Consider the following 130,425-nt stretch of genomic DNA (forward strand, 5'->3'; position numbering starts at 1 on the left):
ATTTTCCTTTTTAGTATAACTTAATGAAATTAAACTAACATAGGGTTGGCGGGGGTTGGACTAGGTTGGCCCAAGGGCCAAACTAGAACCCTACCCAACCTTGTTAGAGCTTATCATTTTTGTAACCCAAGCTTGCCCTTCAGGTTGAAAAAATGGGGCTAAGATCAAGCCGAGCTCAGGGCGGGTTTGGGCTGGGCCAAGTCAATAAGGTTTTATTGACATCCCCACACTCAAATTTGGATTTGGATGAACATTGGTATGAATATTATTGAGAATTAATGCATATAAATATATGGATGGAAGATTGACTTTCTCCATAAGAAAAATAACCTACATAGAATAGAAGATTACAATAAATAAGAAATCTAATTAGAATAGAAGATTACAACAAAATCTTACAATGAGTAATCTACCTAAAATGCAATATATGTATAGGTATACTTATATTACAATTCACTTCTTAATATTGAAGATGTGCAAAATAATAATGGTAAACTTCCTAATATTGAAGATATGCAAAATAATATCAGATAACACTCCCCCTTAAGACCCCCTTAAGAAGGAGCATGAAAACTATGAATGCTTAGCTTGGACCATAAATGTTGGAATGATGCACAGCCAAGGGACTTAGTAAATAAGTCTGCAAGCTACTCAAATGAGGCAACTTTAGTTGGACATATTAATCCTTGTTGCAATTTTTCACGAACTATATGGCAATCAATCTCAATATGTTTAGTGTGCTCGTGAACAATTGAGTTGGCGGCACTATGAAGTGCAACTTGATTATCACAATATAGGGGAATCTACGATGACGAAAGTAAACCAAGATCATGAAAGAGAAATGTAAGCCAGGTCCATTCACAGGTAGCAATGGCTATTGAATGATATTTAGCTTCTGCAAAAGATCAAGAAATAGTGGTTTGCTTCTTTGTCTTCCAAGAGATAGGAACATAACCTAGAAGGATGCAGCAGCCAATAGTAGATTGATAAGTCATGGGGAAACTAGCCCAATCAAAATCACAAAAGGCAATCAAGTTAAGTGTACTAACTGTAGGGATAAGAATGCCTTTACTAGGGGAATCCTTTAGCTATTGAAGAAGGTGATGGGCATGATATAGGTGCGATTGTCAAGGTTGATGCATGAATTGACTTAAGATGTTGACTAAATGCACAAGGTAAATCAAACGATCAACAAGTGATTGATACAATGCTGCTGGATTAGAAAGAACTATGTAATAGAGTAAAAAATTTCACATTATGTTCTATTGCAAAATCTGAAGGATGTGTTCCACTAAGACCACAATCATTGAGAACATCCAAAGTGTATTTTTTGGCATAAATATAATGAGTGATCAGATTGAGATTAGGCAAAACCAAAACTAATTAGAGTTGTAGAGAGCTTGGAGAACCAATTTTGAGATGCTTGTTTGAGGCCATACAGAGATAGATGGAGTTTACAAACAATTTGCTTCTCTTCTGATATTCAGGCAGGGGTTGAATGTATGCATCTTCAAGGAGGTCACCATTTAAGAATGCATTGTGGACATCAAGTTGAAATAAAGGCCAATCATTGGCAATGTTTAAGTGAGAAGGACCCGAACGATTACCAAATTGGCCACGGGTGTGGAGGTGTCATGGTAGTCGATTCCTTCAATTTGGTTGGTAACCCTTAGCAACCACAGACAACCTTTATTGATAAGGAAAGAATAAATAAGCTAACCAACCGTTAACCCATTTGGAAGCCCACCCGTTCCCCAGTCCGACCCCAGCTCGGATCGCGCTTGACCCACCAAGTCAAGGTCGACGAATAAGTACAAAGGCTGAATAACAAGGTAAATCTGAATAAGATTCTAGCCAAAGAAACAGTATTCAGTCATGACTCAACTACTCGTGTTTGAGTAGGACTCAATGACTAAGAGTTAGATCACAACCTAACTAGGGTTTGAGTCTCACTCAAACTCATACATAGAAAATCTATAAAAAGATAAGGGAGCACAAGAGAAAGGTACGCTGAATAGAACTATCACTATTCGTATTATTATTGTTCATTACTTTATTGTCTTCCTTAGTCGGATTTCTAAGTAGATCGTCGGAGGTGAAAACCCGACCTCCACGGTCGAGCTCATCTTTGCAGGTTCAACCGGTGAAGGGACAATGGCACATTTAAGTGTAACTAACCCATTTGGTTTTTGTTTAATTTTGAACACTAATTTTGAACCAATAGCACGTGTACTTGTAGGAAGCAGAACTAAAGACTAGGATTTGATTATTGGTTAGTGCACTAATTTTAGTTCCCATAGTAGCACGCCATCCAAGGTGCTATATGGCTTCTGCAAAGGTAGAGGGCTTAGAAGTACCAGCAGTCAGGTAGTTGCAAATGACATATGAGATGGAAATATAATAACTTAAAAAATGGTAAAGGGGATGGAAAGTACCTGAAACAACTATAGAAGGTGATGTTGCAGACAAGTGGTAGTCCTTTAGTATATAGGAAGAGGGATAACATGAAATGGCAATGGGTCGGGTTGGGTTTGTAGGTGGAACAAAAATATGTTTTTTTTTTTTTTTTGGTAGTAGGAACAAAAATATGGTTTCATGAAACACGACATCACATGAAACATAAGTGGGTTTGGTGGTAAGATCATAAATTTTATAACCTTTCTAGTCAAATGGATTATCAATAAAAGTTTTGACGGTGCATAGGTCAAATTTGGAGCATCTAGGAGTGTTACCCCAAAACAAAGGCAACCAAAAACTCTGAAATGAGAGAAGGAAGGGGATTTTTTACATAAAATTTCATGAGGCATTTTCTCTTGAAGAATAGTAGTGGGTAGGTGATTTATTAAATGACAAGCTATGAGGATACAATCACCCCAATAAGAAAGGGGTAAGTTGACTTGAAAATGAAGGGAATGGGCAATGCTCAAAAGATGATGATGTTTGCACTCCACAACAACATTCCGTTGTGGAGTTTGAACACAATTTGATTCTTGTAGAACCCCCCTCCCCCCAACGATGTACAAAAGGCAAAGGTGCTATTATTAAAAAACTTGTTGGCATTGTCATAGTGTACTCAACGAATCAAGCCTCCAAAGTGGGTGTTGACCAAAAGAAAGAAATATTGAATGAGGAAATCAACATCAAATTTATGATGCATAAGGTAGAGTTGCCTGGGAAAAGTTATCCATAATGGTTGAAGAGTAACATCCTCCAGAAAGGGCTAGTGTATGATAAGGACACAAAATGTCAACATTTATTAATTTAAGATAAGTAGATGTAGATATCATACTTGAAGGGAAAGGTAAACGAGTTTGTTTTGCAAAAGGGCAAACAATGCAAATGTGCTTAAGAAAAAAATGAAATATCATTGTCTAGATGTTTCAGTTTAGAAATTGCACTAGGAGAGGGGTGCCTAAGTTGACAATGCCAGAGGTTGAATTGAGAAGGAGCAGCAGCGGTGGAAGCTAACAAAATCGAAGAGTCGAAAATGTAAAGGTCATTGTGTCTCTTACCCATTGCAGCACCGGTGTCGATAATCCACATAGAAGAATATTGGGAAGCAAGGAGGGCAATACCTGCAACATTATAAAGGGAATGATTAGTACTGTTAGGAAGCACCGATAGAAGTTGTTGAACTTGATCGGCAATGAAAGAAGGCAATGTAGGAGTACATGTTGGTGGGAATGGAGGATTGATTACCCTACGGAAGAAGGCAAGGATTGAGTGTTTGGCTAATACGATGTTAAGTTTGGATTTGGACAGACATTGATATGAATATTATTGAGAATCGATGCATATAATTAAATACATGAATGGAAGATTAACTTTTTAATAAGAAAAATAACCTACCTAGAATAGAATATTACAATAAAAAATCTACCTAGAATAAAAGATTACAACAAAATACTACAATAAGTAATCCACCTAAAATACAACATATGTACAGGTAGACCTATATTATAACAATGGGTTCCTAATATTAAAGAAATACAAAAAAAATAGCAATAAACTTCCTAATATTGAAGATATACAGAATAATATCAAATAACAATTTACGATTTACATGTATATGATCGAGACATCCCATGCCTCAAGACATGAATTCGACATTATAAATATAGAACCTCACCTTTGACCTTTAATCCTTTATAATAGATATCTCCTCTACTCCCATGGGGCTAGAGGAGACTTGTGGTCCATGCTGCCTTGCATTGGTTACTTAATTTTTTTTTTTGTCCATACTTATATATTAGGCTAGCTGGTATTGTACTTGTTATTTTCTTTCTTTACTTTTATCTATTTATTTAGGTTGTGGGGGGTACAAATTTAATTTATCAGAAGAAAAAAAAGCCCCTTGGCAAAGTACAATGACATAAGTCAACAAACAAAAAAGAAAATATAAAAAGTGAATGAGATTTTTCTCTAAAAGTTAGATTCCAGTGTCAATGTAGCAAAAGTAGCAATGACAATGACTACATAGAGGGCATTGCGAAAAACAAATATATATCATGGAATGAATACATCAATGAAATGCAATCTGTGGAAAGAAACCTAAATCATATATAGAAGTGATAGCTCCATTTGAGATGTTGATAATCAATCGATTACCTCCTCCAATGATAATATATATATATATATATATATATATATATATATATATATATATATATATATATATATATATATATATATATATATATATATATATATATATATATATATATATTATTTTTGGATATGAGGTTCATCCGGGCTAGCTTGCGCGCACCACGATTACATCTTCAAGGGAGCTTTTATATAATTAATGCGTCCCGATTATAATATTTAGATCCTACCTAGCCGAAATGAGCTCATCCAACACCATAACTTCCTAATCTTTAAGCATCATTTTCTTCTGTAAGACTTGACCATCTTATTATTAATATTATTCTTTTTGAAATTGACAACTTAATGTATATTGAGGGGGTAGGGAAGATCGAGGTAGCGTTTTCCGATAGCCCTTGACATATGTATCTGCCTGGTGGCCCAATACACATTTATCGAGAACTTTTTATTTTTTTAATTTTTCTGTCAATTATTTGGGAGAGTCAAAGCCTAATCTAATAATCTCTTCACTAAAAGGCATTGATCATCACTAACAAAACCAACCCTTTGATTGAACCATTATCTTAACTGAATTATTATGTAAAAAATTCGTGATGATATAGCACTTGGAATAATTGATGGAGAAGGTGAATGAGATGAGTATATACGGATTCACATCCTCCACAATTTGGGTTTCAGCAATACCCTATAATTAATCATTAAGATAGTGACATGTGGCAATAATAATGACAACTCCTAATAGATCCCTAAAATTTTCCCCAAATTTCAAATTCTTCTCCTCTTCTTAATTCTTATGAGAGTGGTTAATGATGCTAAGAGGGAGAGGATACACCGTCAAACCTTGTAAACTCCATTTTTTACACTTAAAACAAGGTTGTTCACGACTTCACGTATTATAGTTGAATTGAAGAAACTGGAAGAAAGAGGTTAAAGAATATGCATAAGAATATAATGACTAAAAGAAAATGAAAGAGACTGTAGAAAGAGAAAGTAATCGTATTATAGTTGAATTGAAGAAACGGGATGAAAGAGGTTAAAGAACATGCATAAGAATACAATGACTGAAAGAAAATGAAAGAGACTGCAGAAAGAGAAATTAATCGTGAAAATATTTATTTTTTTTGGATATGAGGTTCATCGGGCTAAACATTTAATTTCTGCATTAATATAAAAAGCTACCATGAGGATGTAATTGTGGCTAGCACAAGCTAGCCCGATGAACCTCATATCCAAAAATATGCCGTCAAGTGGGTGCATACCCACGACCTCCCGGTGAAAGTGTGGGTCTTTTACCGCTAGACTAACCCCTCATTGGCGATTGTGAAAATATTTTTTTCATGACATGAATAAAGAGGAAAGAGACAAAAAAATAAGGGATAAATTATAAGCCGTCAGCAGTATTTTTTTAATATTAATTTAAATTATAATTGTTGAATAATTTATTACCTCGTGTAACTATCCTAATTTTTAATGGTAGAGATGTGAATTCGGGCTGCTACACTCTAGCTCACGAATCCGGATCATCACCCCGTCATGGGAGCACTCTTTGCTCCTCGACGGCTTTATCACCACAAATCATGTAGGACCCACAAGTAAAAAAATAAAAAAATAAAAAAGATCACATCACCCAATCCTTGTATTTTTTGTGGTAAAGCCGTTGGGGAAGCTCCCCCGACATGTAGCTGATCCGGACTCCTAGCTCACAAGGTTTGACGAAAAAGCCTCCTTTGCCGGCCGCCACATCCCATTTTATAACAACCGGTCCAGGTTCAATGCATTTGGAGCCCCAAAGTCATGTAAAGGACCTTAAATTCTTTATTGTTTCTCACTTATTTTACTACTTTTAGGATTCCCATTCATTGGTTCTGCTACACTGATGTACACTGCGCACCCCACCTCCGCCTACCCAAGAGGACCAAGATTCCTTTTTGGAATATCCTTAACTGAATACCCATTTTGACCCCTGTACTTAGTGGCCATGACATGTGACTGACACATGCCCTTGTTCATAACTACATCGATTTTCAACTATTAGATTGGAATCTGAAAACATCGATGACAATCATAATTTACCAATTTACCCTTGTTACCGTCCTGAACACAAACCCCATACCTCACTATAAATACTGCTCGCTGCCTTTCGCCTGCAACACTTACTTGTAAAACCACTGGTCTCTATTCGCATTGAATCAAGAACGAATCGGTGATCGCAGAAGAGCTGTAAGCCTCAGGTGTTGACTTTGATCGGAGCTTAACAGCTTCAAAAATTTGATCTTTTCGTTTATTTCTATCTGGCGATGGCGACATCAGTGGGAACTGCAAACACTGCGATTGTCAACGATTCAAAGCTTCAGTTTCAGAGGTTTCATGGCTTGAGATCTAATGGTCTGGCTCCTTTCAAAACAAACGTGCACATCTTACCGATTTCGGCATCGAAGTCTTCTCTTGTGACTGCTGTCTCGACTGTGAGAATCCTCTGAATCCATCCTCTTAGCAGTTTGCATGTTATGTTTTTCATCTTTTAGTTTGACTGGAATTTTCTTGGTTTGGGATTTATCCTGTAAGAATTACTTTTAGATGCAATTGATCGTGGTTCTAGTTTGAGAGATCATCTAATTGCTTTATTGTGTATCCCATATGTTTAATATTAACATTTTCTCCTTTAGAAGAAGTATGTTGTTATTTTTTTATTGCCTCTGTGTGTGTCTGAATTCTGCCTACCAGAAATGATCTAGGTTGTTAGAACGATCAGATGGTGGATTGTTTTGTTAGTTTTCAAATTTCTCTGCCTTTTGATTGAGTTACCACAATTTGTTTTAATTATTGGTTGGTAGGCAAAATTGACTGGGTCAGTTACTTTGGTTTATGTGATCGCTGCAGATGTTAGGATGTTGCTTTGTGTATGTCACCAGCTATTCACACAATTAGGTCTTCAAACATTGCTTGAATTTGACTGGTCTTTCTTTTTCTGCAAAATTCCAATGAGTCTTATCATCACTGTTTACTGTTACTGGACTTATTCCCACCTAATCTCATCTGCAATGCCCTGTGGCACACCTAGTATTCCAGTCCTCTCTTAGTTCCTCAGATGAAGTTCTGTAATTTCCCAGATACTAACGATTACTTAGCTTCCTGTTTCTGGAACAATATTTCTATTGAAAGTATTGTTGCAAGGGTTAAATAAGTCGGTTCAACTTAGGTCATCGTTGAATTTGTTAGTGGTAATTTCTATCTCCTAGAAGTTCCTGATTATTTCTGGTTACCAATTTCTGCCTAGGGTAAGTGTGTATAAAAAATGGCATGCAGCACGGTGTAAATTCAACTGCTATTTATTTTCTTATAGATGAAGTATTGTTTTGCCTTTTACACCTTTCTTCCACCTGATCATAGTCTGGTTTTCTACGTTCCATTTTGTTTTTTGTATCTTTGAGGTTGTACCGTTCATCTTAAGGACCCTATATTCTTTAACCGTAGGGGTTTTATGGCTAAACTATTCAATGATGCCATCAGTTTCTAATAATAAATCTCTTTCCTTTCTCTGCAGCCAATAAAGCCAGATACCTCCTCTGAGACTAAACGTAGCAAAGTTGAACTAATCAAAGAGAAAAGTAACTTCTTGAGATATCCTCTCAATGAGGAGCTGCAGACAGAAGCTTCAAATATAAATGAGAATGCCACACAACTGATCAAATTTCATGGAAGCTATCAACAATACAATAGAGAAGATCGTGGCCAAAAATCTTACTCATTTATGCTTCGGACAAAGAACCCTGGCGGTAAAGTCCCAAACCAACTCTACTTGGCCATGGATGATCTTGCCGACCAGTTTGGAATTGGAAGTCTTCGCTTGACAACCAGGCAAACATTTCAGCTACATGGTGTTGTGAAGAAAAACCTTAAGACCGTGATCAGTACAGTTATTAAAAGTATGGGCTCAACTCTTGGTGCATGCGGTGACCTGAATAGAAATGTTCTTGCTCCTGCGGCACCTTATACGAGGAAAGATTACGTGTTTGCCCAGAATACTGCAGAAAACGTTGCTGCACTCTTAACTCCTCAGTCAGGTGCTTACTATGATCTGTGGGTTGATGGGGAGAAAATTATGTCAGCTGAGGCTCCTGAGGTAGTGGAGGCTCGTAATGACAATACTCACGGGACAAATTTTCCTGATTCCCCAGAGCCCATTTACGGCACCCAATTCTTGCCTAGAAAATTTAAAGTTGCAGTTACTGTGCCGACTGACAACTCAGTAGATATTCTCACCAATGACGTTGGCGTTGCTGTAGTTACTGATGCTAATGGGGAGCCACAGGGTTTCAACATTTACGTGAGCATTATTGTCATTATTTTCTTTTTAACAACTCATTGTTGATTTCTCTACTTAAGCTGCTAAACAATATCCACTGCAGGTTGGTGGTGGAATGGGAAGAACACATAGGGTGGAGGCAACGTTCCCTCGTCTGGGAGAGCCTCTGGGATATGTTCCAAAGGAGGATATACTGTATGCTATCAAAGCAATTGTTGTTACACAACGAGAAAATGGAAGAAGAGATGACCGCAAGTATAGCAGAATGAAATATTTGGTCAGTAAATGGGGGATAGAAAAGTTCAGGAGTGTTGTTGAGCAATACTATGGGAAGAAATTTGAGCCTTTCCAGGAGCTACCAGAGTGGGAATTCAAGAGCTATTTAGGATGGCATGAGCAGGTTTGGACCACAAGACATAGATCCATTTCTTTTTTTATGGTTTACTTACTGCTGCAGGAAATTATTTGATATGCATCTAATTTTTGTGCCCAGGATCTTGAACACAACTATCCTCACCCCCTAAAAAAAAAAATATATATATATATATATATATATATAAATATATATATATATATATATATATATATATATATATATATATATATATATATATATATATATATATAAAAAAAAATAAATATATATATATATTATGGACTAATTCTTGATTGATTACAAATTTTCTGGACAGGGTGATGGCAATCTGTTTTGTGGTGTCCATGTTGATAATGGTCGTGTTATTGGAGCAAAGAAGAAAGCTTTGAGGGAGATAATTGAGAGGTATAGCCTGAATGTGCGTATCACACCAAACCAGAACATAGTCTTGTGTGGTATTAATCCTGAATGGAGGCATCCAATCTCGGTGATTCTTTCGGAGGCTGGATTTCTGGTAAGAGCTTTTGCAGTTCAGATCAAGGATTAATCTGCAAATAGAATTTGATATACTATCCAAGGCTGATCAGTGTAAATTTTACCTGAAAGCCATCAGGGTCCATCAGTGATTAAGAGTTAAATCATATAAGTCATCTAGCATGACCTTTGATTTATCTAATGCAATGGACCTATGTTTAAACAAATGATACCAGATTGTCCTGGTTTGGTGAACATCTTCCTAGACAGTATTGTTTTCAGTTTGATTTGTTAGTCATTAATAGGGATAGCTATATTTTCCTTTTTATAAATCAAAATAACTGAAAAGTAATACCAAATTCGTGACATTTAACCATACCCTATGTTGGAATAGGACTCATTGTATCGGTGGGATCACAAACATGTCCACCATGTGCACTAATAAATGTGTGTATAGAACTTTCTTAATTAAGAGAATGAAGTAGCAGTTAGATGTGTAACTTGACTGTTGGTTGATGAATGGAAGTAGATTATTTGGAGAGGTCTCCTAGATTTCAGTTGGAAACTTTGTTGGGGGTTTCTGTAGCTAGTTTCCTTTACTTGGGGTCTGTTTTCTAACTTTCATTTACTTGTCTATGTTAGTTTTGCAATATCTGACTTGAAACATAGCATTGAACAAGCTGTTTCAGTTCTCTTTTCTGTTTCCCTTGTATGCGAAGAATGAGTACATTGACTGGATTTTGAACATGAACAGGATCCTGAGCATGTAGATCCCCTCAACCAGACTGCAATGGCATGCCCAGCGTTTCCACTTTGCTCACTGGCAATAACTGAGGCTGAACGGGGAATACCTGACATCCTTAAGCGGGTTCGGGCTGTATTTAATTTGGTGAGTAAATAATGAATCCTTTCCTTCCTGCTGCGAGCTTGTTATGGTTCAGAATGGTTATTATATGTGGTTCAACTGGCATAAAATATGTTCTCTGGATGTTCAACATGCCTGATCTTTTGGTATAACAGCTCGGTCTTGGGGATGATGAATCAGTGGTGATAAGGGTAACTGGATGCCCCAATGGATGTGCCCGCCCATATATGGCTGAACTTGGATTCGTTGGGGATGGACCAAATAGTTACCAGGTAAATATAAGAGACCGACTGGCACTGAATTTTCAAAGCTGACATTTTAGCAAATATTGAGATCTAAATTGAGCTAATTGCTTCCTTTCTAAACAGATTTGGCTAGGGGGAAACCCAAACCAGACATCCTTGGCACAGACCTTCATGAATAAGGTGAAGGTTCAAAACCTAGAGAAGGTTTTGATTCCATTGTTCAATAGTTGGAAATGTGAACGACAACCGAAAGAATCATTTGGTGAATTCACAACTCGTATGGTGAGCTACAATCCTCCTCCTCCCCCAACCCCCCACCCCCCCAAAAAAAATTTACTTTAAGACATATTGACAAGGACTGCATTCTTTTCTGTCAGGGTTTTGAGACACTCAAGGAGATAGTTGATAGCTGGGAAGGTCCAGTAGCTGTATAAGGAGACACAAAGAGGCAACAAACCTACTAATTTAATTGCATTCTTGCTAGTTGGCCATGGATGTTATTCAAGGTTCTGTTGCCCCTCAGCAAAGTGGGACAGATGAATCACCTGCCCTACCTCTGTTCTGTGTTTGCTTAACCAGCTTAAACAAACGGAAACGTACGTTGGCGGATCCAGCTAAGCTTTGTATGAATTATGGAAGATAACAAGTCTAGAATAAGACATAATTCCCAACCTTGATGGTTGGTTGGTTGTTTTTGGAAACCCTTCGCCAGTGGTAATTTCGAGTCAGAGTTCAAATCAGTTTCGTCCATGAAATCCAGAGTGAACACTTCGTTCAACAGGATGCAAGCAACCCAGTTCCACCTGAAGATTTTGGTGATATATCCATTTATCTTCTCCTGATATTTTGCCTCTTACGGTTTCTATGTTGCAGCCTTAGTTGTGTCCTCTTTGTTCTTAGTTCCATTCCCTTTGAGTAAGGCCATTGTACTTGGATCGTTTAGTGGCATGTTTCTTTTGCACATCTCTATTTGTAACTCTCTTTTACTAGCAAGTTTCTCTTGCCCATTTACTTTTGTAACTCTGTCTCTTAATTATATAGTCTCTGCACTCTGAAGGGTTTTTCGTTTGGATGAGATTTCTATATAGGCTATAAAAGTATTACGTAAATGCTATAATACGAGTTTAACTCACTACATGAGTAAACGTTATCTTTAATCTGGGTCAATTGTGTCTATTCTTATCTTCTCGACAAAGACTTTCTTTAGACTATTCCCCTACATTAAAGCTCTTCTTGGGTTTGGAGATACTCTTCTTGAAGCCGCTTGCTCTCTCTCTCTGCCTTCTCTACTAGGATTGGGAATGGGGCTTTTACTTCTTTCTGGCTTCATTTTGGCTCTCGAATCACTTACTCTTTTGGCATCCCAAAAGATTCCCCTCTCCTTTTCATTTCTTCCAAAGCCTGGGACTTCCCTCTAGCATTCCTCCTGGACTCTCCCCCATCCTCTCTTCCCTCCCTTCCCTTTCTAGTTCCCCACTTCCTGAATCCTCCCTTTGTGTCCCTTCCCGGAATTTTATCTATTCAGACTCCTCTGCCTGGCACTTTACCAGATCCCCCTCTCTTTAAGGTGCCTTGGGTCAAGCTAGTTTGGTTCAAAGACTGCATCCTTAGGCACTCCTTGACTGTTGGGAGAACTCTAACCCATCGCCTTCCCACCCAGTGCTTTCTCATCCACCGCCATATCCCTGTACCATTTCCCTCCCCCCTTGCATTCTTTGCAGACTAGATCCTGAAACCATTGCTCACCACCTCTTCTCCTGCCCTTACAAAACCCATTTGGCTCCTCATCTTGTCCGCCATTCGGTACCGTTGTAGGGGGCCTCCCCCCTTTGTCCTTAAGTGTGTGTGGATCTCTTCCAGCTTTGGTGGCCCTTGGATCAATGACTTGATTAGCAAGCTCATCTTCAATGCTTGTATTTTCTATTATTGGCTTGAGCATAAGATGGATCCCAAGTCTCCCTCCTCTAATGTGATTTGGAAGGTCATCTGTCTCAAGCTTTCACAAACGTCTAGTAGACTCCCCAAGGAACTGGCATCTTATTGTTAAATGGAGTTCGTCTACAAAACAGAAAACAGCAGCAGAAAACGGAAGACAAAGCGCAGTTCGAGTTTTGGGAGATACGGCTAATTAAGCAAAATTTATATAGAACAAGAGGTCTAATTAAACGGGAATGTGTTTACAATGGAGAGTTCACCAAGTGCACCTTATACTGTATGTTCGGAAAGCCAACAAAATACGTTTTTTCTTCTCTTCTGGTGTGCCTGTGCGTGATCAAATGATGTAGCAGAGGGTTCTGCTTTACAAGTGATATCCATATTCCCTATGAAGATTAGACGCTAGATTTGGTGGCTAAAACCTACTTGAATCTGGTGCCTAAAACCTGTTATTAACAATATTGTCACAACAGTACAACTTCCTACCCAAGACCCTAAAGCTACCGAAAAAAATGTGCTATGATTCAAATATGGCCTCAAACCTAGAGCTTGACATTCATGTGAACAGTGGAGTAGATAAAAGAAAAGTACATAGCTCAAGATAAGGGCAAATGAGAATATGATCAAAGGGATACTTGATTGTGGACCCTTTTACCGTGGCTTACAATCCATAGATATTCGGAGATGGCTAAGAAGATAACAGAGAAACTAAGCAAGAATAAACGAACTACAGGTAAGCTATAGCACATGCTGATACTTACATATTGCGCTTACAAACTGGGGCTGAAGTCATAGACGAACAAAACCTCTTGGGTCACACATGATAGCCAATTTTTAACTCTGTTTTGCGCTGTAAGTCAAATCATTTACAAAAGAGTAAGATAACAATGTAACAGATCAGTAGCCTTTAATATGTACACATCTTTAAGGTTTCCACAGTTGGGTAAACAGAAAATTTGAATGGTCAAAATGGTCATCGGGATCAGTCTAGTGTAAAAAATACCACTGGAAAACTAGCATTCTTTATATGAGGCTTGAGAATGGTTCCTCTCTGCTGCATGCTAGCGGTGCTACACCCTCTCTGTTTGAAGGAACATCTTTCACTGTTAAATCATCAGGAATGTCAGGAAGAAGTTGTGTCACTTCAATGTCTCCATTACTGACACATGAAACTTCTGCTTCAGTTTCTGGTAAATCACTTAGAAGGGCATCAAGGGTGGACCTAACATTCCAGTTTCCTTTTGGAATGAATTCAACTTCCAGAACTGGAGTGTTGAAATCCACTGGAACAAATGCATGATCAAGTATGTTCTGCAGTACGTTCTTGCTTAATTCTGCACCTTGGGTCTCTCTAGCAATGGTCAAGTCAATGCAGGGAATAGCTCCTTCAGTAGAAGAATCAAGGGTTTGATCATCATTGCCTTCTACAAAAAACTTGTTCTCAGCATTGGTCCCTTCCAAAATACGCATTGAGCCTTCGTCAATCGGATTTATGGGAGACCAATCATCAAGGGGAGTAAACTCAACCAAGGGATCATGGTATTTGTTCCCTAGGTTGTGAAGCTGGTCTGTGGGGCAACCTTGTGTAGGCTTACCTTCACTGGTTTCTTCTCCATTGTTTATTTCTGCAATTTGCACATTTTCAACAACAGATAAATTGCTTTCTAGCCCATCTTCATTCAGCTCATGTTGTCCAAAAGGTCCTTTGGATGCTGCTTTTGTCACATCAATATTTGGAAACTCCATAGCTTGTCCCAAAGATGTCATGCTGCGGGGAGAGGCTGAAACTTTTGCATCCTTGTTACCATTTTCTTCATCAACAATCGATTCAGGATCTGTACCTTGTTTACATGAAATGCCCGAGGACATCAATTTCTCATCAGCCCAATCATCTTCATTAGTAAAATCAGGAGCCTTGATAACCAAACTCTCCGTATATTGTGGAGGTTGAACTGCAGCTGAAAATAAGAACCCTGAAAGTGCTGAAGCTAAAGCATCATCAATAGAAATAACCCTTTTATTTGTAGGGAGATCCTTCTTTGCAGACTCAGAATCCTCAGTACAGTCCTTGCCATCACACAGATGGCCACCATCATCATCTTCATCAGCATTTGAAAATTCTGGGGCAGTTATTACCACACCTGGGAACTGAGATACATCCACCGAGAGTGATGCAACATTGGTGGCAGACAATGATTTATCAAAATGACTATTGTCGGTAGCTGTTTCCAATCCCCCACTACTGTGGTTTTCATTTCCATCATTATAAAACGAGTTGGACTCAGATTCATTGCATGAAAATTCGGGAGCAGATATCCTATTGCATGAGTATAATCCAGGCCGCTCAGATTTTGTTGCAAGTACCTCTAGTTGCTGCTCCAGTCGTCCAAGCCTTGTCTCAATGCCAGCAAGGGGCTTCAGCATGTTTTCTTCAAATCTTGAACACACCATTTCTAATCTCTCAATTCGGGAAACAAGCTGATCCAAGACTCTATCAAGACGGCTACAAGTTGAACCATTTTCTACACTGCCAGAATCATACTTCTGCCCCATACCCACAGATTCTAACTGTGCAGAATGGCCAACTTCCTGTTTTTTCAGCTCCTGCAGGTCACCCATGCTGGATTCAGATTTCATGGATTCTTCATTGGCCTGTGTCAATTCTTCATTCTTCATTTCTAATTGACCAGCACTGCCAGACGTCTCTTCCTGTTGTACTTTATTTCCTATTAAACTGCTGCTTGAGTTGGTGGTCTTCATCACACCATCCCTCGTATCAGAAACACGTCTATCTTGCATTTTGTCACTCCCACTCTTAGACAATTGTAGAAGAGTGGGAACAAGCATAGCCATTAAAGAACTTCTGCTCGAGTCATCCACAGGTCCCACCACTTGGTCTGAACCAGTGGATTCAACAGCATCAGCAAATACATATATCTCCTCTACATGTACAGAGCCCTTGGTCTGAAGTGAGAGCAACCGCAGTGTAATAGAGAAGCAAGGGCTTGCATCACTGATCTCTGCTGTAGCTTCGTACACATCCTGCAATATTTCATCAATCAGAAACAAAACAAAGTACAAAATCCTAAGAGTAATAGGAAATAAGTTTGTCTGAGAAAAACCAGGTTCTGTTAAACCATTGATACCTGAATTGTTCTCCCCAGTTGTACTGTTCCTTTTGACTGAAAATTAGTTTTGCCATCAAGTGAGGGACAATCCAGTACCTTCACTTCTACCCAATCATCTTCACTGGAGCTATTAGTAACCTCACTCTTAGCTTTCTCTTCAATTAGCTCTTCACTAGACCCTATTGGTTTTGTGGCCATAGCTTCTTGATCACGGGCATGGCAACTTTCAACCTCCTTAGTGGCAATGCCACAACGTACAGTGCAGAGATATTCATCACCACTCTGTGGGTAGGGTGAATAGTATATCTCATATACTCGAGCAGTACTCCGCACATAGACCTGTCGTACTTCATGTTTTTGGCTGAAACTAACTGCAGTCCAAAAAATCATACAAGAAGATAAACAAAAGATCAAGATGCATTCAACAGTCATCATTCCTATTGGGGTACACAGGAACATAAACAACCCCATTCCTAAGCAATTTGTCTACCACTCTAATTTACATTTCTTGGTTGACAATGAAACTCAACATGCAAGTGAGGTGCTACCTGTTGAATAGCCTTTGTTATAGAAGCATAATGCCAGGTTCCTCCCCCCCCCCCCACCCAGCGTTTGAAAATAAAGGAAAGGAGATGCAGAGGGGGAGAGAGAAAAGCTCTCAATGGCCAATTACCAAAAAACCTGTCAATGCCACTTGAAGATGAAAAATGCATAGTTTTACCACTGTGATAGTGTTTGGAAAAGTACAAACCGCCAGAGCTATCCGCGATGCCTCCACTCTATTCAATTTATACCACAGGCACATACGCAGGAAATGGTGAAGCAGGCCTTGGCCTGGCTGAACCAACATGATGCACTTTCGAAACCCAGACCAAGGGCTGGCCTCGACCAGTTTCCTGGGAAGGGCTGGGATTAGTAGTATGAGTTTACTTTAAGTACCATAGTTGCTTGGATAGATTATGTAGGAATGCCTTGATATTTGTTTCCTTTTCTCAGCATTAACTTAGCATTTTTTTTTTTTGGATGATTAAATAATTCATTACCAAAGAGAATAAAAGAAAATACAAGAACACAAGGGACAAGCCCAGACAAAGCGAGAAAGAGGCCTAAACTAACAAGAAACCTAAGAGGCATTGAGCCGAGCAACTACCTAAGAGCAACAATTAAAGCAAACTAGTTGCACAAAACATAAGTGACCCAAAACCAAACTAAGAAGAAAACTAAGAGACATTGAGCCAAGCAGCTATTTAAGGGCAACAATAATAGCAAACTAGTTACACAGCACAAGTGGCCCCTAGCCATACAGTTAGACTAGAAAACAACCATGGAAGTGGACCAAAGGGGCCCCAGCTAAACTGACGCAGTCTCCCAATCGATCGGAGCTATGGAAAGCCTTCCTAGTAACAAAGCACATGGACCTACGCAGCAGCACCACAAACGCAAGGGAATGTAGCATCACAAGATTGAGATAAAGAATGAAGAGAACTATTTAGACTCCAAACTAATTGGAGAGTTAAAAAACGATAGCCCTCATGGCTTTCCCCAAAAGCCAAAGAAGCCATCAATGGCTAGAACCCTCGACAAATTGAAGCAAACCCCAGAAACAGGAAGGAGAGAGGGAGAAACAAAGGGAGAAGAAGAATCTGAATTTGAGGTCAAACTGGATACGGAGAGATCAACAACTGTGGCTCTCAAGCTTGCCCCCCAACACTGGAGAGGCCAAAGAGAAAGAACCCTCAATGATGTGAAGCTGAGTTAAAAAACAGACGATAGGAGGAGAAATAGAGAGCGGATATGAGTTTGTATTTGAGTTTGAACCCGATTTGGAGAGAACAAAAACGATACCCATCAAGACTTCCCCCGATGCCAAAGGAGCCATCGAGACTAGAACCCTCAACAAACACAGATGAACACTAAAATGGACCCAATCACACTCAAATATTTTTTTTTTTTTGGGGGGGAGGGGCAAAGGAAAGAGGTTGCGAGAGGAAGAGAAGAATAAAGAAGACGGGAAGTGGATTATACTTATTACAGCTAGTTTCAATACTTCTGCTAGGGTTATTGCTAGTTTATTTCATCGCAAATTTAAAATATTCAATAATGAAATTGATTAATGAAGAATTTAGTAGAAAGCTCCAGCCTATGTGTGTAATTAAGTTTCCCCTTCCCCCTTTTCCTCTTCTTCTAACTTCTCTTAGTGAAGCACAGAATTGCAGGCCCACCTCTAAACCCATTTCTTCCTCTATTCTCTCTCTCCTCTTTTGAAGGTACCAACAATGATAATGATGAAGACCTATATGCTAGTAATGTCTTTGGTCTTGCTTTAATCTCTTACAAAGTAGAAGATTTTGAACATGAAGATTGGCACAGTAACAGCCTTTTCCATAGTCATGTGAAGTGTGATGATCAATTATGCACTATGGTGATTGAAAGTGGTAGTTCACTAAAGAAGTAAAGATATCTCTAAATAAGCTGTTTGTAAGTTAGGATTGGCGGCAAAGCACATCCAACCCCTACATAGTTGACGGGTGAGTGACACTAACTTCAAGGCTATTGATAGATGTTGGCCACTCACTCTAGATACTGTTCAGGGTGACATCCCCCCTCTAAAGGTTTCTCATGTTCTTCTTGGGCAACCATGGCTATCTCACAAGTGATGCAAAATTGGCAGCAGATACAAAAGAGAGAAAAGCCCAAAGCTCAAGCCCATTAAAGCCTAAGGACATGACCCAAAACAGCCCATGGATTGCATGGGCTAGGACTATTGGAGTGGGTTAAAATGAGCCCATGGTTTCATTGGCTTGGATCACTTTAGTGGAAGAAGAATATCAGCCCACTATTTTGAACTAAGCCCAAGTCTAGCTTTGAAAAGTCAACAAAAGGAGCTAGTAGGTGGTGTTGGTTAGTGGTGGGGTATAGTAGGTGGATATTTTCATTATTGTTTTGACTAATGGTGTTGAGTAGTAGTTGAATGTTTCCATTATTGTTTTGACTAGTGGTGTTGGGTAGTAGTTGGATGTTTCCATTAATGTTTGTAGTAGGTTGTGTTAGCTAGTGGTTGGATGTTGCCATTAATGTTTATGTCTCTTTAGAATGCTATATAAAGAGACTTATGTAAGTGGTGAAGAAACAACTTATGAATTGAAATCAACTTGCTTGCTAGCATTCCTCCTCTTTGGAGAACCCTTGTGTTTGATCAAAGTAGGTTGGTGTTCGATCCAATCGATCCACCTTGCGGTGTGAAGCCCGGGTGTTACTTTGTTGTCCTTATTATTCTCTTAATTCTCTTATATTGTTCCATCCATTCTTCTTTATAGCATACTGCTGTTTTGAAGACCTAGTTAGTCCTTGTTCTTAAACCAATATCCTTGTTCTACCACTTTAGTTTTCAGCCTTCCATTATATCTGAATTTTATCTATCTTAAGTCTATCAAATCTGAAGATTGATTCCCTATGAAAGGTCCTATTTGGCTACTGTTTTGATCATTCAAATACAGTACTACATTATTTGGTATCAGAGCCATGACAGGGAGTAAAACTTTTGGATTGGATACTGACCTTATGGCACAAATGATGGGGATGTTGCAACAATTGAGCAACCAACTCACTGCAAGTCACAAGCACGAGGAAGAGAGGCGCTCAGCAATGGAGGCTAAAGTTGTTACCTCTACTCATGCTCCACACCCTCCACCCATCAAAGAGTTACCTAAATTCAATGAGCATGTTGGTGATTCTCAAAAGGTAAAGCTTGAACACCAGGAGTTCATTCACAATAGCCATAACACAGGGCTGGTATTGGCTCCTATTACAAGAGAAGTTACCCCTCAACCTAAGGTGACATTCCCTCCACTTATCAAACAGTTGCCTTCTGATTGCCTTACGGTGGTTCCTGATGAGTTGCCTAATGAGCTACCTCTTATGCACGATATTTTGCATGCCACTGATTTGGTATCGAGTGTAGTGTTACAAAACCTTCCGACCTATCACCTCAGCCTAGCAGAGCACAATGACTTCAAACGACAGGTGGATGAGTTGCCACATAAAGGAGTCATTCAAGAGAGCTTAAGTCCATGTGTTGTACCGTCATTACTCACTCCAAAGAAGGACGGCTCATGGCGACACCACTCTAATGAGGGAGACACTGAACAAATGTTGAGGCTGCCCCAACTCAAGCCACCAATCACTAACATCATTGAAGAGGTTTTGGATGATTCTTATAAAACCACTCGTCGTGGCACTGAATACCATGCTTTCCTCGTCAAATGGAAGAATCGTCCACGACATGAGAGCACCTGGATTCATGCTGGCAACTTCAAGAAACTCGATCCCGATTGGTGTGAGCGTTACATATCATTCATCCATTCGTCGGAGACGAATGTTTTCAAACCGGGAAGAGTTGATGTAGAATTGGCAGCAGATACAAAAGAGAGAAAAGCCCAAAGCTCAAGCCCATTAAAGCCTAAGGACATGACCCAAAACAGCCCATGGCTTGCATGGGCTAGGACTATTGGAGTGGGTTAAAATAAGCCCATGGTTTCATGGGCTTGGATCACTTTAGTGGAAGAAGAATATCAGCCCACTATTTTGAACTAAGCCCAAGTCTAGCTTTGAAAAGTCAACAAAAGGAGCTAGTAGGTGGTGTTGGTTAGTGGTGGGGTATAGTTGGTGGATATTTCCATTATTGTTTTGACTAGTGGTGTTGGGTAGTAGTTGGATGTTTCCATTAATGTTTGTAGTAGGTTGTGTTAACTAGTGGTTGGATGTTACCATTAATGTTTTTCTCTCTTTAGAATGCTATATAAAGAGACTTATGTAAATGGTGAAAAAACAACTTATGAATTGAAATCAAATTGCTTGCTAGCATTCCTCCTCTTTGGAGAACCCTTGTGTTTGATCAAGGTAGGTTGGTATTCGATCCAAACGATCCACCTTGCGGTGTGAAGCCCGGGTGTTACTTTGTTGTCCTTATTGTTCTCTTAATTCTCTTATATTGTTCCATCCATTCTTCTTTATAGCATACTACTGTTTTTTAAGACCTAGTTAGTCCTTGTTCTTAAACCAATATCCTTGATTCCCTGTAAAAGGTCCTATTTGGCTACTGTTTTGATCACTCAAATTCAGTACTACATTAACAAGGAGATCCAACATTTGGATATGCAAACGCCTACTTTTTAAGCACTGCAACAAAGCCATGAAGTTTCTTCCTACCAAGGACCTACCTAACATATAGCTGAAGAAAGCAGCAGCCTCATTCCTCCTGCAAAGTTGTTTTAGATAACCTCCTTGGTCCCTTTTTGAACTCAACGGAGTCAGGTTCTTGATGTAGACCCAGATTTTAGGGTTAATACAGGATCTTCTAATTCAATTTGCAGCAGCAAATAGGGATCTCAGAGTTTCGGTTAGGGTTTAGAGTGGGTTACTAGGCTGCTGTGACTGTAAATTCAGGTCAGAATTAAAGGTGCTGTTTGAGGTTTTAGGTCTAAAACTGGAAACCTAATGGGACAGGGAAGGGGTTAGGGCTTCAGAGATTTTGGTTGGGCTGGTAACTGGCTTAAGGTTAGCTGGGTTGGTAGTTTAGGATTGCTAACAGGGGTTTCTTAAGGCTTAGGGCAGATTTGGAGGGTTTGGGTTGAAGAAGAGAAGTTTCTAGAAAATCTGGAAATTCAGAATTTTCTGCAGTTCTAAGGAAGAAGATGACTTGCAGAATTTTTAAACTCTCTAACATAATTCAGATATGCAGAAACTCGAGGTAGGACTAAGTTCTAGGGTCTCCTGTGATTCCAATGAAGGTGGAAAGGTGGGGTTTATGGGTTGAGTTTGAGGGACTTCTAATTGAATTAGGTCTTGGCAGTCAGGGGAAGAAGAAGAAGAAAGAGAAGCCTGCGGACCCTAGGGATGACTTAGGGCTTTAAGGAAAAGTGATGGGAGGATGTAGGGATGGTCTGTGATTGGAGAGGTGATGAACCTAAGGTCTGAAACAGAGAGAGAGAGGGGCCGGGAAGGTAGCAGTAACAGGGGATGGGATTCTAGGGTTTTGGCTACATGGGAAAGGGAAGGGGAAGGCTAGTACTGGGCTGAAACTAAAGGGGAGGAGAGGGAAATGACTTGCGATGAGTTTAGGGACATTCCCACGTCTTAACAACAAGGAAAGGGGGCTGGGATGAGGGATTCCTATTGGGGTGGGAGCTGAAAACGTGGGAAGAAAAGAGGGGCTGGGAACGGCTTCTAGGATTTTAAAAAAGCTGTCCTTACTTGTTTTTAGGTGCTGCAGTGAACTTGCTGTAGAAAGGCTGTAATGCTTGCTGGAAATTGTTGGTTGAGCTTGAGTACTGAAAGAAGAGGAACTAGAAATTGAAGAAGAAGATAGTGACTATAGGAGAACCTCCTACCCAGCCGCAGGTCACCCTCCCAGGGATCCCACGACTTCCCAAGTCGAATTTTCTCAAACTCTATTCATTCATTCATTAATCCAATCTGAAAATTACAAAGTGAAAGAGGCTATTTATACCCTAAAAAAAGACTCTGACTCGAAATAGGTCACTTGGTTGCCAAGCAACTTAAACTTACTAAACTAGCCTAACAAATCAACTTGCAAACAAGGACCAACTCAGACTCAATAACTAAGACTCCCAACAAAATAGAAAAGAAATAAAAATTCAGAATTTAAAGCAACCTAAGACTACTTGAATTAGGGGCTAAAATGACTATTTTGCCCCAAGATTAGATTTGGCCCCTCCCCCTTGATTGGGCCTTCATCCGAATGGGCTTGGTTCCTTTTTATGCTCTTTTTAGGGGCGTCCAACCCTGGATACATCAGTTCTCATCAGAAATGGAGAGCTAGTATAATGGCCTTGGCCTGGCAAGACTGACATGATCCACTTTTAGAAACCCAGACCAAGGACTGGGCCTAAAACAGTTTCTGGTTTGGGAAGGTTTGGGATTAGTAATAGGGATAATTACTAATGCCTCCCGTGTTATGGGTTAATTGAACGTTATCCACTGCATTTTTTGAAATTACTAATTGACCGTTAGAATTTGCATGGATTTACTATTACTATTGCCCCCTGCCCCAGGGGTGATGTGGCATCTTTACATTTTTCAAAAACCCCAAAATGATTAAAATAGCCATAAGATGAGTTATTACTTATTTGCCTATCAGGTAAATTACAGAACTACCCTTAATACGCAATAGGGAAAAAACAGAGCCTTAAACTGAAACCATTGGTCTTCTTGTTGACGAGCCCTAAACGAAAACTAGGGGTCTTATTCCTCTTAATGAGTCCTAAACCAATACTTAAAGCCACCTTCTTCCTCTTGACAAGCCCTAAACCGAAAGTAGTGGCGTTCTTCCTCTTGACAAGCCCCAAACCAATAATGAAAACCCATCTTCTTCCTCTTGGCATGCCCTAAGCCAAAATCAGACGTGCATCTTCTTCATCTTGACAAGCCCTAAACTGATACTGAAAACCTTAATATCCCTAATAGATGGTACCAAAAACCCTAAATCCTAACCACTTCCACTTAATTTGGACTGTGATAAGCATGCATTTACCATTATTTATTTGATTTAATTCCCCATACTTATTTAATTAAAGAGAGCTAATTGAGTATTTTTGTGTATTTTTCAGGAATAAGGAGATTTTGGATATTAGAGATAATATGGAGTAAAGTTGGCAAATATATTAGATATTGGTGGATTTTAAATCATGGCATTCAATCTTGCTGCTCAAGAAATCATGAAAAGTGAGATCTTAGCCAAATTGGAAATAGGTGGAGGTCTAAGGAACCAAATTGGTAATAAATCTGAAAATCGGGTAAACAGACCTACCTTCAGTAGTTTGGGCATATCTCTCTCGTATGAGCTTGGATTTTGATGATTCAAGATGCTATGGAACGATATTGAAAATATCTACAACTTTCCAGTTTTGAGTTTTTCCAAATTCCGGAAGAATAAAGGTCAAATCGACGGGTAAAGAGAGGAGATTCATTGTGTGCGGGAGACATAAAAGAGAAGCCAACCACAGAAAAGAAGACGGTGAATGCAGCTCTCATCTCTCTCATTGCTGAAGAAGAAGACCACATCTCTCTCTCTCTCCCCCAATGTTTCATCTTTATTTTTCTTATGAACTTTGTGATAATGAGTAGCTAGTTCTTTTCTTTGGGATGTAGATGAACCATGCTTATTTCATTAATTTGATTGTTCTATCTCTTCTAGTTGATTGTGTTTGAGTTTGGCCAAAGATGTTCTATAGCTCAGTGAACTAAGCGTGCCAAGCTTCCGCGAAGGACGATAGTCTTGCGAAGATAGGGCATACCTAGGAAGACCATCCCTAATTTACTTTGAAGTGTAGAGTTATATCGGTTAGGGAAAAGCATTGGGGATTCGAAATCCCAAAGATCTTCACATATTCATAGTTTAAGTTTTTGCATTAATTAATAGATTTAGTTTAAATTTAATTTTGTTAAATTCAATCTTAGTAACTTAGCCTTTTAGTTCCCCATAGTTCGACCCCGTACTTTCTGCTTGCTAGATTAGTATAGGATTTTATTTTTGATTGGTTAGCGAGACGATCAGAGTGTCCCTTTGATTGCTTCATTTGTCAATGATTTGTACAGCTTTATTCGTGGATGAGGAGTCGTCATTTTCTATCAAGAATGCAATGTCATTTACAACCCCAGCATATTTTGGATGCTTGAAGGCCCCGCTGACCCAAAGTGATTTAGAAAGATTCTTACATTAGCACATGCAGTAATTTGATGGCTTCTGATCGTAGACCACCCAACAAAAGCTTAGAGTTGGGGCTTTCTTCGCCCAGCCTTGAATCTATAAGGGACCACCTTGTTGTTTTCTCGCTTGTTGGCTTCCTTTATTAGGTTGGGCCAAGCACTTACTAATGGTAACGTATCACCCCACCTATTCATTTTATTAATCCCACCACCTTACCTCTGACTTCTTTCTATTGTGCGTCCTTTCCTAGGTTTTTTTCCCCTCCCCTTCCTGCTTGATTATAGAGAGTTCCTATTTCTGCAGCTTTGTTCACGAATGATTTTTGCTGTTATATTTACCAAAAAAAAAAAAAAATTTTTTGCTGTTATAGACAGATGGACTGGGCCTAAACCAGTTTCTGGTCTGGGAAGGTTTGGGATTAGTATTAGGGATAATTATTGATTCTTCCCCCATATTATAGCTTAATTAAACATTAACCACTGTACTTTTTGAAATTACTAATTAAACCTTAGACTTCACATGGATTTACTATTACATTGCCCCCATGATGTGGCATCTTTAAATTTCAAAGACCCCAAAATAACCAAATTAGCCTTGAGATGCATTAATACTTATTTAACCATTAGGTTAAATTACAGAATTACCCTAATGGGGGGCATCACATGTCCACCCATTACTCACTACCACCAGAGATGGAGGTGACCACCTTGGAACCTTTCCGCTTGGTTTAGCATGTGTACAAGGACTGATTTACGGGTAGAGAGTCCTCTGGACCCTTAGGATTGTGATCCATTCCACACTTTTTTTGTTACATTAGCCATGGCTGAAATTTTATTTTATTGTAAGGGTAGATTAGGAAATTCCCTTTATTTTAGTTGGGATATTTTTTCCTTTTTATCGTAGGGTTATTTTAGGAAAGTTTTTCTTTTTTTTTTTTTTCCTTCCAGAATCATGGATCGAAATGAAAGAAATCAAGAACTCGATTATAGCCGTCTCTCCTCCCTGGCAGAACTCCTTGCTCTTGCCGGTCAGTCTTGCCTCTTCCACCTCTCAGTCAATCTTGCCTCTTCCTCCTCTTAATCTCCTTTGGTCTAAAAAAAATCCCTCATCCCTCCCTCTCTTCAGTCTGGCAACTCCTCTTTCCTGGTTCCTCTTTTCATTCTTCTTTCTTTTGTATTCTCCTCTACCATATCCCTATGGCAGTACCCCTGTTTCTGCAAAGAGTCCTCTTCTATCCTCTTTGTCTTACTTAGTTTCTTCTCCGCATAAAAACCTACGGCAGCACCATTCTGCCAGTATTCTTTCTACTGTTCACCACTAGAAGAGCCTTATCCCATTCTACTGATCCATCTGAATGATTATTCACTTTGTAAACCCACTTAAAACCGATCAACTTTCTCCCTTTAAGCAAGGAAACTGAATCCCACATATGCATATGTTTTAGAGCAGCTAATTCTTCATCCATAGCTTGATTCCAAATGAAGAAGAAGGTTCCAGCAGAAAAGGATTGAGGCTCTTGACATGAGGAAGCAAGGAAAGAAAAAGATGAAGCTAAAAAACAAGTGCTATAGTCTTTAAGACAAAGAGGAGGGTGAAGATTATGAGTGGGATACCTAAGCTCAACTTGTTGTGGGATGATGAGTAGATTTTATATCTACTAATTAATTGGTTTTATTTCTATAATTTTGGTGATTTTATATATTTCCTAGCAAATTCTAATTAAGATTTATTATTTCTGCTTGCACAAAACCAACCAAATCTGCACGGGTATTATTGAGAAATTCTATGAAAAGAATCTTAAAGAACCAAGCTGGATTTTATTCCACTCAAAAAGGAAAGTCTTTTTCATCAAGTTAGAGGGAAGGAAGACAAGGTAGGGCTGGGGTGGGGGGCTTAATACTTACTTGCTGTTGTTGAGGGTTGATTAATAAAACTTGCAGAAATTATAGAACTCAAAACTCAAAAGTGTCGCAGGCTCTCTTCTCTGGAAACTCTTCAATACTCCTCAATATCCTTCAATCACGAATTTTAGTAATATCAACTTGGCTTGTTTACATATGAATGGCACTATTTATAGCCTTACACGAAGGATTTCCTACTAGGACTCAACAAACAAAGAGTTCTACTTGAACTAGAACTAACACTTAGACTCAACAAGGACAATAATTAAAGAAGGTTATGTTGTAAGGACTTCTAAATAATTAATAATTGCATAAATTAAAATATATATATATATATATATATATATATATATATAATAAAAACTCCTAACTTAAGAAGGAATCTAATTTAGGATTTCAACTTGACTCTCCTACCCCCCCCCCCCCAAAGGTTTGGCTTTACTATAAAGCCATACGGTTTTAGGCTGCTGTCCCTTCGTTCCTATATGCTCTTGGGGCTTCTCTAGAGAAGGGGTCCCTCTAGTTACATCACTTTCACCTAGCTGATATTGGTTTGTCACTGTGAACCATAATAACTATGATGTATCAAAAGAATGCCTCCAGGATAGTTGGTGATAACTATGATGTATATAAAGAATGCCTCCAGGATAGTTGGGGATAACTATGATGTATATAAAGAATGCCTCCAGGATAGTTGGGTGATCCAAGAATCCCTTGGAGAAGATTTGATCCAGCCCACAAGCCTATCGACTCCTGGGGAATTTTCACCTAGCCTTAACCATCACTTTTGTCCCAATTCACCCTCTCCCATAGCTAGAAACTCAATCCAAGCTCCGCTCCCAAGTTACAACTATGAACACGAGATTTCCATCTTTACACTTATTCGAAACCCAATAGCCTAACCCTACATCGCTGAAAGTTCAAAATCAGCATTATTCCTTCATCAAGGAAACCAAACCTTCACTAACAGATTTCTTACCATTCACTGATAAATCAATCATAAAACCTAACCTCACCTCACCTCACCTCACCTCACCTCACCTAATTTTACCTCCCATGCACACAGGTTCTTAAATATTATTACAATCTCTAATTGGTTGAAACTCATAGCATCATCTCAGAGGGTAAAGAATTTACACAAATTCTATATAAACGAAATAATTGATTGATTCTGCAATTTCACTTAAACCGAATTCGACAAACTAAATTATAAGATTAAGGACTATGTAAGGGTTTTGACATTACTCTTAATTTCGCAAGGTCCCGAAACGGGTGAAGCAGGCTTCAAAACCAGGTAATCTCTCGGACTAGCTTCAGTAGTTTCATCAATTGGAAAAGCGGAAGAGTCGAAAGTGAGATTAGCCTCGAGAGATCCATGTTCGACCATCCAATTGGTTGAGAAGCTGGAAGAGCTACTCCCTGTTTCCATCGTTGTTCCTTTTTCCGGTCGACTTTGATCTTGAAAGCTGAGTGGTCTTTATGCAGATTATACTCCCATCACCGCTAAGACACTCGAGGGTAACGCTGTAATTCTCCTTGTGTTATAGAGTGATTTTAGTAATTAAAGATGCATTAACCGCTTTTCAGATTCCGTGGCGTATGACATTACCATGTTTGCCCTCAAGAAATAAAAAACGCCACATTCATTGCTCATCCGTGGATGCATGGTACAAAATGTTGGACGTTTTGGGTCCAACTCTACCTTCAAAGAGGGAACCAAGATTGTTAAAAATCGTCACTGCAAGGTTGATAGAGTGGTAAGATTCATATTTCTTAATGAAAAGATCATGGGTTCGATTCTTGCATATGATAAAACTCCCTTTGAAAATGTAATCGATGTGCATGCAAGCTGGCCCGGATGAACCTCAAAAAAAAAAAAAAAAAAAGATTGTTAAAAATCGATTCAAAACTGTTCACAAAAACAAATAGTAAGAGCAAGCCAATCCTAGTAGTCTATAGCCACCTCCAACGAGCAAATCAAACTATGATAGCACTATTATCCCCACTAAATTTGAGATTAAGGGATTAAAATTGAGAAGTTAAAAAGCCATAAAGGAAGATAATAAGCATACATGAGATGCTATGAGTAGGTTTTAGTTACATTTGATTGAGTTAGGTATGGAGTTTATATTAGCATCACCTAGGTTAAGGCAACCACTAAATCTTTTGTGTTGGCCTTGATTTCCTCTTTGTTTGGCACATCGGTTACCAGTTGGCATAGGTCTCAGTATGATACAACAGTTGCTATAATTGGATAGTAGATTGCGTTGTAGGTCGTCATATATGCTTATATGGTTCCAAGTATCTCGTTTGAGGTGGATCCAATGCAAGATCCCTGATCTTTCCAATTATAGCTTTGGGTATTCCCAAGTTGTGGTCTTTACTTCTTTGAGCATACTCTTGTGAAGGACACAAGTCTTCTTCGTCTCGAGGTTGTTGTTCCTATTCTCTTTTCCTATACTACCATCATCATCCAAAGGACATGGGGCTGAGGCCCCTAGTCAACTTGGGAATTGCTAGTGGCATGGACTCAATTGGGCCGCTGGTTTGAGATCAAGTCGGGTTACTTAATGGAAAAACTCCACGATAGAATGGTTAAGAAGTATTTTATAGATAATTTTAGTGCAACCACGACAAAGGATATTGAGATGGATGAGCAATAGAGCTAGAACAGATACATTATGAAAATTTCACACTTGATCCAAATTGAAAGAGACTTACAATGGCTCTAGTATAAGTAATGGTGAAAGACATAAGTGGTTTAGCTAGATCTTATAAACATCTTTTTAACTTGAATGAATGGGATAATCGAGTTCCTTCTTTTTTTTTTTTTTTTTTTTTCGGATATTTTGAATTATTTAACTTATTTTTATTTATCTCAAGTGTCATTCTATTTCTCCCTTCTTTTTATTTTTTTTCATTCTAACGTTGAATGAAGAACATGATGTAGAAGAAGAAAAAGAAAGAAGAGAGAGTACTAAATCCTCCAACGGCCAATGCGAGAAGAAAGAAGAGGAAGGTTGGGGAGAAATTATGGGAGAAATTATAGGAGAATAGAAAAAGTTTGAAATCTATTAACGGAAAATGGGGAAAGGGGTCAATTTTAATAAATTAAGGGGGGAAGAATTCAATGGATATATGATTAGATCTAACAAAACCAATTGTTGAAATTCCAAACATTCTGTCAATGTATTAACATGGAGTGAAAGTTTGACCTTGAAGTTTCAAAATTGGGGATTTAGTGCTCAAGAAAGATCCTAGGAAGACCCCGGGGGAAAATGACATCCCGCTACCACCTTCCAAATATAATATAAACACTTTGGAAGGGAAAGAAAGAAGGTCTAGAGGGAGAGGAAGAGGCCAAACTAAGGACTCTTAAGTCTTAGTAGAAGTCATTAAAGAGCTATCAAGATCCTACAGGTAACAAAAATGTGCATGTTCCTTGGGGTATTACAATGGCCTTAAGAAGCAAAAAGGAAATCTTAGAGCTAACATCATTGCAAATGACTTTTCAAATTTGGTCTGTGGATTGAGAATTGGTAGTCCTCTATGGAAGTTGTTTTTCATCCAAATGTCTGAGATACAAGCCCCAAGGAAAAGATTCTCTATAGTGTCAGTGATCTCAATGTTTAGGGACTAAGGACACCTAGATCTAGGCTAAATAGAGGAAAGGGAAAGGATCCAAAATGGAAATAGTGAACGGGCAAGCAAAGAGGATTTGGGGGTAGTTTCACCATCATAGCAAAAGATGCAAGATGGGTTGGTTTGAATAGAATGGTGGATTAGGAAGGTTTGGGTTAGGAGACATTGGAGAAGGCTTGTCAGACAATGAAGGCATGGCAAGGGATTATAGCCTTTAAACCAAGTGAGCTTAGCTAGGGGACCTAAGGGGAGAGTGCAAAAAAGATTCCAAGCAAGGGTGGTGGAAAAGACCGAATTGTTAGAAGGGAGCCAAAAGTGCAGGCTCGAGAGGGGTGAGGGGGGAGGGGGGGGGGAGGGGAGAAGAGACCAGATAAGATCTAGCTGGGGAAGGTTTTTTTTTTTGGGGGGTGGGGACCAAGCTTTGGAATTGATGAAGTTTTGGAGAGGGGGCAAACTTTGGGGATGCCCAAAGAATTGACCACCCTAGCTCCAAGCAGAATTTGGATCAGCACCCCATCAGGGTGCTCCCCAATGGCTTTTCCACCATAGAACATGTGGGGCCCACAAGGGTTGAATGATGGTTTTTTTTTTTTTTTTTAAATTTTTATGTTTTATTTTTTTTAACCTGTGGACCCACATGTTCTGTGGTGGAAAAGCCATCGGAGAGCACTCTGTGCTCCCCTAATGGGGTGCTGATCCGGACTCCTCCAAGCACATGGTTAAGAATTCCAAGGGGGTGCCAAGGGTAATTGAGTTGCTAAGGAACCATCACCCTAAGAATATGAGGTGTTGAGTTTGACTTTTCATGCTCTTAAGACCATTCACAAGAGGAAAATAGTGAGACAATCAATTTTATTTTGAGATTAACAGAGGAAACAATTAGTAACCCAACTCACAAAGATCTAAATGCTAACTACATCTCCATAGTTGCAACTACCATTTAAGTTAAGACTTCTTCAAGTACATTGTATTTAGAAAAGGAGTTCTAATGTTTCATCTCTTGACTAAACTTTTGAAGGATGTTCCTTATTTTCTTCTTCAAATACAAACAAATGTCATTAAAAGAGTGAAATTAACTTTAAGGAGAAGACTCAATTAGCACAATGCACATAAGTATGTTAGTGACTTAGTGCCTCATCTCTCTCTCTCTTCCTCCCTTTGAAGGGTAAGAGAATCATTTCAAATGGGATGAAGATAGAGATAGACATAAAGAATGCTAATATACCATAGGATAATCATTTCTCACTATTAGTTATGATTAGTTAAGTTTCAACAAAAAAGCACCTTTACAAAGATTCACTCCAAAGTCCCCCCCCCCCAAAAAAAAAAAAAAAACAAAAGAAAGGAAAATCAAATCACCTTATTTCATTAAAATCTTTATTGATGATCTAGTCATCACAATGATACTCTAATTATGAACAACTTCATGGGCAAGGGTGTGCTATGGCAAGGTTGAAGAAAAGCATATCAGGTTCTTGTATGAAAATAGTTCTTACATGTCTCAAAATGCGTTGATGTAATTCATTGAATGCAATTGAGCTAACGGATTTTGTCAATGTATGATGATAGTTTCGAGATTTTCAAACAAGAATTTGATCTAGCCTCAATATTAAAAAGTAAAATATTTTTGCCCATAAGGACTAATCAAAGTTATGCATAAGTTGGCTTAGACACCTTATTTATCTTAACTTTTTCCCCCTTTGAGGCTTACAAAACACAATAGATCTCTCAATTCCAAGTCCACATTCAATTTGCCTTTCCTTTCATGATTGTTAAAATGTAACTAATTATAAAAGGTCTTTGGTTGGTTACAAAATAGTGTACCCAAAAAAAATTGGTTAAATTAGAAAAAGATTATGATGATAGGGTTTGCATCTGATTAGTATGCTCATTTCCCACTTTTATTGCTCCTTCATTCCCTAAAGATTGTTCACTTGAAGGTAGCGTTTGGCTCTGTTTCTCATCTCTCCCCTTCCCTTTCTCCTTGCTCCCCAAAACCCAACTCAACAAACCATGATCACTCTTTTTAAAAAAGATGACTTGTTCAACCACTTGACTCTTTATTTCATGAAACAAATGTATAATTTGCTTGATTATAGCCAAGGTTTAAAGTATCCCACGATACCATACGATACTAGCCTCTACGTATCCATATTTGACTCAAGTGATACAATACACCTCGATACATCTTTCTATTGAATTATGTTAAAATACATTAGTCAGAGCGATACAATACTCGATATAGGACTATACGTCTCTTAAAATCACCTGACCGATACGATACTCAATACCGATACTTTAAACCTTGATTATAGCACCTCATGCTAAAGAAAACAAATTCAACAAAAGTAACTTACTCGGATAATTTAGTCGGAAGCTAATAATTGATTCAAAAGGGGTATTACTATATTTGCATTTTATTGATAATTGAAAAATTCGGATACTCCTGAGCGATTTTGAATACAAATTTAAAATTTTCAGTTATCCATTTACATCCCTTCAACAGAGTGTGGATCATTTCCCGTGACAAAAGCATTTTGTGCTTCTCCATGACTTTACAACCATAAACTATGTGGGGCCCACAAGTAAAAAAAAAAAAAAAACCATCACCTTAATCTTGTGGGCCTCCCGTAAGTTGTGGTCAATAGCCTCTGTGATTCCTATCTGGGGAGATGATCCGGACTCGTCAACAATCCTCAACCTGGTTAACTAATTCATTAGAGCCACTCTTGTTAACTGAAAGAGTGGGGACACTAAAGTCAGGAAATAAAAGAACTTGGACAGATTTGGTAAATTACCCAAAAGGCACCTGCTGACACACTTCATTTCCACCCTTTCCAGGAACTACAGATGCCAGCTCAGCAATAGTTAGTTAGGGTTACTCTCCCTTCGCACTCGTCAGTTGTTTCCTTGCTTCAGTTCAGTCGTTCTCTTCCAACTTCTTCATTTTCGAGCTCTGTAAAAAGTCACCGAAAAATAAATTAAATTGAAATTTAAACAAAGAAAAAGAGAAAAATGTGAAATCTTGTTCAGATGTTAGAACTCCACGGTCTGACACAATGAATGTGTTTAATATTCTCTCTTTCAATCACATTTCATGCCTTTATCCTGGTTTATAAATTCGGAGATCAGAGAAAACAATGAGGGAAATGTTGGAATTGTATTAATTTCTTCGTATCACTGTCGGTCGGATATTTAGACATCAATTCCAGCTACTTTTGATCATTGTTCCATCACTTTCTTGCCATTTCTTCCTTATGAGGGCTCTTTGTTCTTGAAACGATAGAGAGAGACGGAGAGGGAGGGAGGTCTGGGAGCTCTGGAGCAACATATGACATATGGGTTCTTGGTTCAATAGACCTCTTCTTCATCTTTGGCGATTGTCTCTATCATTCTTCAATTCAAGGTGAGGATTTGCATTTATGTTGGCTTTTTAATTTTAAAGCTTTATTTAGAAGTTTGGCATTTGGTCTGATTCGGGTAAATTATGATTTTAAAGAATGAAATGTAGTGCTTTTAAGAAACTGGAGCAGATCTTATTGTTTTAAATCTATGTTTGTCATCAGTGAACTGTGGTAAACTAAAATATCTGTAAGTTACTGTGAGAGAAGATTTATTGACAATTTTTCCCCCCTGTCAAGGTTTTTATGAATTGTATTTGAAGCATTTATTGAAGATCTGTTTTCCAAGTGGAGGTGGACAAGCAAAAGCAGAAGAACCCTGCTTTGCATATGGAGAAAGAGGAATTGCGCTTTCTTGAGATGTCAATTTGTGGCATTTGCTATTGGTTTAGCTAAGATCTAAGCAGGCATATCATATCAAGCCATCTTTCTCTGTCGTTGTAAATAACCAGATGTTGATGGAAGGAGAGGTAAGAGTTGGCATTCAAAATCTTTCCTCTGATCTCTGGGTAGTGTCCAATTTCATGTGAACTTCTCTATATGCTCAATGTAAACATAACGGTGTTCCATACCTTCTTGATGAGCAATCAATTGTCCGTCACCTTATGTTTCTTTTTTCCCCTTTCACTTTCTTTTCTGGTTAACTAAGTATATCTAAATTGCACATCAATTGCATTCCAATATCCTCTTCATTTTTTGTTGTATGTTCCCCCAGTGTTTATTTTTGGTCAGAGTCTGTGATAAGTGGTAAGCTAGCATGTAATTCTTGAAGTGCATACTTCATTTCCCTGGGGTTTCTGATTCTTTTTTTCTCTCCTTAAATCAGTCAAAGCCTTCAAAGCACCACGGTTATCAGGGTTGCCGGGTATGTACTGAGGAAGTGGGCACGACTATGGATGGTGATCTTTTCGTAGCTTGCAATATTTGTGCATATCCTCTTTGCAGGGCTTGCTATGAGTATGAGAGGAAAGAGGGAACTCAGTGTTGCCCCCAGTGCAAGACTAGATATATGAGACACAAAGGTTTATTTCATATTAGCTTCTACATGCTTTCTAGCTCTGTAATATGGACTTGAATTAATATGGAATTGTGAGTTTTATTTCTTTTATGCACTTGCAGGAAGCCCTCCTATTCATGGTGTTGAAGCAGATGATGGTGATGTTGATGATGTGGCCGATAATATCAATTATTTGTCTGGGAGTCAAGATCAGAAGCAGAAGACTGCTGAATGCATGCTGAATCGTCAGCTGACCTATGGCAGAGGGGATGATGTTGGTGCTCCGAACTATGATACAGAGGTCGCCGTAAACCATATGCCATTGGTCGTGAGTTGCAGGGCGGTAGGTCAAGTATTGCATATGCTGTTCTCCCCTCACTTCTTGATGTAAAAATATACTTGATAATTAACCTTTTACCCCTCCTATACTTTTTAGGCTTTGGGAGAGCTTTCTAAGGCATCTCTTGGTGGTGGTGGTGGTGGGAGGAGCCGTGTGCATCCTCTCCCTTACTCAGTTGACATAAATCAATCTCGTACTATATCTATATCTCTTGTTTAATAATTCAGTCTTTTTTTATTTTGGTGGTGCTGTTTCAATGGTGATTGTGGTTCATGTAATAAATCTGTATCTCTTGTTTGAATTCAGTGTTTTTTATTTGGTGGCTCATAAATATATTATTCTTCACAGATAATCTGTCGAGGGAGTTTGTACAAGGATATGGAAGTGTTGCTTGGAAAGAGAGAGTTAAGGGCTGGAAGATGAAGCAAGAGAAGAATGTAGGCCCAATGAGCACTGGCCATTTCTCTTCTGAATGGAGAGGAATTGTAGATATTGATACTGACACTGATGTTGTTAAGGAAGATGCTTTTCTGTGAGTTTTGCCTCTTCATTGATTACTCTGGCTATCTTGATTCCTTTCTGAGTTTTGGTTTTCTATCCTAGGGTTGGAAGTACAAACATAGACTATTATCTTTGCATGATCAGAATTTACTATAGAAAAAGGTTCTATTCATAATAATTTGTCCCAGATGTCAAGTAAGAAGGAAAGTGGTGATGAGAAAGGATAAACATATAATGGCTCTAATAGTCCGAGTTTCAGATGTCAAGTAAGAAGGAAAGTGGTGATGAGAAAGGATAAACATAAAATGGCTCTAGTAGTCCGAGTTTCAATGATGTTGCATATAATTTGTCCTCATAAAAGAGTCTAAGCATCACCAGTAATTACCTAATGTTTTGGACCGTACTGTTCTCTTTGATGGTATCTTGTGAGTGTCTAATGTTGGATGCATTTAATGATTTAATCCCACATCTTTGTGGATGTGCTTCTAGCACGATGGTAGCACCCTCTGTTGCAGAGGTAGTACGACCAAGAAGGTCTTGGGTTTGAACCTCTGCCCCTCCACACCCCCCCCCCCCCGGGTCCCTTCCCATGGGCCTATGGGTCCCCAGTCCTTGTGACTGACCTATGATGACCAAAAAAGAAAAATCCTACATCTTCTGAGTGATAATAAGGGTTCTTTTCAATCCTTTGGCACAATTCTGACCTGAATAGTCTTTGGCACAAATTTATTTCATACTCTTTTACATTTTTCTCTTACAGGATGGTTTCTTGTATGCAAATCACTTTCTCATTCTGTCAGTATTATTTCAACTGTTGTTTTTGAAAAGAGTCAAAGTGCTTTGAAGAAGAAACACCCTGGAAAATCGAGTGATACCAAACATGAATTAAACAGCCACCATTAAATCAATTTCTGCTTGTTCTTGGATAGATCTTCTTCTTTAGAAAGGTTATGAGAGTTCTGGGGTTACCAGTCGCAAGAAAAGTTTATATATCATTCTTAACCCATCTATATGGTTCCTGAAACTTTCTGAGCTCGTATATTCTCACTTAACTGGGAACCAAAAAGTGCATTAATTAGTGTGACCTCCTTTTGATGCAGGAATGATGAAACTTGTCAGCCTCTATCAAGGAAAGTTTATATTCCTTCGTCTAGGATAAACCCTTATAGAATGGTCATCGTTCTACGGCTTTTTATCCTCTGCATTTTCTTCCACTACCGTATAACAAATCCAGTGCCCAATGCTTATGCTTTGTGGCTCACATCTGTAATTTGTGAAATTTGGTTTGCGTTATCATGGATATTAGATCAGTTCCCTAAATGGTTTCCGGTGAACCGCGAGACATATCTTGACAGGCTTTCTCTGAGGTAAAGGATACTTTCCGTTTTCCTCATTGTTTTTATATTAAATGCTTAAGTTGGCATAGTTTTATGATTCTAGATTTCCCATAGTTTGCTATATGATATGCCTCTAATCCAGTTTTGTTTGTAGAGTTCTGATTCAATTATGGATGACAGATATGAACGAGAAGGAGAGCCATCCCAATTGGCTGCTGTTGATGTTTTTGTCAGTACTGTTGACCCTCTAAAGGAGCCTCCTCTTGTTACAGCAAATACTGTCCTGTCTATTCTTGCGGTTGACTACCCAGTCGACAAGGTTTCTTGCTATGTATCCGATGATGGAGCTGCCATGCTAACATATGAAGCTTTGTCTGAGACAGCTGAGTTTGCAAGGAAATGGGTCCCTTTCTGCAAGAAGTACAACATTGAACCCAGGGCACCAGAATGGTATTTTGCACAAAAGGTTAACTATATGAAAGATAAAGTTCAGCCTCTCTTTGTCAAGGATCGTAGAGCCATGAAGGTAGACTAACTAGTATTTCATCTAAAAGTTTTCTCTGTCCCTTGATCTCCCACCCTCTGGATACTTAATGCTGATGCTTCTTTGTTGATGTTGCAGAGAGAGTATGAAGAATTCAAAGTTCGTATCAATAGGCTTGTTGCGAAAGAAACAAAAAAACCTGCACAAGGATGGTTGATTCAAAATAGCACTCCATGGCCTGGAAACAACACTAGAGATCATCCAGGAATGATACAGGTTTGTAATATGCCAGGTCTTTTTACAGTGTTGCACATGGTTGATCACATGTTCCTTGTATTTTTGGATCATGTTCACTATATTGCATATATCTAGGGCTTGTTATTGCTATCTATTATATGCATTCCATTTTGATATTAACTTGTTATATATTCTTGTAATGTACATCTTTCATGGTTCTTGGGGTTCAACTTATGAAAATTTGCATTGAAAATGCTTATACTTTTTTTGGTACATAGAAACTGCTTATATTTATGCTTCCCATTAGCATTTTCTGCTTCCCATCACCAATATTCTTTTATACTTGATATGAATGTGTCTCACCATCACAGGTTTTCTTAGGCCATAATGGGGAACTTGACAGTGAGGGTAATGAATTGCCACGGTTGGTATATGTGTCTCGTGAGAAGCTTCCAGGCTTTCAACATCACAAGAAGGCTGGTGCAATGAATGCCCTTGTAAGTCTTCAAATAAATAAAATCAATGCTTATCCATGCTAGGCATCATAGTTGTCAAGTTGCCGCCTAGGTGCCCTTTTTCTAGAATGGCTCCTTGGTCACCTAAGCATTGCCATGTGCTTTGTTGGTACTTCCTTGATTTTTCCTTCCAATGCCTAGGGTTGTCTATCTGCCTTGCAACCGGCTATGTGGGCCTTGGTGCTAATAGTTGATACAACTTTCTGTCAGGTTCGTGCATCAGCAGTCCTCACCAATGGTCCCTTCTTGTTGAATCTGGATTGTGACCACTACATAAACAACAGTAAGGCTTTAAGGGAATCTATGTGCTTTATGATGGATCCAGACATTGGGAACCAAGTCTGTTATGTTCAGTTTCCCCAGAGGTTTGATGGTATTGATAACAGTGATCGATATGCCAACCGCAATACTGTCTTCTTTGATGTAAGTTCAGTTATCCTTTTGAGAACTCATTGTTCACTGTCTCACTCTTCCCTCTTTTTATAGTGTCATTGGATGTTTCTGCCTATGTGTGTGTGCATTATGCTGAGATGCGTCTTCTTAATCTCGTGGGAATATTTGTGGCATGAAGTAATAAACTGTTTTCTTTTTGCCAAGACATTCTGATTTTCTTTGTTTCTCATGAATTTTAGATAAACCTAAGAGGCTTAGATGGCATCCAAGGGCCTGTTTACGTGGGTACTGGATGTGTCTTCAACCGAACTGCTTTATATGGTTATGAACCTCCACTTAAGCCCAAGCATAAAAAGGTTGGTTTCTTGTCTTTATGCTGTGGTGGATCACGGAAAAAGGGCTCGAGATCTAGTGGTCATGTTGGCCCTACTGTGCCAATATTCAGTCTAGCTGAGGGAGTAGAAGGTATAGTTCACTCTACTGCTTTTAAATGACTGAACTTGATGGGATGAATGGTGTTTGTTTATCTTTTTCCTATTCTTCCAGTTCAACAATGTGAAGAATGGATATTCCATTTTCTTAGATGTTACAGCAATGAATTCATTTTTTTTTTTTTTAATGTTTCTAGTAATGTTTACCACAAAAATAGGATTCTAAATGCTGGTAGATGGAAGCTTATTTTGGTTTTCACTGGCCCTAAATTGTGAACCACCATTCTGGAGCTGCTTTATATTGAATAGATACACAGCCATGTTAGACATTACCCTGACACTTCTGTATGTGTTATCCTATATAGGTGATGGATTTGATGATGAGAGGTCCATGGTCATGTCGCAGATGAGCCTTGAGAAAAGATTTGGTCAGTCAGATGTCTTTGTTGCCTCTACGCTTTTGGAACATGGTGTTCCTGAATCTGCTACTCCTGCTTTTATCCTTAAAGAAGCTGTTCATGTTATTAGTTGTGGATATGAGGATAAGACGGAATGGGGAAAAGAGGTATGATGGTATCTCTCATTTCACGTTGTTCTCCTTAATGGTTCTCACTTAAGATTTGCATTGCTACGCTGTAACAAGAATCCACCTTGGATTTATTGACTTTGTAGACCAACGCTGAAATTATTCACACCCACCTGACTGGAATGGGTAATTCAACCGGTAAGACACTTGGTTTATTTCAAGTGGTTATAGGTCATTAAATCTGTATCATGGTGGGTGGCTGGTTTGTGGTTGTCAAGCTTCATTTGAAATATACATCTAGTTTTTGTCCTGTTGACTTAAATTTGGCAAACTAGGAACGGTGCAGTACTGCATTTTCATTTTCTTGAGAGCTTAAATGACACATGTGTTTCATTTTTCTTCTGCAGATTGGATGGATTTATGGGTCTGTGACAGAAGATATTCTTACAGGATTCAAGATGCATGCCCGTGGCTGGCGATCAATCTACTGCATGCCCAATCGACCAGCCTTCAAAGGATCTGCTCCCATTAACCTGTCAGATCGTCTCAATCAAGTACTTCGATGGGCATTAGGTTCTATTGAAATTCTTTTCAGTAGACACTGCCCCATCTGGTATGGTTGCAGTGGAAGGCTTAAATGGCTCGAGAGATTTGCATACATTAACACCACAATTTACCCAATCACTGCTATTCCTCTTCTTGCATATTGTACACTGCCAGCAGTTTGTCTACTTACTGGAAAATTCATCATTCCAACGGTAGCTACAGCATTCCTTTTACCCATTTGAGAAACCAGTTTTTCTGTTAAAGATCCTTGGCCTTTCTCATGACATTGTGGTTTGGTTACTTTTGTTTGCAGATTAGTAACATTGACTGTATCTGGTTTATATCACTCTTTGTTTCCATCTTTGCCACTGGTATTTTGGAGATGAGGTGGAGTGGTGTTAGCATTGATGAATGGTGGAGAAATGAACAGTTCTGGGTTATTGGAGGTGTTTCAGCTCATCTTTTTGCAGTCTTCCAAGGGTTGTTGAAAGTCCTTGCTGGCATTGAGACCAATTTCACTGTAACTTCCAAGGCATCTGATGAGGATGGGAAATTTTTTGAGCTCTACATGTTCAAATGGACGACTCTCCTCATTCCACCGACGACTCTTCTCATCGTCAATCTGGTTGGGGTGATAGCTGGCATCTCCTATGCCCTCAACAGTGAGTACCATTCATGGGGTCAATTATTTGGGAAACTGTTCTTTGCCTTCTGGGTGATAGTTCATCTGTACCCTTTCCTCAGGGGTTTAATGGGACGCCACAACAGAATACCTACAGTCGTGGTTGTGTGGTCATTTCTTCTTGCATCCATATTCTCTTTGTTATGGGTTCGGATGGATCCCTTTGTCACCAAGGTGATTGGCCCTGACATTCAACAATGTGGAATCAATTGCTAGAGGGAAGATCAGTGAACAACAATGACACACACCAGAGACAATGAGATTAATATTTAGGTATGCTAACCAGCCAAGGCCATTTATTTAGGTACATTTTTTGGTTTGAGTCAGTGTGGGGCTTTACCTGTTGAAGTTGGTGTCATATTGTGATGTATATAGATGTAGATAGGACAGTTTGATTCTTCACCAAACAGGAAAGATAATACAGTTTGATTCATTTTGTTTGTTCTATTGACTAATGATTATTTATTTGTTGGTCCGATGGAATTTTGAGCTTTCTTTTAGGTCAGAAACGATTTGGATTGGATACAACTTCTCTCCCTATTCAGTTTTATGCAGAAAATATGAATTTAGCTCCAGATCTTGTGAATCTGTTGTGCCAGAATCTTGTTTTCTTCAGGTGTTTGAGACCTCTTACCACTAGAACATTGTTAGATCTACTCTCTACAACCCTCCCTCCCCCTACCAAAAAGAAAAAAACAAGTGTCACCGGGGATGGATCCGTTTGAAATTATAGCATATCTGTATGGATCAAGACCAATATGAACATTAAAGGAGTATCAGTGAAAATAAGTTCTCGCTGCCAATATTTTTTGAAAAACCAACATTATGGTCTTGTAAATTGGGGAGCTTTTTTATTGAGTACATGGTTCTAATATTCAAAAACAGTTACAAAATCCAAAATTGATTCATTTATATTCCACAATCCATAAGTTTCAGTGCATATTACTTATTATCATTCAATAACAATTCCCAATTTGTGTGTCTAAATTGAGCAATGTGGCTAAGTTATGGTGGTGATCGTTGTTGTCAATATAGCTAAAACACTTCTAGCTAGATTGGTGCATGTTTAGTTGGAGTTGAGAATTATCATTTTTAGATCTCTCTTTAAAGAATCAAGTGAAATAGAGTTTGGGAGATAATAAGTATAGTCCGTTAAGTAAGCCATTGGTCAACATCCTAGGTCTTTGAAAGTTTAATAAAAAATAATAAAAAAACTACTCTAAATTCAGTTGAGACAGGAATGCTTGTTGATTAGCGTTTTCTCCATACTACAGAACATGTTTCAGCATGGTAGGGGAAATTTTAGAAACATTCTCTTTAAAAAAAAATGAGAACTGAGAACAGAGATTGCCCCACCCCCAATTCATGAACAGTAAGTCGAAGCCCTTCACTGGTTTCCACATTTCTACCTGATGGAAGTCAAAGGAAAAGCATTCCATACCAACAGATCTCAGACAGCCCAAATGGACACCAACCATTAGCTAAAAACTTGGAACATACGTTGGGATAATGAAACAAGTGACACTTGACAGTCTGATTACTTGAAAATAATTTTCAACTCATCCATGGGGACCCAAAGGCTTATATAGAGAGCAACCCACAGAGACTTCTAATCGCACAGGTTACAGAGATGGCTTCCATAAAAAATGTCAGCCTCACAAGCTAGGAAGGTCTATGCTACCGTCTGTGTTACTATGCCAAAGGCCCTTATTTGTCAGAAATGAGGGAACAATTTCAAGTTTCTGGTTTCTGTAACAAATGAAGAATAACACTTGAGCTTTATCTCAATGAGACGCATTGAAGATTCTGAACATACTTGCTGGAAGTATCTAACTTTCTGCTCTTAATTGGGTGTTTCAAGCTATGCAGCAGATCATGCCCTTTAAGAGAGGTTCAAACATTAGATGCTTTCTGTTCGTAGAATTCCACATTTCAGGTATGGTTGGTTGGCAAGAAATGGATGGGAAAAGAAAGGATATTATAAGACAACAGGTAATGATGACACAAATGATCATTCTTCTTTTTTCCCTCTCCCCTGTATTATTCATCAAGATATTCATATTTCTCTATTTTTTTTAGCAAACCATACCTTTCCATCCATCAATGAGTGCAACAACACAGACAACATACCTACAGATTTAAGTACAAGGTGGTGATATCACAGATCCAAGAGTTAAAAACTTTCAAGCTCAAAGGAATGACACCAGTGAGATGATCACCCATATTTTTGAAAAGCAAGAGGGGAGAGAGAAAAGTGTTTTTTTTTTGTGTGTGTCCGGGGGTGGGGGGGACTAGTCAAGTTTTTTCTTTGGGTAAGACAAACTAATCATTATTAATTTTATCTAATTGTTTCCTTTTCTCTCTGTTCTACCAGTTTACCACCCTCTGCAGAAGGACAAGTGCTTCAGCCTCACATGGAGGGAGGCGAGAAGAAGAAGAAAGAAAGAAAAAAAAATTTGACTGAACCAATCACTACTGTCTTTTTATTTCTTGTATATTATATTTACTTTTTTTTCTTCTTTTTCCTTGCACCCCAACCACAGCCTAGGGTTTACACTGAATCATCCCTTGACCTGCCTATTACGGGATCATGGATGAGATATGTCAACTTTATCTCTCAGATAATTCTAAATACAGGGCAGTCAAGGGCCAGTCTTAGCATTTTTTAGAAGGAGAAAGAAAACAGAAAAGAATCCTGTAAAGGTTGAAACTACCACTCCCATTCTTCTTTACTTTGGTTTTTGGACCACCAAAAGTTTATATAGGCTGTTGGTATGCTGGCAACTTCGAATGAGAATCACCAGAGAATTGGTGAAGAAAAATATGCTGCAGATCTGATGATCATGTACTGCCACTTACTTACTCTTTCTTTTTATTTATTTATTATTATTATTATTTTTTTAGGTTGATAGTTTGAGACTCTCAAGAACTGAAATGGATCCAAGAGCTTATCATTAGTAAGGAGCGGATATCCAACAAAAACAGTTCATGTAATCAGATGACAAAAGAATTGTTTTCAGTTCTAATCCGATGACCATCTGCAAAACCATCATTCACTCTTTGCTTAGCATGCATGCATGGTTCAATCTCCCTAATCCTTATCATGTGGTTTGAGGTTGTTTATATTTGTAACCATACAGAAGATGAAATTAAGTATGGGCATGCTTCACCGTTACATCATTCAATATCTGCTCATCAGGGGAGTGTGGATCAGTGATGGCAAGCCAAATTGTTAAGCCGCCCCCCACCTCATACTGTCAAGGATGAATGAATATAAATAATTACATGAAAGCTTTAACAGTAAAATTAATATGCAGTAACGGTACATACTTCAGACTAGGCATATAGCAACTCTTGTTCTTTTAATTTATATGGACATGGCAGCAACCCATGTATATCACTGAATGTGTCTTCAGATGCAGATGGACTCCTCTCAGGTACTGAATCCAATACAGACTCTGGAAATGCATCCAGGGATTCCTCAAGAAATGACTTGATGCTCTACAGTATAAAAAAGCAACAAGATCAGGTCTAGGCTATGTCCATACCAAGTTTAAACATGTGAGAGTAAAATGAATGGGCAAGAGAATCGTTATTTTATATTAGGAAATTATAGGTTTTTGACTGCATGAACATACAGTGCAATGGCGTAATACAGCATCTGCTTTGCGCTTCCACAGTCCATTCCCAGGCTCTGAATGGAAGAGGTTTAGTAATGGCTGCATTGCAACAAGGATGCAATGACATCATCCACGCATATCAGGAAAGGGATAAAATTTGCCAATAAATCAGGTGAAATTTAGCATGGGTAAGTGGTTTACACCTTCATGAATAATATCAGAACCATCAAGACATATTTCACAGCATGGTGAAAGTAAAGGAATTGAAGATTCATATATCCAAAATGGTATAAGCCCTAAAAGCACCAAACTCTAGTTGTTGATGATGGAGGGTAGAGGAAGTGATCACACAAAGTATTACCGCTTCACACGTTTGAGGCCATTGTCAACGACCGGAGGACCAAGGAAGTTCAGTCGAAAGTTATCTAGCTTGTTCAATTTTTGACCTTCCAAATGAGAAAAAAAGTCAGTAGAATAGAAATGTAAAACCATCTAACTCTAGTTTGTTGATGATGGAGGGTAGAGAGAAGATGAATCATATAAAAGTATTACAGTTCTTTCACACTGATTTGAGGCCATTAATCAACAGTACCGTGAGGACCATAAAGGTAAGTTCAGTTCATTAAAATTTATCTAGCTTTTTCAATTTTAGACATTCCAAATGAGAAAAAATGCTCAGTAGAACAGAAATGTAAAACCATCTAAGAGGAACATTAATGACTAAAAAACAGAGAACAATGTTCCAAGAAAAGAAACAACAAAAAATAAACTTCCTTGACATCCTTACTGACCTTGATTACTTGCCGAACATTTGGTTTATTAGGTCCATGTTTACCAAGAATGGAATCACCATATGCCTGATATTGTTCAAGAACCTAAACCAAATTGCAATTTCAAACCTTGAGATGGATTCACTGTGAACAAGACTAAAATAGGTCTATTTGATGACTTGATCTTTTAGACAACCTGACGACGTGAAATAACAGAACTAGGTAGACCATATACAATGCTATCAACGAGTCCCAAAGTAGACCATGGGCTGCACCAAAAAAGGCAAATGGTGAAGATCATCAAATGTGAACCAACAGGCAACAGTAAATGACAAAGAAGAAGAAAATCTTTCAGGGAACAAGAAGTGAAGAACGAAGTCCATATAAACTAATCTAAATCTGAAACCTACCTTCCTAAAATCTTGGATTTTACAAAAATTCCAACATCCAATTAAATAATTTACAGAAATATGTTAATTTTTTCAGAAGTGTGGTTGCAAGTTGTAACTAAAGCTAGCACTGTAGCAGTATTAGACTACCCAAACTGTATTTCATCTCCTATCATGCTAAAGTAGAATTTACATCCGTTGCTTGAAGCCTAGAACAATTTGAAAAGTGAAGAGCCCATAATTCTAGTCCTAATAGTTTCCAACATCGCATGAATAAATTTGGAAGTGACATTTTCAATTGTCTATTAATTTGCTTTCTTCTGATTTTATAATCCAATTACTATTTTTTACTGATGAGTACAAGCCAAGGTCATCATTCTACAACAGCTAGGTATGCTTGGCTAGTTGCAGACTGCATGGGGTTCCCCATTGCAGCTCCAAATTCTAATGGTCAGAATCATTCTCCAGCCACGGCTACAGTGAAGGAGAAGATCTCCCCTACAGCCACTCGCAATTATGACTGCCTTCATGGCATCCAAATGCCATCTTAAGGCGGAATATTCAATAAACAGTCATAAAACCCCTGTAACTTAGCAGCAATTGGGTACTGACAAGACTAGCCACCTAAGACCCTCAAGGAGAAGTCATTCAATAAACAGTAAAGATATATTCTCAAGAAGGATGGTCTGCAGTATGATGGACAAATCATGCTACTAATCAAACTCTTTGTATGTGTCATATATTTACATACCTTGATGTAAACATACAATTTAGAAAAAAATGATATAAACTGCAAAATAAACACTAGGAAGGTTCCCAAAAAAAAAAAATCACAAAAATGGCAGAATACACAAGAAGGTACATTTACATCATAGATTTGGGTTTGTCTGACATATCACAATCCCTTGACAATGTTCATGTTGTCCACCAATTAGATTTGTCACTAAAACTCCACAAATTGGTATTAATTTATCCAAGCACAAATAGGCATTAAAGACAGAAAAACTAAGAGTTAGGTAGCACCATTAATTGGAAATAATACAGACAGCTAGTTTTAACCAATTTAAAACAAATAAAAGATAACATTCTTTGTCAATATGATGAAAAAAATTGCAAATCAAAGATAAAAGGTAACGTGAAGAATATACAACAGAACAATAATATCCAGAATAAACAGTAAAACATAAAATACTTTTCATTTGGATGAATAAATATAAAATACTTTATTTAGTCATAGCAAGAGTTCATACTTATGGTAAGCAGCACGCCCAACCATCACTCCATGAGCTCCTCCTTTTCGTGCTGCATTGACCTATTAAATGAGTGTGAAAGTAGTGAAAATGAAATATGAGCAGTTTCATGTTATAAAACATCCACAAAGGTATTCCAGAGAACAACATTATCCAAAAACCTTAGTAAGGACCTCCAGAAAATCATGTCACTCACAGATGTGAAAAGATTAGGCATCTCAAGCTCAACTTAATGATTAGGCCAGAAGCTAATAAAAAACATTAAGACAGACATGTTCACAACTTTGAATTGAACCCCAATAAAAATGAACATTAGGAAAAAGTTGCTTGGAATCAGTTCCCAATTTAACCACACATGGAATCAAGAAAGTGGAGCATTCTCACTCCCTTCTTCTCTTCTTGATAAAACACCTGAAGTTGGAGTGGTTCACAAAACTGGTATGCACATAAAGTTGATATTGAACCATGGGCCCTCAAACTAAACATCACAGCAGAATCAACTTTACTGTATGATTTATTCCTCATAAGTGATAATTCACCACCACATTTGAGATAATTATTGCAGGAAACATTTGAATTTTGGAAACAAAGATGTTTTAACACTGGAAAACAATAACATACCCCCAAAGATCAAGCAGGATTTAAGCCAACTTTGTAAGCTACCAATGCTCAATTAGACAATAGAAATCATCAACATCAGTAGGATCACCTTGTTGGAACTTAGAACCAAGACCAGTCTTTCAGTACAGGGTCAAATGATAAGTGGTCCAGTATGTAATGCGATCTGAAAATCCCAATTATGGATCTTAAATGCAAACAAGACTCACGATCAGATATGAGATAAAGGAAGCAGCAGCATTGTTAAAAGAAGAAATCAGATTGATGGAAGGGGAGAGAAAGGAGATATGACTGATCCTCTTGGAAAGAAGAAGAATGTGCGTACAAAGAGAGGAGAAGAGAAGAAATCTAGTATTGGCTATGAATCTTGTATACACTCCCCAAGAATATCAGAACTCAAATTCCTTGCTCAGATCATCCATAAAACAACAAGCCTTGGCCCAACCAAATGGAGTCACCTACATGGATCCTTGCCTTCCAATCAGCTCTAGTTCGAGGCCATACTAGATAGAAGGCCTAAGCTATGCATATCCTTTCTCACCACTTTTATCTTAGGTCTGCCCCTAGTTCTTCTAACAATCTAGATTGCATCACTTCTCCTTACGGGGGCACTTAAGGGGCTCCATTTAAATGGCCATGCCACCTCAATCAACTTTCTTGTAACTTATCATTTGTGGGAGCTACTCCCAAACCACCTCTAGACCTTATCATTCCTAGTTTTGCCACAATTATCTTAGCATCCTCATTTAGCGACATTGAGTTTGTCTATATAATGTTTCTTACAACCCAACACTATGCACCATACATAGTAGTTGAGCAGTATGATAGTCCTATAGAATTTTCCTTTGGGCTTTAAAGGAATACATTAATCATACAAAACCCCAGATGCACCTCTCCACTTCATCCACTCCATTTTAATTCTTTGGGAAACATCATCCTTTAAATCACCTTTTACATTTATGATTGAGCCAATGTACCTAAACTAATCACCTTATGGGATCTCCTTGTCATCAAGTTTCGCCACCTCATCATTTGTCCAATCACACCAAAGTAATACACTAGATATTCCATCTTTGTTCTACTTTGTTTCAAGACTTTTGATTCCTCAAATAAAATACCATCAGCAAAAGCATACACCAAGGAACCTCATCATAAATGTCTTTGGGTAACTCATCCATTACAAGTGCAAATAACTAACTATAGGTTTAAAGTTGATCCTTGATGTAACCCAACTATAATTGGGAACTCACGCATCTTGTCCCCCCTACCATTCTTACATTTGTCACTGAACCATCATGTATATCTTTAATTATGTCCACATTTACTTACAACATTTATTTTCTCTAGTGCTTGCCAAATTAACGCTCCAAGGTCTCCATCATAAGTTTTTCCTAGGCCAATAAAAACCATATGAAGATCTTTTTTACACTCTATACCTTTTTATAAGTCTCCAAATAAGGTAAATAGCTTCCATTATAGATCTTCCCCACATAAAACCAAATTGGTTTTCTATAATAGTAGCCTCTTATCTCAAATAGGTTTCAATTATTCTTGGCCATAATTTCATAGTGTGACTCATCAATCTTATGCCTCTATGGCCATTACAGCTTTGAATATCCTTTTATTTTGGTAAATTGGGACCACAATGCTTCTCCTCCATTCATCTGGCATTTTCCTTGTGCTTGTAATCTTATTAAACAACTTGCTAACCAAGCTAGCCCACAGGTTTCTAAGCCCTTCAATACTTCTATTGAGATTTCCTCATAAATTGTGATATACAAAGGCTACTAGTCACACACATGCAAGAATCAAAACAACAATTAACTCCAAGCATAACTCCATCGAGCCATTACATATTCTAATCTAAGTCAAACTCTTTACTGTTAATCACATAAACTAACTTTACCTCAATTTCTGAGCTAATATGCTAGTTGCATCACAATGAAACCAAGAAAACAAAGAGCCACCCTATAATATAACTAGCTGGAGGGACCATTGGACTACCAAAAGCACCTTATAGGCCTCTCAAGTCCCAAGCTCGTGCATAGGTCTCCATGTGGGATTAATGTCTAATATAAGTGCATTAATATGTTTCTTTAAAACTCACTGAACACTAAAACAAAAAAGGTAAAAGGTTTCACTTAAACTAATATAGACGTGTAATACAGAATAATGGCACATTTGTTAACAGTATGGCACACCTTTTAGTAAACTAATAAACCATGTAGTCAAATTTTATATTTTTCATTTAATCTTGATAACTCGATCTGGAAACTCTTTTGAGCTGGAACTACCAGGATATTTTCACAAATTTAGGGAATCTAGCTGCTATTTGAGCAGAAATTCAAGGCAACATAGATAACCTTCTTTTCCTACTTGATGCATATGGCATGCTAGACTAAATGGTTTACCTCATCAATGTTAGTTATGCCTCCATTTATTGTAAATTGTAACTCTGGGAAGTCACGTATAAGGCCAAATACATATTCATATCTGCATCACCAAAGAAAATATTGTCAATGTGCCAGAACCAAGATCACATAATTTAGAGGAAAGACAAAAGAGGAATCAGATCCGACTATGAAAGAAAAGAAATGAAGAGATGAAATCATAGCTACATAATATTGAATTCAGGACTTTCAAACATACAGATTGTATAAACAAAAAGTGAGATCCACATCTAACAGGCTCAAAGAACTGGGACCCAGCAATAAAGATTCTTGTTGACTCAATTTGCCATTGAAAGGTGCCAAAGAATGGTGGCACAAATTCCTAAATCATCAGTCCCGTTTTTATGTGAAATGGAGCCGAGTGACTTCACCGCCTAATTTAAACTAGTCAATCCTCTATCAGAAGAAAGCATGAAATGGATAGAGTTGGATATGTATCATGCACATAAGATGCTTTTGACAGTCTAGGTCTAAAAATATAGGACAAAAAAGTTGCACAAATCCTGGAATATGAGTCATGTGACAATGGAGGAAAGAAGTGGTCCTTATCAGTATCATCATGGTTTATGCATGAGATTAGATATCCAAAACAAACCCAAACTTGATCACAAGGTTAAATTAAAATTTTTCTTCGCTGACGACCCAGGATATCTAGGTAACATGAAACAACAGCTGGGAGCCTTGCCACCAGCAGAAAGCAGACAAAGGGGATATGACGGACACAACACCACCAGATCTTGTGATTTAGAACTACTGTGAACTAACTTGAGGGAAATGGCTGAAAGACCCAAGATAAACAAGTATCAATGAATGACAATCATCTTGATTAGGAGTGCTTGAACTGTTTTGGGAATAAACCATCTAAATTAAATTGTGGTCCTCCCGTACCAATTCTGTGAACTTGGTGCTTACTGGGCCACCTTTTTTTAGGTTCTCCCTATTTGAATAAAATAAAAAAAAAAGTTATTCACATGCTTAATGGTGGTAGCTTCCTGCTAATTCTAGTTACTTCTTTGCAAGAGGCATAATTTCCAAGTACATACTTGAGGGGAGGGACTCTTCGATTTTCAGCAGGGCTGATGCCATTAAGAAGGGCTTTCCGTGCATGTATAATGAAGTGCTTTGTTGGTGATTGAGAAGAAACTGTATAAATAAAATTACCTGAAAGAATGCCAAAATTAGCAGAATGAGTTCCTTGCATATGTGATGTTAATAACAAACAACAAAGCTATAGAGCCAACCTTTATAATCAAGTAGCCTGAAGTTTGTCAAGGCAAATCAGTACCAGCAACAATTAATGGGTTACACCAGTCTATGAAGCTGTTTAATCAGAACATGAATAAGGGCATGCCCTCAGTACATACAAAACACAGAGGGCTTTTACAGGGTTAAATTCACACCGAACCTTTAATCAATCAACAGATGAGATAAAGGACACAAATTGTTTGGGATGGGTCTCTTCGCAAGGGCGCACTCCCGGGGGGGGGGGGTGTGGTTCCAACTTTGTGTTTTACTTGGCTTTTCTGTTCTTGAAAAAAGATATAAGATCATGGAACCAAAGAAACCAAAAGTGTACTTAAGTGGTTGTTAACTAGCACGAGTAACAGTGAGTTTAGATCTTGATCAGTAAATCGGGACATGGCTGGATTATGTAAGACATGCATGCATGTTTTTCACACGTCTTTGTTCAGGAGTAATTCGACATACAACGATGGATTAGATTCTCAGGATCTGAATATAAAATTGAAACTTAATATGTCTGTAGTAAAAATTTGTAACTACCTTGATCACAACCATTAGACATGTCAGTAGGCTGGAAATTCAATTTCTTCCACACCCAAAGAATGAAGTTCAGAATGCTATTCCAACTTGCCTATTCCTTGCTGCTCATTTATAATGCAGCACATGCTACATTGAAAATAAGGGTGTTTTAGTAAATATAAATGAACTCAAATGGTGGAAACAGATTCCAACAAATCAAAAACTTCCCTATTTGGGCTTGATTGATGTGGCATCCATGATTGATTGAATGACCATAATGAATATCTCATTCTGATGGAGATAAATGTACTACAGAACCTTGATAATATCCAGTTATCCACTGCCACGCAGTACTCATTGCGCTAGATTTCATACTGGAATTGACAAGTGCTTTATAATAAGAAAAGAAAAAAAAGAGAACCACTATTACGGAAAACCAATTCCATCTTATGCCAAGAAGATCCGTCATGGAAGGATATTTACCTTATTAGAAGACTTATGGAAAGGTATAAACTGTAATAAAGATATTTTCAAGGTCTTTATTGACCTAGAAAAAGCTTATGATCGAGTCCCTAGAGCTTTAATTTGCACGTACTAGAGAAAAGAAATGTTGCAACTAAATATGTGGACATAATTAAAGATATGTATGATGGTTCAGTTACAAGTGAAAGAATAGTGGGGGCCAAGGTAGCAAATTCTCAATTATACTTGGACTACACCAAGAATCAGCTTTAAGCTCATATTTATTCATACTTGTAATGGATGATTTAACCAAAGACATTCAAGTTGAGGTTCCTTGGTGAATGCTTTCTACATCTAATATTGTTTTGGTAGATGAGACGTAAGTAGAGATCAATTCCAAAGTTAGAATCATTCTTTGGAATCAAAAGGCTTTAGAACCAAGTAGAATGAAGCGGAACATCAAGTGTCTAACTTTGGTCATGATAGGGTGGATGATGAGGTGGTAATAATTAATGAGAAAGAGATTCCACAAAGCAATAATTTAGGTACCTTGGCTCAATTATAAACAAAGAAGGTGATATAGAGGATGATACTTCCCAAAGAATTAAAATAGAGTGGATAAAGTGGAGAAGTCCTCCGAGGTCTTATGTGAACGATGTTTCCTAAAAAGCTCAAAGGAAAATTCTATAGGACCGCAATACAACCAGCTAAAATATATGGTGCAAAGTGTTGAGCTGTTAAGAAACATCAAATAGATAAACTCAGTGTAGCAAAAAAAAAGATGCTAAGATGAATGAGTGGCAAAACTAGAAAGGATAAGGAAATGAACATATTAGAGCTAGACTAGGAGTAGCTCCAACAAATGATAAGCTACAAGAAAGTTGATTGAGGTGGCAAAACCACATTCAACAAAAACCTTTAAACTCCCCTATGCAGAGAAGGGATTTAATCCAAATTAGAGAAATTAGAAGAACTACGGGCAGACCTAAGATATCCTGAAGAAAAGTGATGAGAAAGGATATGCATAGCTTAGGCCTAGTATCTAGTATGACCTCAAATAGAGCTGATTGGAAGGCTCCATGGAGCTGACCCGATTTAATAGCAAAAAGGCTTGTTGTTGTTGTTGCCTCCTTTTATTTTATTTTTTTATTTTTTTATTTTTTTATTTTTTATTTTGGGGGGGGGGTTTGTGCTGAAGTTGTTGATTGGGATACATAAGAACATAGGTTATGGTGGTTGGATAGTTTTAGAGTAATAGGGTACATTCTTGAGATTGCCATATATCTAAGTATGAAATTTGGGTTATCCGGGGAGTACAAAAATAGAAAAAGGCAAAAAAAAAAAAGAGAGGAAATTTTAGGGTCGAGAAATTTAGATAGTTAGAAGATGAGAAAAAAGAAGACTTGGGGATTGGGATAAATTCAACTTACTTTTGTTGAAGATCAGGTTGAACTCAAAATTCAATCCATCATTTCATGGCTCAGCTTAGCAATTGCATCCTAAATTTATAGCCACATTGGCTGACATAGTTTCAAACAGAAAGTAGGACTCAAACTTAGAAAACACCAAAATAAACTCCCATACTTAGAAAGAAAGGCTTAAGCCAATCCTTAACTTATTAGGTAACATAAACTGACTAGGAAATTGAAATAAAAAACGAAATGGACCCAAAACATGACTCTAATTAAACCAATGAGATAAATTCCCCCCCCCCCCCCCCTTCTTTCTAACCATATTTTAGGCCTATCAAATTGGCTATTACAAAATAAACCCATAGAATTAAGGACAAATTCATATATAATCCAATCTAGACTGTTCCTAAGGAACGAATCCCAATTTGGTATGGTTCTGCAACAGTCTTCCAAGCTTCTGGAAGAGAGATGAATAGTATACCACCTTGACCAGCTGACCAAAACTACCTCAAATAAACTAAGGTCTTATTGATGCAGTAGCCTTGGCCTGGCTGGGCCAACATGATCCACTTTGGAAACCCAGACCAAGGGCTGGGCCTAAACCATTCCCTGATCTGTGGAGGGCTGGAATTAGTAATATTAGTAAAAATATCAGTATTACTTTATTTTAAGTATTATAATTGCTTGAGTAGGAATATCTAATTAGTTGTCTCCTTTTCTCATCATTAGCTTAGTTAGGTAGTTTCTATTTTTGAGACAAGGCATTTTGCCTATCTATTTGTAAAATTGTATGAGGAAATCTCAGGTTTTGAGTTATTGAATTTGATTAATGAAGAGTCCTAGTAGAGAAGCTCTAGCATGAGTTGCGAATGTGATCTTCCTATTCTCCTAATTCTCTCAGTGCAACCCACCTCAGCAGGCCTTCTCAGGTTCTGCATTACTTATGGTGATTATTTTTGGGTCTCTTAGTTCAAGCAGTGGTGTACTGGATTCCATAGTCAGACAAAAAATTTGGCAGCTGAGATGTTCCTTTCTTATCTTGTTTTAAAGCAATCCCCAGTTTCTAGCTCTGTTTAGAAGTTGACACCAAGTCACCTAGCTTATCAATCAGAAGCATCTAGTAGTAGTTCAGTTGAAATCTAGATACATGAATCTCTACCTCATGTATGAAACACAACCTGGAACTGCAAATCTCCAACATAAGAAAATTTTCAAAAAGGAAAATGATGCATGAAGTAAACACATCTATCATCTGTAAAAGTTAACGTGAAAACGGGTGCAACTTACAGAGCTGATCATAAGAGTCATGATCATCAACACCTATTCGGCACTTAACACTGACTGAGGCATGGGAATTGGCAGCAATTGCTGACATAGCCTCCCCAACAAACTACCCTTACAAATACCAGAATGCATCAAGGTTAATTAACAAAGACAAATTTGCAATCTGAAACATGTAAAGTCGAAATAGCAATTTAATCATATAAATAATTCGCACCTTTGGGTCAAGCATAAGACGCACACCAAAGCATCCATGACCTGCCACTTTTCCACTAGGGCACCCACAGCTGTTTCATCAACTCTAAGTGTTTCAAATCATGGAAGAAAAAGTAAAAAGGTAAAAATCAATAAGTGGAAGGATATGGGTACAAACTTGAGATTTATCTCGTCATACTGATATGCGTTTGCAAGTTCAGCAGCTTTTGCCAGGTTATCCAAATTACTTCCACCAATCTGAAGGACAATAGGGTGTTGCTCTGGAGGAAATGCCAAGAACCTGTCCTGAACAATCCCACCAAATTGAGAAGGATTATCAGTTACTTAAATTCGAATATAGTCGTATATGAATCCACAAAACATAATGAAGCAGAAATAATCAGCATGGAAGGAAGCAAGAAAACTAGTTATATAACAGCAAAAACCAATGCATACATGTAGCACATATGAAAGGAGGTGGAACCCCTAAACTCCCCCCATCGCACCACCACCAAAAACAAAACAAGAAAACTAGGCACTCTTTTAAAATTACATGCAAATAATATCAATAACACTTTTAGTCAAAGTACATGTAATTTTGTGTAATAAGATTACTTGGGGAACTAGGTTATTATATTGTAATGTGTTTTTCCTCTTTTAACTTCCCCCCCCCCTCTTAGCTAGCATGTACTAGTATAAGGGTTAATGATCATATTTCCCTTTGGTAATCAAGTAAATCAATATAAGGATAGATGAAAAATACTCTTCCACAACTACTCTTGCTAACTATTTCACCTCCTCTTCTTCTCTTCATCCCCTTGCTTGTCCCATCTTCTTCCTCCCTTTCATCTTCTTCATTCTCCTAATGTGCTCTTGCAGCCTTTACTTTCCCCAATCACATGTTTTTAAATATAGCAAATTATCTATAAGTAGTACTACAGTAGCATAGTATTCAAATGGTCCAGAGACTAAATTTTAGAAGGCAAGTCCACAACCAAGTAATAAAATAATCATCACATTATTCTTTGATGAACTAGGACACATCTTGCAAAAGCTGATGTATTGGTTGATGGTGTAACCTTTCCTTATCTTTTTTCCAGAATTTCATATGTTTCTGCATCCTCAATTTTCTGTATCTTGTTTGTTCACAAGCAAGACTAATTAAAGATATTGCCCAGGCATGCCTTGGAATCCAGGTGCATTTTGTTGCCTTGTTTCCCCACCCCCTTCTGACCAACATGAATTGCCCAGATGTCATGACAACTATAGAAGAGATTGGAAACTTTAAACAGAACCCAAGCTAACTTCCTACAAAAGAAAAGTATTACCAAATTATCTTTTTGATAAACAATTGTTTCTGCAACAACCATCTCTGTGTAAAGCCATGCATGCTTAGATATTAGCCTCGCAAGAGTACGATAATGATTATCTGTCCATTCCATCATTGGAGCAACACTGCAGGACAATGCGAGTATGCGACAATAATTAACAGAAGTTCATTGCTACCAGAAACTGGAAACTGATCCAAACTCCATAGCATGGCATCAATGTAAATCTCATATGCCAACCTGAACCAAGGAGGAAAGTAGCGTCCAGAATCCATGACATGTTTTGCATGTATTGGGTGCTTCAGGGAGTGACAACAAAGTGTTCTTGATTGTTGCATGGAATACCCATATGATATATTGTTGTAGGGCCTATGATGGGATATCAATGAAGAAAATGATGAAAACAGCGTGTATGCTGCACACTTCATCGTAGCTGTGAGTAAATCAGAGCATTTTCTATTAGGCACCTGTAAATCAAAGAGGGACCATTTCTTAACACAAACTTCCAACTGATGGAAACACAGATTTTATGGTGCAAAGAAGCTCATTCAAACAGAAGAGACATCACAGATATAGATGAATATCAGAAGAAAAATCATATGAAGATCATCAGCTCTGCATTTTGTATTAGAGCCAAGGCTCACTCTTATAAATATATTTATTTTGAATGTTTCTTTCAAGAAAAATACGCTTTTGCACTATGGTAGTAATTAAAATCTACTGCTTATGTCTTAATGACTTGAACTGTTAAGTCTCCAGTTAGGAATATGAGCAGACAACACTACAAAAGTTAAATTGATAAGCACAATCCAAGGTATTTTACCAACAATCCGCAGCAGCAATACAATACAGCGACAACTAGTAGAACTGAAGTAAAGAATTTCCCAGGCATGAATTCTAATTAGCTTCTTTGCACATAATTCTTCAGTCAATTTACTTAGTAAGCTCTGTTAGGCATAAGATCAAATAGATTATGTTCAGTTTGAATTAAAATTCAAATCCCAAAACTAATAAATCTGTCATAGCTGCCAATTCAGCAAACAGATCTTCATCAGAGTACTTAGAAGTTACATGACGAGGCATTTCTCTTTCTATGATTTATGAATTATACGATAACCAACTAAATTGCAGCAATAGTATCGTAACTAATTCACTCCCGTAAGATAAAATAGTGCATCTAAGATAACAGATAAAACCACATCCGATTCGTAAATTCTGGAAAGCTTCATCCAAGCTATATACATTCAGTTGATACATCGACAAAATTTCTTTCAGTAAAAAGACTGCCACAGGAAACATAAAGAGAAACAGATTCAGTATTTTGAAGGAAAGATGAGCATTTTCTACTTAACATAACGAAAGCTTTAGGGGAACATAACAACGGCCAAGTAAAATGCGCTACTCTTGCATAAATAAGACTAGCAATGATGGTTAAACCTGCAACAATCCAACTACGTTCGGCGTATCGATAAAAAACAGCGTGAGAGAGATGAATCACGAACAAATATACCAGAAAGAGCAAAGGTGCTAAGGATTTCAGGAGCCAGAATCGTGGAAAGGTTCTGCGCAGTCTTCAAACGTTCTACTGATACAGAATCGCGGGAAGAGATAAAGTTTTACCGGATCATATTTGGATTTCCAAGATTCAACGATTATTCATCGGGTTCACTCAGTTCGATTTCCGGTTTGGATCAAGCGCTTCGGTGTGCTTCGCCTTCTAATCATAACCAATTGAAGTGTTCAATCGTTTCTGACACATTCTGAATAGAAAATAGGGGTAGTTTTGCCATTTAACAAATGATAAACTTTTCATAAGTGTTACCCGGAGATTCGGTCGTGCCATTAATAGGTTCTCTCGAGTGTCTAATAAGTAATAAGTTTTAGGATTCAATCGTATAGAATATTATAATCTATAGACTAAGATAAATCCAACAAATACCGTTAAATTAAAATATTATATGCGGTCAACGCAGGACTCATATTGTGGTAAAATCTATACTTTTCAGTGGAGAGATAATGGGTTCGACCCTTGTGGGCAATAAAACTCTCCCTGAAAATGTAATCGATATGCGCACAAACTGGCATAGATAAACCTAAGATACCAAAAAATATTATATGTGACTGAATACGTATTGAAAATTTTCCCCAATGAGAGAAGTCAAATAATTCCTTATAATTAATGTTACCACCAAATTTATCCAATTTATAATACCTCTATAGGATGAAAATATATTAATGTCATTCCTTAAATGATGTAAACAAGTTAAACTTTATATCCCCAATCTTTAATACCAAATCTTTGCCCAAAGAATAATCTCAATCTTCAATCCCAAATCTTTGCCCTGGACACCTATTTTCTTGCTCAAACTTCAGCCCAATAATTGCATAGGCTGTGCTCTACATTGAGTCTGGATCATCTCCTCGTTGGGGGGCGGGGGGTGCACATCCTCTACAATTCTCACCCCCTGCAATTTCCTATAATTCTTATTTAGAATTGCAACACGTGACAACTAATTATCCAAGGGTCAGAATTAAAATTCAATTAGGAACTGAATTTAATAAACCCCTAAAATTAAGTCAATGCAGGGTTAGTAGAGTGTAAGATCCATACTTCTCAGGAGAGAGGTCATGCCATCATGGGTTCGACCCTTGCAGACGACAAAACTCCATCTGAGAATGTAATCGAGGTGCGTGCAAGCTGGCCCGGATGAACCTCAGACATAAAAAAAAAACAATAATAATAAACCCCTAAAATTAAGTCTCAAGAAATGAGAAGAGACTAAATTAAGAGAAATTTTAGGGGTTTATTATTTTTTGTTACAAAGCTGCTTTATATATAAGTGTTGGTAATATTCCAAGTATATCAATTCAATTAATTGATGGGGAAATATCCTTACCTGAATTCTCTTTCCCAAATATGAAGTATACGCAATGGAAGTAAATCTAGATCTACATTCTCGTTCCACCACCAAAGCTCTACCGGGGTGATTCCACAATCACTAGGAAAGGGAATTGTTTCCACAACCCAAATGCCATGTGGAAAAAAGATGAAATAATGATCTAAAGCAAAGGAAGGAAACCACCAATGGGTTTCTCTTTCCTGCGTTTCTTGGAGAGAGGGAGAGAGAGAGATGGGAGCCGCCGTTTCTCTGGCAGAAATCTTGTACAAATGAATCACTTACTCAATTATGCAGTGGTTACCAAAATATATAACCCTATTTTGTAACCGCCCTAATAGTGAGTTTCCAATATTGCCCTTGGGCATCTAATTTATTAATTAAATTAATAAATTCCAACATCCCCCACTTGCACAAGGGCAGGTGTTAATTTCTTAATATGTCCTAGACACACATGTATATCCTAGATATACACATTCAATCTCTTTGCTATGTATCCTAGATACATAGACCTCTTGTATCCTAGACACACATGTATATCCCAGATATACATATATTGATCTCTTTACTATGTATCCCAGATACATAGACCACTCGTGTCCCAGACACAAACATCCAGAAGTCATACTAGCAAAATGGGTTGTGCGACCGGTGATATACCTGCACGCGTGAGCCCCAAACTAGAAACTTTCTCAGAAGGCCAGAATGGCACATCACTCAAAGAAACAAATCAAATAAGCATTAGTATAACACAGTGTCCTAGGTTTATTCAAACTCACCAAACTAAAAGGTATCTCGATCCCTCTGAGAAAACGCCTTCTTGTCCTTAAAATGTTCACTACTGTAACACATACAGTTGGCGCCAGCAAACACTTTTTAGGGTGCAGTTGAATCAAACTTTTCCTTTCACCCCAAACCATCACTACACTTAGGATTAACTCCTTTACCGGTATTGCCCCTTTAGGTCGAATCAATCATGACCATAGGTAACACCCCAAAGTAGCCACATCAACCCTTCGTTTCATGATATCATCGAAAGTCACTAAGAACACTAATGGACCATAAGGTCCAGGACTCACACAATGAGAGGAGCAGGGATCTATCCTCTCATTTCCAATGATCGTTAAGCACACATAGTATGATATACGTGCTATGGTGGAGCATTCTATATACAATAAAACGTATGTCCATCTCAACACCATACAGGTCTTAGTCTAGTCGCAACCTCTTGCGCCTAACCCGAGTTTCTTTATTGTCGCCACCCTAGCACCACATAAAGTACTCACACTGGCTCCTATAGGCAACATGAATACTGGGAACATTCATGTCGATTCTCTTCACAATAGAGAAACTCATCTTGATTCCAAATCAAGGCGACATCATGATTATGCATTGACCTACATAAAGTCATTCACAATCCGTCTCATCTCTGCTCGCTTCCTAGGCGCCAGAGGCGAATGCTCGTGTGAGTGAGCCATTCTCTTGCATATTGACATGTCTTGTTTTATGCTAGAGAAACACAATCACACAAAAAGTGAATAAATGAAATGTTGGAATGAACTCATATTATTCAATAATAAGAAAGTCTCAGAACAAAAATAAATCACAATCTATGCAAGCCCAATGATTTTACATGAGAAATAAAAACATCATTGGCTATTGGTTTGGTAAGAGGGTCAGCTACCATCTGACTAGTAGATATGTGTTTAAGTACAACTTTCTTCCTTGATGTAATGTCTCTGACAAAGTGATAGTCTTCCCATGATACTTGGGGTCCTTGACATAGCTAAGAGTTGTCGTACTATCACAGTAGACAAGGGCAGCCTCTTTGGATGTTATCACAATTCCAGTATGTCGAAGGAATCTCCTCAACCAAACAGCCTCTTGAACCACAACTGAGCATGCCACATACTTTGCTTCCATGGTTGAGAGGGATATACAAGCTTGCTTCTTGCTACACCACGAAATGCCCCCGCCATTCAGCAAGAAAACATATCTAGAGGTTGATTTGCGCTCATCGATGTCTCCAGCCCAGTCGGCATCGCTATAGCCAACTAACCGCAAATCTGATCCTTGGTAACACAGCATGTAGTTACTCGTTCCTCTGAGATATCTCAATATCCTCTTGATTTCTTTTCGTGCTCGTGTTCCTGGATTTGATTGGTATCGACTAATCAAACCCACTGCATAACAAATATCCGGCCTAGTACACATCATAGCGTACATTAGGCTACCCACTCCACTGGAATATGGAACTCTTTCCATCTTGGTTTTCGCCTCTAGAGTCTTAGGACCCATATTAAGGCTCAAATGCAAACCCTTCTCCACTGGAGTATCAATTGGTTTGCAGTTGTGCATCTGGTATCTCGTCAAGACATTGTAAATATAGGTCTCTTGAAATAAACCCATTAATCTCTTTTGCCTATTTATGACAATCTTGACTCCAAGCACATAGCTTGCTTCACCCATGTCCTTCATATCAAATACGGAGGACAACCATTTCTTAATGGTTTCCAATAGCTCCTTGCTATTGCTAGCCATAAGTATATCATCTACGTACAATGTCAGAATGACATAATTACCATAAGATCTCTTGATGTGAACACAGTGGTCTTCCTCAAGCCTGGAAAAACCATTTTCCATCATAGCTTGGTGGAAGCGCACATTCCATTGTCTAGATGTTTGCTTTAAGCCATATATGGACTTCTTAAGCTTGCACACTTTACGCTCAAGTCCATTTGCTTCAAAACCTTGAGGTTGATCCATATAGATCTCTTCCTCAAGTTCTCCATTGAGAAAAGCAGTTTTTACATCCATCTGATAAAACTCCAAGTCCAACTGAGCAACAATGGCTAGTATGAGGCAAACCTAACCACAAGGGAAAAAGTTTCATCATAATCAACGTCCTCTCGTTGGGTGTAGCCCTTAGCCACTAAACGAGCCTTGAATCTCTCAATAGATCCATCCGCCTTTCTCTTGATCTTGAGAATCCACTTGTTCCCAATTGCCTTTTCGGCCAGGTGGCAAGTCAACCAAGTCCCAGACATGATTAACTTTCATCGACTCCAACTCTTCCTCTATTGCTTTCAACCATTCCTTTGAGCTTGACCTCGCAAGAGCTTCCTGCACGCTCTTCGGTTCATGCTCATCGACTGAAGTCATCTCACAGTCGATCTCTTAAGGAGTTACCATGTAGGCTTTGACTCCAACTCTTCCTCTATTGCTTTCAACCATTCCTTTGAGCTTGACCTCGCAAGAGTTTCCTGCACGCTCTTCGGTTCATGCTCATCGACTGAAGTCATCTCACAGTCGATCTCTTCAGGAGTTACCATGTAGGCTTTATCCTCTATGTCGAAACGTCGACGATGAACTAGCTCGCGCCCACTACGGCGCAAGTGCATGTCAGATTGCTCACCCTCTAAGGTAGCTATCACATCTGCACTACCACTCCCACTAGGATCTTCTGGATGAACCCCAGGCTCATTATCCAAAATTTAAATCCTTGGAGTGACAAGACCACTATCTTGTATCTCAAAGAATTTCTATGATTCTTTGTTAAATCTTGAAAGAGATGGAAAATCATTCTCCAAGAATGTTGCATCCCTAGACTCAAGTTACGTTCTCCTCTCACTCTCATCTAGTCCAATGAAGACATGGCCCTTTAAGGGTTAAGAATATCTCACAAAGATACACTTTCTTCCTCTGGGTCCAAGCTTTCCATATTGGTGAGAAGTAGAGTGAACATATGCTACACATCCCCATGCGCGCAAGTAACTCAAATCTGGCTTCCTTCCAGTCCACAACTCATATGGTGTGGAAGGAACAGATTTGGTTGGAACTCTGTTGAGGATATAGGCCGTAAGTCGCAAAGCATCTCCCTAATAAGAGATGTGTAGATTTTCCTGCGCCATCATGGATCTCACAATGTCTAGCAAGGTTCTATTCCTCCTCTCAGCAACCCCATTTTGCTATGGAGTCCCTAGAATAGTAAGTTGTCTAGATATCCCCTTTTCATCACACAAACCTTTGAACATATCGGAGAGATACTCTCTACCTCTATCCGTTCTAAGAGTTTTAATCTTTTTATCTAACTGATTCTCAACTAAGCTCATGAATTTCTTAAAACATTCTAGAGCTTCTGACTTATGAGAAATTAGATAAATGTGACCATACCATGTATAATCATCTATGAATGTGATGAAATAAGTCTGTCCTTTTCTAGCATGCATATTCATGGGTCCACACACATCTGAATGGATAAGTTCTAAAGGAAGAGAGGCTCTCAAAGCCTTTTTAAATGGTTTTCTAGTTGCTTTTCCTATTAGACATGACTCACAGGTTGTCAAATCAAATAGTGAACCTTGGCCTAAGAGATCTTCTCTTGCCAACCTGTTCATCCTATCTAAGCCAATATGTCCTAGTCTAGCATGCCACAAATTAGAATAGCAAACAAAAGCATTACTAGGATTAGATAAATTATCAGTTGTATCCAATACAATAAAACCATTATTAAGAAAACCATAACCATAAACTGTATCACCTAGATACAAAACCAAAGAATTGTTTTTAAATACAACTCTAAAACCATGTCTTAAAAGATAAATAACAGAAACAAGATTTCGCTGAATGTCTGGAGCATACAACACATCATGGAATAACAGCGTCCGGCGACCTTGCAAAACTAATCTGCATGTGCCTATGCCATGAACCTCCACACTTGAGCTGTTCCCCATCGTTATTCTTATGCTTCCTCTTGGAATACGACGGTATTCCACAAAGCTCGAGCGTTCCCTTGTTATGTGTTCTGTCGCACCTAAATCAACAATCCACAAATGATTTAGTTCAGCAAGCATAGTAGAACTTGTTACATAACAAGATGAGGTGTAACACACAGTACATACCTCCTGCTCAGTGCAATCACGAGCAAAATGACCAGGCTTTCGGCATTTGAAGCAAATCAAAGGTGATTTCTTCTTGCCAGCACTAGTCCCCCTTGAACGCTTGGGGCCACTCTTGTTTTTGTTCCCACTCTGGTTACCTTGCTTGGATCGCTGAAGTTGAGCTTTCTCTCTCTTGTGCTTGAAACCTGCACCCTTACTAGTGCTAGCTTTAGCAGCAAATACTTCAGTTTGAGGGGCATCGGCCAACATCCGATCCTCCTCCAACTCAAGGTGCTTGCCAGCTTGATCAAAAGTCTTGACATCATCAGCATGAGTCAAGAAGATCTTCATATGCTCCCAAGTCTTTGGCAGCGACCTGATGACTGCGGAGACTTGCTCATCATCAGTCTTTTGGCGCCCACATGCTCTCAACTCACTAATCATGTTAGACATGATGATTATATGCTACCTCATGGTGTGACCCTGGTGCATCTTATAACCATCAAAGGTGAGTCCGAGCTGGCGGCCTCTTGTGGTGGAAGTCCCTCCGTACTGAAACTTCACAGCCTCCCACAACGACTTTGCAGTCCTATGCTTCTCAAACTGAAGCATCAGGTCATCCCTCATGGAGCTCAGGATTGTAATCCTAGCTACCCGGTCTTTCCTCTTCCAAGCATTATATGTCTCAAGGTCCCTGCGATGCTGTGCAGTGGTACCTTCCTCAGGTAGGTTAATGGTCTGGTTTATGGTTTCCAGCATATCCTGCTCTTCTAGGAGATATTGCACATTTCGGTGCCAGAGGTCATAGTTCCTCTCATTCAGCTTATCTCCTTTAGTGAGGTCAGCAACTATGCTCTTTGTAGTAGCCATTTATTCTTGAGACATTAATACAATGATGAGTTCAATTATTCTAGCATAAAAATACAACACAAGCAACAACAAATCACACCAACATAGTCAACCTATGGGATAAGCATTTAATCCAAAAGAAATGTTAACAAACATTCAATCAAATTCTCATGCAAACCCACATAGACTTATACATTAGTTTCATTATGTGCAAAAAACATGATCGATAGACCCATAATTAAAAACAGTTTTAATAAAATAAAACATGCAATAATGTTAATACTATGAGGTGGTTCACACATAACACTTCTACCTTATTAGCTTCCACTAGGCTCTATTAGGCCCTCAATGCCCAAAAATCACACAAATTGTTGGGCCATTGGTATCCAGTAAGTTAAAAACACATTCTGAACTGGACAGACCAATATCAGGAAAAAAAAACTATCTACCAGACGATCGTCTGTTTGCCTTTTATGCCTAGACGGATGACCGTTTGCCCAAACGGAAATTCTGTATGGCTCACTGTGATTAGCCATATCAATAGACGGATGTCCGTCTGGTCCACAGTGACAAAAAACGGGTCTTTTTTCAAATTTTTCTTGAACCAATTTTTTTTCAAAAAACGGAAAGCACATGAAAAAAAATCCAACAATAAATATTAAACAAAATAATTATCATTGATTATCAATTCATGCAAAACTTCATTAGGGAAATTCACAAAGATCTTTTCACTAGGATCCAAACCCAAAACATAAGGGTTTCCAAAAACCCTATCAATTTCCCATGGGTTTCCTATTAAACCCTAGATTCTCCATGGGTTATTATAAGCCTTTGATCCTCCCATTAGAACCATACAATGAAAATAAACAATGGGGAGGAACCGAGAATCGTAGGAACCACGACTCTGATGCCAATGTTGGTAATACTCCAAGTATATCAATTCAATTAATTGATTGGGAAAGATCTTTACTTGGATTCGTTTTCCCAAATATGAAGTATATGCAACGGAAGTAAATCTGGATCCACGTTCTCGTTCCACCACCAAAGCTCTACCGCGGTGATTCCACAATACTAGAAAAGGGAATTATTTCCACAACCCAAATGCCGTGTAGAAAGAAGATGGAAGAATGATCTAATGCAAAGGAAGGAAACCACCAACGGGTTTCTCCTTCCTGTTCTTGGAGAGAGGGAGAGAGAGAGATGGGAGCCGCCGTTTCTCTGGCAGAAATCTCGTACGAATGAATCACTTACTCAATTATGCGGTGGTTATCAAAATATATAACCCTATTTTGTAACCGCCCTAATAGTGAGTTTCCAATATTGCCCTTGGGCGTCTAATTTCTTAATTATCTTAATAAATTCCAATAAAGGTGCTTTATATATAAGAAAATTGGGGATGGATATACTACATATGCCGCCGACAAGATTGAACCCACAACCTTCTACACTGAGAAGTGAGATTTATAACCACTCCACTAACCCTCCATTGGCATTTTAGAGGTTTATTAGATTTAGTTCCTAAGTTGGTTTTAATTCTAACCCTTGGATAATTAGTTGCCATGTGTTGCAATCTTAGATAGAAGTTACAAAAAATTACAGAGTGGGAATTGTAGAGGATGTGAACCCCGAGAGCATTCTCCCGATGGCTTTACAAGTTACAACCACAAACTACAGAGGGCTCACAAGTAAAAAATAAAAAAATATCATCACCTAATCCTATAGGCCCATATAGTTTGTGATTATAAACCTGTCCTCGTCTGTCCTCTCCCACGATCAAGGCTCCTCTACTCCGGTCAAACTAGGGGAGTGGGACTCCCGAGTTTCTTAAGTTTGATAGGTCTGGGCGAACCTTAAACACACACCCAGTAATATCCAATGACTCTAAAGATTCCAATCCATCTACGCCTTGAAGCTCCTTCAGTTCGTAACAGTTGGATGTGGATAGATGCTTCAAGCTTCTCAAGTTGGAGAGATCTGGTAATCTTTCCATGGACCTGCACGAAGAAAAATCCAAAACCTCTAGAGTATCCAATACATCGAGGCCTTGAACCTCCTTCAGCTTGAAACAGTAGGCAGTATAAAGGTACTTCAAGTTTCGGAAGTTCGAGAGATCTGGAAGGCTTTCCAGATCAAAGCACCAATAAAAACCCAACGTTTCTAAAGATTCCAGTCCAACTAGGCCTTGAACATCTTTTAGACAGTAGCAGTGGGTGGTGGATAGACGCTTCAAGTTTTTCAAGTTGGAGAGATCTTGCAATCTTACCATAGAGCGGCACCGAGAAAATTCCAAACTCTCTAAAGATTCCAGAGCATCAAGGCCTTCATACTTGTTTAGATTTGCAGCTGATAGATGCTTCAAGTTTCTGAAGTTTGAGACATCGGGAAAGCTTTTCACAGAATTGCACGAAATATCTAGCCTTTCTAAATATTCCAGTCTGACGGGGCATTGAATCTCCTTTAGATTGTGGCAGACGGCAATGGATAGATGCTTCAGGCTTCTCAAGTAGGAGAGATCTAATCTTTCTATCGTGCACCCCTTAATTTCCAATGTCTCTAAAAACTCCAATCTGGGCTGACCTTCAATTTTGGTAATATTACAATCTACAGTCGACCAATTTAACAGAATCAATGGGCAACCATGCAGGCTCAGTTTCTCCAAAGAAATCAAATTCTTAAGGTCCTCAAGGTCAATCCAACGTAAGTTCCCGCAGTCCCAGATTTCTAACATCCTTAGTTTTTTCAAGGCAGACAAATTTGGCATTTTATACAATGATTGGCACGACTTAATTGTCAACATCTTTAAAGAGTCTAATTCTTCAAGGCCCTGAATCACGGATATCTCTAAATACTCCATTCTCAATACCCTCAGCTTTTTCAAGTTCGACCGTTCTATTAGCATCAATGATCGACAATTCTTTATTGTCAATATCTCCAGGGAATCCAATCCCACAAGGCCTGCAAGCTCAATTAAGCTGCAGCCTTCAATTTCCAATTCCCTTAGTTTTTTCAAATCAAACAGCATCGGCACTTTTCTTAATAGTCTGCACTCCTTTATAATCAACAGCTCTAGGGAGTCGAGTCCCTCCAGGCTCTCAATCTCAGATAAAATTGACTAGTTTGTGAGCCTTAACTCCTTCAGTTTTCTCAAGCCAGATATCTTCCCAATTTTTCTCAAGGATTGAAGAATATTCATTGTAAACAGCTCCAGCGAATCCAATCCCACAAGTCCCTCAATCTCAGATAACTTTGCGCCTTTTTTCAAAAACCTTAATTTTCAAGCAAAAATTTTGGGGTTTTTTTTAAAAAAAAGGACCCCGTGAAGGGGAGGAGCGCAGAAGAAAAAAACCCCCCCGGGCCCCAAAACTCAGATAACATGATGCAGTCGGTGAATCGTTAAGTCCTTTAGTTTTCTCAAGCTGGATATTCTCCCAATTCTTACTAATGATCCACAGTTCTTCACTATCAACAGCTCCAGGGAATCCAACCCTGTGAGGCCTCCAATCTCTGTTAAGCTCTGACAATTATCAAGAATTAATTTCTTTAAATTTGTCAACCCTACCAAATCTGGCATCTCCAGCAACTTTTCACAATCATCAAAGCACAACACCTCTACATTTGTCAGGTTGGAAGGCCTTGGGAATGATGTCAAGCCGCATCTGAGAACATTTAAAATTTTCAAACTTGAAGGAAGTTCCGGTAGTGATTTCAGGTTGTTGCAGAATCTTAAATCAAGTGTTTGGAGTGAGGAAAGGCTTGAAACCGTCACTGGCAGTCTATGAAAATTATTCCCACCAAGTTTCAAGATTTCTAAAGAGGATAGCCACCCTAAAGCCTCTGGAATTCCTTTATCATTGATGGAACAAAAGCTGGCATCAAAAGTCTCTAAGTTTTCCAGTAAACCTATAGAATCGGGTAACTTGGCAAGTCCTTCGCACTGATGCAAGTTGAGGTTTCTGAGAGAAGTCAACCCCCCAATTTCATATGGGAGATCCTCAAGTTTGCTGCATCCCCTCATATTCAAGGTGACTAGCCCCTCAAGATAGTTGATGGATTCATGAATATGACCTAAATTTTCACAATTTTCAAGAATCAAGACCTCCAAGGAACAATTTCCTAGTTTAGGAGTCTGCCTGAGATACTGACACCCTGTCAGGTTCAGGACTTTTAGATTTTTTGCCACCTGCAAGGAAAAACAAACAATCAGGCATTTTCTTTAAGAAAAATTAAGTTCATGATTGATTACATTCACCAAAACAGAAAGAAATTTCTTTAAGACCTTGATGTGGTTCCAACCCTTCCAGTTCTTTGTAACAAGACTATACGACAAATCAAGGACAACAAGGTTCACCGGATAAAATTTTGTTAGCATGGATTCCAGAGGGCATCCTTTCCATCTAAACCATATCAGTTCTGAAAAAGAAGGCACAGAGTTCTGGAGCAAAGTCTGCATAATCAACTTGGAGTAACCTGAGTTTAGTCATGTTTGTAAATCCTTCACTCATCAAACGGCGTAGGCTTCTTGAACTACCTCCAAAATCAATACACAACCCTTTAACTTTATCAGTTCCCTACAACAAACAACTTTATGTGAGCACAAAAATTCTCATAACTGAAACTTCCTAATGTTTAGGTGTTTTGGTGGACTCTGGGTTTTATCAATTTCATACAATGGATCTGGTAAGATAACACTGTAAAGAACCCCTACCAAGTCTTATTTGTGAAACTTTAACCCTAGATGAGCAGTTGTATAGACCAATAGTGTGCACCCAAAGGTGTAAAAACAGAAGAAAAAAATGTCACAGAACTTAGTACTAGACTATATAGGTTTGTGACATCCTTGTATCTGTATTCTTGTATCTTTTAATAATATTTCCTTTATATGTTCGTATAGAGCTGAAACTCACAATTGAAATGAGTGAAAGATCCTTGATGGTATGGGCCCTACAATGTCCAATTGTCCATCACTACCATACAACAATTAGCTAACCATGTCATTCCTATTCTTCCTGCTGTTCCTAGGTATTACATCTAGCAAAATTCATCTATTAATAACAAGTGCGTAAAGTGGAAATATGTGGTAGCTCATGCTTGCAAGCATCAGTAATGATTAGAAGCATAAAATTAAGTTTACTGACCATGAGAACCTACCTCCTTTTTATCCAATACGCCCAAGGCTTCCTTGTTGGACCACAACCTGCTACGCTGGCCCGACACAGGGTTCTCTTGACGGATAATTTCCTTTCCAAGATCTCTAAGCAGATCATGCATCTTTAGTTCATTGTTTTCACCAATCTTTACCAAAGACTTTTGGCGAAGAGCCTCAACTCCTGCTTCAGGGTAAAGGTTGCATTGTTGCCATATGAAACATGCAATAGTTTTATCCATTTCTGAGAAAAAGCAAGCGATGTCAAGAAATATCTCTTTCTCAAACTCATTTAAGACATCGTAACTTATTTTTAACTTTTGCCGAACCTTATCGTGAAGAATATTATCTTGCAACATCTTCAGTGTATCTTGCCAAACTGGTTTTCTCATAGGAGGTAAAGATGAACCTATAACCTCAACAGCCAATGGAAGCCCTCCAGTATTTGCTACAATGTCTTTTGAAAGATTGAGATAATCTTCCGGAGGATGGTCCCTTCCAAAGGCATGCCTGGAAAACAGTTGAAGAGATTGATCTAGATTCATTTCATTGGGCTCATATACCTCATTGACTCCATGCTTAGTCAAGAGATGCTCATTTCTTGTTGTGATTATAATCCTGCTACCCGAATCAAACCAATCACGCTCCCCTACTAATGCATCTAATTGAACTTTTTCATCTGCGTCATCAAGTACAATAAGAACCTTCTTATTGCGCGAAGTTTTTCTCCAATCTCATTAATTCCATCATCTTTATCAGTGATGTTGAGGCTTGCACCTTTCAAGAATAGCAGAGACAAGCCGCTTTTGCAAATCAACAAGCCCCCCATAATGTTGAGATGTTTCTCGAACATTTTCTAGAAAGGCACAACCTTCAAAGTGATGCAAGATTTTATTATAGACAACCTTGGCAATGGTTGTCTTACCAACCCCACCAAGCCCCAAAACTCCCACAATCTTTGCATCTTCAGATTCAATGTTTAATAAACTCATCATTTTTTCTACATGAGACTGGATTCCAATTAGGACATCTGAAACAATTTGGAAGCCTTTTCTCAATTTATTAGATATGTCTGCAACAACTAGCTTTACTAATTTCCCTTCATCCCTGTCCAATTCAAATCAAGAAGAAATAAGTAACTTGGACAAAAAACAAAAAAACAGAATACAAGACCACCAAACAATAATTTGAGCAGAAGTAATGAGAGAACTTCAATTACAGGTCTTTTTTTTTTTTTTCTTTTTGTCCCTAGTCATTCTGAATGGAAAATTGCGCAAATATATCAGAGGGGTGCAAAATAACATTTGGCTTCATTTGATAAATGAATAAATAAATAAGTTATCCTATGGCAAAGGGGAGGCTGCCAAGAACAAGCAAGATACTCACATTTTTATGGCCCTAAGCCTAAATGATTCTTAAGTGGTGTGCACCAGCTTTCAAGAAATCCAGGGTAGTAATGCTGGTGGTTACAATTCCCAAACATTAATGGATGCATGAGAATAGGTGAAGCGTACATCATTCCCCATAAAATTGAAAAAGAGTAGGGGGCACTTATAGGGGAACAGAGATTAATGCTGGCAACAATGTGCCCATGGAGAAATAGTAATCTTATGGTGTTCTATCACAATATTAAAGATCATCTGTTCTCGCATTGGCAACAGTCACACGTTTGTAAGGTGTTGGGAGGAAGGTCTAAAGCTCGTGATGCAGCACAACCAAAAGCTAAAGCGTTTACACTAAGACAATGTGAACAGTAATCCAGCAGATAGTTTTCCGTATTTGGTGGGCACCAAGTCCGGCTTACAAAGAGAGAAAATTCAAATTTGGTGGGCCCTAAGTTCAATTTGCAAGGAGATAAAATAGGAAACTGTTAGTTTTAGAGATATTTAGGATTTTGGTATTTGTTTATTGGGATAATTATGTAATTAAAATTTTAATTCTGGTAGGATATCTAGGATCAGTTTTGGTTAGTTTTAAATTCCTAAGTGTCCTAGTAGAATCAACATTTTTGTTAGTTTTAAATCACCACTAATCCTATTATAGTTGTTTTCGTATCCAAGTATGTCTCTTTTATTATTTAAAAATTTTTATCAGCTTATTGAGCAGGAAATAGAAAAAATGAATTGAAGTTTTAGCATTGTGAGTTTGCAGCCCCCCACTTTCTCTCTTTCCTCTCCTCTTGTTCTTCTTATGAGTGCTCTTCTCATTCTTCCCCTTCTTCATGTCTGATTCTTCTCGGGTTTCTCCTGCTTCTCCCTTTCTTAACCCTTCTTCTCCCTTTCTTCTCTATGCTGTCCCCCATTAGCTCGTTTATAACAACTATCTCAACTAAGTCAAGTTTCCATAGAAATCGGTGAGATCTCCGTGGGTATGTGCATTTCTTTTCCATTTCAGAACAAATGACGTTTTGGTGGGCAATGGTCGTGGTTGGCACTGAAAATTTAAGGGAAGGTTGTTATAGGCTTCATACACTTATTTTAATATTCAAATCGAAGGGAAAAAAACAAGAAGAAAGTAAGAGCATCTAATTTGGTCCTTTTGTTTCTACTTAGTAGTAAAGATCAAACCTTGAATTGCCTATTCTGCACCTTGTTTGAGTTTCATGAGACATTATTATGCAATACATGTATAAAGACACAAAGTTACTTAAGAAGTAGTTCAAGACTTCAAAGTTTCTGCTACAAACAAGAAGATGAAATGAAGTGTTCTCAATGCATCGAAGAAAACGGGGACGAAAATCTTCTATGAAAGAAGAGGGAAAGAAAGAAGTAGAAAAGGATGGTAGAGAGTGCCAAGAGAAACGAAAAGAAAAGAAAAATAATGAAGAAAGAAGAAAGAAGAGGCAACAAGGCTAGAAGTGGAGAAGGGAGATGCGAGTTAGTTCAAAAGAGATTTTCCACCGCAAGTAAAGTCCTTTATTTTTCTTCATTCAATCAATAATCAATCTATTGGGATAGCCTTCCTTTTTATAAACAAAAAGAAAAGAAAAAGAGGAGAAAAAATAATATTCCTAATAAGGCTCTATTACCTAAGGTCAAAATTGAAAACTCAAAAGTATACCTAAGTGAAAACAATCCATGGGCTGATTATAACCAGTGTTCTAAATCTCGCCTCAATATGGTCGAGACAACCGAGACACTGAAAATTTGCCAAAATTCTGGCAAGCATGATACAATGATGTACCATGTTTTGGTGGGTTTTAGAAGTTTTTTGTCTGATTTTTGGGGTACAGCCTAATTTGAGGCCAATAAAAACTATGACAATGATAATTTTTTTTACTAAAACCTATAAGGCTACAACACATGCTTGGCTACATGCAGATGGAAGTGGACTGCATGAGAATGTTGAAACTTTCATTAAAATGCAAGAACAAATACAAGAACAAGTAGAATTCAAGAAGTCATAACAGGCTAGACTCAATACTCAGTATGCAATTACAATTACGATGAACAGGCTGCAACTCCATTAGCCACATCAATCATAGTTCAAAATTCATAACATAAGTTACATGAATTAGTGAGACCCAGTCAAGTAAAAGTTGTTGTGTTGACCTAGCACAATCCCACTACATGTCCCTTTGACCCGATGCTTACTCCACATGCATCCCATGACATAGAAGCTAAGAAATACCGACGGACACCACCTCCATGTATGTAGCACCATTAGCATAGTGAAGAAAACCAATCCTATTATATGGGTCACCATACTGTGAAGTCTGAGATGTACTGGCCACCATACCTATCATAAGGATCATATGATGCAGATGTACATACAGGCATGTATACACTGGCTGGTGTGCAGGGACAGGGACAAGGAAGAACATGTCACCAATGAAGGAAGATCCCGTGCCACCATACTGTGATTCAGACTATGACTTTGAATAAGAGGACCCATTGTAAACACTAGAATAAGATGTGTTAAGGCAACCTAGAAGGGGGGGGGTGAATAGGTTGCAACTAGTGGACTTGCCTAATTTTTCAATTTAATTGCAAATACAAGATAAATTATGAATTTCAATGATAATAAAATAATGCAATCAATCCACAAAACAATTGTTTTATGATGGTTTGACTTTGCAAGTCTACGTCCACTCCTCTCTTGGCTTCAAAAGATCATTCCACTAGTGATTCTCTTTCAATACAATGGTAAAGATCAAACCCTTTACAATCTATGTTCAATAGGGTAAGAACACCCTTTACAATGTTTGTTCTAAGTAAAGCAAGAGCACCCTTTACAATCTTTGTTCTAAGTAGGGCAAGAGCACCCTCTACCAATTCTAATCAACCTAGACTAGAATTGAACAAAAATACAATTTGAGGAATTGGAAAGTGTTACCTAACAAGGAGTGTGACACTTTACTCCTTGTGTGAGTGTGATGCAATGATGATTGAGTACTTAAGAGATGTGGTGAAGTCCCAATGGCCTTCAATCACTCCAAGCTTCACTCCAATGAGCTTGCTTGACAACTTTGGAATGTCCTTCAAAGTTGAGTGAAGTTGGTAGGCAAGTGATCAATGCTTGTTCATTAATTTGAGAGCTTTGAGAGTTGTAAGATAGTAAATGCTCAATAGGCAAGGTAAAACCTCTCAAATGGGGGTGATTGGGCTTATAAAGATGGCATTCAATTGCCTGGCCCAACCTCCCAATAGATAGAAATTTTTGTGAAATTTCAGTCCAGACGGACGTCCATCTGGATTAGATGGATATCTGCTTAAAAAATAGCCGTTGGGCTTAAGTCAGGACCAGACAGAAATTTCGTCTGGCTCTCTGTGACCAGATGGATGACCATTTGAGCCGGACATCCGTCTACAACACAAAGTGCACAAGAATTGTAGATAGGGACTTGATTTGGTTTTTGGTCTTTCTAGCCAACCCCAAGCCTCATACACTCTCCTAATATGTCCTAGGTCAGTCTAGTGACATGATATGCATGTAATTTAATGCGATTACATATGAGTACATGTGGATGTGTCCTAAGTCCTGAATTCATCTAAGTCTTGAACTTGACTCGGTTTTCACATCCTCTTATGCTTTGATCTTGACACTCATCTTGACCTTCATTCCTTATCCAAGATTATGATCTTGACTTGGGCTTGAGCATCCGATAAGTTTGGTCCAATGAGTCGGATTTGGTCCACTTATTTTAGTAATGAGTTGGACAATCACAACTTAATGTAGACATTAGTAATTTGTGTTTGTCATCATCAAAACTAATGGAGGCTGATGTGGCAATGCTGACATGGCATTTTCCAACAAGATGGAACAAGCCTTCCCATCCCAACCATTTGACAGTATGAGTTAAAACATGACCCACTCTGCTATGAGCCCCTTCGAGATGAAATCCTACCAATGGTTCTTATATTGATGTCATAGATAGAGCTCGATAAGCTCTCAATGTCTATGTCCATCTATCATGATGGGTGGAACTAGCCACAGGGCCCTATGGAGTAACCCTAATCCTAAGGGAGGGCCTACCCCTATGATGAGGTATGCCACTATGGTGCATATCCTAGGTGGCATGTGTAAATTGTGACTCCCCAATAAATCTAATGGGGCTCAACGACTTTAGCAATAGTATCGCATATTGTTCTAGAAGTCCACCACCACCAACACCATTACCACGACCACCACCACCACCATCACCACCATCAGTGCCTTCATTAATGCTAATCTCGGCTCCTATAGTAGGAGAGTCTCCACCATTATCCCTAATATAAGTCCTAACTTGTCTAGGAGGTCTGGGTCCCGTCCAACTTCGGAAGGTTGAGCCTTATCACCACCATCACCAAACTCACCACCGGTCCATGGACCAATCCTCACCATCCACACTAGCTCCACCTGATGCCACAAAAGGAACAATCACTACTATTGAGCATGTACACGATGCTCATCAGCTATGAACTCATCTACATCAATGCTAGCCTCTTGATGTAACTAGGTTTAGCCTCCTTCTAGGCAGATCCAATAGTGGCTCACCTCTATCCCTCACCCATCCACAATTGGGTCTTCATCATCATAGACCACTTGAAAGACTACGGGATCAATGGTATCCTCTGCCCATTTCCCTTAAGCCTATGCATATGTGTTGGAGCCTCAACATCATATTATAGTGCACATAGACAAGTCATTAAGGCGTTGGGAACTATTACTCCTCCTCGAGTGGATCAAGGAAAAGATGCTCCAGTTCCTTTCATTTCCAGATGTGGAGCAAATATGAGAGAAGACCTTGATCATCACTTGCCTCAGGTTCTCTGTACTCCCACAATATAGGACTCACCACTCAATTCCATTAAAACAAAGAGATACATTTATCACTTATTAGATAAGTTACTCTTTTGTAAAATGTAATAATGAGTTAGAGTTATTCATTTTAACCAGGATTATTACATGTCCAGCCATGCACTGCAACATCTGACCGAAATGACCCAAATCCATCCGTTGAGTCTTGAACTACAATCATTTGTAATAACGGTTAAGAGTTACTGACATTACTAACTTCTTCAAATGGAACTCCCAAGTCCAAACTATCTCACCTCAACCTTGCCACTTAGTTCCATTAAAACAAAAGGATACATTTATCACTTATTAGATAATTTACTCATTTTTAAAATGTAGTAATGATGTAGAGTTATTGATCTAACCAGAATCATTGCATGTCCAGCCATGAACCGCAACTTTTGACTGAAATGACCAGGGTTGAGCCAAGATTGAACATTGGGGGGGGGGGGCGAACACTAATGTCTTTTTACCATACATAATATGTGGGCCAATGCGGGACCCACTGTGGGTCCCATCTTTGAATTACTTTATTACATTCTGAGTTTTCGACGTGGGATTCACATTAAAAATTTAGGTAAATTAATAGGAGGACTATATAAATAACACAATTATAAGTAAATTATAAAAAATATATTGAAATAAAGCATAGAGGCCAAAATTGTGGGAGAAATTGTAGGAAAAAAGATAGATATGAACTCTATTAACTAAGTATGGGAAAATAGTCAATTTACATAAATTAAGTAAAATAAAAAATAAAAAAATTCAATGATTATAATTATATCTAACTAATAAAACTTAAAATTTAAATTGTTATTAATAAAAATCGAAACTTTAGTATAAAGTTTAGGGATTCAAAAATAAAATTAAATGATTACAATTAGATTTGATAAAATTGATGGCTGAAATTTTAAACGACATTTAAATTTCTATGAATAGGAATTGAAATCTTAGAAGAAAGTTTAGGGACTAAAAAAAAAGGAAATCAATGGATGAATTCTAACTAGATTTAAATCGCTATTAGTAGAATTCAAACTTTCAGTTATGCTTACTAGTAAAATCATGGGTGAGAGAGAGAGAAGAACAACTTGAGAAAGAGAGAGTGAATATGGAATACCTGATAATTGTGGAGAATATTTAGAAAAACTCCAAAAAAAAAAAAAAAAAAAAAAAAGAAAAAAATAGGGAACAAAACAGGAGATTCATGAGAGAATAACTAGGAATGAAAATATGAGAGAATAAATAGGGAGATATTCATGACATGTGAGTTAGTTTTTAGTTAGAATTTAACCCTTTATTCCTTAAAAGTAGGGGTTTTAATGATAACCATTAGATAATGATTAAGAATGACATCCATACCCATCATCTTTATCTTAAACTTTTATTTTTAATTTGGAGGGGGGGCAAATAGTAGTATTTCACATGTGAAGTGAGAGAAATAAGAAAAAAATATAGTAGTGTTTCAAATTTTTAAAAATCCAGGGGGGGCATGGCCCCCCTTGGCCCCAACGTGGCTCCGCCACTTGAAATGACCAAATCCATCCTTAAAATTCTTGAACTACAATCTTGTAATAACGGTTAAGAGTTATTGACATTACTAACTTCTTCCAAATGGAACTCCCAAGTCCAAACTATCTCACCTCAAAGTCACTAATGGATCATAGCATGGGACCTTGGGATCTAGTTCCAACTTCATAACCACCTTCTTCACCACTTCTTTCAAATCTGTATTTGACCCCAATCTTTTGCAATATTGGTACTAAAGGTTAAGATCGTAAGCTGCACAATTTACAATTCACAATTAGATATAGGGTAGGATAAAATAACTATTACTAGAATATTGCATAAATAACTATTACTTACCAAATTTATGCAGTGGATACATGAGATGTGCGGTCCATCGATCATCGATAATCTTTAGGAATGTCTTCATGTGTCTTGAACTTATGGTATATAGCACACCCCCATATCGCTTCAATGGCAGCACACAAATGGGGAATAGTAGGCCCCTTCAAAGAAGAGTTTACCCAATGTAAGGCCTTTATAATTGGGTTCATCAACTTCACTACATGCCCCAACTGTCTCCGAAATTCATCCAATGAAATGGTAGCCAATGCTTGCTAACCACATTAAGTGTTAGACCCTCTCCACTAACACCAACCTTCTGATGCAAATATTGATCTCAGCTTAGATTGCTTGCTCTCTTTACTCCTCAGAGAAATGTAATTCGTAGCGGATCTGGTGATACCAAGTCGCACTAAGTCACCACCACATTTCTCCCTCATCATGTCCAGGTTGTAACTATGATTGTAGATAAGTTTGTGACCTATTTTGCCTTTTGAATTACACCCTGCAAAATCTTGATTATTCCATTATCCTTCAACATGAGATCAATGCAATGGGCAGCATATGGTGTCCAGAATAAGTTGTATCTGGTGCTACTCATCATCATTCCATGGCCTTCGTAAAATTGCTACCATTATCTATAACAATCTGTATAAGGGCATGGCTTCTCCCAAGCATCAGGGTTTAGCACTGATTCATCGAAATGTTGACTGCCAAATCATTGGCCCCCTTTCGCTTGTTTCTAGTAGGAGCCCTTAATTCCAGGAGGCTGGTTGTTAGGTTTTTTATTAAAATCTATATTAAGTTTCAAAATTAGTTTTTGCATTTCTTTTCTTTAATTATTTTGTTAGTGTGTGGGACCCATGAGATAAGGGTGGCAATGAGGCACCATGAGTAAAGGAGGCCCTTCATGACCTTGGTTATGAGGCTCTTCATGATATTGGTCATGGGTCTTAAAGGTCTTGATCATAGTGATAAGGTGGGCTTACTTGAAGGGTGGAATTTACTCAAATTCTAACTCTTGACCTTCAATTCTCATTTCAACTTCATGACCATTCATGGTCATTACCATGAGTGGGATTAAGGTTATTGAATGGATAAAATCCAATTCATTCAAAAGAGGTGAATATGAGAGTTACTTCTCCAAGTAGTGGGGAGGTTAAGTCAATGTTGTTTATTCACATTAGTGGAGGAGGGACAAGCCCATTGATTCTCCATTAGTGGAGAATTGATTCTCCCCCTTGTGAGGAGGTGAGTCATTGTGATTCAATGACCCAATTCAGCCTATATAAGCCCAACCCTTCCTTGCATGTGGTGTGTAATAGAAACAATCCTTACACTCACATTATTTGTTTTACAAAGTTCATTTCTTTCTTTGAGTTGTCTAAGTGTTGTGCTCTAGCTTTTGGCTCCTTAAAGGGACTAGAAGAACTAGTGTAATAGAAACAATCCTTACACTCACATTATTTGTTTTACAAAGTTCATTTCTTTCTTTAAGTTGTCTAAGTGTTGTGCTCTAGCTTTTGGCTCCTTAAAGGGACTAGAAGAACTACCTCATCTTCTAGTTGGAGGTTGTTTTATCTTGGAGGTGGTGGTGCGAAGAACCCTTGGTAGTAGGGTGCATCAATTACCTTAAAGACAACACTCAAGGTGTGACTCAACCTCATTGATCGGTGGTTCGTTCGATTGCAACATCAAGTTCTCCAGATTGGCTAATGATCTTCATCTTTCAATTGTATTGCAATTTCATTTTTGTGTTTTATAGAATTTGTAATACAATTACCCTAACACCGGTGTGAAGGATATTTGGTGAAAGCCTTAGACAAAACGGGGCAAACGAGTTTTGTGGCTCTTTGAGCTACTTGTGGACTATGTGTTGTACATCGAAGAAAATTCGACTGAAATTGTTGAAATTTCAATCGAAATGTTTGCATTTTTAAAAAAAGAAACGAAATCCCAATTATTTCGGAAAAGTGTCAAATTTTGACCCAAATTTCGGAGATTTCGACCATCTCGACCAAAATTTCGACCATTTCAACATTCAAACTTGTTTTTCCTTAGTTTTTATTGATTTCTATACCATTTTCAACTAATTTCCACGACTCCTTTGTCTTCAAACACCTCTCATGCTCATTTTTTGCCTCCAAACACCTCCTAAACCACAACAGCTACAAAGGAAACTCCGGCAACAATAGAATGTGAATCATGAGCCATACCCAACAGTTCCAAAATTCCCCTTTCTTATTTTTGTTTTGTTCATGCCTTAAATGATCTTGTATTACCTTGAAATTAATATATGTTTAGCCTAGGACTATGATCTATAATTGTGTTTTATTAAACTTATATTTTTATTATTTGCTACATTTTTTTATTTTTTATTTTAATAATTATTTTCTAAAATTATGTATTTTTATTTTATGTATATATGATATATAAACTTCAACTTAATATATGTGAGACACCATTACTTGATCTAGTCGGTCATTTTATTTTGTAGACTTGTATATGTAACAATTCTACCAAAAAATTCATGTATGCTGATTATTCCATGCCTGTATGCAATACAGTTTGCACTTGTCGGAACCAATCATTTGCTAGTATACTTGAATGCTAAATTTTCAATGGTTTTTTTTTTTTGTTTTGTTTTGTGGCAAAAAACTACTTCTATTGTTTTTATTATGCTTGAAATAGATAGTATGCAAGAATCCAAATCATTTTGAGTCCATATGAGGCCCGAAATTGAAGTTCCAATTTCCAGAAAAAAAGTGTCCAGTTCGACTGAAATTTCGACTGAAACATCAAAAGTTTGGCCTTTTGCAAGGTTGAAATGCCTGTTTTGGTCAATTTTTCTTCCTTGTTGTACATTGATACCGATGGGAACATTTCTCACCCCACATCTTCCACTCCATTCTACAAGAGTCTACGGACATACCTATGATCCTTGACTTCTTTAGATGCATCCATTGTTTTCAAGAAAACTGTCTGCCCATCAAAGTATAACATAAATTTGATGGTACATTTTCTTGTTAGACCGGTCCGTTTATTAGACATTAAGGTTACCCCATAACTCTCCTAGAAGGACCTCATCCTTGCAATGTAGTCATCTCTCTAACCTCTATGGTGGTAGATACAAATTCATTATGTCATAAGGGGTGGGACCTTGGTAACCTGGATCAACCTCTACAATGGAGTCAATCGTTGTCCAGTAAAAGGGGCCCTGTGTGGTGCTAGTTGGGATATAGTTAAAGAGCATCCACTTCACAATAGATTCTTTAACATGCCCCTTCATGTCCTTCTATGCACTCTGATCTTAGGTTGTCTTACGCCCTTCATTTTAAACACCTCTACTGACCACTCCAGAATAGGATCCTCTCGTGTAGGCATTGATGATGGTGGAGCTTCTGACTCTGTGATCTCCTAAATAAACTAAACACACCACCTGACCTAGATGGTCCAACTCTAGAGGTACCAACTCCTGCACTACCTTTTCCGCTCTCCTACTCCTATACCAATGATGCCTTACTCTATGCCATCTCTTGGCATAAACCCCTAGCCTCTGCAGCTGTCTCTACATCAATGGGATCAACATCATCATCCCCAACTCCAACAAAAGGCCTTACTACCTCATCCAATACAACCCTAACTCTGTCTTTGTTTGTGTTGAAAGCATGGACTGAGATTTTCTAATTAGAATAGGTTTCGGTTTTTCCTAATAAGTCTAGAGTTAATTTTTACTTAGTGTAGGACTTTACTAGATTGTAACTATAAATACCCTATTGGGGTTTATGAATAAATAACTTTAGAGCAATTCTTCACATTACAGCATGGTATCAAAGCCTAATGTTTGATTAGAGAAGAAAGAGGGAACTTTTTTTCTCTTGATTTCCCTCGCTGCCACTATTGATATTGCTGTTTTTTTAGCAATCTTGGCCACATGGAGCCTCATTCATCTTGATTTCAGAGCACGCCTGGCTGCCAGGGAAGCACCTGCTACCATCGCTCCTTTTTTACCTCTGCACCTGCTGCCATCGCTGCTTTTTTACCCGCTGCACCCGCTGCCTTTGCTGATGCCCTTCTCAACTCTAGAAAATGCAGAACCTTCAAAAGAACTTCCAGCCGCTTACCAACAAAGAGCAGACGCTGCTGGTCCGGAAAAATTCCTTCCTTGTCTTAGATCTTGGTTTTCACTTTGTCAATTGTATCTGAACTCCCCACCTCCAAAGTGATGGTCCCATTCACTTTGCACCTCCAAATCGTATTGATTTTTTTCACCTCTTTCATTCGATGCATTCACAGGGAGATATTCATAAATTTAAATAGTTTGGGGGGCTGCTTTGTAAATTCGAAAATTTCTAGGAACTTTTTCCATAAAACAAAAAAATTCAAGGACTTTTTGGTAAATTCGAGAAATTTCAGGGACTTTTTCGTAAATTCAGAGTTTTAGGGACTTTTTCGTAAATTCAAATTGTACCAAGGGTATGTTTGTAAATTTGAGTGATTTGTTCTTGCGATGGCTGATCCCATATCTCCTTTGTCTGATACATCTGAAGAGTCTCCTATGTCTTCCATTCATAGGGATTGCGAGTTTTCTCTAGTTCAGATGACCAGTGGCGAACACATTAAGGGGCAGCCCCCCCCCCCCGGATTTATCAAACTTTTTAATAATTCCTTTAATTTTTGAATTTTTTATATTAATTTCCTTCATTTTTTCACTTTTTTTCTCTACTCACATGTGAAATATCACTATTTGACCCCCCCCCCCCCAATATTGAGAACAATTTTAAAAAGTAAAATAATGGGTATAAATGTCATCCCTAATTAAACTAACTCCTCAATCCCTATTTATTCTCCCCACTCTTCTCTCTCTCATCTTTTCTTCCTATTTATTCTCTTCTCTTTCTATAAACGTGGGTTAAAGGAAATTTTTGAAAGAAAATCTTATTAGATATTCAAAATGTCATTTCTAATTAGAAACTAACTCCTCAATCCCTATTTATTCTCTCATATCTCCCCGCTCCTCTTTTATTCCTATTTATTCTCTTCTATTTCTTTCTTCCTATTTATTCTTCCCTTTCTATAAGCGTAGGTTAAGGAAAATTTGGAAAAAAATCTTCTCCAGAATTAGGTACTCTTTCTCTTTTTCAATTTATTTATTGTTTCTCTTTTTCTCTTTTTTTTTTTTTTTTTTTGTTATCTTTTATTTGATTTTATATTCTTTGTTTCTTTATTTCTTCTGCAATTTTTGTTATTTGATTTTATATTGTAAATATAATGTCTATAGTTAGTAAGGTAACTAACTACCATTGATTTGCATCTCTTACCTAATAAAAAAAATTTTGGTTTGCATCTGACTTTTTAAGGTTGAAGTCATGTGTATTTTTTTTTTGTACTGATGCTTCAATTTACCTGTATCTTGTTGGAAAAAATAGCATTATCAATAATTTACCTATTTTTATAAAAAAATGTGTGGGCCCCACAAAATATGTGGGTCTAATATTCCTTAATATAATAAAATAATTCATAGGTGGGATCCCCAATGGGTCTTATAAGGGGCCACACAATATATGTGGCAAAAAACCATTGGTGCTTCCCCAATTTGGACTTTCATTCTTCGGCCCCCCTAATATTGAATCCTGGTTCTACCCTGCAGATGATCATTGTGAAACTTATTGGGACGAATTATCTTAGATGGTCTCGTTCAGTTTCCCTTGTTGTTGGTGCTCGTGGTCTTACTGGCTGTCTTGATGGGACTTCTACCAAACCTTCCACATCTGGTATGCAACTTTCTAAGTAGTATACAGATGAATGCTTGGTCATGGGTTTTCTCTTCAACTCCATTGAATCAAGCAAAGCAGAGAGTTATCTCCTACTTCCTAATGCAACAACTATTTGGAAAGTCGCTAAAGATACATACTCTAGAGTAGGCAATGATGCACAGTGCTTTAAAATATAGACAAAAAATCAATCAGTTACAGCAGACGGACCTTACTCTTTCTCAGTACTATAACACTCTTTGGGGATATTACCAGACTTTAGATTTCTAAGGGAAATTTACACCAAAGAATGCTCAATATGCTATTGCCTATCAACAATGAGAAGATAACTAGAGAGTTTATGATTTTTTGGCAGAATTGAATATAGAATTTGATCAAATTTGCACATAAATCCTTTATAAAGAGCCTTTCCCTTCTCTGGCTCAAGCCTATGCCATGGTAGATACAGAAGACAATTGAAGGACAACTATGGTACACACTCAGACATCTGATAGATCTGCATTGTGGTTGGTTCTGGCAATAATAAATCTAGTTGTGGTGATTTTCGCCTTCCAGTAAAATGTGAGTATTGTGGAACACAAAGGACAAGTATTGGAAGTTGCATGGACGTCCAACAAATTCCCGTGGAGGTAGGAAGGAATGGAACCAAGGGCAGCAATTAAGCATCTGCAAATCAAGCCAGGAACCAAGGGCAGTATTGGATTCTATTAGGAGTTCAATTAGAGTTTGTATAGGAGTTCAATTAAAGTTTGTATTCATGTAAAATTCTATTCCTTATAATAGTGTACTTTCCACTTAATTATAAATAGAGGGCTTGAGCTTAAGATCATTGATCCATAAGCCATTCTACCACAATTGTTTCTTTCAACAGGCAGCAATCAAGCATTTGCAAATCAAGCCAGTTCTGACACCCTGAGTACTCTAACACCTCTTTCCTCAAATGAGCTCCAGCACCTTCGCCAGTTGATGTCCAGACTTGAGTCGTCTTCTCCAGTACCGACTTCCAATGCAACTATAGCATCTGTCATTGTTCCCTCTGTTGATCCACAATTCCCTATAGGTATTTTTGGTTGTCACAATGTCAATTTGACTTATCTTTCCTGGATAATTGACTCTGGGGCAACCAACCATATGACAGGCTCATCTACTCTGTTTCATTCTTATTCATCTGTTCCTTTTGCTCAGGATGTTAGAACGGTTGATGGGTCTCTCTTCGCTATTTCTGAAAAAAGGATCTATTATATGTTCGTCTTATCTTACCTTATCTAATGTTTTGCATGTTGATGAGCACATTTATGTGTGAAATCTTAGGGTATAAAGCAAGCATTTTACACACTTAGAGTGGAGCTACCTTGGGTTTTATGTTGTTTTTGCAGATTTTAGGACTTTTCAAGATTTAAGCAAACATTTGGAGTTTTGGGTATGAAACATGCAATTTTACACGTCAAAAGGTCCGTTCAAATTCTGAAGTGCAAAAATGGGTTTGATCTGAAGCATTATGGGCTAGAGATGTGATTATGAGCCAACTCCAAAATATTTTAGAAATAAAGAAGAACATGGAGAGAAAGAGTCCTTGCATGCTTCAATATTTTATTTCCTATTTGGGACTTTGATCAAAGAAGGAAAAAGAGGAAAAAGAATCATATTTAGAGAAGGAAGAGGGGAAAATCCCGTTTTTGAGTGTCTCTGTCCAGTTTCGATCAAGCCCTTCATTGAATGGTCATCCGGTGTCCGATCAAGCTGATTCTTGGAAGAGAGCTTCATGACTTCTTGAACCTCAAATCCAACGGTGGAATTGTGCATTTGATCTCTCTAAGTCAGTCCGATTAGTATGCCAAAACACTCCTTGGTTGAGTCAGATAGGAACTATGAGTTTGATTCAAACTCTGTCAAGAATCATATCTCATGTAATCTAGGAAAATACTCTATAAAAGGAGAGCATACTCCTGCAAGGGAGGACGTTTTTGAGAGCTTGGGAGGAGCATTTTTTATTTTCTCTTTAGTTTATTTAGGCTTTCTCTAGTTTTCTTTGATTATTTTGTGGGATTCTAGTTTTTAGATTGAATGTTTAGGTTCAATTTTTCTATGTAATGCAATTTCAATTTCAGCTTCAAGTTCAAGTTTCAAGTTTCAAGTTTGAGGATTGTTTTTCTCTGGGTCTAGCAATTGTAGATCTAGATCATTCTAGATCTAGTTGTTAGGGTTGGTTGAGATTTGAAACCTTTGTTTAAGTTTTTTTCTTCCTTCTTTCATTATTCGAGATTCAAAGATGCAAGTAACCTTCGCCAATAATCTTCTCTCCCCCCTCTATTCCCGCTTCTATCTACCCCTCCATATTCTTAACTTAGGATTTATTTTTCAACATTTGTTTATTGTTCTCCTTTCCCCCTGGGTCCTTGATCAAAGATGCCTATAGTCGTACCTCTCTTTGGTTAAGGTTTCCCTTATCCTTTTATTGCTTTGTTATTTACATTCTGCAATTTTTTTCTTGCATTTATTTATTGCTCTCCTTTTCCCTTGGGTCCTTGATCGAAGATGCCTACAGTCGTGCCTCTCTTTGGTTAAGGTTTCCTTTTTCCTTTTATTGCTTTGTTATTTACTTTCTGCACTTTTTTCTCTTTAATATCCGTTCCCCCGATCAATGGACTGTAAACTACAGAAAATGGTCCACGGTCAAACTCATCCTAATTATACTCCCCTTCCCTCGATCCAGAGCTGACACTCGGATCACTTCCCTTTTATTTATTTATTTATTGTTCGCATTTTTTTCCTGCCTTTTTTTTTATGCGTTGGTTATGTTTGTTTTATTTTTTTAGTCTCAATTCGATCACTTTAGATGTATGTGTTAGTACCGCTCATTAGTTTAATTAATTAGTTAAGAATTTTGAATCATTTCACTCACGCTACCATTAAAAGGTTAAATTCTAGAGTGGCATATCTCCCTGAGATCGACCCGTTAGCTACACGATACCGTGCACTTGTGGTTATTTTTATTTTGCAAACACATGTTCCTCAGTTTTCAGCTAATTTTTTATCTATTAGTAGCCTTACTCATGATATGAACTACAAAATAACTTTTTTTCCTTCTTATTGTGTGTTTCAAGACCTCGAAATGGGACTTACGATTGGCAGTGGTAAACAGAAAGGAGAGCTCTACTTGATGGATGGGTCTCCATCAACTCTTTCTACGGTCTTTAGTTCCACCTCTCTTGCATTTTTTACCTTATTGCAATGGCATTGTCATCTTGGCCATGTTCCTTAACCTATTTAGTCCAAGTTATTTCCTGATCTAATTAAAAGATGTAATCTGAATGATTTTTATTGTGAGGCATGTATTTTGGCCAAACAAACCAAGCATGTTTACCTTATTTCAGATCATCATAGTAAAATCCTTTTTTCAGTCATTCACTCTGATGTGTGGAGCCCTTCTCAAACTGTGTCTTTATCTGGTCATAGATGGTTTGTTACCTTTATTAACTATTGCACTAGGACCACATGGGTTTACTTACTTCACCAAAAAAGTGACATTTTCTCGTGTTTTCAAATTTTCATAATATGATTAGGACTCAGTTTGAGGCGACAGTAAAAATCCTTCATATAGATAAAGGAACTAAGAACTTGGGTGGAGCATTCCCTTCCTACTTAGCAAAGCATGGCATCATTCACCAGACTAATTGCGTTGACACTCCACCTCAAAATTGGGTTTCCGAACGTAAGAATAGACATCTACTTGAAGTAGCACCTTTCCTTATGTTTACTATGCATGTACCTCCTCAGTTTTGGGGTGACGCCGTCCTTACTATATGTTGAAAGAAACGATTGTAGTAGAATGGCTTATGATCAATGATCTCAAGCCCTCTATTTATAATTAAGTAGAAAGTAGACTATTACACGGAATAGAATTCTACATGAATACAAACTCTAATTTAACTCCTAATAGAATCCAACACTCCCCCTCAAGTTGAGGCATAGATATTAGTCATGCCTAACTTGCCTACAATAGGGAGGAAATCTCTTTCTTTCAAACCCTTAGTGAAAACATCTGCTACTTGGTATCCAGATCTTACAAAAGGCATGCAGATGAGTCCTTATTCCAACTTTCCTTTGACGAAAAACCTATCAATTTCAATGTGTTTAGTTTGATCATGTTGCACCGGATTATTACCAATACTAATAGCAGCCTTGTTATCACAATATAACATCATAGGGTTTGGAACTTGGACTCCAATATCTTGTAGCAAGCCTTTCAACCATAGTAGCTGACAAACTCCACGAACCATAGCTCTATATTCAGCTTCGGTACTAGATAAAGCTACCACATTCTGTTTCTTACTTCTCCAAGTAACTAAATTACCTCCAACAAAGGTACATTAACCTGAAATTGAATTTCTGTCTGGAGATCCAGCCCAGTCTGCATCAGTGTATGCTTCTACTTTCAGATTATCAATGGGTGACAAAAGTATTCCTTTTCCAGGAGTTCCCTTCAAATACTGTAGTATTCTGTTAACAGCCTTCATATGAGCAAAATATGGATCATGCATGAATTGGCTCACTATACCTACAGCATAAGCGATGTATGGCTTGGTGTGGTACAAGTAAATAAGTTTCCCTACCAGCCTTTGGTATCTTCATTTGTCTACTGGTTCTCCCTCTTTTTCTTTAAGTTTAGCTCTAGCTTTAATAGGGGTATCAACTGCTTTACACCCCAACATTCCCACTTCTGATAATAGATCTAGGACATACTTTCTTTGGGATAGGAATATACATTTCTTTGATCGAGCCACCTCAATCCCTAAGAGATACTGTAACTTCCCTAGATCTTTAATTTCAAACTCTCTGCCAAGAAAGTCCTTCAACTTTTGAATTTCTTCACCATCATTCCCTGTGATGACAATATCGTCTACATAGACAATAAGAAGTGTGATGTTAGTACCCGACTTCTTAACAAATAGTGTATGATCAGCATTGCTTTGCTTGTACCCAATAGAAGTCATTGCCTTCAGGAGGCGTCCAAACCAGCATCTAGGAGACTGTTTTAACCCATAAATTGACCTCTTCAACCGACAAACTTTCCCTGCAGTATTGTCATCGGAGAAACCATGTGGGATTTCCATATATACCTCTTCTGCTAACTCCCCATGTAAGAAGGCATCCTTTACGTCTAGTTGGAGCAAGTTCCAGTCTTTGTTCACAGCTACAGACAACAGAATTCTGACAGTGTTTAGTTTCGCAACAGGGGCAAAGGTCTCTTGATAATCAATCCCATAGGTCTGGGTAAACCCCTTTGCAACTAGTCTAGCTTTTAACTTGTTGACTGATCCATCCATATTTTGTTTAACCACAAATACCCATTTGCAGCCAATTGGTTTTTTTCCTGGAGGAAGTGTAACCATCTCCCAAGTGTCATTTTTCTTCATTGCCTACATTTTCTATACCATATAGACCTTCCATCTCTTATCAGCATAGGCTTCCTGCCAACTTTTAGGAACAGATACAGATGACAGAGAGGATATAAAAGCACGGTAGGAGTCAGACAAAGAGTTATAAGAAACATATTTAGCTATAGGATGTTGAGTACAAGATCTAACCCCTTTTCTAACAACAATAGGAAGATCAGAAGAAGATACCTTAAGGGGAACAATAGAATCTAATTCTAGAGTAGGAGACTGAAGTGGTAACGTATCACCTTTCTCCACCTGCTTTAGCCGGTTGTATTTCTTCCTCTGATAAGTCTGCATCTCCTTATTCTGGTCAATCTGGTTTTGAAAGACCCCAACAGTGTGTCTCACAGGAGTGGTCTCCCCCTGGCTAGGTTCTTCACATGGTTCATAAATCGAAGGGAGAGGATTAGAGTCCTCAGGTATACTGGCCGAAGTCTCCCCCTGGTCAGGAAACTCTTCTGAGACTCTTAAGTTATGTTGGTGTGTGATAGGAAGATCTAGAGTCAGAAAGAACACCTCTCCCCGAGGACTCTCCCCCTGGAGAGGTGTATAGAAAGGGCAAAACTCATAAAAAATTACATCCATGGATACAATGGTTTTCCTGGAGGGAGAATGATAACATTTGTACCCTTTCTGAGTAGCAGAATACCCCAAAAATTTGCAGCATAGGCCACGGGGAGCCAGCTTACTCTGGTGGGCTATGATTCTAGCATAACACACGCATCCAAAAACCTTTGGGGGAGTAACAAAAGAAGAGGCTCCCTGAAGAATCTCATTAGGACATTTAAAACCAAGTATCTTACTAGGCATCCTATTCATAAGGTAAGAAGCAACGAGTATAGCATCACTCCAGTACTGGTCAGGTACATTCATAGCAATCATAATGGAACGGGCTATCTCTAAAAGATGCCGATTCTTCCTTTCGGCCACCCCATTTTGGGCAGCCGTATCAACGCAACGGGTCTGATGTATTATGCCAGAGTCAGAGAGATATCTTTGAAATTCACCATCAATATACTCTATGCCATTGTCACTATGAAGGATCTTCACAGTGGCATTGAACTGAGTTTTAATCATATTATGAAAATCACGAAAATATCGGAAAACCTCATTTTTTTTGTTTTAAAAGATAAATCCATGTAGAACGAGATTGACAATCAATAAAAGTAACAAAGTACATATGGCCAGTAATAGACACACGTCTGCAGGGACCCCACACATCAGTATGAATTAGCATAAAAGGAATAGGTTTTCTTTCTATTATGAAGAGAAGGTAAATAAGTAGAACGAGTCTACTTTGCAAAACTACAGGCTTCACAAAAAAAATTATCCTCACTACAAGAAGAAACCAAATAAGAAAATATTTTCTTAAGAGTTCCTAGAGGGGGGTGACCTAGCCTACAGTGCCACTGATGAAGGTCTGATATTACCGAATGGACCGGATTAGAAGATGTAGTCAAAGCAGACGCAGATTCTCCAATCGGCTCGAGCAAATAAAGTCCATTGTTTAGTTTACCACGTCCAATCTCCTTCCCCGTGACCAGATCCTGGAAGACACAGTAAGATGGGAAAAAAATCACTTTATAATTCAAGTCATGTGTAAGACTACTGATAAAGAGTAAGTTAGTAGAGAAAGAGGGAACATGTAGAACTTTAGACAAAGAAAGTGATGGAGAATGTTGAATGGTCCCTTTTCCAGCAATGGAAGAATAGGAGCCATCAGCAATTCGAACTTTATCAGTTTATCCTTTCCAGAAGTTGGAGAATATTGTAAAAAAGAGGAGGATAAACCTGTCATATGATCTGTGGCTCCTGTATCAATGATCCAAGGAGTAGAAACTGAAGAAGCTTGAAAGCTTGTAAAAGTTTTACCTGATATAGCAAGGTAGGAGTTGGTATGGGTAGTAGAGGAAGCAGTGGCAGAGGTTGTCCCGTCAATAGTTGTCATGTTGACAAAATTATCTGTAGTTCTTCAGTCATCAACCTTTCGAAGTAACTGAAATGTCGCAGAATACAATAGCCAAACCACCCAAACAAATGATAGAATTCAAAAAATACTTATAAAGAATACCATTTTTTTCTTTTCTGATTCTGATTCTGATTCTGATTTTGATGCTGATTCTGATTCTGATTCTGATGATATGGAAAATCACAAACAGGTCCCTGAAAGTTTGTAAATTTACAAACCTAACCCTCAAACATAGTATTTACGTTTTCTGTTTTTCTTTTTATTTTGGTTGGGCTGATCGAAACAGAAAACATAAATACAGCAGTAGTCTTCGCTCTTTAGGAATATCTTTCAACGGAAGTTGCAGAAGCTCCGGCAGTAGAAGCAGCAATAGTAGGAGCAGCGGCAGTGGCAGCGGAAGTTGCAGAAGAAGCAGTGGTAACCGATTCTAATCTGTGATTCTTATCGCAAGAAGCAGCAGCAGCAGGAATTCAAGAATTGCAGCAACAGGAATTCTTGTCGCGAGAAGCAGCAGGAAGCGTGGTTCTTCTCTTCTTCTTTCCTTTTTTTTTCTTCTCTGGTCTTCGAGGTGGAACTGAAACGATAGTGCAGCGGTGCGATGGGTTTGAAAAGGGAAAAAAATTCTGCCAAACGATGGTTGCAGAATTATGGTTTGAAGAATTGATTTCTGCGATGGTTGCAGAATTAGGTTGTAGAAGAACAAGAAAAAACTGCAAAGGGTTTTGGTGAAAAAAGATAATCTGCTGTGGGTTTATGGGTTTGAAGAAAGAAAAAAATAGAAGAAGATCCTAATCGAACTTAGGCTCTGATGCCATATTGAAAGAAACGATTGTAGTAGAATGGCTTATGATCAATGATCTCAAGCCGTCTATTTATAATTAAGTAGAAAGTAGACTATTACAAGGAATAGAATTCTACATGAATACAAACTCTAATTTAACTCCTATACAAACTCTAATTGAACTCCTAATAGAATCCAACACTACAACATATCTAATTAACCAAATACCTTCCCGAGTCTTAGACCCACGCTATCCTCTTAAGGTTCTTTTAGAAACGACAGCCTTTATAGTGTCACCTAAGGTTTTTGGATGTGTTGCCTTTGTCCGGAACCACCATGTTCATGGAAAGTTGGATCATCGTGGGTTAAAGTGCATTTTTTTGGATTATCCTCCTACAAAGAAGGGGTATAAGTGTTATCATCCTAATTCTCATCATTTTTTCGTCTATATGGATGTGTTCCAGGAGCAGATTCCTTATTTTTCCCCTACACCTCTATAGGGGGAGATTTTCAGTGAAGAGGTTCTAGTGTTAATTCCTCCTTTCGATATTTCTCCTGAGATTTCTACAAATGATCCTCCATTGGAAGATGGAGTGACCAGATAGGAATAGCTGGTGGATGATATAGAGGGGGAGATTATACCTCTGAAGACTTATCAAAGAAAGCAACGAGTGACCCCTTCTAAACCAAGCCAGTTAAAAGCTTTGGTTCTTGGTCCTAAACAATCCATTCCTCCAGGTGAGTCTGTCTTTAGCCCTTCTTTTGATCCTACTTTGGACTTACCAATTGCATTAAGAAAGCAGCCTCGAACTTGCACCAAAAATCCTATTTCCAATTATGTTTCATATCAGTCCCTATCCCCAGAATTTCAAAGTTTTATTTCCTTTTTGTTCTCTACTTTTGTTCTTAACACTTGGCAGGAGGCATTATCTCACTAAAACTGGAAGGAGGCTATGGATGAGGAAATGCAAGCTCTGGAGAAAAACAAAACGCGGGACTTGGTGACTTTGCCCACAGGAAAGCAGATTGTTGGGTGCAAATGGGTGTTTGTGATCAAGCACAAGGCAAATGGAACTGTTGAAAGATACAAGGCAAGATTGGTGGCCAAAGGCATCACTCAGACTTATGGCATTGACTACTAGGAGACATTTGCCCCTCTTGCCAAGATGAACACAGTTCGTACTATTATTTCATGTGCAATTAATAAAGGGTGGAGTTTACAACAATTAGATGTGAAGAATGCCTTTTTGCATTGAGAACTCCAAGAGGAGGTATATATGGATGCACCACCTGGGTATTCTACTACTGAGACTAATGGAAAAGTGTGCAAGTTAAAGAGGGCTTTATATGGGTTGAAGCAATCTCCAAGAGCATGGTTTGGAAGGTTCCATAAGGCAATGATATCTAATGGCTATAAGCAGAGTAATAAAGACCAGACTTTGTTTATTAAAAGAGGTGGTTCCCACACTACTCTACTTTTAGTATATATGAATGATTTTGAGAGGATGAGATTTCAGCATTGAAGACTTCTTTGGGAACCAAATTTTAGATCAAAGACATGGGAAAACTCAGATATTTCCTAGGTTTAGAGTTGGCATATTTTGCCAGCGGTGTATCTCTATCCCAGACTATACAATGGATCTTCTTGAGGAAACTGGGATGCTAGGATATAAGCCTGCTAAGACTGCTATTGAGCCTAACCTACACTTGAAGGCAAAGGAAGGAGAACCAGTTGACAAGATAAGGTATCAAAAATGGAAAGTTGATCTATCTATCTCACACTAGACCTGACATCACATTTGCAGTTAGTCTTGTTAGCCAGTATATGCATGATCCCTACTCCTCACATTTGGATACAGTATATCGAATCTTGAGATACTTGAAGGCCACTCCAAGAAAAGAGAATTGAATTTCAGCTTATGGACATTTGAAGATTGAGGCACATACAGATGCAGACTGGGCAAGATGTCCAGATGATAGAAGGTCTACCTCTGGGTATTGTGTGTATGTGGTAGGTAACCTTGTGACTTGGAGAAGCAAGAAACAGGCTGTGGTTGCGTAGTCTAATGTCGAGGCTGAGTTTAGGGCGATTGCTTAGGGCATTTGTGAGGAACTATGGCTTAAAGGGCAGTCTAATGCCGAGGCTGTTGGGATAGATTTAGAGGTTCATATACACATGGTGGGAGATCTCGCGAGCCGAGATCTCGCGAGATATCTCACTATCTTGCAATAGCGAGACGAGATGGGAGGCGAGAGATGAGAGATGGGAGATCTCGGTTCGAGATCTTGCCCTCACAAGATCTCCCCAATATCTCGGCGAGATCTCGCTTAAGGTGGGAAAACCACCTGTTTAGGGGGTTTAAAAAGCCCTTGTCTCACTCGAGAGAGGCATATCTCGCCTCTCTCTCACTGGAAGTGAAATTTTGGCCGAAAAAGTCGATTTTTGGCTGGAATTTGTTAGGGATTCAACTTCAAAACATCATCAACACATCTACAACAGCAGATTCAAGCATATTTCAAGTGATTCAAGCCTATTTCAAGTGATCTTCAACAAAGGTAAGATTTTCCCCCAAATTTGAATTTTTTCCAAATAGAAGGTTCTACAATGGGTGTGTGAGTGTGATATAAATATATATTGATGATCAAGCTTTGATCTACACTTTCATGGAAAAAAAATTAATTTTCTGTTATTAATTTTTTTTTGAATTTTTCTTATTTAAAAAATATATTACCTACAAAATTAAAATTATAAATTATAAAAAAATACTTATGATATGAATGTGATTATCACTATGTTAAACTACATTTAGAGGGCTACAATCTCATGTATTCATATTTAGATTATCATGCTTGTTGTATTTATTTTTATTTTTTTATATAAATAATTAAATAAAAAATGAAATATAATAATTTATTAAAAAAATCTTCTTCTTTTTTTAATGCTCATATTATGTAGTTTATTTTAAAAATACAAACATGTCTATTTGAGCATTGTATATATGTTATCTTAAAACAAAGTGTGTTTTTTTGTTTTATAAATTGTTTTTACGTATGTAAAAATTATTCTAATGATTATTTGGGAACATTCATGTATGTATTTTAGACTTTCAGTGCTGTACATTTGTATCTTAAATGACAACTAGTGGGACTAGCGGCACTGGTAGTGGGACTCAGTACATTGCTTGGCAACATGGGGATCCACTGACTGCCGACAAGAAAAAATCTCAATGCAACCAGATTAAAGCAACATTTGGCTGGTGGCTACAAAGATGTTTCCAAGTGTCCCAATGTTCCTTATGAAGGGCAAAAAGTAATTGCAACAACTTTAAAGGGAGGTGAACAAAAAAAGGACGAGATGGCACAAAAGCATAGGGAATTTGAGGATACAGTGTTGTCTAGACCTTTTGTTGATGTTGATGAGGAGTCAAGCGACGATGAAGAGAGGAGGAGGGTTATGGGTGTTGAGTCACGGGCCGAGTGGAGACAGATGAAGGCTGCAATGGAAGCTAGTAGACAGTCCTTACATGTTGAGAATGTGAGGCAATATGAACAGGTGGTTCGGGGTCAGGAGCATCCATGCCACCTAGACATAGTTTTCAGGGAAGTGAGAGGACTGAAAGGATGAGGAGGACTACACATTATGATGCCACATTTGACCAAGACCCCTCCCTCTTCAAACATTAAGACATCTATCAAAGAAGCATTCCATACATGTTTGCTGGAGGTAAAGAAGGCAATAGGGAGGAGGAAGCTAGGTTGGCAATCAGCAAATTCATGCTCTACAACAACATTGCAGCCAATGTAGCCAAAACACCATACTATCAGGGGATGATCAATGCAGTTGGTAGAGCAGGTGTAGGGGTTAAAGGCCCAACAGCTTGGGAAGTAATGAAAAAATATTTACCAAAGGTAAAGCAGGAGGTGGATGAATACATTGGTTCATTAAAGGAAAAATGGAGTAGATATGGATATGGTGTTACTGTGATGGCTAATGGATGGGCTAGTCCTACTAAAAAGTCCATTATTAATTTCATATTGAGTTGCAATGGAAAGACATCCTTCCTTAAGTCAGTGGATGCCTCAGATAAAATCAAAGATGCTGACTACCTTTACAAGCTTCTTAGGGAGGTGGTCCTCGAGGTACGACCAAAGAATGTTATCCAAATTGTCACAGATAACGGTGCTAACTTCAAAAAAACTGGTGAAATGTTGTTGAACAAGAAGAGCAGCAGGATCCACCTCTTTTGGACACCATGTGCAGCACATTCGATTGATCTTATGTTGAAGGACTTGGGAAAAGAAAGTCAATCAATGCTGTGGTTAACAGGGCTAGAAGGGTAAGTAATTTTATTTATAACCATGGTCATGTGCTGAAGATGATAAGGAACCACTGTAAGGGTAATCTAGTCAGACCTAGATTGACTAGATTTGCCACCAACTATGTAGCCATGAAAAGCTTCCAGAAGAGAGTGGTGGGTCTACGGCACATGTTTGCAAGTGAGGAGTGGTTTAATTGGCATGGATCTAGCCATCCTGATGCAGTACTAGCCCAACAACCATTGCTGATGATTCTTTTTGGAGGCAGTTGAATAGGACAATGGGCATTATAAAGCCTATTGTGTATGTTTTAAGGATGGTGGATTCGGAGAATAAGCCCACAATGCCCCCACATATATGCTGCCCTCCAGCAAATGAAAGAGTTGGTTAGAGCTGCTGCCCCTAGCTCCTTCAAATCCTATGAGAGGATCATCGATAATAGATGGGAGACGCACTTGATGCATCATTTGCACTTGGCTGGTGAGTCACTTTTATGACTTAAGATTTTGTTGTATACTTTAATTTATATTCATAATTTGTTATAAGCTTATAATTTATAAACAAGTAAACAACCAAATTTTGTATTTCCACAATGCAAGCTTACTACCTCAACCCAAAGTACCATTACAAGAATGATCTGGGGCTTAATGTAAGGTTGATGAATGCGGTGCAAGATGTGGTGGAGAAGCTTGTGTCAAATCCCGTCAGGCAAGGGACAATTAATGGAGAGGTGAGAACTTATTCAATTGTTTCTTCAACTTATTGCATTAGTGCATTAAGCATATACATAATACAATAATTGAAGAATTTGTGTATAGATCAGGGAGTTCAGGGATGCCTCTGCGAGTTTTGGAAAGCCTTTTGCAGTTGCAACTAGGCAAAAAAATGATCCTGGTAAATAGACCATTACTATAAGTCATTAAGTCTATAACTCTGTATATGATAATTGATAAGTTTTATGAATATTAAGATTTACTCGCCTAATGGCTAATGAATTCTTATTTTTTGTTATGCAACTGACTGGTGGGTGCTATATGGAACTAGTGCACCAAATCTCAGGGACATAACAATTAAAGTACTCTCACAGACTTGGTCATCCTCTGGTTGCAAGAGGAATTTGAGCACCTTCTCGCTCATCCATAGTAAGGTACGGAACAGATTGGGGAGTAAGAGGCTTGAGGACTTAGTGTATGTGCATTACAACATGAGATTGAGAGTAGGGCGCATATAAGATGATATAGATGATGACAATCACGAATCGATTGAGTTGACTGATATATTCCACGAGCCCCCCGCAGAAGATGAGGAAGATGATGTCATATATCAGTGGGTTAGGGATCGAGGTGGCCCAGTGCTGGATGGGCCAGGAGGGCAGCCGGATCCTACCATTGCTGCTGCTATGGGCCCAGATGTTGTGGCTGAGCACGTGTCTTCTAATGAGGGTCAGGCTGCTATAGCAGCATCAGAAGGACCAACTGTACCATTTGTGGAGCCGCCTGGTCGACTTGAAACAACTGAGGTGACAACTAGTAGTGGGGATTCAGATGATGGTGATGATACCAGAGTGCCAAGTGGCCCATGTCAGTCATCGAGTCATGGAGGCAGTCAGGTTGGTGGTGTTGCTGGTGGAAGTCAACATCAACAAAGGGAGTCACCTCCACCAGGTCCGAGTCATCCGAAACATGCGAGCCACAGTTCCCCTATCTCTCGGACTTATGCTAGGAGTAGGAAGAGCATATCAAACCAGGGGCAAACGAATGATGATGCGAGCATGCATGATCTTGAATTGAACATGGGAAGCATGAGCCTAGATCATGGTCACAGTGATTCACAACAGCAAAGTTTGGACAGTTTGCAAACATCGAGGTACCTATACGGGGATCAAAGCACCGGGTCAGATTACGGGTATTCTTCCTATGGAGAGCATGCTATTCCTTAAGACCATGCACCTAGAGAGTACACATATGGGAGTGAAGGTGGGTTGTTAACTGAGTGGTTTAGAAACCCCTACCCACATACTCAACATCAATATGAACAACAAGAAGAATGGCACTTTCACCCACCCACGATTGGCAGTTATCCCATAGTGCTATTCCTCTAGTATTCTGACATGGAGACATCAGTTCCATATAAACTGATATGTGACATACTATAGTGATGGGTTGACTTGGGAGTAATATGTGGCCACCGTTCAAAATCAATTGATGCAGAATGCTGAGTGATACTCTTATAGTCTTGTAAGTTGTAATCTTGTTACTCTTGTCTCTTGTACTCTTGTAACTTGTGAGTTTTGATTGTGAACTTATGGATTATGATTTATGACTTACTAAAAGTCTAAAACTTCTTATGGTTGTAAAATTTTGAAGACATTTAACTATTGAAGTTCTTTGATAGTTTGATTACTTGAATACATGATGTGTAATGTTAATGTATTTGATACTTGGTAGTTGATAACTTGAAGTCTTGAATTACTTGATATATTTACATTACACGTTGTTTAACCTTGCATTTCACAGAATTTCGGTTTTACACATAGGGTCGACTTAGAAGACATACTTAGGGTTATTTTCTCACAAATCTAAGGCCACCAATGTGTTTAAAAGGCCTTAAATAGGCTAAATACCAAGTTTCAGCCCAACCGGGGCCCTAAAACCCACCGAGATAGGCCACTGAGATGACGCCAGTTTTTGGGTAGATCTCGACCGAGATCTCGTCATCTTGGTTGAGATCTCGCTCGAGAGCAAGATCTCCCACCATGCCTATACAGTTATACTCAGATAGTAAATCAGCGATCAGCATAGTTCATAACCCATTACAACATGATAGAACGAAGCATGTGGAGATTGACAAACATTTCATCAAAGAGAAGGTTGAGGTTGGGTTGATCCATATTACCTTTTTTAATTCAAACGAGCAGCGAGCTGATGTGCTCACAAAGAGCTTGAGCACGAAGGTATTCAATTACATTATGAGCAAGTTAGGCACTTAAGCATGATAAATATCTATGCTCAAACTTGAGGGGGAGTGTTAAAAGCATGGACTGAGGTTTTCTAATTAGAGTAGGATTCTGTTTCCTAATAAGTCTAGAGTTAGTTTTTTACTTAGTGTAGCACTTTACTAGATTGTAACTATAAATACCCTATTGGGGTTTATGAATAAATAACTTCAGAGCAATTCTTCACATTACAACAATTTGCCTTCCTTTTGTCTATCACTTAATTAAGTCTTTAACTACTATCATACCATAGCATAAACCATGCAACATGCTACCACATCTGTAGAAGTTCTAGCTAGATGTTACTTTAGGTTAGTGACCACCTCCCATAAACTTTTGTCAGGCATTGAGTTTTTCCTCTTATCGATTGATAGGTCTACAATACTGCCATGCCATGTCATCTCCAGGAGTAGCAGGCTATCCTTATGAAATCCCCTCCCCCGGCCTCTGGGAAGTCCTCTCTCCAACTTAGATGCCGCGTATATGCTCATCAAGGCAGGAAAATATTGCCTCTTCATGTATCGGAACAAAATCGAACAACAATGAGGGTCATTGGGATTTTAACAATGGAATTGGCATCGTTGTGTAGTAAGTATGTGAAGACCACACTTCAAATTTTTGTTCACCTTGAGGACAAGGGGAACTTCGATGGGCCAATAGTGTTAGGACCCTAAGTTATGCCATGTGAAGGAGAGCAAGATGGGGGTTACAAATAAGGAGGAAGATGTGAGAAGAGGGTATGGAATGTATATGTGAATGGTTTTGGGCATCCTATAGCTAACGGGCAGCATGTTGTGAAGGTGACTGGCACCATTAAAACCAGACTATCTTTGTTAAGTTCTTGGTTTTGGTATTACTTTTCAGATTGGACTCATGCGTTCTTACCAGCTTCTCAACAAAAATTGGTGGGTAAGGCTACGTAGGAAAATTCTCCCCCCCCTGGAGTCTACTTCTGCAGAAGCCTTGGCACCAAGTTCGCCCTTTCTATAAACTACTAGTCTAGAAATCTAGCCACATGTAAGAATACGTTGTAAGAAAGAATTGGGTTGTAGATTTGGGTTTTAAGTAGACCTACTTTCCATTTTTTGGGTATCCTTATTGAGGGTAGATTTGCAAGGATCTTTTGTTTTTCTTGTAAAGACTCCCACCCTGGAAGATTTGATTTGTTTTGTATTTGGTAAGATATTAGTATAAATAAAGCTCATGTTGTGTCCTTCAGACACAAGTCAGTTTTCCAGATGCTGATTGAAGAAGAGCAAGCTGAGGGATACTCAGGATGTGGTGTTTCAAAAGGCGGATTGAAGAAGATTGACGATCTCTGTGGTTTTGTTTAGAGTTACTAAATCCTGAAGTTTCTGAAGTTCAACAGTCTGTAAGTCTAATATTCTGCTTGTGATTTTACATTTATAATTACTAATACCCAATAGTGATTCCTGGTTTTCCCTCATATCAACTAGTGGCAAGTTCTTTGCTAAATTGGGGAGGGTGAGCACTATTGAAAGAAAAATTCTCCACTTAACAGAACCATTTCGCAAGGTGGTGGAATTTTTTTTGGAAATTGCCTATTCACCTAAAATTTAAATCTTTCTTTCAACGTGTCTTAAATGCATGCATTCTATTAAGGCCATACTATCTCTGTGGACGAACGTACATCCTTCTTGTGTATTGTGTGGCAATGTTACGGAATCAATTTTGCACATTGTGGCAATGATACTGATGCAGAATTGGCAGCATATACTAGGAAGAGAAAAGCCCAATGGTCAAGCCCATCAAAACCTAAGGAAATTATCCAAAACAGCCCATGGCTTGCATGGGCTAGGACTATTGGAGTGGGTTAAAATGAGCCCATGGTTTCATGGGCTTGGAACACTTTAGTGGAAGAACAACAGCCCACCTATTTTGAACTAAGCCCAAGTCTAGCTTTGAAAAGTCAACAAAAGGAGCTAGTAGGTGGTGTTGGTTAGTGGTGTGGTAGGTGGATGTTCCCATTAGTATTTTGGGTAGTGGTGTTGTGTAGTGGTTGAATGTTTTTATTATTGTTTTGGTTAGTGGTGGAGTGTAGTAGGTGGATGTTTCCATTAGTGTTTTGGTTAGTGGTGGAGTGTAGTGGTTGGATGTTTCCACTATTGTTTTGGTCTCTTTAGAGTGCTATATCAGAGACTCATGTAAGAAGGGAGGACACAACTTATGAATTGAAATCCAATTGCTTGCTAGCATTCCTCCTCTTTGGAGAACCCTTGTGTTTGAGCAAGGTAGGTTGGTGTTTGATCCAATCGATCCACCTTGCGGTGTGAAGCCCGGGTGTGAAGACTCCTTGTGTTTGATCAAGGAAGGTTGGTGTTTGATCCAATCGATCCACCTTGCGGTGTGAAGACTCCTTGTGTTTGATCAAGGAATGTTGGTGTTTGATTGATTTCCTTGTGTTTGATCAAGGAATGTTGGTGTTTAATCCAATCGATCCATCTTGCGGTTAAGACTCCTTGTGTTTGATTAAGGTAGGTTGGTGTTTGATCCAATCGATCCATCTTGCAGTTAAGACTCCTTGTGTTTCATCAAGGTAGGTTGGTGTTCGATCCAATCGATCCACCTTGCGGTGTGAAGCCCGGGTGTTACATGTTACATGTTACATTGTTATTGTCACTTTCTTCATCATAATTCTGCCCCTTGTTTTGAAGATCGATTCAGCCCGTTTGGTTATTTGTTATCATCCTTGTAGTACCACTTTAGTTTCAGCCCTCTTTTCCATCTAAACTCTGTTTCTCTTTAAGTCTATCAACTCTGCAATTGACTCCCTGTGAAAAGGTCCTATTTGGGTACTGTTTTGATTTATCAAATTCAGTATCCACTTCATTTGGCTACTGTTTTGCTTCAATCAAATTCCGCACCTACATTAGATACGGAATCAATTTTGCACATTTTCATTTCTTGCGAGACGAGGAGGATCTAGGCGGCAGGACCCTTAGGATTGAGAATTGAGCATCTTAGTCAAAGATCCATCCTTCACCTCTGCAGCTCTCTCTCTTCTGATTTCAGTTTGGATAAAAACACAAACATAGGTTTACCTTTGTTTTCATAATCACATGCTACTTTATTTGGTGTGAAAGAAACAATAAGGTATTTAATGATCAACCCTCGAACCCAATAAAGGTATTGAGCAATATCTCTAGATGGATAAGGGATTTGAACTTATCATCAACGGAATTAAAAAATAACCATTGCGAAAAATCCAGATGGGAAAAACAACTCGCATCAAATAGAATTATCGAATTTGCATTGCCATTGTCCTTTGTATAAATACATAAAAGATACTCATTTCCCTATCCTAATGTGTGCAGGGGTACCTAATGAATGGCTAAACAGGACCAAATGGAGTAACGGGCTTTTTTGGGATGGAGACATCCAACTTATTAGCTCTTGAGAACTAGGACTTAGGGATGATCTTGAGGTCCTACTCTACAGAATGAAGGAAGGAGTAGATCAAGCAAAGCAAAGAAAAAGATACATAAAAGGAATATGGTGCAATAACACACAAGCACTTGAATTGCTCTCGCAACCGAAAAAAGAAGCATGGCCCAATATCTTACCCCCCCCCGGCAGAAATTGGAACAAGTACAAGAGACAACTTTCTGCCATTTTAGATCTCCCACACTCATGAAATGGTTTGCTAACTTAGCTATGGAATCCTCCAACTACTCTAGTACGAGGAATGTAGACTTAACTATGACATGTAATTTCGACTTTAAGTAGTACCATAAGGGTATTTATCTCTTTCATCAAAAGATTATTAATACTAAATAACTACTTTGTTACCCTTGGGCCTTGATTGATTTCACTTCAGTTTGCTCTTATAAAGTTATAATGCTTGTATTATACTTTCAAGACTAACGATTTTGTATTATTCTATTTAGTACTAAACCAATGATATGATGAAATTCTGAACAATTTAAGTTATTTGATATATCTTATCACTTGGTTTTCATTTGTATCAATTAATGGTTATGTATTTGGAGTTTTATAAGATTACATATTCATTCTTTTAGCATTTTGGTTTCGAACTTAGGTTCAAGTTGAAACTCATACATAGGCTTGTTTTCTCACAAATATAAGACTACCAGTGTGTTTAGAAGGCCTAAAATAGGCTAAATACCAAGTTTCAGCCCAACATAACCCATAAAACCCCTAAGATAGGCCTTCAAATTCACTTTGAGTTGGCTTGAATTACCACATCTCGGCACAAGATCAAGGTATTTTGGCTAATGCAGATCAGCCTCGAGATCAAGATTTCTTAACATGGAGCAAACATCAAAGCACAAGCAACCTCCAACAAGTGCCAAAAAAAATTTTCAAGTATGCCATTCTGAGAAGTGTCAACACACCTTGGATTTTAAAAAAATTATATTAATTCACTTAATTTTTTCAGTTTTTATATTAATTCCTTTACTTTTTCCAGTTTTTTTACTCCCCACATGTGAAATATCACTATTTGGCATTCCTTTTAAAAACTAACTCCTCAATCCCTATTTATTCTCCCCTCTCTTCTCTCTCATCTTTTCTTCCTATTTATTCTCTTCTTTTCTATAAATGTGGGTTAAAGGAAATTTTTGAAAAAAAATCTTATTAGGTATTCATAAAATCATTTTTAATTAGAAACTAACTCCTAAATCCCTATTTATTCTCTCCTCTTTCCTCTTTTCTTCCTAGTTACTTTCTTCCCTTTCTATAAGTGTGGGTTAAGGAAAATTTGGAAAAAAATCTTCTCCAAAATTAGGTACTCTTTCTCTTTTTCTCAATTTTTTTGTTATTTTTTTATTCGATTTTATGTTCTCTGTTTCTTTATTTCTTCTACAATTTTTGTTATTTGATTTTATATTGTGAATAAAATGTTTATAGTTAGCAACTACCATTGGTTTACATCTCTTACCTAAAAAAAAATTGGTTTGCATGTCTTACCAAAGAAAATTTTGGTTTGCATCTAATTTTTTTAGGGTTGAAGTTATGTGGTTTTCTTTTTATTTTTTTATTGTTACTTTAATTTAACTCTATTTTGTCAAAAGAAAATATCAATAATTTACTCTTTTTTTCAAATATGTGTGGGCCCCATAAAATATAGTAAGCCTATTCCTTAATATAATAAAATAATTCAGAGGTATGACCCCCAGTGGGTCTTATAAGGGCCCACACAATGTGTGGCAAAAAAACATTAGTGCTTCTCCAACGGGAAGGTTATCTGAACTTTCATTCTTTGCCCCCCCCCCCCAATATTGAATCTTGGTTCCACCCCTGTTAGGTATACCCAACTAACACAAATGTGACAGTTAATAAAATTATAAACCAACCATACCCAGAGAGAGAATAACGAGTAAGCTCCATACATCAAAATGAATGAGATCAAAAGGACTATCAATTCGTTTATTAGAAAATGAATAACTAGAACATGTACATTTAACAAAAACACATATTTCATTCAAAAATAAAAATAAAAATTGAGTTTTTTCATGCTATCCGTTTAAGTTTTTTTGGTACAAAGGCGCTTTTTATATATAGGGATAGGGATATTACATATGCCGCCGGTAGGAGTTGAACCCATGACCTCTCCACTGAGAAGTCAGGATCCTAACCATCCTACTACTCCTCCATTGGCAGCTATCCGTTTAAGTTGGGCCTAAATACCGTTACTTTTTGACCACTTCACTGTTAAGTTTTCAAATTTTGAAATGTGTTAAGACTCAAATGCCCTAAAAATATGATCCAAGGGTATTGCTCAAGCCATTTCATCACAATATGAAGGGTATTGCTCAAGCCATTTCATCACAATATGATCCAACAATTGAGAATCAAACTGTTAGTATACTTGTTAATAAAAAAAATTATAAACACTCAGTTGGCAAAAGACCCACGCTTCCATATAGGAGATCATTTGAATCCCCTCGGGGCCAGAGGCGAAACCCGCCTATATTAATTATATAAAGCTCCCTCAAGGATGTAGTCATGCTGCATGCAAGCTGGCCCGGATGAACCTTGGATCCAAAAACAAAAACAAAAAATTTATTTTTACATTCAAGATTTAATTTTTATAAATTTACAAAATAAATCCTTGGATCTACCGGATTCCAAACCCCATTGGATATACAGTAAATGGTATTCTCACGCAGGGGTACTGCTATCCTCGTAGGCATGTCTTTCTTCTCTCTTGGTTGGATCATTAAGGGTTCCAACTCTCTCCCTTCTAAACAAGATGAACATCCTCCTCCTTCCCTATCTTCCCGTGTTACTCGATGATCATGACGATGATTTGCCCTAATTTCTATCTTCCCTTTTGTTTCTCATGTTGTGTATATGTTTTGATAAAGTTCTGTAAATTTTCTTTCCTACATTTGCTTGATTGAGGCAATTTCTGAGTTAGGTTTCAATTACTAAATCAAATCAAAGGGGTTTTCTTCCACCCGTTCAAAAATGTGTTTCGGATGAAGACCTTTCCAATTCCAAGTGGATATTTGAGTTTCGTTCTTGCGCAGCGACCAAAGTTATTTCTTTCATCGATCCATCTCAGGAGACTGCAATTCTGGATTAATCAAAATCATATTCTATGGAAGTCTCGTTCTTAATTCGTGAAGTTTTTTTATCTGGCGGTGATTCTGAAGTAACAAATTGGTCGGTTGTGACAATGTGACGACGACGGTGATGGAGAGACGGTAATGGGAGTTTGGGATCGGGTATATCTAAAGATTTATTTTGTAAATTTATAAAAAATTAAATCTTAAATATAAAAATAAAAAATTTTATTTACTAGTACACCTCACAGTTTGATTCTCAACTGTCACCATAATCGACTCAGAGGTCTTGTAATTTTGAACTATATAGAGAATGTTAGGCTTACCCGTTGGCGATTTTGCTCAATTCCCACCCCTTCAAATTCGCAACCTCTCTCAGGGCCTGTTTCCATTCCTCGACGATAGTCTGATCGAACCTTTCGCTGTGGATCCGAAGAGCCTCCGCATATCCCCGGTTGCGGTCGATCGAGGGATCAACATCGTAGAAGATGGGCAAGACAAGTTGCTTCACGGTTTTTCTGCATTCAATCATCTTGACGAGCTCTTTGAGGCACCATTTACTTGATGCGTAGTTCTTGGAGAAAATGGGGATGGAGATCCTCGATTTCTGAATCGCGGATAGTAGCTTTGGACCTATCTCCTCTCCCGTGCGGAGTCGTTCATTGTCCTTGAAAGTATGAAATCCAGCATCATCCAACGCATTGTAGAGATGACTGGAAAAGGTATTACGAGTATCTTCCCCTCTGAAGTTCAAGAATACATCGTAACTCCGACCAGATGAGGGATTGGAAGGACCTGCCATCGAGACTTAATTCTCCGAAACACGACTGTTTTTCCCCTCTTCGATTCGATTGCAGAGCCCAATATATTCCCAAGACAGTCACTCAAGGCTGTTTTACTTACTTCTCTATGAGAGAGAAAGAAAAGTTGGACAAAATTTTAAATTGTATGATTGACGTCATTGGACCGATTTCTCGCTTCAGCAGGTTGTGCCAGTGACATGGCCGTGTTCCTCGGAATTTTTTTCAAATATTTTTCTTGTTAAGTCGTAGAGTTTATATTAGTGGTGGAGAATATTCCTAATATATGCCGGTGGGTGCGATCCCATGGCCTTTTTTTTTTGATTTTTTTCTCTCTTAGAATGGGTGTTTTTTTTTTGGGTAGTTTTCATATGGACCCCTGAGGTTTGGTCCATGTCATTTTTAGTTCAAATAAATGGACACTTTGCATTTGGCTCCCCTGAGGTATTCAATAAGTTCAATTAAGGACAATTTGTAATTTTTATGACCAAAATACCCTCACATATATTCTACGGTAAGATTTGCATATTTTCTCTCTTTTATCTCCTTCATCGTCTCCATCTTCAGTCCGGCCTCGTCCAATCTCTGCGTTTTCTTCCTCCTCAACTCTGGCGACAGTTGGATAAAAGTATTTGCGACCACGAAACCTAGCAGATGGAAAACGTTGCTCTGCAAGTGCTTCACGAGCTGCAACCACTGCACCGCCAGAGATTTCTCCTTGCAGGCTAAATTCCGGCAGAAAATCAGCCATGGAATTAAAAATCTCATCCGGTAATCCAGTCAAGAAGTTGCAGCGTCAACAGAGTCCTGAATTAGTAACGACGACTCGAATTCCAGGAATCATCAAGAAGCTTGAACTTGAAAATCTCGTCGTCAATATTTCGGCTTGGAGCTTTGCAACGTCAACCGAGTCCCGATGTGGTTAGAAACATCGATAAAGTGAAATCGATCCAGGTCTTTTTGATTTCAGATATTTACTGGAATCATGGTGGGATCTCGCGAGATATCTCGCTATTTTGACATAGCGAGACGAGATGAGAGGCGAGATCTGCGAGATGGGAGATCTCGCCACATCTAGCCGAGATCTCGCCATATCTCGCCGAGATCTCTCGCCTATATCTCGCTGCAACCATAAAAAATTGCCAGAAACTTGATTTTTTTTTTTGAAATTTGTTGGGGATTCAACTTCTAAACATCTTTAAAACATCAAATTATCATCATTCAAGCCTATTTTAACTAGATCTACAACAAAGGTAAGATTTTCCCCCAAATTTGAATTTTTTCAAATAGAATATTCTACAATGGGTGTGTGAGTTTAGTGTAAATATATGTTGATCCACAAGCTTTGATCTAACTTTCATGGAAACCAATTTAATGTGACATTTAAACCTATATGTGACATACTATAGTGATGAGTTGACTTAGGAGTCATATGTGGCCACTGTTCAGAATCAGTTGATGCAGAATGCTGAGTGATACTCTTGTTGTCTTGTAGTCTTGTAATCTTATTACTCACATACTCTTGTGATTGTGATTGTGAACTTATGGATTATGATTTATGACTTACTAAAAGTCTAAAACTTCTTATGGTTGTAAAATTTTGAAGCCATTTAAGTTCTTTGATAGTTTGATGTGTAATGTATTTAATACTTTGTAGTTGATAACATGAATTACTTGATATCTCTACATTTCGGTTTTATACATAGGGTTGACTTAGAAGACATAGTTCGGGTTATTTTCTCACAATTCTAAGGCCACCAATGTGTTCAAAAGGCCTTAAATAGACTAAATACCAAATTTCAGCCCAACTGGGGCCCTAAAACCCACCGAGATGGGTCACCGAGATTACGCCAATTTTTTGGTAGATCTCGACTGAGATCTCGCCATCTCGGTCGAGATCTCACCATCTCGGTCGAGATCTCTCTATTTTGGAGTGGCGAGATCTCCCACCATGGCTGGAATTCGATTAACAAATACAGAAAATAAGAAACAAGATATAGATGATGAAACAGGGAGGGTAAGCAAGCAATGCAAAGAAAATAGGTGTTTTTATAGAATTAACAACAACAGAAAAATTGCTGTTTACCCTTACTATTGATTCTGGTTTCACAATCTAAAGACGTGGTACATAGGATAAGATGTTAGGAAAAACTTCACGAGAAACAAGAATTAACAGGGACGGAGGGATGAGCAGCAATACACAGAAGAAGAAGAAAAAGAAAAAAAAACTAGAGAAGAGAGACTTACAAGAGATTACGATTCCTACAATCGAAAGGTACAGTTTTGTGGGATTGAATCTGCTTCTTCTTCAGAATGATTTTAGGTAAATTGAAAACGGGTTGTGGAATTGATCTGCTTCTTCTTCAGGATGATTTCAGGTAAATTGAAAACGAGTCACTCGAGCAACAAATCCTTCTTCAACCTTTTGGACCCAGTAATTTCTCCTGGAAAATTGTCTTCGTCTTCCATGTTGTCGACGCCGGATTCTCTAGATTTTCCCTGTCGAGCTAAGAAACAAAGCTCGAAAAGTGCCAACAACGTTTTGAATTATTTATGACAAAAAAGACGTCTTCGATTCAAGAAGACTCGTTCCATCAATTTAAGCTTCAATGGAGATTCGCAAATGCTCTTGCTGAGTCTACTCTATCTGCTAAGAAGACTTCTAAATGGGAAAAATGGCAGTGGTCGTTGCAGCTCGTGAAGCACTTGTAGAGTGATGTTTTCCATCTGCTAGGCTTCGTGGTCGCACAAATGCTTTTATCCAATTGTAGCCGGAGTTGAAGAGGAAAAAAGGGAGATGGGGCGAGGCCGGACTGAAGATGGAGATGATGAAGGAGATGAGAGAGAAAATATGCAAATCTTACCGTAGAATAGATGTGAGGGTATTTTGGTCATAAAAATTACAAATTGTCCTTAATTGATCTTATTGAATACCTCAGGGGAGGCAAATGCAAAGTGTCCATTTATTTGGACTTAAAATGACATGGACCAAACCTCAGGGGGTCCATATGAAAATTACCCCTTTTTTTTTAATAGTTAAAGAGTAGAGTTTAGACCAACAGGGGTTGGTCCAAGTGGTAAGCAACTTGGTCCGCTTAAGCAAGGTTCTAGTATCAAATCCTTGTGGATGTAAAAAATCCCCGCTGAGAGACTCACCCACCACAACCAGGTGTGCGACGCGGGTCGAACACCGGTTTATAAACCGGGGTTGGCAACCAAAAAAAAAGTAGAGTTTACATTAGGGATTAGTGGGGGGAGAATATTCCTAATATAAATGCCGGTGAGTGCGAACCCACTATCAGCCTACTTTTATTTTTTTTATTTTTCTTGAAATGGGTGTTTTTTTTAATAGTGTAAATGTCATCTACAAACGTTAAATTTATCATATTTCCACAAAAAAGTAAGGGTGTCAATCGGTACGGTTTCAGTAATTCGGTACGATACCAACTTTGAATACCGAAAACCAGAACTGTACCGTACCGAATTTAAACTGTACGGTATAGTTTCGGTATTTAAAAAACGGTTCAGTACGGTTTCGGTATTAAATCGGTACAGAAAAACGGTTTAAATACGGTATCTAATGCGGTACAATTTTGGTACGAATGAACTTATGCCACTGTTGTTATTAGTCCATTAAGATTGTGATGAAATTGTGATCAACTAATCAATAGAATTTGAAATTAATAGAGATAAAGCAAGTAAATTTAATTAATAAATACAAAACAAGTAAATCTAAGAAGAGGAGTGAATGATAAAATGAAAAACTGAAATAGGGAATTAGGAATAAAGTAAAGGTAAAGTGTTTTAATTGTAAAATTACAATTTATATCCCTTAATTTGGTACGTTATTAATTCGGTACGGTACTAATTCGGTACGGTTTCGGTACATACCGACGGTATGAGTACCTAAAACCTGAACCATATTGAAGAAATTTGGTTTCGGTACGTACCGGACAGAATTTTGAATGGTACGGTACGGTGCGGTTTTCGACTTTGCGGTTTGGTACGGTTTAACGGTTTCGCTACGCAATTGACACTCTTACCAAAAAGTATGGATATTACTACTCAACAAATCCTGCGTTAATATTTTTTTATTTTATTTTTTATTTGTAGTAGGGGCAATCATCAATCACGGGTCGTTAGATCGCAATGCCACGTATATGTAAGAAAATGAAATGGTCGTGAAAAAAGAACGAGGCTCAAAGTTAGGTGGGGTCCGATAAAATAAAAAGCTTATAGTTGAGGCTCACATTTTCTTTCCCAATCAATAAAATTCCTTATTTTCATCAAATAAAAAGGAAAGTTGAATTGACCAAAAAAAAAAAAAGAAATTGAGATCTTGTATCCGTTGTACACATGATTCCCACCTTACACCTCTTTTTTTTTTTTTTTTTTTGGTATAACCTTACACCTCTTCATTACATAGATAAAGAACACACCTTGAATCCTCACAAAAATAAATTAGATGCAAGCCCACTAACTGCCAAAGGATTTGAGGTTAGATTTGATAGATAAAGAAAATTTATTGTAACTAAATTTCAACCCTTAGATTTAAGACTCACGTTGCTCATCTATAAGAAAACGGATAATCTATTTTCGTATTAAAAATTGATAGGATAAAAATCTCTTCACCAAACATTAGATGGGAGGCCTTGCCTGAATCCTGATAGAAAAATCAAAAGTTTATTCAAATGAGAATTCTCCTAATGTGTCATGAAGAAGCATGAGTAGAACAACAATTTCTAACCCATTAGAGAAAAAACCCAAACTAAATAAAAGAGACTATAATTGCATGGAGAGAAAATAAGGAACTGATTTCATGATGAATAGACATCATTTGTTGTGCATCATTCTTTGTTGTGCACAGCATTGCACATACATACCAAATAAAAGGCTGAGAAAACAAAGGAACTAAAAGGCTATTTTGGACTTTTCAAAATTAAAATTAAACTTTTAATCTCAGCCTTTTATTTTGTATACAGAGTGCACTGCTATGCATGGCAGATGATTTTTTTCCTTCCATGATTGCAAAACAAGATCAGTGTCCCCAAATAGACTCTTTAGAGACCTCTATAATAAGAAACCAATGTCCGCGAGACCAACTGACGTGCAGATTGGTTGGCATCGATGATGCCGTCAATCGGTGAGCTTAACCTTGATATTGAGGCTCTCCCTAGTCCGTTGCAATTGTTTGTGAAATTTAAAAGTAACCGCAAGCACACGGTATCGTGTAGCTAACGGGTCGATCTCAAGGAGATATACCACTTATAATTCAACTTCTTAATAGTAATGCGAGAGTGGAATGATTCAATTTTTGTTAACTAATTAACTAAACTAAACGATCCTAATCTATACGTCTAATGCAATCGAATTGAAACGAAAAATAAATTAAACACAATCAATGCATAAATAAAAGACAGGAAAAAAAATGCGAACAATAAAAATAAAAAGGAAAAAAAAGTAAAACTAGTTAGTATGTTAAAGTAGTCAGTAAAATTTAGTTCATAGCTAAAATGCAGATGCAACACCACCCGTCACCAGAAGCAGAGGCACTACTGTAGGCTTGCTCCGATTATGTGGTCCGAAATGATGAATGAATAGGCAGAAAGTAAATAACAGAAAGTAACTAACAAAGCAATAAACAAAGCAATAAAAGGAAAAGGAAATAGCTAAAATGCAGATGCAACACCACCCGTCACCAGAAGCAGAGGCACGACTGTAGGCTTGCTCCGGTTATGTGGTCCGAGATGATGAATGAATAGGCAGAAAGTAAATAACAAAGCAATAAACAAAACAATAAAAGGAAAATGAAGCCTTAACCAAAGAGAAGTACGACTGTAGGCATCTCTGATCAAGGATCCAGGGGAAGAGAGAACAATAAATAATGCTGAAAGTAAATATTAAATTAAGAATATGGAGGGGTAGATAGAAGCAGGAATGGAGGGAGGAGAGAAGATTAATAAAGAATGTTACTTACTTGCGAATTGAACAAATGATTCGAATCTCAACCAACCCTAACAACCAGATCTAGATCTAGAATGATCTAAATCTGCAATTGCTAGACCCAGAAAAAAACGAATCTAACAACTTGAAACTTGAACTTCAAACTTGAACTTGAATTGCATTACATAAAAAAATTAAACCTAAACATTGAATCTAGAAATTTAAATCTCACAAATGCAAGCAAAGAAAACTAGAGAAAGCCTAAATAAATTGAAGAGAGAAGAAAGAATGCTTCTACTAAGCTCTAGAACATGTTCTCCTTTGATGGAGTATGCTCTCCTTTTACAGAGTTTACATGAGATATGAAGCACGGCTAAATTTGAATAAAACTCAGGGTTTTTATCTGACTTAGTCAATTAGGGTTTTGACATACTAATCGCGCCAACTTAGAGAGATCAGATGCATAATTCCACCGTTGGATTTGAGGTTTAAGTAGTTGTGAAGCTCTACTCCAAAAATTAGCATGATCGGACATTGGATGACCGTTCGATGAAGGGTTTGATCCAAACTGAACAGAGGCATTCAAAAACGGGATTTTTCCTCTTTTTCTTTCTGAATATAAATCTTTTTCCTCATTTTATTTCTTTAATTAAATCCAAGATAGGAGATAAGATATTGAGGTATGCAAGGACTCTTTTCCTTTGGACTCTCTCAATAATATCTCTGTAGATTTGATTTAAAATCGTAGCCGTAGATCAAATTTGCCTTCTTTATCTCTTCAATATTTTGGAGTTGGCCCATAATCACACATCTCTAGCCCATCATGCTCTAGATCAGGCCCATTTTCGCATTTGAGAATTTGAATGGACTTCTTGACGTGTAAAATAGCATGATTCAAGCCCAAAACTCCAAATATTTGCTTAAATCTTGAAAAGTCCTAAAATCTGCAAAAACAACATAAAACCCAAAGTAACTCCACTCTAAATGTATAAAATGCATGCTTTATGCCCTAAGATTTCACACATGAATGTGCTCATCAGCAATCGTTTGTTAGGAGGAGCGATTTGGTCGTCTTTTTTTAGAAATTAACTTGATATAATTTTTTTCTCTTTTTATATTATGTAATACTCGCCCTTGTTTCAAGAAAAAAAAACCACTGGAGCTGGAACAAAGTCTTATGTTATCAATTTACATATATCACGTAGCAATTACTTGGGGAGCCTCGTATCCTTTCAAAGTTATATTCACATATTCACCTAAGTAAGAAATTAAGTGTGCAAACAGCTTATGTTCTAAGGGTTCTTTGGGCGTGATCCTTTCAAACGTAGCAATGAGCGTCATGAATTTGGTTATTATGAAAGTCAATCATCATGCTATGTGACTACATGATAAGCATGCATTTACCATTATTTATTTGATTTAATTCCCCATACTTATTTAATTGAAGAGAGCTAATTGAGTATTTTTGTGTATTTTTCAGGAATAAGGTGATTTTGGATATTAGAGATAATATGGAGTAAAGTTGGCAAATATATTAGATATTGGTGGATTTTAAATCATGACATTCAATCTTGCAGTTCAAGAAATCATGAAAAGTTATATCTTAGCCAAATTGGAAACAGGTAGAGGTCTAAGGAACAAAATTGGTAATAAATCTGAAAATCGGGTAAATAGACCTACCTTCAGTATTTTGGGAATATCTATCTCGTATGAGCTTGGATTTCGATGATTCAAGATGCTATGGAACAATGTCGAAAATATCACAACTTTCCGGTTTTGAATTTTTCTAAAATCCGAAAGAATAAAGGTCAAATCGATGGGTAAAGAGAAGGGATTCATTTTGTGCATGAGACATAAAAGAGAAGCCAACCATAGAGAAGAGGAGAAGACGGCGAATGTGGCTCTCATCTCTCTCATTACTGAAGAAGAAGACCACATCTCTCTCTCTCTCCCCCTATGTTTCATCTTTATTTTTCTTATGAACTTTATGATAATGAGTAGCTAGTTCCTTTTCTTTGGGATGTAGATGAACCATGTTTATTTTATTAATTTGATTGTTCTGTATCTTCTAGTTGATTGTGTTTGAGTTTGGCCAAAGATGTTCTATAGCTCAGCAAACTAAGCGTGCCAAGCTTCCACAAAGGACGATAGTCTTGCGAAGATAGGGCATACCTAGGAAGACCATTCCTAATTTGCTTTGAAGTGTAGAGTTATATCGGTTAGGGAAAAGCATTGGGGATTCGAAATCCCAAAGATCTTCACATATTAATAATTAACGTTTTAGCATTAATTAGTAGATTTAGTTTAAATTTAGTTTTTTTTTTTGTTGTTGATAAAAACAGATATAGATCAATAATTACATTATTTGCCCTTCCCATGGGTCTTCCTCTCTTAATGCTATTTTTGCTATCAAACTAGCACTCTTAAAAATGTCTTGGTAATTATTTGTGCACATTTTTAATTCCTCTATGATGGGCAGTAAGAACATTAGATCTTGGATCGCTTCAAAGGGCCAGGGTTTTTTTGGCTTTGGTATAAGCTCTTTGATCTGATTCCACTGTTCCTCATTTGTTATAATGCCTTCAATCCGCAAATTGTGATTTTCCGCCCGTTTCAATCCCCGTACTAGTCCTTTTGCTATCGTAGTCACCAAGTTGTATTCCTTGTACTTTCCGCCCCAACAGTAGACGACTCTTCCGCAGTGAATTACACCCTAGCAGCATCCTGTTTCATTGTTTCCGTCTTTGGCCGTCCCTGCACAAAATAGCATCGTGAGATTTTCTGGTATTATTGATTGTAGATTTAAGAATTGTATTCCCTTGTCATTTCCATTCCAGTCTACAGGTGGGTTCGGACTAGCATTGATAGTCCCAGGTGGTTTTAACTTTAGATTGTTACACCATTTATTAATATAGGCTAACACATTTTTGGGGTCCACTGTGGCTTTCCTGAATTTTATCGCATTACGAAATCGCCACACACTATAGCATGTAATGCTTATAATGGAAAATAACCACCTTAACATAGTCTTATCAAGGTTTGAATTATAAAACAGATCTAGGCAGAAATCAGAGATATCTGCAAAAGGCAATATTTCTGTTCTAAGTCCTAATGGTCCCGCCGTCCAGATCCTCCGCGTCCATTCGCAGGTGAAAAAAAGATGCCAAGCTGATTCAGTACTGCAACCACAAAGTATACAAGAATCTGTATTTGGATTCCATCTAGCCAGGACCGCATTGACTGGAATACCTGCATTCACAAGTCGCCAGAAAAAGTTAATGAATCTGGGATGGATCTTAAGTTTCCATAGAAACGACCACCGGTTTTTACATACACAATCAGATAAAGACGGGTTTTGCTTAGACATCAAATATTTATATGCAAATTTTGTGGTCACTTCCTGTGCAGATGAATTTCTTGGCTTCCAGACATCCTGTTCAGGTGAAAGCATAACAGAGTTTATAGCAGAAGAAATTTGTGAATCAAAAGTAAGGGAGATTTCAAAATTAAATGCATCTCTGGAACCTATTACTTCTGCCAGATTAATCTTATAATGCGCAAAATGCATGTTAAAATCTCCCACCACATGATCCGTTTTATTTTTAACCCATGGGTCAAACCAGAAAAAAGTGTTTTCCCCATTCCCCACCTTCCTAATCACTAGGTCTCAAAGAATAGGGAGAATAGCACAGAGACTATTCCAGAATAGAGAGCCTTTCTTTTTCCACACTTTTGGATCACACAGAGAGGTATTATGAAAATATTTAGCCTTGAAACATTTTACCCAAATAGAATTTTCCTCCGTTAAGAGTCTCCAACCTAATTTAATAAGTAGAGCCTTATTCATGAGTTCCATTCTTTTGAAACCTAAACCTCCCAGAGATTTTGGACGATAGCATTTGTCCCATGTAATGAGGGAAAGATTCTTACCTTGTCCCGAGTTCCCTAGCCAAAACCTTTGGCATATGGAGTCCATTGATCTACACACCTTTTTTGGGAACAAAACACACTGCATATGATAAATAGGCACTCCTTGCAGTACAGATTGAAGTAGACTCTCCCCGCAAAGGAAAGAGATTGTGCTTTCCATCCTACCAGCTTAAGCTTCAACTTATTCAAAACTGGGCACAATCTGTCCGATCTAGCTTTTCCGGAAAACAGAGGACTCCTCAGGTAAGATGAGGTATTATCCATCTCCTTGATGCCTAGATAATTGAGGATCTGCTCCTTTATCATAGGGCTTGTATTTTTGCTGAAGAACGCTTCACTTTTGTCCAAATTGATTACCTGTTCAGTAATAAGTCCAAAGGTATCTAGGATAGTTTTGATCACACAGACATCTTCTATAGTAGCACGACAAAAGATGAAAGTGTCATGTGAAAGTTCTGGAGCATACCGTGCTATTTTAATTCCCCAGAAAGCATCTTCCGCTCTAAAGACTCTAAGGAGCCGAGAGAGGATTTCCATAATGATCAGAAAAAGATAAGGGCTTAACGGACATCCTTGTCTTAGCCCTCTACTCCCCTTAAAATAATTATAGGGAGCTCCATTCAATTTAATTGAAAAGGATGTGGATGAGATAAGACAGGAAATCAGATCACAAAATTTATCATCAAATCCCAGACATTTTAAAACTTTCAAAATGACGCTCCATTCCACCCTATCATAAGCTTTTGACATATCCAACTTAAGAGCAACAAATCCATTTTTTGCTTTTGACTTTTTCATGAAGTGGAAAATCTCATGTGCAAGCATAATATTATCAGTTATTTGTCTACCCGGCACAAAAGCAGCTTGGCAAGGAGAAATAATATTATGCAACACAGGCTTTAACCGAGAAGCCAAAAGCTTCGCAATTATCTTGTAGGACACATTACACAGACTAATGGGTCTATAGTCAGAGACCTCAACAGCCTTATCCTTCTTTGGAATAAAGCACAACAGAGTATGGTTAATTCCAGGGGGGAGGACAGCATGATTAAAAAATCCAGAGACAAAGCGTAACACGTCCAATTTTATCAGTTCCCAAAACGGTTGAAAAAAACATGCCTGAAAACCATCAAATCCAGGGGCCTTCGAGGCTCCAAAGGAGAAAACAATTTTACGGATATCCTCCAAGTTCGGGCAGGAAGAGAAACTATTATTAACAGTAATGGAGCCTTCAGTAGGGAAAATCATATCAACAATTGGGGGAAGGGATGGGTTGCTGGATTTATACAGGTCTTGCATAAAACTTGCAAAACAATTAGCAATACTGGCAGGATTAGAGACATAAGACTCCCCTTGTTTGATAAACTCAATTTTCCTACTTTTCACATGAATTTTTGCAGTATTATGGTAGAACTTGGTATTCCTATCCCCATCAGAAATGAATTGAACTCTAGATTTTTGAAACCAAAAGGTTTCTTGAGCTTCATAGATCCTCTATAACCAACTAATCTTTTGGTGATAAAGATCCCAATCAGGCCAAGAACATTGTTCCATAGCAGCCAATTCCAGTTCCAGTCTATTACATAACGAGTGGAAATTGCCAAATTTTTTAGCATTCCATCCCCTAAGAAAATTAGAGGTTGTAGCTAACTTTTGGCCAAGTCCCTCACATCCCAACTTGTTCCAAGACTCCCTCAAATCATTTTGGAAATCCAGGTGACCTAACCAAGATGCTTGAAAGTGAAAAGGTTTCCTACTCGAGGGCAGGAAAAAACTGGTATTGATAAGTAAAGGAGAATGGTCATAACCAGCTGCAGGTAGAATAGAAAGCTTTAGATTTGGGAAATGACTTAAAAAATTTGGGTTGGTAAAAACCCTGTCGAGGACTTCAAGGGTAAGATGTGGAGATTTTTTATGGTTAGACCATGTAAATTTTGATCCTTCCCCCTGCACCTCATTCAGATTGAAGCTGGAAATTATTTCTTCCAGATGTGTAAGACTTGGAGATGGCTTAAAAATACCCCCAAATTTATCCGAAGGATAAAGTAACTCGTTAAAGTCACCACACAGAACAAACGGATCAGAGAGAGAGGATAGTTGTGACATCAAGTCCTTCCAAACAGGAATTCGTAGATGATATTGTGGTGGTGCATACACAAAGACAACAACCCAATTGATAACCAGATCACATACTTTGATCGCAATGTAGTGATCACCAGAAAACACCACTGAAAGGGAGTTGGATTGATTCGAAAGGACAGAATATCCACCTTGGAAACCTCGTAAACCTTTACTTGGAACAACATGGAAGACATCGTAGGATAACAAGGATCCGTGGAAACGTTTAAACACATTACTGAAATCTTTACACTTGGGCTCACAAAGAAAAATAATTTCCGGAGCATGTTTTCTACACAAATTTTCAAGTCTTGAGATGGTAAAGCTTCCATTAATACCACAAACATTCCAGCTAAACAGTTTCATAATTCCTAACTTTTCTCTCCTCAGTCCTTCAAAAAGGTGAGTAGGATAAAGACAAGTGACACAGTAAGAGATGCAGGAGAGAAGAGACAAAACAGAGGAAAAAAAAAGCTACACAAAGACCTATCTTAAGGATAGAGCGCATGAAAGTTATCGTTGAAGACATGGGTTACCATACACAATCAATAATAAGAGATGTTAGAAAGCACAGAGAAACGACGGATTATTAGAAGAAAATTTTTGCAGTCTTACGGAAGCACCGGAAGACAAAGGTGCAGCAATCAAAAAAAGAGAGAGAGCAATATAGTCAAGAAACCACAAGAAATGAGAAGTAGGGGTCACCTGGTTGTCCATCAGAGGTTGATCCTGAGCTGGTGCTGGATAAAAGTTATTGGAAAAAGGGTGTAGCATATTCTGATTTTCCCTCTCAAAAATTCTCATCAAAATATCCTCTTTAATGGAGTTGAGAAGAGAGTCAGGATTGAAAGAGTTGGCAAGAAGAGAATTGAGAAAAGAATGGTATGATTCCATAGGATCGTAAGGCAGAATGTTTGTGTTGGTCATTCTCATTCTCTTGCAGTTTGGGTGTTCAGCATCCGTCTCCCAGTTCTCACTCGATTCAGTTGGCATTCCGTTGTTAGCCACCTTTGTCGTGCTGCCTTGACACCCCCCTTGGCCACTTCATTTTACAATACACATGATAGATATTCACGTTATGGGCCCCTTCGATCAATTCTTTCTCCAGATACGCACCACATTTGATTGGTTCACACGTATCTGTAGGAATTTTCTCACTGGTTGCTTTGCCCTTTCTTTTGTAATCCAACACATTTTCCTGATCTTCATCAAAGAGTTCTTTTAGATTGAAACCTTCTGTGCTCCTTCCCTCATCCATTTTTTCAGCTTTTGTAACATTCTCTGGCTCACCATCACATTCCATAGCTGCCAGGTTAGTGTTATCAACCACCATTGATGCTAGGGTGATTTTGTGCTGTCCATCTCTCAGAGATAATAATTTTTTGGTTTTGAGCTCTAGGAACTTCTCCAGGTTTTTTGTAGAGAAAATCTTCGAAGAGCTCGACATGAGTGGCCGGGTCTTTGCCTTCATGAAAGATCCCACAAGTGGGATATCAAGACTTGAATTCCCTGCACTGCTGGTTCGGGAAGGGCAGTTCATCTCTCCATGGGAAATCCGGCCACATCGTGAGCAGATCATTTTTAATTCGAACAAACACTTTGCCTGAAACACATCGCCTTTTGTGTTTCTTATAGATACTTGCAGTTCCACAGGCATGTCAAGATTGTACATCACCTTCACTTGAGCAGCATTTGTTGGGAGACCCAGTGCTTTTAAGTTGATTTGAACGTCAGCAACCTTCCCAAATATAGATGCTGCTTCAGCAATTAACGGCTCCTTGTAGCAATCTTCCCGAATGTTGTGGATATGTAACCAAACTGCCAAGGGGGGTGCTAGATCTTCCACATCCGCTTTATCTGGAAAAGGCGTGAGGGCGAGGTGCAGAATACACGATTCTATCCACCATGGTGCAAAAGATATTGCACGGTTGCAATGGTCCTCCGACATAAACTCTGTAGCCAGCAGATTTTTGTTGTAGCAGATAATGTAAATAGCTCCGCCACATTCCCACAGCCTTACCAAGCTTTCAACCACCTCCGCTACTGGTTGGAATTTAAAGCCCAGTACTCTGCCAAAACACATGCGCTTGCTGCGCTTGTGAGGGAGATGTCGAGTAACCGATCCTTCCAGCTTCCTGATTCCATGTCCGGAGAGCCTCCAACAAGCCGCTTTGTCTTCTGTTCCCATTTGTTCTCCAGTCGCAGGGAACCAGCTTTTCCCAGGCGAGCTTCCAAGAATACCAGAAGATGAACCATTGTGATAATGGCCTTGAGATGTTGACGAAGAGTTCTGTCTACCCATAGCTTCAATAGCACCCGCAGAGAGAATGAGAATATCGTCAAAAGAGGGAGTCACCGTCCAATAGAAAAGACAAGAGAACAGAAAGAGAAAGAGAGAGTCACCGTCCAGCAGAGAGCTTCCGCTATTTCTCTGACGGAAAGAGAAAAAGAAGAAATAAGAAAGACTCTTGTTCAGAAAGAAAGATAGTTAGGCACGGGGGATATCGAGAGAGAAAGAGAAGGAGATATAATAGCCTTTCCCACACTGTCAACCAGCAATGTGCATAAAAACACCTTTTCACATGAAGTAAGGAAATAGAAAAGGAAAAGTCACCAAAGTAGTTTAGAGAAAGTACTACAGAAGAGCATTTTAGGAAGGTCGATTTATCATTCGTGAATGGAGAATCAGGAAAATCTCTCTATAAAAAGAGAGACCGTAATATGGGGGGAGTAAATACGAGAGAGGGAGATAGGTGAAGAATTAAAGAGGGTAAGTAGAGGATTTATTTGATTTGATTTTGAGAGAAAAACTCATAAAGACAAAAACGGCTACACCCCTTTTCCTGTTAGATCCGCACCTCCTCAAGATCTTCTCTGATTTCCCACCAAGTGACCCCTAGAAGATTTACTGACTACAGAAAATGAAAAATCCTGTCATTGGTTGGAAAGTCCAGATGCATACAGAGAAGAAACAGCGTGTCCAAAGAAAAACTAGCATTGAGGTTTTTTGTGTATAGCCGCAAAGGGAACAAGCCGTAAAGGAGATATAATAGCCTTAAATTTAGTTTTGTTGAATTCAATCTTAGTGACTTATAGCCTTTTAGTTCCTCATAGTTCGACCCCGTACTTTCTGCTTGCTAGATTAGTATAGGATTTTATTTTTGATTGGTTAGCGACACTATCACTACACTTTCTTTTTTTTGGGGTAAATAACTACACAACTAACTCTAGATCGTTTGTATAGTATTTGTTGGACAAATTTCACTAACTTCTAATTAGATTTCTTTTGGTTTTAAATAAAAATTAAATGTAAAATGTACCATAAAAAATGTATAACTGTCATATTGAAAAAAATTAAATTGTGCTCTTATCCAAGAATTACTTAGAAAACATCTATGTTGTCATGGTAGAAAAGTGAAAATCTCATGAATTAAAATGATCATTTTTAAGACTATTGCTTGTACATATATAAGTGTAGATGGAGTTTAACAAGATTAGCATTCGTTCTAAGGACCAAAAGGAATTTAAACATTGCGCAACTTGAAAACATAGACATAGCATCGAAAGAAGGAAATCACTAACATGTAGATAATTAATTATTATTTTGTACTTGTAAAGCAAAATTTTATGTAATATTTTAATTTATTAAAATAAATACTATCAAAATAAATAAATAAAAAGTTTTACCAAACTAATTCCCTCACAAAACAATGGAATTTGAAAACAAAGAAACAACTGCAGAAGAACAGTTGCTCTGCAACTTCACAAATGGTCGGCTTTAAATCTATCATGTGTCTCTTCAATACAAGCGAAAACCCTCATGGTTCTCATTTAGTGTGGATGATGTAATCACTGATTTTCCTTTTAAGATCTAATAATAAGAGGAGTTTATGAGATTTTTGGTCGATCGATATTCAAATTCTTTGATCTTTGGCATCGGAAAATCTGTAAAAATGGTTTCAGAATGACCAAGATCAAGTGCACATTTACAATTTAGTGTTAAAGCGAGAATCCGAACAAATATTCCATAATTTCCATTTCTTGAGCTCAGAAATCAGAAAACTCTGGTTCTAAGTCCAAAGACCAACTCTCCAAAATTCTAACCATGATACATCATACATTCCATTCTGAAGTAGATTTGCTGTAAAAACTAAAGACATCTAGAATTGACTCTTTTATCACTAAGTGACTTGTGTTTCTTCATGGATTCATGGCCAATAGGTCATTAATGGAATCGTGTCATTTGCCTTCCCAGTTCCCACTCTTGATTTTCTTTCCATGAACGCTTTGCCATCCTAACAAGTAAGAATCCTGCAACTACTGGGATCTCTGTTTGGGTGAACAAAACAAGAATTGTCAAACCAAATGGATGGGATATGATAGAAACACACAAGAGAGTTTAGTTGGATTTGAGGATTAACAAAAGTGATGGTAAGACCTCAACCCTTGGAGGACGGAGGGCTGATTTGAGGAACTGTTAAACCATCATCATTCATTCTCTTGTTAGGTTTGACACTGAGATTGTTGGCCTAATTTGACATCTTGTTGTAAGCGTTCTGCACAGCGAAGTTGTTGTAGTTTAGAGTAGGTGGGGCTTGAGGAACTTGAGAACCCAGATTCCAAAATCATTAGAGGAGAAACTCAGGTTGCTTTTAAGATCGGCTTCCAAAAATGGCGGTGTGAAATCAATCTGCCATGATTCCCCACTGTTACAAAAATGAAAGGGAACAAAAGTTTTAAGGCAGACCATTTGTCTTCCTCCTTAGGTTGTATTTATTTATTTATTATTTATCTTAATGGATAAGTAGTCCAAAAGACACAAGGGTATTTTTGTCACAAAATTTATTAAACCAACTATTTGTGTTAAGTGTGTCCTTATTTAATTATTTTTTAAATAGATGCAGGTGGCTGTGCGATCCCATTATTGGCCTACTTTTTTTTTTTATTTCTTTATTTTTCTTAGAATGGGTGTTTTTTTAATAGTTAAAGAATAGGGTTAATATTAGGGATTAGTGGGGGAGAATATTCTTAATATAGATGCGGGTGAGTGCGAACCCACTATTGACCAACTTTTATTTTTTTATTTTTCTTGAAATTGGTGTTTTTTTTAATAGGTTAAATGTCAACCACAAATGTCAAACTTACAATCTTTCTATATACCACCGCATTGGTGTTGATATTTTTTCATTTTATTATTATTTATTTTTTTGGTACAAAGACGTTTTTTATATATAGGGATAGGGATATTACATATGCCGCGGGTAGGAGTTGGACCCATAATCTCTTCATTGAGAAACAGGTTTCTAATCATTCTACTACTCTTGACTCCTCCATTGAGCTTTTCATTTTATTTTTTATTAGCAGTCGGGGCAATCACCAATCACAGGTCGTTAGAAAATTCACAATGCCACGTATATGTAAGAAAGTCAAATGGTCGTAAAAAAGGAGCGAGGCTCAAGGTTAGGTGGGGTCAGATAAAATAAAAAGCTTATAGTTATAGTTGACGCTCACATTTTCTTTCCCAATCAATAAAATTCCTTATTTTCATCCAAATAAAAAGGAAAGTTGAATTCACAAAAAAAAAAAAAAGAAAGAAAGTTGAAATCGTACACCTCAGTTTTGCTAGAAACTCTAGTGGTCTTTTACACTTTCGATTCGAGCTTGCGTTGAGCTTCCGAAATGGATCTCCGAAAGATGATTTCCAGCCAAACCGATCTCTCTTTAGAACTATCGAAGACTCTATTGCTGACGGAAGGGAAAGGCTCCAATCTTGTATACTCTTCTCTGTCGATCCATGTCGTTTTGAGTTTGATAGCTGCGGGTTCCAAAGGTCCAACACTAGAACAGACGCTTTCCTTTCTCAAGTCGAAAAGCAATGGCGATCTCAACTCGTTTGCTTCTGAGATCGTCAGTTCAGTCTTTGCCGACGGTAGCCAGAGCGGCGGGCCGCGTTTGTGCTTTGCGAATGGCGTCTGGATCGACAAGTCTCTCCCTATGAAAGCCTCTTTTAAAGAGATCGTTGATAACGTTTACAAGGCACCATCTTTGCAAGTTGATTTCCAAAACAAGCCTGTTGAAGTGTTGAATGAAGTAAATTCATGGGCTGAAAAAATGACAATTGGGCTTATAAAAGAGGTTCTTCCTCCAGGATCAGTTGACGATTCAACCAGACTAGTCTTGGCAAATGCACTCTATTTTAAGGGAGCCTGGAATGAGAAATTTGATGCATCAAAAACTAAAGAGAATGACTTCTACCTAATGGATGGAAAATCGGTATCTGTCCCTTTCATGACTAGCAACAAAAAGCAACTCGTCAGTGCTCATGCTGGTTTCAAAGTCCTCGGGCTTCCTTATGAACGGGGTAACGATAAGAGGCGTTTCTCCATGTACTTTTTTCTACCAGATGCCAAGGATGGACTTCCAGCTTTGGTAGAGAAGGTGGGCTCAGAACCTGGATTCTTAGATCGCTACCTCCCATCTGAAGCAGTTAAGCTGGGTGAATTCAGGATTCCAAAGTTCAAGATATCATTTGGATTTGAAGCATCCAAAGTTCTAAAAGGTTTAGGTCTGGTGTTACCTTTCTCTCCTGGTGTAGGTGGTCTGACTGAAATGGTGGATTCACCCCTGGGAAAGAAACTTTATGTCTCTAGTATCTTCCACAAGTCCTTTATTGAAGTCAACGAGGAAGGTACTGAAGCTGCTGCTGCTTCTGCTGGTGTGATAATGGCTCAATGCTTCACGCGGTCTGAGTTCGACTTTGTGGCCGACCACCCATTCATGTACCTGATCAGAGAAGACATGACTGGTGTTGTGCTATTCATGGGGCATGTCTTGAATCCCCTGGAGGCTGCTTAAGGCCAGCCAAACAAGCTGTAGAGAGTAACTAATAAGTAATAACGAATAAGTAGTAGTCCTCTCTCCTCCGTTTCTCTCTAGCTGAAACGAAAAAGCCCTAAAGCCCTAGCGCCGTTTCAGGAGGCGGAGAGTCCCGCCTCTCTCCGTCCAGTTTTCGATCTTAGCCTCTCTTCTCTGCCTTTCTCCTTCTCTCCCCGCCTTTTTCCGCCTCTTTTTCATCTCAAATTGAGGCTCCCCGCCTCTCTCTCTATCTCTTTCTGCCTCTCTTCGCCTGAGGCTATCTGCCTCTCTCCACCTCTATTGTTCTCTCCTTTCACTATCTGCGTTTTTCTCTGCATCTTCCTCATTGCTTCTCTCTTTTCCATATCTTTTCTTGGTTTTTATCTCTGTTTCACTGTTTGCAGCTTCCGGTTATAAATAAAAAAAAAAAAAGGGGGGGAAAAGAGACGGTGGTTGATGCGAGCTTTGCTCGTGTATTCTGATTTTGTTAGTCTACTGTTGCTGGTGGTTCCATGTTTGCGGTTTCAAGATGGGAGTTCAGAAACAAGATCCGCGCTTTTCGTTTCAACAACTGAGTTGGTGCCCTTGTGATGTGTTCTGTTTTCGCCCATGAGGCGTGTTCTGTATCCGTCCTTGTGGCGTGTGGTATGTAAGCCCTTGTGGCATGTTCTGTTTTCGCCCTTGGGGCGTGTTCTGTATCCACCCTTGTGGCGTGTTCTTGTCTGCGTCGGTGTGCGCCTTTGTGGTGTGTCTCCGCAGGCGGTGGTGGTGGATATATATATCATACCCATTATACTTTTTTGGTTCTGTGGTTGTCACAACCAGTATTCTAAGGGTTTATTGGGCTCGACCCATCCCTTAGTTTTTGTTTTTTTTTTCTTTTGTTTGGTGTTTTTGTTTGTATTTACTTTTAAGTTTATGAATGAAATGTTGAACTTTTGACCCCAAAAAAACACCTTACACCTCTTCATTACATAGGAAAAGAATACACCTTCGAATCCTCACAAAAATAAATTAGATGCGGGCCCACTAACTGTCAAAGGATTTGAGATTAGATTTGAAAGTTAAAAAAAATTTATTGTAACTAAATTTCGACCCTTATATTTAGGACTCATGTTGCTCATTTATAAGAAAACGGATCATCTATTTTCGTATTAAAAATTGACCGGATAAAAATCTCTTCACCAAACATTAGATGGGAGGCCCTGCCTCTAAATCCTGATAGAAAAATCAAAAATAGACTCAAATGAGACTTCTCCTAATATGTCATGAAAAAGTATGAGTAAAACAACAATTTCCCATTAGAGAAAAAACCCAAACTAGATAAAAGAGATTGTAATCGCATGGAGAGAAAATAAGGAACTGATTTCATGATGAGTAAACATTATTTGCTGTGCACAACATTGCACATATATACCAAATAAAAGCTGAGAAAACAAAGGAACTAAAAGCTATTTTGGGCTTTTCAAAATTAAAATTAAACTTTTAATCTCAGCTTTTTATTTTGTATACAATGGGCACTGCTGTGCATGGCAGATGATTTTTTTCCTTCCATGATTGCAAAACAAGATCAGTGTCCAATCCAATAGACTCTTCAGAGACCTCTATGATAAGAAACCGATGTTCGGCCAATGGTGCATTAGTAGAGCAGTTGAAAGCCCAACTTCCCACGGGGAGGTCTTGGGTTAGCACCCATCCGGCGGCATCTATATTAGTAATATTCCACCACCCTATATATAAACTCTTCGGATTCAAAAAAAAAAAAAAAAAAAACCGATATTCGTGAGACCAACCGATGTGCAGATTGGTTGGCATCGATGATGGCGTCGATCGGAGAGCTTAACCTTGATATTGAAGCGGTCCCTAGTCCGTTGCAATCGTTTTTTAGGAGGAGCGATTTGGTCGTCTTTTTTAGGAATTAACTTGATATAATTATTTCTCTTTTTATATTATGTAATACTCGCCCTTGTTTTAAAAAAAAAAACCACTTGAGTTGGAACAAAGTCTTATGTTATCAATTTACATATATCATGTAGCAATTACTTGGGGAGCCTCGTATCCTTTCAGAGTTATATTCACATATTCACCTAAGTAAGAAATTAAGTGTGCTTTTATGCACCAACTGAAAAAGTAAGATGGAGTGCTTTTACACCAATGAGGGGTTAGTCTATCAGTAAAATACCCGCCCTCCCACGGAGAGGTCATGGGTTCGCATCGATTCGGCGGTATATATAAGTAAACATTTAATTTCTGCATTAATTTAAAAAGCTACCCTGAAGATGTAATCGAGTTTGGCTGACAACAATAGTCAAAATAGCAAAACCACTGCCAACATTACAGTGAAGGGCAAAAATACTGTCATTACTCATTACTAACAAGATTAGCTAGGTTCTCCCTGATGAGTCCGGATCAGCTCCCCCGACGGGTTCCTGACCACACAAAACAATGGGGCCCACGGTGAAAAATACTTTTTGGAAAAAACAAAAAAAAAATTTAAATTTCATCCGTGGGTCCCACTGTTTTGTGTGGTCAGGAACCTGTCAGGGGAGCACTTTGTGCTACCCCGACGGGGTGAGGATCCGGATTCCTCCCTGATGACCAAAAGGGAAATTTAAGATTGTGCAACTTTCTACAAATAGACAGCCATCAAAAGGCGGAAATCACTAGCATGCGGATAATTAATTATTATTTTGTACTTGAGAAGCAAAATTTTGAGTTATAAAATTATTAAAGTAGTTTTTCAAGTGTTATTTTGCACTAAGAAAATGGGCAAATTCAATTTATACCTGAATCTATTTTGTTTTGTTTTTTAAGTGAATACCTTTTTTAATCAATGTGATCAAAACAAAAGAAGAGAAGCAGATTGCATGCATCCCCTATATTAGAACCATATTTGAAAGCCACCCATCATTGTTTTAACATCTTATCTAGAGATACAAATAACTCGGCAATTGAGATGTGAGGCATTTCTTGCCAATGTTATAATGATACAGTAGAGGATGACATCAGTAAGCGCACGAGAAGAGTTGGTTAATCTCATAAAAACTAAAAGATTAAGAATTTATGTAGGTTTATTAGAAGAACCTTCTTGTAACAAAAATTTTCTAAATGAATAACAAAAAATATCACTATATTTTTTATGTTGTATTTTTAGGATAATATCTTTATCATATTTTTTTCAACGTGGATTAATTCTATGATTGATCATTTCATGGGATAATACCCGTCACTGTCTTGTACATAGTATAATCACTGAAGCAACTCTGAGCATTAGATCTTCCTGGAATCTAATGGTCATTACCTTTGATTGACAGAAGAGCCTAAACAGCCCTCTCACCAAGTCGTGAGTACATATGTGTGCTTGAATAGTTCGAGATTAATAGAAAGCACTTATGAATTAACTCGAATTCTAACTCTTCACAAACACACTCTGAAACAAACTTAGCAAAAGAAGAAGAAATAATAATAAAAAAAAGCACTAATAACTCAAAAAAACATAAAAAATTATTTTTATTATATTAAAAATAAAACAACACTGGGCCAACTTGTGTGCACCTTGATTGCATCTTCAGTTGTCTTACCGGTCTACAAACCCTGCATTAAAATCATCAAATTTGGAATCTTGCCCAATCTGTTTAATAGACGAAATAGATTCTCTACATTTCTAGGTTGAGAGGGTCTTTGCCACTCAACTAACTCTATCTGTAAAAACTTATTTAAGAGTTCTGGCTGTTTGTTTGTTCTGAAAATGATAAGTGGAGGAGATTCATGAACTTCTTATGATAAAAGTAAAATCATGAGATACCAGAACATCCGGTCAATTGTTTTGGTTACTGAAGAAATAATTGTGTTCAGCTGCAGCACTTTCTCCAACATCATCTTCTTCATGTCACTTTCATCCTCCTACAAACAACAAAGACCTTAAAAATAAATAAATAACCAGATACTATCTTAAGAGGGAAGAACCATAAATCTGCTCCTATGATCTTAGTGTTGAAGCGTGGTAAACTGACGCACTACATGACTCAGACTCATTGTTTAACATTATTCTTGTTCTTTCTTCCTATTTCAAGCACTTCCTATAATTTATCAAAGAAGAATCCAGGAACTCTTGCTCTTCAAAATGATAAATACTTCTTTCCAAGAAAGTCAATCTCATCTATGTAATCTAGAGAAGACAAGCTCATAGGATAAATCGGGAAGCAAAGATGTTGATAACATTGATGTAACTATCAAGATAATTCAAAAGTAGGATTGCAAAAGACTAACAGCAATTTGGTCACTAGGAAAAAATTATGAGAAACAGTAGCCTTTTAGTTGAGAACATGATAAATAGCTGAAACTTGGATAGTCCCCATTGCTGGCTAGGTACTAGCTTATAGTTGAAATATAGCACAAGCGAACCAGGAAAGGAAAAATATGAAGATCTAAAGAGAAGGATATGTTGAAGGAGACTAACAACAAACAACCAACACCATTGTAGAAAGTAACAGGTATTAGTTGTTTTGGTTGTGTGGCTGATTATCTTTTCTTGTTTTTGTTTCAATTAATGTTGAAATTAGAGGATGCTGAGGGCATAAAATTCGATTTCTATCTTTTTTTCTTCATCATAACACATTTTATTTTTTCATTTGCTGACTATGTAATGCTGAAACTAGAAGTTGTTACTGAATATGTGATTTTTCATAACCATTTGATTGTGCCTTCAGATCATAAACTATAAAATGTAGAGCATTTTTCTCAATGGAAAAGGCAATAATTTCAATGTTAAGAAGTGCTTATTTCCGTAACTCCATATCATATATAACTTTCTTCAATTAGTTTCATCTGTAATGAAATTTCAGAATGTTAAAACAATCTGATTGGGGGGGGGGGGGGGGATTGTCCTGCATAAATCCCTGGAACGTGTCAAGGAAATGTAGATTTAAAC

The 130,425-nt window shown here is 38.1% G+C and overlaps 4 protein-coding genes and 2 pseudogenes across 7 annotated transcripts; 3 read left to right on the forward strand and 3 right to left on the reverse strand.

Moving 5' to 3' along the window:
• Positions 1–6,769: 6,769 nt before the first annotated feature.
• Positions 6,770–11,943, forward strand: LOC149001631 (sulfite reductase [ferredoxin], chloroplastic-like). Its single transcript, XM_089136434.1, has 8 exons — positions 6,770–7,070; positions 8,150–8,932; positions 9,015–9,311; positions 9,604–9,801; positions 10,516–10,650; positions 10,782–10,898; positions 10,995–11,153; positions 11,249–11,943. The coding sequence occupies exons 1-8, from the start codon at positions 6,903–6,905 to the stop codon at positions 11,303–11,305; spliced, it is 1,914 nt and encodes a 637-aa protein (XP_088992560.1). The 5' UTR covers positions 6,770–6,902; the 3' UTR covers positions 11,306–11,943.
• Positions 11,944–13,169: 1,226 nt separating this feature from the next.
• Positions 13,170–28,060, reverse strand: LOC149001632 (40S ribosomal protein S27). Its single transcript, XM_089138389.1, has 3 exons — positions 27,809–28,060; positions 15,953–16,305; positions 13,170–15,848 (listed from the first exon to the last, which is right to left on the reverse strand). Exons 1-3 carry the CDS (start codon positions 27,990–27,992, stop codon positions 13,830–13,832), a joined length of 2,556 nt encoding a protein of 851 aa, XP_088994515.1. The 5' UTR covers positions 27,993–28,060; the 3' UTR covers positions 13,170–13,829.
• Positions 28,061–34,064: 6,004 nt separating this feature from the next.
• LOC149001633 (cellulose synthase A catalytic subunit 3 [UDP-forming]-like) lies at positions 34,065–40,952 on the forward strand. The gene is made up of 14 exons (XM_089137108.1): positions 34,065–34,076; positions 34,433–34,628; positions 34,726–34,946; positions 35,040–35,136; positions 35,292–35,475; positions 36,545–36,811; positions 36,962–37,307; positions 37,404–37,541; positions 37,874–37,999; positions 38,228–38,440; positions 38,650–38,875; positions 39,207–39,406; positions 39,775–40,125; positions 40,227–40,952. Exons 1-14 carry the CDS (start codon positions 34,065–34,067, stop codon positions 40,809–40,811), a joined length of 3,162 nt encoding a protein of 1,053 aa, XP_088993234.1. The 3' UTR covers positions 40,812–40,952.
• Positions 40,953–43,859: 2,907 nt separating this feature from the next.
• On the reverse strand, positions 43,860–57,830 carry LOC149001634 (uncharacterized). 3 transcript variants are annotated; one of them, XM_089137377.1, is made up of 13 exons: positions 57,642–57,830; positions 56,372–56,564; positions 56,132–56,258; positions 54,982–55,109; positions 54,826–54,895; positions 54,615–54,717; positions 50,736–50,853; positions 49,654–49,735; positions 46,625–46,686; positions 45,182–45,254; positions 45,007–45,090; positions 44,234–44,314; positions 43,860–44,096 (listed from the first exon to the last, which is right to left on the reverse strand). In XM_089137377.1, the coding sequence occupies exons 2-13, from the start codon at positions 56,557–56,559 to the stop codon at positions 43,932–43,934; spliced, it is 1,281 nt and encodes a 426-aa protein (XP_088993503.1). In that variant the 5' UTR covers positions 56,560–56,564; positions 57,642–57,830; the 3' UTR covers positions 43,860–43,931. The 3 variants fall into 3 exon arrangements, with proteins under 3 accessions (XP_088993503.1, XP_088993501.1, XP_088993502.1); XM_089137375.1 differs by having other exon boundaries at positions 56,372–56,598; XM_089137376.1 differs by lacking the exon at positions 57,642–57,830 and adding an exon at positions 57,569–57,641 and having other exon boundaries at positions 56,372–56,598.
• An 8,327-nt stretch (positions 57,831–66,157) lies between these two features.
• Positions 66,158–106,757, reverse strand: LOC149001635 (TMV resistance protein N-like; annotated as a pseudogene). Its single transcript, XR_016170116.1, has 5 exons — positions 106,176–106,757; positions 69,906–71,007; positions 69,034–69,325; positions 68,131–68,937; positions 66,158–68,001 (listed from the first exon to the last, which is right to left on the reverse strand). The product of XR_016170116.1 is annotated as a TMV resistance protein N-like (transcript).
• Positions 106,758–124,225: 17,468 nt separating this feature from the next.
• Positions 124,226–125,953, forward strand: LOC149001636 (serpin-ZX pseudogene; annotated as a pseudogene).
• Positions 125,954–130,425: the final 4,472 nt, after the last annotated feature.

Source organism: Hakea prostrata, chromosome 10 (genome assembly GCF_041222555.1).
Source record: "Hakea prostrata isolate BN-2017 chromosome 10, UWA_Hpros_2, whole genome shotgun sequence".
Classification (NCBI taxonomy): domain Eukaryota; kingdom Viridiplantae; phylum Streptophyta; class Magnoliopsida; order Proteales; family Proteaceae; genus Hakea; species Hakea prostrata.

Excerpts from the sequence above, each read along its gene's own strand:
- LOC149001633 (XM_089137108.1), top strand. Across the intron at positions 34,629-34,725 it reads TAGATATATGAGACACAAAG|GAAGCCCTCCTATTCATGGT; the intron begins GTTTATTTCATA and ends ATGCACTTGCAG. Across the intron at positions 34,947-35,039 it reads TGGTCGTGAGTTGCAGGGCG|GCTTTGGGAGAGCTTTCTAA; the intron begins GTAGGTCAAGTA and ends TATACTTTTTAG.
- LOC149001631 (XM_089136434.1), top strand. The coding sequence starts at position 6,903 with ATGGCGACATCAGTGGGAACTGCAAACACTGCGATTGTCAACGATTCA. Across the intron at positions 9,802-10,515 it reads TTTCGGAGGCTGGATTTCTG|GATCCTGAGCATGTAGATCC; the intron begins GTAAGAGCTTTT and ends GAACATGAACAG. Across the intron at positions 10,899-10,994 it reads ATGGACCAAATAGTTACCAG|ATTTGGCTAGGGGGAAACCC; the intron begins GTAAATATAAGA and ends CTTTCTAAACAG.
- LOC149001632 (XM_089138389.1), bottom strand. The coding sequence starts at position 27,992 with ATGGAAACAGGGAGTAGCTCTTCCAGCTTCTCAACCAATTGGATGGTC. Across the intron at positions 16,306-27,808 it reads GGGACCTTGCGAAATTAAGA|TTAGTTTCAGCCAAAAACAT; the intron begins GTAATGTCAAAA and ends TTTGGACTGCAG. Across the intron at positions 15,849-15,952 it reads AACTGGGGAGAACAATTCAG|GATGTGTACGAAGCTACAGC; the intron begins GTATCAATGGTT and ends GAAATATTGCAG.
- LOC149001634 (XM_089137377.1), bottom strand. The coding sequence starts at position 56,559 with ATGAAGTGTGCAGCATACACGCTGTTTTCATCATTTTCTTCATTGATA. Across the intron at positions 56,259-56,371 it reads TACTTTCCTCCTTGGTTCAG|TGTTGCTCCAATGATGGAAT; the intron begins GTTGGCATATGA and ends ATTGTCCTGCAG. Across the intron at positions 44,315-45,006 it reads ATGTTCGGCAAGTAATCAAG|CCATTACTAAACCTCTTCCA; the intron begins GTCAGTAAGGAT and ends GTTGCAATGCAG.